We start from the raw sequence: 121,437 nt of genomic DNA on the forward strand, positions 1-121,437 counted from the left end.
TCTAGTTTCTATGTCTATGTTTTACACATCATATATATGTGATAGTAATTTGATGTTTTGGGGCTAAAATGATAAGCTTCATAGCATCTGTACAGCATCAGTAGGTGAAAATGTATCTGTGACAAATTCTAGTCCTCTTTCTCCCTTTTTTCTGTTTTGAAGTAAGATTAGAAATGACATAACCCATTAATGTTTTCCAAGCTCATCTAGAGAAAGTCATTTATACTTGGCATGCATTCATAATTTAACACATGCATATAGTTGTGTGTATATCTCTATTCATGTATGTGTGCATAGGTGTAAATTAAAATATAGCACATAATTATATACAAACATATACATGTGGATTTAAAAGTCATTCTTTAAAATATTGGGTTCATATTACACATACTATTAAAGAACTTGCTGGTGTTTACTGAACAATATGCCAGGTTGCCAGGTAAACTTCTAAGGTACTAGAAACATGGGAAAATAATTTGATAGGACTTGTTACATATTAGTAAATGGAAATAGCTATTAAACTGAAAATAGCTAAAAAATAGAAAGTACAAATTTAATCTACATTATCCTCCCATTAACCTTCTTGGTTGGCAAATGAAAAAAATTCAATTTGTTAGCAATATGTGAGAAACAGGCAGTCTTTTTATTTTTTCATGTCTTATTTCCAATTTCATTGATTTCTGCTCTAACTTTTATGATTTCTTCTCTTCTGCTTGCTTAGGAATGAATTAGTTCTTCATTTTCCAGTTTCCTAATGTACATGCTTAGATTACTGATATTATATCATTTTCCTTTTTATGAAAGGAAGTTTCTTCATATATGTTCAGTGCTATAAATTTCCTTCGAAGTGCTGTGTTTAATCCATAGCCTCTCTCCCACTCAAGATCCAACACTAATGTATTCTTTAAATTAACTGACACTTACCAAGTTCCAAAATTAATTTTCTGGTTTCTCTTTTTTGGTGGTCTAGAAAACCTTAGAAGAGGGAAGAGGATTTTCATATTTCAAATAATTCTGGTGGCTGAATGGCACATAGAAAATGTTGCATTTAGTAATATCGGACTTACCTTCTGAATTATAATTTACTACTTACAAAACATCTTCACAACATTTAATTTGGCAATGATTTCATTAATATGACACCCAAAGCATATGCAATTAAAGCAATGATATATACATTGGTCTTCATCAAAGGTAACTTTCTACATCCAAGGACACTATCAAAATTGCAAAGACAATCCACAGAATAACAGAAAATATTTGGAATCATATATCTTTTAAGAGTTAATGTCCGTCTAGGGAATGGTCATGCTTGAAGGTGCTGACTCGGGGAGGTGGGGGGGAGGGGATGGAGGTATGACTACATGGTGAATGCCAGGTGCACTGTCTGAGATTGGACACGCCTGAGGCTCTGACTCAGGGGGATGGGCGGGACATGGACAATGTATATAACCTGAGCTTTTGTACCCCCATGAAGAGCTGAAACAAAAAAAAAGAAAAGAAAAGAAAAATAGTTCTTGTGGCAACCAAGGTGAACAGACATTTGAGTTACATATGCTTCATGAGGCCCCACACCCAAAACTATATGACTAAGATCCCAAAAGCAAATAGAGCAACAATAAAAATGAACAAGTGGGACTTAATTAAATTAAAAAGCTTCTGTATAACAAAGGAAATAATCAACAGGGTAAATAGACAACCTATAGTGGGTAGAAAATATTCACAAACTATATATCTGATAAAGGGCTAATAACCAGAATCTACAAGGAACTCAAGCAAATCAGCAAGAAAAAAACAAACCACCACATTAAAAAGTGGGAAAAATACATGAACAGAAGTTTTTCAAAAGAAGATAGACAAATGGCCAACAAACAAATGAAGAAATGCTCAACATCACTAATCATCAGGGAAATACAAATTAAAACCACAATGAGATATCACCTTTTCCCTGTCAGGATGGCCATTAGTGAAAAGTCAAAAAACAATAGATGTTGGCATGGATACAGAGAGAAAGGAATGCTTATACACTGTTGTTGGGACTGCAAATAAATCAAACCTCTGTGTAAAACAATATGGACATTCCTCAAAGAAATAAATGTAGATTTACCATTCGATCCAGCAATCCCTCTACTGGGTATCTATCCAAAGGAAAAGAAGTCACTTTATCAAAAAGAACCAGCACTTGATTGTTTATTGCAGTACAATTCACAATCACAAAGACTATGCCCAAACTAAGTGCCCATCAATTCATGAGTACATTCACAAAGAAGCAAAGACAATTCAATGGGGAAATGATAGTCTTCTCAACAAATGTTGCTGGGACTATTGGACATTCATGCAAAACAATTAATCTAGATGCATACCTTATACTAGTCACAGAAGTTAACTCAAAAGAGTTAAAAGACCTAAATGTAAAATGCAAAAGTGTAAATGGATAAACTTTGATACATTGTACATCCATACAATGGAACATTATTTTATGTTAAAAAGAAATGAGCTTTCAAGACATGAAGGAAACTTATGCATATTAGTTGATGAATGGAACCAATCTGAAAAGACTCCGTACTGTTTGATTTCAACAATGAATATATGACATTCTAGAAAATGTGATATATTGCACTATTGCAACACCAAATGATCATTCATTCACCAGGGGCTTTGGGGGAAGGGAGGGATGTATAGGTAGAGCAGAGAGGATTTTTAGGGCAATGAAACTACCCTGTATGATACTATAATGAAGGGTCCATGTCATTATACATTAGTCAAAACTCATAGAATGTACAACACAAAGAGTGAAGCCTATGTAAACTATAAACATTGGTTGATGATCATGTGTACTCTTGGATCATTGATTGTAACTAATAACCCACATTGATTAGCACAGTTTATTGTGGGAGAGGATATGGGTGGGTGCTGGGAGAGGGTATATGGTCACCTGTGTACTTCTTATGTAGTTTTGCTGGAAACCTGAAACTCCCCTAAAAAATACATTCTATAATTTAAAAAAATCCTCTCTAATCCACAATTCTAGTGAAGCTAAAGCTTGCTTTACCCTTCGACTGTGGTGGGCTTACTGCTGATAATCTCCTGATGAACTGGGCCAAGATGGGAATTCGTGAGATGGGATGTGAGATGTCACTGAACTGGGAGTTGGACAAGCAATGAACAATACCATGTTGGAGTTGTCTTGTGCTGATGTCTTGGTGACACTTTATCTCACTGAGTCGCCAATTGCTCATTCCTAAAAAGCAAAACAAAGCTTAGAACAGTTGATCTAAGAGATCCCTTTCAATTGTCTATGAGTCTTTCATTCTGTAAAAAGAAAGGTCAGTGCAGGAGCCTCAGCTTAGCAGAAGGGAAGAAGAGCAGAGCAGGAACACCTATGTCTCAAGGAATGGAATGATTGCTCTGCAGAGAGCAACAGAGCGTATGTTATCCAAATAAGGTGGTGTGGTTCTTTTAGACCAATGTGAGTTAGGTGGAAAATTCCTCCCCTTTGCCCTGGATAAAGTGTTTAACATGAGTGTGCTGACTCAAGTTTCAAAGGTTGTAAAAACAAACTCTTTTGATGCCCAGTTTAGTCACTGTGTGCTATAATATTTAACTAATGTTCAAGTTGTAATCACTGATTAGATTGAATAATGTAATACTGAATTTTAGTACACAATATGTAAATTTTGGGGAACCCCATTGAACTGAATGTTTTGCTTGTGGGTGGGGTGCACATGCCAGGTTATTGATTCCAAACTCAGCATTTCTGCCTGCAGTCTGTGCGTCCTTGGCCAAAGTACTGAATCTCCAAGGCCCAGTACTCCCTTCCTCAAGATGAGAATAATTTTACCTGAGGCAAAGGTAATTGAGAGAATCAAAAGGTATATGGTGTGTGTGAAAATTTTCTGTAAATTTTCAGAATCACTGTAAAGATTACTGATAAAACATTGTGTAACTGAGTTTTGACATAACTTAATTCAAACAAGTGCAAATAACCACACTAGTGAATTTAAAAAGAATATGATAGTATCTTTACAAAACATGCCTTTGCACAAGCACTATCATTAGTGATCTGTAACGTATATCATTCTGACTGTATTGAGATCCTTATGGCCATTGAATGTCAGTCAGCTTCCATTCAGGTCTGCACATTGTGTTGCTTCTCTGCTGTGAGTCTGTTTGGTGATTTCTCTACATCCCATACTCTATTGCATCTACAGCTGTTATTTGGTATATATTATTTCATTCTATTATTTCTGATAGTGGCAGACCAAGAATATCAGAGGCAGCTCTGTCTGGAGGAAACTGTGAAGTGGAGAAGCCATGGTTTCTCAAATGCTCCCCACTAAATCTCTGAGTTTGGCTCCTCCATCAGTTGTTCTGACCAATGTTCACCTCTGCAGTGATGGAAAGGGGAGACCCCTGTCTTTTATTTTATATACTTGGGCTGCAATCCAGTACAATTAAAGCAGAATGTCTGGGGGCGGAGGGAGGGGCGGGGGCAGCAGAAAGAAGAAGACTAAAGAACATGTTATTTTTATCTGTCTCCGTGGGTCAAAATCCACTTGGAAGACAACATCAGCAGATCTAGGTGATTCACCACTTTATATGTCAAAGAGCACACACAGAATTAGCAGGGAGCATTATAAAAGCCTTGGAGTGCAAGCTCATAGTTGTCTTAGTAAGAAGAGAAGGCTACGATGGACCCAGCTCTGCTTCTGGTGCTCTGTCTCTCCTGTTTGCTTCTCTTCTTCCTCCAGAGTCAGAGCTCTCGGAGAGGGAAGCTCCCTCCTGGCCCCACTCCTCTCCCAATTATTGGAAATATCCTGCAGATGGATGTTAAGAACATGAAGAAATCTTTCAGCAATGTAAGTATGCTTTAGGTTCCTCCAGTGGCTTACAAAATTGTAAGTTATTGGACTACCATTTTTAAATAAAGTATATTCTGCCTATTTAGGTCTCTCACCACCTTCATTAAATTGATTCCTAACTATTTAATTTTCTTTGATGCTATTGTGAAACGCATTGCATCTTTCATTTAATTCTTGGCTTGACTATTACTTGCATATATAAAACCTTATGACTGGTGTGCATTGATTTTGTATTCTGAGACTTGGCTGACTTTGTTTATCAATTCCAGGAGTCTCTTGTTTGAATCATTGGAATTTTCTATATATAATGTCCTATTGTCAGCAAAGAGCAATAGTTTGAGCTCTTCTATTCCCATATGGATGCTCTTGATTTCCTTCTTTTGTCTGATTGCTCTGACTAGGACTTCCAGTAATATGTTGGATAGGGATGGTGACAGAGGGCAAACTTGTCTTGTTCTAGTTCTAAGAGGGAATGCTTTCAATGTTTTCCTGTTCAGTATGATGCTGGCTGTGGGTTTGTTGTACATGGTTTTAATAATTTTGAGGACTGTCCCATCTATGCCTATTTTGTTAAGAGTTCTTATCATAAAAGGGTGATGAATTTTGTCAAATGCCTTTTCTGTCTATTGAGAGGATCATATAGTCTTTATTTTTGCTTTTATTTATATGGTGAATTACATTTATAGATTTGCATATGTTGAACCATCCTTGCATCTCTGGGATGAGGCCCATCTGGTTATCATGAATTATTTTTTTGATGTGCAGTTGACTTCAGTGTGCTAAGATTTTATTAAAAATTTTTGCATCTATATTCATAAGGGATAGTGGTCTGTAGTTTTCTTTTTTTGTTGTGTCCTTTCCTGGCTTTGGTATCAAGGTGACATTGGCTTCATAGAATGAGTTGGGGAGGATTCCATCCTCCTTAATGTTGTGCAATAATTTCTACAGTATAGGTACAAGTTCTTCTTTGTAGTTTTAGAACCAAAGTACTTGTACCCCCATATTATTTTTGAATAAAATATCACTGGTATAGAAAATGTCTCAAGCACTTTCAAAGAACAAAATGATTCATGAAACTAGTTCTAGAAAATATTTAAAATCCTTCTGGTGAGAGACAAAAAATGGCAGGTTAGTGGGGACCTCCTGGCTTTCTGCTCGCAGAGAAGTAGGTGAAGATTCCAACAGCTACACATGAGTGGATCACTCCCCTCAAAGACTAGTGTTGTGAAACTGCTGAGAAACAGCATGGGACACACAATGCAGTGGGGGGAATAAGGTGAATAGGAGATACAATGGCAAAGATAGCAGAGTGCCAAATATACAATAGGGAATAGAGTTTGGGATGGTCAGGTCCACCTGGCCAGCCAGTGCAGTGTGATCTGACCCACATGAGGATGCCCACCTCCTCCACTGACCTGTGCACCCACTCAAACAGTGACGTTCCTGAAGTTGGCGCAAAGTCCTTGCATAGGAGAACAGGATTGGTGGAGAGGAAACAATAGTGGGAAATATTTTGAACTCCCTGGTGCTCTGTGCTGGGACCACACTGGGCAGGGGAGGGACCAGTGTGAGTGGTTACTTCCCACTACCACATGGAGGAGTTTGGAGACAGGCACCTCACCCTGGTGGTCAGTGGGAGCAGAACAAAGGAGATGAATGCTGAAAAGGGGCCTCTGCCCCTGAAAACCACTGATGATTAGGTTGGCTCAGGGTGGGAAAGAAAGAGCAGGACCCTCTTCTAGGCAGATGTGAGACTGCAGGACTGTGATGTAGATGGGACAGCTGACAGCCTATTGATTCAGCCTGCTGGACTGGCATCTGCCAACTCCTGAGTGGTCACCCCCAGTGCTAGCTGTCCAGGGGTGGGCGACTACCATTTTGGGGGTGCACAACTCGGAGATGCTGTGACATGCTGCAGTTTCAGGCAGCACCCCTCCCCCTTCCAGGGGACTTTCATGCCAGCGCAGTGGGCTCCACACTTGGAGGTGGGGAGAAGTGAGAAAAGCTGCCTTCTCTGTGCAGCTGGCATGAATCCCCGGGACTTTAGTGCTGAAAAATAATAGTATGCAACCTGGTGATTTGGATAGCTGGGCTGGTGTCAGTGGGCAAATCTTGAGTGCTTCCCCACAAGCTAGCTCTCCAGGGGTGGGGGACCACCATCTGTGGGATCCCCAGCCTGCAGATGCTGGAGATCATGGTGGTGTCAGGCAACACTCCCCCACCAGCCCAGTGACTTTCCTTTGGAGATGGTGACAAGTGAGAAAAGCTGCTTTCTCTGTGTAAGTGGTGTGAATCTGTGGTGCTTTGGAGCTGAACAATAGTTGATGACCTGTTGATTTGGCCTGCTGGACTGGCTTCGGTCATCTAACAAGATCATAACTCCAAGGCTTCCTCTCTGCATCCAGGATGCTGCCAGCTTTGTGGTTTGTGGACAGGGAAGGAAAAACCTGGCCAGAGACCTCAGCAATTGCACCAATTGACCCTTCCCATCAGGAGCAGCCTTCCAAGTGTGGTGAAAGAGCCCTGAATAACACATTAGTGGCTCACTCTACTGGCAGATCAAGCAAGCAATTAAAAACAAACACCCAGGCTTGCAGTCACCAGCTGCAATCTATCTTGCCCTTACCCACACCTAAAGGGGGAACAGGGTCCAACCAACCCTTAAGAGTGGCAAGACACTTCTGAAAGATTGAGGCATTCATATACCCTATCCAGGAGACCAGAGTCTAACACAGAGTCATCAATAACTGGCTCCTCCATGCTAACTGCAATCAATGACAGAGTGATAATTCCATAGCTTAATGCAATGTCGTCCATCTCAAGCTATTAGAGGGCAGGGGAGTCATAAACCAAGTGTGATCCACCAGCTGGGAGCTTAATCTGTGGGACCAAATTCACTAGTCTCCATTGGCAAGAGGTGAAGACAACAGGTCAGAGGTAACACAACTTCCTAAAATACCTCTAAGGCAATACAGGACCAGTGCACCTCTCCCCAGCACTGTCAGGGAATGATCGTTGGGGACTTAGTGGTAGTGTCATAAAGCAGTCCTAGCATGCCCAGCTTTCGATCAAGTAGCCTGATGGGAAAGATTCAGTGAAAGAATGCAGGAAACATTAAAGATCAGAGAGAAATGTAACCCCAAAAAGAAATCATTAGATCCTCAACACTGGATACCAACTTAAACAAAATGATTAAGTGACAGAGGAAGAATCCTGGATATGGATTATAAGAAAACTCAATGGAATTAAAGAGAACATAGAAACCCAACACAAAGAAGCTGCAACAACATTACAGGAAATGAATAAAAACTTCTCTAAAGAAATTGAAATATTATGAAAGAAGAAACAGAAATACTGGAAATAAATGAGGCATTCAACAAACTACAAAACACAGTGGAAAGCCTTAAGGATAGGATGGATCACACAGAGGAACAAATCTCAGAGCTTCAAGACAATGCCTATGTGCTAAACAAATCAGATGAAGAAAAATAACACAGAAGCAAGAGACAAGAACAAAAAATACAATAAATGTGGGATTATGTATACAAACCAAGTATAAGAATTATAGGCATCCTGGAGAGAGAAGAAGAAAATGTACAAGGGCTAGATAAACTATTTCTTGGAATACTGGAGGAAAATCTACCTGGCCTGGCCAGAAATCTAGATATCCAGGTACAAGAAGCACACAGAACTCCTGGGAGAATCAATGTGATAAGGCAATCACCCCATCACACAGTTATTAGGCTGGAAAAAGTAAACCCCAAAGCGGCAATCCTTTGAGCAGTAAGATGAAAACAGCAGATAATCTACAAAGGAAAACCTATCAGACTAATTGCAGACTTCTCAACCGAAACCTTACAAGCCAGAAGGAACTAGACACCCATTCTCAATCTTCTAAAACAGAGTAATGGTCCACCTAGGATTATTTTCCAGGCAAAAATAAGTTTCCTTTACAAGGAAGAAATGAAGACTTTCCCAGACAACCAATCACTGATGGAATTTGTGAAGACCAGACCAGCCTTGCAGGAAGTACTCAGACCTGTACTATACACCGAACTGTGCAATAGACACCCACAAAGGTAAAATCACTCAAGAGTTAAAGTCCAGAACCTGCATTCCACAATGACTCAAGAGGTAAAACAAAACAGTAAGAATTTATCCAACAGTATGAACAGGAATCTACTCCAAATATCAATATTCTCAATAAATCTAAACGGCTTGAATTTTCCATTGAAGAGACATAGACTAGCTGAGTGGATAAAAAAACAGAAGCCAAGTATCTGCTATCTCCAGAAAGTCCATCCTACCCACAAAGACCCTTTCAGATTCAAGGTCAATGGTTGGGGAAAAAAACATCCAGAAAAAAGAAAACCAAAAGAAATCTGGAGTAGCTATTCTTGTATCAGATAACACAAACTTTAAAGCAGCAAAAGTAAAGAAAGACAAAGATGGTCACTATATAATGGTGAAGGGAAAAATCCAACAGGAAGATTTAACAATTCTTAATATTTATGCAGCCAACACTGGAGCACCCAGATACATAAAGCAAACCCTGCTTGATCTAAATAACATGATAAACAGTAATGCCATCATAGCTGAGGATTTTAACTCCCACTGACTGAACTGGACAGATCTTCCAGGCAGAGAGTAAGGAAGAAACAATGGACTTAAACAGAGCTCTAGAACACATCAGTTTAACAGACATCTACAGAACATTCTGCCCAAATAAAATATAATATACATTTTTCTCATCAGCTCATGGAAATTTCTCTAAAATTGATCACATCCTAGGCCACAAATCAGATCTCAACAAATTTTAAAAAATACAAATTTTACAATGTATTTTCTCAGATGAAGTGGAATAAAATCGAGATAAATTCCAATAGAAACACTCATTACTTCACATAGTCATGGAAATTAAACAATCTATAGCTGAATGACTATTGGGTCAAGGAGGAGATCCAGATGGAAGTCAAAAGATTCTTAGAACTAAGTGATAATGGGGCACAAGTTATCAAAAGCTGTGGGATACAACAAAAGCATTCCTGAGAGGAAAACTAATAGCATTAAATGTTCACATACAAAAGACAGAAAGCTCACAAATCAACAAACTAATAAACTGTCTCAAGGAATTGGAAAAGGAAGAGCAAATTAATCCTAAACCTAGCAGAAGAAAAGAAATAACTAAGATCAGAACAGAACAAAATTGCATTTAGAAGAAAAGAACTATATAGATGGTTAATAAAATCAAAAGTTGGTATTTGGAAACGTAAACAAAATTGACAGCCTTCTTGATAGAATGACAAGAACTAGAAAGGGAAGAACTATAATAAACTCAGGTAGAAATGAAAAAGGAGAGGTCACTACAGACATCATGGAAATTCAAAACATTATCTTTGACTACTGTGAAAATCTACATGCCCAAAACTACAAACATGGAGGAAATGAACAAATACTTAGAGACACACAATCTTCCTAGGCTTAATCAGGAATAAATAGAATTCCTGAATAGACCAATATCAAGCAAATTAACTGAAGCAGCAATTAAAAGTCTTTCAACAAGAAAGTCCTGGACCACCTGCATTTAACAAACTTACAAAGAATTACTCATACCTATATTGCTGAAATTATTCCACAACATTGGGAAGGATAGTATCCTCTGAAATTCATTCTATGAAGCCAGTATCACCTGGACACCAAAGCCAGGAAAGGGTACAACAAAAAAAGAAAACTACTGACCAATATCTCCCATGAATATAGATGCAAAAATACTCAGCAAAATCTTCACAAACTGAATCCAACAGCACATCAAAAAAATAATTCATCATGACCAGGTGGGCTTTATCCCAGAAATGAAAATTTGGCTCAACATTCACAAATCTGTAAATGTGATTCACCACATAAATAAAAGCAAGAACAAAGATCATCTGATTCTCTCAATTGATGCAGAAAAACATTTCACAGAATCCAGCACACTTTTATGATAAAAACTCCTAACAAAATAGGCATAGATGGGACATAACTTTAAATTATTGAACCCATGTACGCTAAACCCACAGTCAGTATCATACCAAATGGGGAAAAATTGAAAGCATTCCCACTTAGACCTGGAACCACACAAGGTTGCCCACTATCTCCACTTCTATTCACCGTAGTGCTGGAAGACCTTGCCATAGCAATCAGACAAGAGAAGGGAATTAAGGATGTCCAGATGCATGAAGAAGAGGTCAAATTCTTACTCTATGCTGACCATATGATATTATATCTAGAAAATCCCAACCATTAAATGAAGAGACTGCTAGAATTGGTAAATGAATTCAGTAAATTCTCAGGATACAAAATCAACACATAGAAATCAGTGTCATCTATATACACCAATAGCAGTCAAGCCAACAGTCAAATCAAAGATGCAACACCTTTCACAATAGCATCAAGGAAAATTAAATGTTTAGTAATACATTTAACAAAGGAGGTGAGAGACACATAGAGGGAGAACTATGAAACACTCAGACAAGAAATTGTAGAAGATATAAACAGATGGAAAATCATGTTCATGGATTGCCAGAATCACTATTGTTAAAATGTCCATACTACCTAAAGTGATCTACAGGATTAATGCAATTCCTATGAAAATACCATCATCATTTTACAAATCTAGAAAATAATTCTACCCTTTGTACGGAACCAGAGAAGACCTTGTATAGCCAAAGCAATCTTAAACAAAAAGAACAAATTGAGAGACATCAGTCTACCAGACTTCAAGCTTTAATACAAGGCTATAGTAATCAAAACAGCATAAGACTGGCACAAGAACAGAGATATAGACCTATGGAACTGGACTGAGAACCCAGATATAATACCATCCTCATATTGTCATCTACTCTTTGACAAAGCAGACAAAACTATACATTGGGGTAAAGAATCTCTATTCAATAAATGGTGCTGGGACAACTGGATAACCACATGCAGAAGATTGAAACTGGATCCCCACCTCTCACCTCTCACCTCTCACAAAAATCAAGTCACAATGGATAACAGACTTAAACCTGAGGCATGAAACCTTAAGAATTCTAGAAGAAAATGTGGGGAAAACTCTTAAAGAAATCAGCCTAGGCATAGAATTTATGAAGAAGACCCCAAAGCAATCAGCAGCAACAAAAATAAATAAATGGGACCTAATCAAATTAAAAAGATTCTGCACAGCCAAGGAAACTATCATTAGAGTGAATAGACAACCTAGAGAATGGGAGAAAATATTTCCATGCTACACATCTGATAAAGGGCTGATAACAATAACGTATATAGAAGTTAAGAAAATTAACAAGAAAAAAATCAAACAACCCCATCAAAAAGTGGGCAAAGGATATGAACCAAAACTTTTCAAAAGAAGACAGATTAATGGCCAGGAAACATATAAAAAATTGCTCAAAATCTCTAATCATTAGGGAAATGCAAATCAAAACCGCAGTGAGGTATCTCCTAAGTCCAGTGATAATGTCCTTTATTTAAAAGTCCCAAAATAAGAAATGCTGGCATGGATGTGGAGAGATTGGAGCACTCTTACACAGCTGGTAGGACTGCAAATTAGTACAACCCCTGTGTAAAGTAATTTGGAGATATCTCAAAGAGCTAAAAATAGATATACCATTTCATCCAGCAATCCCACTACTAGGCATCTACCCAAGGAAAAATAAGATGTTCTATAATAAAGACATCTTTAGCCGAATATTCAAGGCAGCACAATTCACAATTGCAAAGATGTGGAAACAAACCAAGTTCTCATCAATACATGAGTGGAGTAATAAAATGTAGTATATGTATATCATGGACTACTACTCAATTACAAAAAACAATGGTGATCTAGCACCTCTTATATTACCTTGGATAGAGATTCAGCCCATCCTGAAGCGAGGTACCACAAGAATGGAAAAAGAAGCAGCACATGTACTTGCCATCAAATTGGTACTAATTGATCAACACTAAGGTGCTCACTTGGTAGTAATATTCACTGGGTGCCAGTCAGGTGGGAGGGGGTTGTATGGGTGGGAAAACTCACACCTAATGGATGCGGAGTGCATTGTAGGGGTGAAGGATACGTTTGTAGCCCTAGCTTGGATGAGGCAAAGGCATTATATGTAAACAAAATGTTTGTACCTCCATAATATTCTGAAACAAACAAACAAAAAAAAGTAAAATATCTACTGCTAAAAAAAATACTTCTGTTTCCTCATTATTTTAAGCCCACAAGTATATGTTTTAGAGAAAGTTTTTAAGTTTTTATGCTTTAGAGAAAGTATAAGTTTTTATACTGTAGAGAAAGTATAAAAATGTAACAAAACACAAATTCATCAAATTGTATTTTTAAAGGTGGTTTACCCTTTTTAGATAAATTAACTTTGGATTGTGTAAAATAAAGGATTGAAATGGAAAAAAATAAAATATATTCCTGGAGGCATACTGTTAAAATAGATCATTGTAAAGCAACATAATTCCTACAAACTTTGATGCTTCTGTTGCCTTTTCTAGTCTGTTACTGTCAGAAATAGTGAAATCGGTATGAATTTTGTGAGTAGAGGAACATTTAGGTTGTTGTATGGTAAAAAACAAAATAAAATAGTGGCAATGGTTTGGAGTGCTGTGTCCTGTCTTTGTATTGTAGCCATTTGGTATGATTTTTGGCTCAAGGTAAATGGTAGGAAAACTGTGTGATTAGAGATTTTATTCAATAAGTCAGAATAGCCATAGATTTTATTTAGAATAACCATGAAAACCGAATTTCTCTGAATAATCAATCTATGTCTGACATCAAAGAAATAGCTACAGGTTCAGGATGAGCATAAGTGAATGAAAGAAACAAGTGATAAGTCAGGGCACAATTGGTGGTATGAGAATTCTTTTGGATTCTGCAGAAAGCTTCTCTCTGTGGCCCAGAACGCTGGTAGATGGAAAATGTTTTGCCAGGAGATATTACATGTCCTGGTTCTGCCTCTGTGATGCTCACTCTTTCAGCATTGGTAATAACAGCAGATCCCAAATAGGTCTGGACATTAGAATCATCTGTTGTGACTTAAAAATATAGGGATTGTCGTGTTTATCCAGGGGTACTGAGTAGGATCCTCATAGCAAGATCTACTCATGTGATCCTGAGGCAGTCAGCTGGGTATTGGTCTCAAGGCAGACATGAGGGACTGATAAATTGCTGAAAGGTCAGAGTTTGAATAAGCAGAGATTGAAATTTGGATGTTCTGTATATCACCTCTGGGACACTGAAAATGCATTTGGAATTCTCTGACCTGAGTTCCTTTATTTGTAAAGTAGGGCAAAAAACCTGCTAAATGTATTGAGGTGGGGGATCTTTTTATTTTATTTATTTATTTATTTATTTATTTATTTATTTATTTATTTATTTATTTATTTTTGAGACAGAGTCTCGCTCTGTTGCTCGGGCTAGAGTGAGTGCCGTGGCATCAGCCTAGCTCACAGCAACCTCAAACTCCTGGGCTTAAGCGATCCTACTGCCTCAGGCTCCCCAGTAGCTGAGACTACAGGCATGCGCCACCATGCCCGGCTAATTTTTTCTATATATATATTTTAGTTGGCCAGATAATTTCTTTCTATTTTTAGTAGAGACAGGGTCTCGCTCTTGCTGAGGCTGGTCTCGAACTCCTGACCTCGAGCAATCCACCCGCCTCGGCCTCCCAGAGTGCTAGGATTACAGGCGTGAGCCACTGCACCCGGCCAAGGTGGGATCTTTTTAAATTGCAAAATATTAAAGAGGTACAAGTGTTTTTGTTAAAGGGATAAATTGTGTCATGCTGAAGTCAGCGCTTTAGTGTACCTGTCACCATAGCAGTGTTCATTGTACCAGATATATACGTTTTTATCCCTCACTGCCCACCCATCCTACCCCCTTCTTGATTTCCAATTTCCTTTACATCTCTTTGTGGCAGTGTTTACCGATTATTTACCTCCACTTATTAGTAAGAACATATGATGTTTGCTTTTCCATTTCTGAGATATTTCATTTAGGATAATGGTCTCCAGTTCCATCCAGGTTGCTCTAAAGGGCATTATGTCATTCCATTTTTTGGCTGAGTCCCACTCCATAGGGTGTGTGTGTGTGTGTGTGTTTGTGTCTTTTTCAAATTATGACTTCTTTCCCTTTGAGTAGATAACCAGTCGTGGGATTGTTGGATTGACTGGTAGATCAACTTTTAGTTCTTTGACGAATCTTGATAATGTTTTTCATAGAGATTTTACTAGCATACAGTCTCACCAACAGTATATAGTCATTCCTTTTTCAGTGCATCCATGCCATCATCTATTGTTTTTAGACTTTTCTATAATGGCCATTCTGACAGGGGTGACATGAAATCTCACTGGGGTTTTAATTTGCGTTTCTGTGATGGTTAGTGATGTTGAGCATTTTTTCATATGTTTCTTGGTCATTGGTCTGTCTTCTTTTGAGAAAAGTCTGTTCATGTCTTTTGGCCACTCTTTAATGGGTTATTAGTTTTAACTTACTGATTTGTTTGAATTCGTTGTACATTCTGGATGCTAGATCTTTGTTGGGTAAATAGTTTGCAAATATTTTCTCTCAATCTGTAGATTGTTTAGTCTCTTGATTATTTTTCTTGCTGTGCAGAAACTTTTTAATTTAATTGCCCCATTTATTAATTTGTTTTCATTGCTGTGTTTGCCATCTGGGTCTTACTCATAAATTTTTTCCCTAAGCCAATGTCTAAAAGAGTTTTTCCTACTTTTTCCTTCTAGAAATTTTATGGTTTTAGGTATTACATTTAAGTCTTTAATTCATATTGAATTAAGTTTTTTTATGTTGCAAGAGAGGGAGGAATCCTGCTCGATTCTTTTGCATGTGGCTATCTAATTTCCCCAGCACTATTTATTGAATAGGGCATCCTTTTTCCAGCGTATGTTTTTGACTGCTTTGTGACAGTTAAGTTAGTCATAGCTATGTGGCTTTATATCTCAGGTCTCTGCTGTGCTCACCTGGATTATGTCTATGTTTATACCAGTGCCATGATATTCAGGTTATTATGGACTTGTAGTATAATTTGAAGTCAGGTAATGTGATGTTGCTAGATTTGTTGTTATTGCATAACTTTGCTTTGGCTATTTGCACTCTTTTTTGGTTTCATTTTGGATTAATTTATCTAGATCTGTGAAAAGTGACTTTGGTATTTTGATGGGATTCACAACGTGAGAACTGATTGTAGTCTGTGTACCAATAGCCTGGACCATTGCAGGGCACATTGGAGTTCATTGAGGAGTGGCAGCTATGACTATCACCATCACATTTATGCATAACATTCAGATATATTTGAATCTCTGTATGGTAGTATAAAAACATTAAAAAATACAGTAATAATATCAGTCTGAAACAGGCACAAAATATTGACCAAATTGTGACTTCTTTTGCTGTTATTTGCATCTTGCTTCCATTTCCCAGTTCTCAAAAGCATATGGCCCTGTGTTCACTGTGTACTTTGGCATGAAGCCTATCGTGGTGTTACATGGATATGAAGCAGTGAAGGAAGCCCTGATTGATCAGGGAGAGGAGTTTTCTGGAAGAGGGTATTTCCCAGTTTCTGAAAGAACTAGCAAAGGACTTGGTAAGTGTACATGTGCCTGAGTCAGCAGTGGCAAAGGGGGTAGGGAGGATGGAAACATAGCTTGCGTGGTCAGAGCTTGGCACACCCACATGCCTGTGCAGTGTCAGCTCCCTCCTCCTCGCCTGGGATTTCCCTCCTAGTTTCTGTTTCCCATTCTGGTAGGAATCATTTTCAGCAATGGAAATAGATGGAAGGAGATCCGGCGCTTCGCCCTCATGACCCTGCGGAATTTCGGGATGGGGAAGAGGAGCATCGAGGAACGTATCCAAGAGGAGGCCCGCTGCCTTGTGGAGGAGTTGAGAAAAACCAAGGGTGGGTGACTCTATACTCCGTATCACTGATCTCTACAGACTGCTGTCTTCCCTAATGACATCCTTGTACCCATTCAGGGGTGGCCAGATCTTTCATTATGAGTCTTGGTTGTCAGTCCTGAGGTGGAAGAGGGAGGTTTGAAGCGGAGAGCCCAGGGAGCTTGTGTGCATCTGGGCTGTGTGTACAGGCATGATTGTGTATGCAGTGTGGACATAAAAGGTCATTTAATCTGATTTTCTCCTTAACTTGTGTCTTTTTTTTTTTTTCAAATCAGAAATCATGAGTATAGGTTTTGAATTCATTTTCAGAATGTGTTAAAGAGCAATGCTTTTTCCATAGCATAAATGTAAGTTGCCTATTTCAGAACATTTCACCAGAAAATACATGGCAAATGGTCATGGTGGGAGTGACCCCATCACGCACTTACAGAGCACCTACCACGTGACCTGTGCTTTCATTTAATAGGACTATGTTTGCATGGTCAGGCTCACTGACATGTCTGGGTGTTTCTGCCAGGGCCTGCTACAGTTCTGGCCAGTGAGGATTCTATGTATGGTTTTACTTGCTTAGGTATATCTCAGTGCAATTCTTATTAGTTATTATTTCTGTAGAGATTCAGCACTATTCAAAAAATACAAGCATTACTTATTTCTTGTTTACCATTACTAACTGTATGGATTTCTCTTTTTTGAGCAAATATATTTTGTAGTATAATTCTGAAAAACACACAAATAACAATTTATAAATTATTTGTTTAACTAGATTTTAACTATTATCAATAACTCTTTACCTTTTCTTTCCTAAGAGTACTTTGGCTCTGTTTTCAGTTTTTATTATCTCTGTTCCCTCTGTTTATTGGATTTAGTTTAGATTTTTATGGTAATTATTTTCCTCCCATTTCCAATTCTACTAACCTATCAAGGGCAGGTTACAATGAATCTGATTTTCAGTTCGGATTATAAATTACCTTTTTAAGAATTCTCTCTTTTAAATGAAGTGAAAGGAAAGATTGAAAATCAGATTTTATCTGTGCCAATACACACACATATAGACAGAGGCACACACACACAGACACAATCCCAAGGCTTTGCAAACTACTTTCTTTCTCCTTGGCTAAACAAAACTTTTTCAGAAAGCTTAGAGACCTGTAATGTTGAAAGGAGCCTGGCTTAGAAGCAGCTAACTCAACAGGTTTCCTGTTGTTCGATGTCCCACCATTTATTCAAAACACTTTTGATTGAGGTCATTCTTATTTAGGGTCTATATATGTGTGTTTGGGATATCTTTACATAAAAAATTTACTGATCACTTAATTACAACATGTTGATGTTAGAGACACCATACCAAAAGAAAAGAACAACCTTTCTTATAATTTAATTTCTTTACCTGTAGTACAACAGACTTGAGTTAAGTTATGGTCAAATTTTAAAATTTATTAAAACATACTGCTGTTGACGTCTCTGGAGAGCATTATCCCAGTGTCCACAAAGAGTGGCTTTGCCCAAATGAATTAAATGTGAAGGATGATTGGAAATCATGGAGGGTTACTTATTAGAGAAGGAAGTTTTTAAAAAATCATTGAAATGAGAAATGAAAAGACTTCATTTATCAATACTTTGTTGGCTTGCCTAACTTGCATTTATATTTGAAATAAAAATTACTCATTTTCTTTTATTAGATACACAAATCCATCTTACATTTAGTGTTCATTTGTATTAGTTTTTCATCTCCTGTAACATGGCTATATTATACTTTTCACATTTGTTTTTCGCAGCGCATGATTCCCCCCCAGTCTCTCTCTCTTTAGTTCCTTTCTACTGTTTCAACACAGGATTCTTTCAGCTATCCGTTATATATAAGTACTTTCCACATCCAAATTATTCACTCCTTTTCTATCTCTGTGCTTTAGTGTTCACAGCCTTTGAAGACAGATGTGACTCTTCTCTAGAAACTTGGATCATTAGCTTTTAAAAATGTTTTCTCTTTCCTTCCAAAATAATATACACTTTGGCTTAAAAGAGTATAAGTAAAGGCAATGGATGTGAATTGCCACATGTGAAATTCCATTAATTAACCAGTGAGGTTGTAATGTTCAACTCAGGTTTAAGGTAGACGTGAAGTGCTTTGATTTCTCGTGTGCTGAATTTAATTTTTGATGTCAGGGGAATTTGTTAGTCAGATATTGCTTAAAATGTCAAAATTACCTGTTTACAAAGGCAAATTATTTTATATTTTAATGGTATTTAAAAATTGTTTTGAATTTATTAGCCTCATCCTGTGATCCCACATTTATCCTGGGTTGTGCTCCCTGCAATGTGATCTGCTCCATCATTTTCCAGAATCGTTTTGATTACAAAGATCAGAATTTTCTTACCTTGATGGAGAGGTTCAATAAAAACGTCAAAATTCTAAGCTCCGCATGGATCCAGGTGAGTCTAGGATTTCTTCTTCCTGAAAAACCACTTATGCTCTTTTCTCTGACAAATCCAAAATTCTACATGGACCAAGCTGTCAGATGCATGTCTAAGTACTGCTGTCCTTCCCAGAGATTTATCAAGTGACCATCTGGGATAGATGGCTGAGCCCTTTATTTTACACACAGATAGTGAACATCCAAATGTAGGGTTGGATTTCGAGACCATTAGCTCCCTGACCAGTGGCTTTTCCACTCACTCCCAAAGCCCTACTTCTATAAGGTACTTGGGTGACAGCCCAAAATATGCCTATATTATATGATGCACTTCCAGGCCCTTTTGAAGACTTCCATTACCCACATGTCTTGTCCTCAACACTTAGAGAGCTCTTTGTCCTATTGCTTCACAAAGGTATCCTAATTTAAGATAAGAATATGTCCTGCAAGGACTGCAACTATTTGGGACCATAGAAACTGTCAGGAAACACTGCCTAATGCAGGGGTGTTTGATGCCTCAGATGGGAGCCTAGCTGACAAGGTAACTGTGTTAAGAATGACAAAATGAATGGTTTTATGGTGTATGAACCAGAAACAAGCATCACAATGTTATCCTGTGCTGAATTGGCATGATGTACACTCTGCCTAAAGAATAATTGTTTGGTCTTAGAGAAGTTATTGAACTAGTCTGATATACTGTTGGCTTTCAAGATACTTTTGAGAACCACCCGCCTTCTAAAATGCTGATTCCATTTCTGAGGCTGCTTTAAAGAAAGAAAAACAGCAAGGACCGGTTTTCTGGTCTAAATCAGGTTGCCCAAACTCCCTTAACCTCTGTTGTCATCTACAAAATGTGAATGCTAATAATCCATGCCATGTTATCTTACAAGATTATAGGAAAGAATTGGTGTGAAAATTGAGAGAATTGATGAAAAAGTGTTTTATGCAATAAAAATGATGTATGAGTCTAGGAAATAATTAACATTTTTGATTCTCAGGTCAGAATTTTCTCCTTTGAATCTTTTTATAAGCATAGAGAATTACTATATATGCACAACAAAAGTTTCTTTGTCAATATGGACAGCATGTTTTACTCACAGTTATACCTATAATTTCTTAGCATGGCTTGGTATATGGTATATGTGTTTTTATTGCATGCTTTTTATTAAATAAATTATTGTGCTCTATTTTAGCTCTGCAATAATTTCCCTGTTCTCCTTGATTATTTCCCTGGAAGTCATAACAAATTATTTGAAAACAGTGCTCTTATAAAAAGTTATATTTTGGAGAAAACAAAAGAACACCAAGAATCACTGGATATTAATAATCCTCGGGACTTTATTGATTGTTTTCTGATCAAAATGGAGCAGGTAAAATGTTAGCAACAGTTCAGTTATTTGAGTGTTGGCACATTGTGTGGTTCATTGAATAGTTCTTTAATGTACTTGGGTTTAAATGGTCAGGCCTCAATTCTTGGCAAGCATATAAAATACATATTGTATTTATGAATCTGCAGTAAGCATCATAGAAAATGGACAATTAAATTGTCTCATAGGTAGAATGCATTGACTTCTTTAAATAAAAATAATCTACCTGAAGACAAGAGAATGTACTTCTCATATGAAATGGAAATAATTGCAACATAGTTAGAAAATATAACATATGATGCCATTAGATGAAGATGGGCAGCATCACTGCATACAGTGTATGGAAGAATGGAAAAGAATGGCTCAACCTACGTGGGCTTCCTCCATGTCCTGCAGATTGAAATAGACCTGAAAATATTTGCAGTGAGTTATAGGAGCTGGGTTTTTAGATGGGTTGAGTGGTTTATGTAGATGTGTAGAAGGGTGTGGTGCAAAAAGTAGGTAGGTGGAAGAGGGAAGGTTTAATTGAGTGTAACCTAAAATGAATTTGCACAGATAAGGACTTGGAGGCTGATGTCTATCAGGTAACATTTTAACATGAATCCTGTCATCACTGTATTATTGAGAGGCTATTTTTTTCTCTATTGAATTGTCTTGGCATCCTTGTCAAAAACTAATAGACTACAAATGTGAGGGTTTATTCTTGGGCTCTCAATTCTACTCCATTGATCTATATGTCTGTCCTTATGCCAGTTGTGCAGTATCTTGAAGAGGTAATTGCTGTAGCTTTTCATTGAGTTTTCATATTACAAAGTATGAGTTCTCCAATTTTGTTGTTCTTTTTCCAGACTATTCTGGCTATTCCAAGTCCCTTGCATCTCTATGTGAGGTTAAGGATGAGCATGTCAATCTTCAAGGAAGCCAGTGTGTATTTTGACAGGGGTCACATTAAATCTGTAGAGTAATTCAGGAAGTGCTGACATTTTAAAATTGAGGCAAAATTCCTGTAACATGCAATGACCCTATATAAAGTATACACTGTAGTGGCATTTATTGTATTCACAATGTTGTGCAACCAACAGCTGTCTCTAGTTTCAAAATCTTTTCATCATCCCAGAAAGCATACCAAATGCATTCATGATCATTCCCCATTCCCCACCCCAAATGTAGTAACCTTTAGTCTGCTTTCTGCCTCTATGGATTTGACTATCATGGATATAGCATATAAAAGAACTCAGAGTGTATGTGACCACTTGTTTCTGGCTTCTTTCACTTACCATAGTGATTTGGAGGCTGGCCTACTTGTAGAATGTATCATTATGTTATTCTTTTTTGTGGGTGAATAATTTTCCATTTTCCATGCACTCATACAGCAATTTAAGCTTCATCTGCTTATGGGCATTTGTGTTATTTACATTATAAATAATACTGCTATGAACATTTGAGTACATGTTTCTTCATGGATATTTTTCATTTTTCTTAAGTATAGTCCTGGATTGGGATTTCTGAGTCATATGGCAATTTTAGGGTTGTCTTTTTAAAAAACAAGTAAGCCTTTATGCAGGAATGCAACATTTTACATTCTTACCAGTAATCAGCAAGGATTCCTATCTGTACATAATTGTTACTACTTGTAATTTTGTAATTTTTGTGTCACTTAAAGTGATTTTGTCTTGCTTGTCCTTCATGACTAAAGATATTGAGCATCTTTTCCCATGCTGTTTCTCATTTGCATATCTTCTTTGCACAAATGATATTCAATCCTGTGCTCATTTTTTACATTGAGTTTCATGTCTTCTTCTTATTGAACTATAAGAATTGTTTCCGTAATCTTGTCATTTAACCCATTAAAGTGTTTAACCCATATTACATAAATGATATGAAAACACTTCCTCCCATTCAGTAGGTTGTCAGTTTACATTTCAGTTATGTCCCTTGATGTGCAAATATTTTAATGTTGATGAAGTTAAGTGTATCTATTTTTTCTTTTGGTCATTTAGTATCAAATCTATGAATACACTGGCAAATCTGAAGGCATTAAGGTTTACCCCAATATTTTTTTTCCCAAGTACCCAATTGCACATAGACCCTATATATGACTTTACAGTTGGTGTTGGGATCCTGTTGATGACTCCAGATGTTGGAGGCAGAGCTCATATTCAGTTGGCTGCATTACATGGGTTTTTTTTATTTTTTAATTTTTATTTATTATATTTTATTCTAGCACTTTCATAGTTTTAATTCCTATCCTTGAGTTTTCATCTACTCTCAGAGTTATTTTGAGTATGGCGTGAGGGATGGGGCCAATTTCTGTCATTTGCATGTGATTATCCAGATGTCCCCCCACTGTTTGCTGAAGAAACTCTTCTTTTACATTGAATGGTCTTGCCATGTTTGTTAGAAATGAATTGGTGATACATATTAAGGTTTATATCTAGATGTCCTTTCAACTTGTATGATTGTTTTTGATGTCTCTCCTCATGCCAGTACCATAGTGTTTTGATTATTATAGCTTTGATTTGAAGTTTTGAAGTTGGGAAATTGAGTCCTCCCCTGTAGTTACATATGAATTGGGGATTGGCTATGCCATTTTTGCCAAAAAAGCCGTTGAGATTTTGATAGGGATTACATTGAATATTCACATCATTTTGGAAAGCCATTGCCATCTTAATAATATGATGTCTTCCAATTCTTGAAGGTGGGGTGGTTTTCCATTTATTTAGGTATTCTCTATTATCGTTATTATTGTGAGCAACAGTTGTCAGTTTTCATTGTATGAGTCTTTCCTAAGGTTCCCCTAAGCTCCTTAGGCCTTTTATCCTTTTGGATGCTATTATAAATTTAACTATTTCCTTGATTAAATTTCAGATAGTTTATTGTTGGTGTATAGAGACACATCTTAGTTTTGCATTGATCTTGTACCCTGAAATATTGCTGAAATCATTTATTGGCTCTAATTATTTTCTTTGTGGATTTTATGGACTTTTCTCCATATAGTATCATGTTATCTTCAAATAGAATTAGTCTTACTTCCTCCTTTTCTACCTAAATGCCTTTTATTTTTCTTGCTTAATTGCTCTAAGATCTGAGTACTATATTGAATAGAAGTAGTGAAAGTTGACATACTTGTGGTTATTTTTTATGGGTAATGGGTAGAGGCTTGAAAAATTTGAGGGAAAAGCCTAAGCCTAGATTGCCATGCCTGGAGTGTTAAAGGCAATTCTAGTGTAGGCTCAGAAGGAGAAAAGAGTTTGTACGGAGAGCCTAAATCATCTTAGAGATTATTTAAGTTGTATTGTTCAGTATATTGGTAGAGAAAGGAATATTAAAGCCATTCTGATGAGGTGACAGATGGAAATGAGTTATGGAAAACTGGAATAAAGGTTTTCCTTGTTACAAATTAGCAAAGATGTTTGCAGAATTGGGTTCATGCCTTAGGGCTTTATGGAATGTGGATTTATGAGCAATTAGTCAGGATATCTGGCAGAAGGGATACCTAAGCAGCAAGCATTCAGGGTGCTGCCTGGCTTCTTTTGGCCACTAACAGTAGAATGAGAGAAGAGAGATGTTTTCAAGCTGGAATTTATTGATAAGAAAGGAAACAGTGGTAAAATTTGGGAAATCTCCAGCCTGGCCAAGTAAAGAGTGAAAAGGCACTTTTAGGAGAGCAAACCTAGGGAGTGACCAAGCAATCATTTGCTAAAAAGGATTAGTATGTATAGAAAGGGGGCAAGTGCTATTCATCAAGACAGTAGGAGGATGGCCCCAAAGGCATTTCAGAGATTTTCAAGCTAAGCTGGGACCTGTAGGACAACATTTCCAGAGAAGTGCCAGAGGGACCTTAGCATTTGTTGCTCTTCACAATGTGGGGAGTCTGCACCCTGCATATAGGACTAGCGTTCATGTCAGTTCTGAAGAGTAGATTTGTTATCAAAGCAAATTTGGCCCCCTCTTGCTCACTTTCTCTAGCCCTCTCTAGCCCTTCTGCCTTGTTTCCCAGGATGACACAGCATGAAGGGCAAAACCAAAGGTCAGTGCCATGTTCTTGGACTTTCCAGCCTCTGGAACCATGAGAAATAAACAACTGCTTTAAATAGAGCACTCAGTCTGTTGTATTCTTTCATACAACACAAAATGGATGAAGAAAGGGCACCAATGCACTTTTGATTATAATTTTTGGGGAAAGAATTATGCTGCATGGCTCACCTAGAGGCAAATAGTCTCCATAATGAAATTTATAGGCATGCCATGGATAAGGCATAGGAAAGGAAATTTCAGTCAACTGATCTACAGTTTCTAGCCTGCCATATAGTAGTTTTGTCTAGTAATAAATGCTTCGGGTTCTGTGTTGTATAACCTTACAAAAATGTGAGGTATTTTAAATTCACTGTAATTAAATATTCTGGTAAATAATTGATCAGATAATTTTATCACATTTCCTAGGAAAAGCACAACTCACAGTCTGAGTTCACTACGGAAAACTTGGTGAGCACAGTCTTTGATTTATTTGTTGCTGGGACAGAGACAACAAGCACCACTCTGAGATATGGACTTCTGCTCCTGCTGAAGCACCCAGAGGTCACAGGTATGAGCACAGATGATGAGCTAGTGAATTGCAGAAAAGATGATGGGTAGATGTTGCTAGGGTCCTCCGTCTTTTGTATACTCCAGAAAGAGTAAAACTCTAGAAAAAGATACTTGTATTTGCCATCTTTGTAGACTATTTTCTTCAAGTGTTCAGCAGAGTGAATGAAATCAAAACTTGTACACCAAGATAGAGGATGATGGAATTTTTGGAACACCAGGATAGAAGAGAAAAGCATAAAATCTTCTAGAGAATTCTATTAGGTCATGTATAAAGGAATAGGCTGAGAAATATTCAGAATTCTCAATATTATTTTGCATATTAAAAGAAAAGCCTATGTTCAAACATGTGTGGGATTGCCACAAACTTTATACTCTATTTTCTCTTTCTCCAATACTGGAGGCTGAGCTCCATCTAAATATTAATATTTGAAACTAAGTCAGAGGACGTCATGAGCTCCAGCTGTCAGGGCACCTCCTGTAGAAGGAGCGTGTCAGAGAGTCTGCTGTGCACCAGCACTTCAGAATGGGCTTGGTGGATAAGGCGTGTTGAGGGGAGACTCCAGGAACAAGGGAGAAGTGATTGATAGTCCATGGTTTCCCAATAATAGGGAAATTATTAGTTGGAGTTTGAAAAATCCACGTGAGCATTTGAAAATAATTCTAACTTGAGCAATGGAAATTATGAATTCAAGTAATAAGACATTTTTATGTCCAACAAAGTACTAAAAATATAATGTAATCATAGTTGTCTTAGCAGGGAAGATTATGTAGTCAGAATGATGTAAACAATGAATAGTGATATAAGCAAAAATTGTGGTCTAAATATATTCTGTTAAATAGAGGGAGAGGAATTGTGTGTGTGCGTGTGTGTGTGTGTCTATATATGGTGTGGACTCGGAGATTAAAATTCTCATCTCCTATACCAGGAAATCTTTAAATATTATTTAAGAATGGTTATGGAACAAATAGAAACATTATTTAGAAATATTAACATCAGTTTAGAGGAACCTGCTAGAATGCTCAAAGTGGCCACATTTGAGAAGTGGGAAGATAAAGAGAGTACCATTCTAAATTCCATATGCATGCACACACACAGACACACAGAAAGAACACATACACATATATAGATCAATTCCAATGTATTTTTAAACCCCATACATTATTTTGTCAATAATGTAATTTTTTATGTTTTTCATTTTGCAAGATTGCAATTCTTGACTTAATTATGTTGTATTTATTTTTTGAAATATTTTATGTTTATTACATTATATATAAAATAAATGTGGAGCAACATACGTTCTATGTTTATTATGTGTATAATTTGCCCCATATGCTAATTTATAGGTATGTACTAATGCATTGTAATGCCTAGTTTGCAGGAGAGTCATATGTGTGTGTGTGTGTACATATATATATATATTATGACAAATCTCAGCATAAGTCTAGGTGTACATATGTGCATATAACTCATGTGCATAATGCTGTTGAAACACCTTCCTCATGCTTCATGTAATCTTAAATTGCTATAACAAATGTGCAATTTTTCTCTTTTTCCATCATTTCTTACTTGTGTCTTATCAGCTAAAGTCCAGGAAGAGATTGACCGTGTTATTGGCAGACATAGGAGCCCCTGCATACAGGACAGGAGCCACATGCCCTACACAGATGCCGTGGTGCATGAGATCCAGAGATACATTGACCTGCTCCCCAATAATGTGCCGCATGCAGTGACCCATGACATTAAATTCAGAAACTACCTGATCCCCAAGGTAAACTTGTTTGTCCTACACTGTACCTCAGTACTCTTGAAATCCCCAAATTCACAGTCTGGTTCCCATCCTCTAACAACACAAGATGAGAAGTGTAAAATTCATATATTCGACAGCTTGATGGACTTTGTGCTCTTTTGTTTGGGGTTATAAAGCTTTATAACAGGTCTTGCTTCCTGGTAGTGTGTGTCTTCCAAGTTGGTCCTGCCTCTTTAATATTGTTTTGGCTACTCTTAAGTGTTTATACTCTCAAATAGATGTTAAAAGTATACTTTGTCAATTTCCCAAAACACTGTTTGGGAATTTTAATAGGATTATATTAAATCTATAGTTCAATTTGGAAAGAATTAACATCTTGATGCCTTACATCATTCAATTTATGCATATGATAATGCTCCCGATCTATTTGGACTTTCTTCTATTTTTCTCAGTAATGTGTTTTCAGTGTTGTGGTTTGCAAATCTTTGGCCAGATATTTGCTAAAGAATTAGTAGTGTGTGGCTGCTATAAACTTCTAAGATGTGCTCTTCATTTCTTTATACCTGCTATCTGGAAATACCATTGGTTTTATCATTCTGATTCCCTCATATGTGATAACCTTGATAAGTTGATTAATCATTGCTAATAATTTGTTGGTAGATTAATCTGGAATTTCTATGTACATTATCCTTCTGTTATTATTTGTTTTATTTTGATTTTGCAATTCTTGTGTCCTTAATTTCTCTTTATTGTATTATTGAACTGGTCAGGATTACAGTATAGTGTTGAATTGAATGATAATACTGGGCATCCCTGCTTCATTTCTGATCTGTAGGAATGATGGAGGTTTAGTATTTCATCATTGAGAAGGCTGCTTTAAGTAGATTTGGGTATATATTCTTTATGACATTAGGTAATTTTGGTCCCTTCTCTTATTTTTATATAATTTTTATCATGAATGTGTGGATAATATTTATCAAATCAGTTCTCGGCATCTCTTGGTATGTTATATATTGGCCTCACTTTCTTCACTAAATATGCATAAGTCTATACACATACCTGGATTTGATCTCCTTAATGTTATACAGAGACTTTTGTATTTTTATTCATAAGGTCTTTTGGTCTGTAATCTTTTTCTCACAATTTTTTTTTGTCAGAGTTTTGGTATCAAGATTATGGTGGTGTATAAAAGTAGGTGTGAAATGTGCCGTAATATGAGTCTGTTTTTATGACCTTCTCCTCCCCCTACTTTTCTTCTCCTGCCTACTTAGATGTATCATTGAATCATCTAATACATGCTGGCTAAATACTAGATGTTACATGTGAAAAAATGCAGAATTTGGGGTGATGTTTATCTTCTTCCCAAAGGGAGCACTCTCCTCCCATGGCAGTCATAATGCTGTGACACCTCCAGCCCTGACTCCGAGGTGAATATGATGTGAACACAGTTGATAGTTAACTATAGCTGTGAGCGTACTTCTCTGATGTTTTCCCATCTCTGGATCTTGAGACCCAATTTTTTTCTTAGGAGCTATACAATGCCTTTTTCACATGGTTTCCATATTCATCCAGATGTTCTAGTTGCTATGCTGCAGGCTATTCTATTCTACCTGACCTAGACACATTATTGTTTAAATTAAAAATTATATAAAAAATTATATACATATGTATATATACACATATTGTATTTTCATGAGGCAAAAATAAATGAGATTCGTAAGGTTGCAAATACTAATGTTATTTCCTGGAGGAGACAGAACTGATAACTTCACCAAGAGGTTATGGGGCTCTCCCTGAGGTCACTGATTGGGTACAAGGATTAGCATTTCAGCTCATTCTGTTTTCACCAAGGACATAACTAAGAAGGAATTTGCTTCTCACTATTCAGGTCTGAGGGTAGTAGTAATGAAACTTGGTCTCCTGTAGCTATCTATGTGGGAAATAGACTGAGGAATCAGACAGGGATATCCACCTCCCCACCCCCATCCACTGCATCAGACTGAGGACCTGCCTCTGGGGAGCACTGCATCTGCTGAGATCTCCCGTTCACCAGGCCATTGGGCGGCTCTTGCTGTGCCTGGTGAGTTTTGAATGGAGAGAGCCCAGAGCCCAAGGAATGATTCATTCATTTCCTTCTGTGCAGGACAGTCTAGTATAGAAATATGCAGCTCTGTTTGGCTAATTCCATCCCCTACAAGTGAGATAAATGGGTGCTTTTGCCACAGACTGGAGCCACTAATCTAGGTGGAGATAATGGTCTAAGACAGGAGTTGGCCAAAATTTTCTATAATGGCCACATAGTAAATATTTTAGACATTTCAGGCCATAGGTTTTCTGCTGCACTACTGAGCTCTGCCAGTGTGGCATGGAAGCAGTCAGAGACAATGTGTGAAATAATGAGGAAGAATATGTGCCAATTTTTATAGAGAATGATATTTAAATTTCATACATTTTTCATATCTCAAAAATGTTATTCTTTGGCATTTGTAAAAACATTTTTACTGATGGGCTATGCCAGAATAGGAGGTAGGTTGAATTCGTGCGTGGTCTTGCAAGTACTATGTTTGTGCCCAGTAGAAGACAATTCTGTTCAATAGAAATTTATGCAATGATGTGAGGATGATTGTGCTTTTGTGCCCCATATCTGAAGAATATTTTCCACCGAATGACTCAGAGCTTTACCTTTATCTTTTTATAGATGTTTTATTGTTTTAGCACTCTGTTTATATAAAGACACATTTCAAGTTAATTTTCATTTATGATGTGGAGTAGTAATGGTCATACTTCAATTTTTTCCTTATGAATTTCCAGGTGTTTGAGTATCATTTGTTGACAGCATATCTGCTTTTATATCTTTAAGAAACATTTTCATATATTAATTGTTTAAACATTCAGAGAAATAATTTTAAAAATTAAATTATAGGCATTTGATATTACAAATTTAGAGATGGATTTTCCCCATTTTTGCACTTAAAAAATTTAATCTAAATAAAATTAAAACACATATAGACATATATGTGTATATATATATGAACATGTGTATGTATCTACTTTTATATCTTTCTATCCATTTCTGTATATATCAGCACTTTCCCATGTGGGCCCCAAGAGTAAAGATTTTCTCCTAACTTAATAAAAATAGCATTCACATTCAGGAGTTACTGTTACAATAATATGATCTAATATACAGCCTATATGCAAATTTTTCCAATTTTACTAGAAATGTTTTAGCTTTTATTCTCTTGCCATTTACCATCCAGTCAAGGAACAAACATGTAATTTGCTTATTGTTCTCTTTAGTCTCCTGTGGCCAGGACACAGTTACTTTCCTTTGTTTGTTTCCTTCAGTATGTTGAGTCCAGGCTAGTAGCCATTTAAAATGTTCCTTAGGCTGTTTTTGTATGATTGTTTTCAGAAGATTAGGTTCCAGTTATGATTTTGTCAAGAATAAGGCATAGGTGCTTTGAATATCCCACAGATTCTCATTGGTGAGGTGGGGGCACATATGTCACTTGTGCCATTATTGGTTATGCTCATTTCCTCAGTAATAAGGTGGTATCTGCCAGATCTCTGCATCACAGAGGTTTTGTTCTTCATATATGATTAATAAGTATCCATGGCATGGTACATTAAGACTTTATGTAAATCCGGCTTCCCAAATCACACACCCAACAGTTTCAGCTTTAACTGATGATCCTGACCTGAGTAGTCACAAAGTGAGCATTTTTCTAATTTCATCATTCCTTCTGTGGTTGTAAGTTAGGATCAATCTCTAATGAATATCTCCCCCATGATTTTATATCAAGAGAAAAATCCTGCTTGGTAATAATAAACACTCAGTCTTTTATTCTTGTTACTGTACTTCTTGTTTTCAAGTTAGATGATGTCATTTTAAACTTTACTAGATCATATGATCTAGTTTAAAAGAGTCCTATGAACAGGTACTCCGAATATTTTAAGTGCCAACAGAGATTTCAGTTTTACACCATAGTCTGTATATAGGATGTGTGAAAACTGAAGTGATGAAATAGTGCAGCCTGTGGGGATAGACCCTGGCTTCCAACCTTGATGATAAGGAGAACAGAGTCAGAAGGTTTATCACCCCAGTGACCAAGCGCTCAGGATTTCAACTGTGATTGGAGAGCCCTTCAGCAAGATCATCAGCACTGGTCTTAAACTCATCCTTGTTGATTCCTGGGTCTGTGTGTCTGGAACTCTTCCTGCTCTTCTTTGGACCTGTGTTTCTTCATGTGTAGATTAAAAGATTTATCTAGGTAATTACTATTGTTTCTTAAAGCTTTGTGACTCCTTCATAACTTGGTTTACCTATGTCTGTTTCATCCAGGGCACAGCCATATTAACATCCCTGACATCTGTGCTGCACGATGGCAAAGAATTCCCCAACCCAGAGAAGTTCAACCCTGGTCATTTTCTGGATGAAAGTGGCAACTTTAAAAAAAGCAACTTCTTCATGCCTTTCTCAACAGGTAATAGAAATTTATTTCCTTTGTTATTTTAGAGGACAAGAAAACTTTTTGGGATTAGTTGGAACTTACATGGTTTCTCCTCTGGGGCTGGTGGAAATCCTCCTTGTGCATGATCAGAGCACCACTGCCAACACCTATGCACTTCCGTCATCATTAGACATCCTCATCATTGGGCCACAGTCATCATGGTGCTTTGGGGAGTTGAACTGGTTCTTCATAATCAGGAGAGCTAAAGTATAGGTAAATTGAATTCTACCATGGATACATCACTGAGGTACTCAAGAACTCCTCCTAGAATGCAAAGCGTATTTAGACTTTCCTCACGTACCACTGCAAAGGTTCTCACTCGGCAGTTTCACTGAGTGTCTTCCACTTGGTGTCCTCATCACCCATCTGAACTTTGGGGATTCACATGTCAACAAGCACAGAGTGGGGGCTAGGATGTAGAGAGATAGGAACACTCTTACACTGCTGGTGGGACTGCATATAAGTACAACCTCTGTGGAAAATAATATGGAGATACCTCAGAGAGCTAAAAATAAAAATACCATTTGATCCAGCAATAGCACTACTAGGCATCTACCCAAAGGAACAAAAGATATACTATAATAAAGACATCTGTACTCAAATGTTTATGGCAGCAAAATTCACTATTGCAAGGATGTGAAAACAACCCAAGTAGCCTTCAATCCATGAATGGGTTAATAAAATATGGTATATGTATACAATGAAATACTACTCAATTACAAATAACAATGGTGATCTAGCACCTCTTATATTATCCTGGATAGAGCTTCAGCCCATCCTCTGAAGTGAGGTATCATAAGAATGGGAGAATAAGCATAACATGTACTTGCCATCAAATTGGCACTAACTGATCAACACTAAGGTGCTAATGGTAGTAATAGGTAGTAATAGTAAGGTGCCCATGGTAGTAATATTCACTTGAGGTTGGGGGTGTGGGGGTGGGTAAACTCACAACTAATGCATGTGGTGAGCCCTGTATGGGACAAGGGCACGCCTCTAATCCTAGCTTCGGTGAGACAAAGTTGTAACATGTAACCAAAATATTTGTACCATATAATATCCTGAATTAAAAAAAGAACACTCAAAAAAAAGCACAGAATGGGCACCAAAGATCCACACCTCAAGTTAGGAAAGCAGATGAATAAACAGCCCATTGTAAGTCAGTAGGACTTGGCTGTGAGAGAGGAAAGCAAAGCACAGGCTGCTGGGTGTAGGGGACAGTGGGAGAAGCTGCCTGCTTCTTGCTCTCTCATACCCTGCACTGAGGCATAATAAGCTGGAGTAAGCAACATTCTAACAGCAGCTACCTCAAAGCAGGCAGAGAAAATGGAAAAGAGAGAAGGCAGGGCATTTTCAAGGAGGTAATGATTCACAGGGGCAGGACATTTGCTCTAAATCAAGGATGTTAGAACTTTTGCAAACTATCCATGGAGCCAGGGAAACATTGTGAATGAGGCTGGATCCTCTGCAATGATTCCACAGCACCCTGCTGTTCCTCCAATCATAGCCATGCATCTTGGGTATTGGATCTCCACTCTTTCCATTGTGTGTGCTGAGATTCTGGCCATGGAAACTCCTCTATTCTGTGACTGTTTAAGCCCACTTTATATCTGGCAGTATAGATACCAAGATGACAAAGATGGAAACCTCTGTTCAGGAGTTCACATTTTAGTACAATAGAAAAATCAATAAATGAAATAAATAAATAGGCAATTATGATTCCAGGTGATCCATGCTGCATTGACAGTGATAATATAATGTTGAGTAAATGCAGAGAGGGCAGGATTTTATTACTTGAGTGCATGGCAAAGTGAGCAGAGAAGAAATGGAATTTGACCTGTGTCCTGAATTTAGTCTCTGAAAAGTACATCTTGGCCAAAAGGAACAGCATAATATAAAACTTCAAAATTCTTTTTGTATTGGAGGCTGATGAAGAGCGTGTATGGCTTGAGCTGAGTATAGAGGATATGAAGAGTGGAAGGAAAGATCACGAAATTTCAGACTAGGAACAGGAAACATGAGAATATGGATGTGGTTTTGTAGATATATAGATTTTAACTCAAAACTCAAGGAAGCTGTTATAATGTGGAAATACTTAATGAATTGGTTGGTATGGAGCTGTTATTCAGTGACCATTTGTTGAATGAAGGGTCTTTGTTAAGATCAGATGTCAGGTGGATGGCAAGTGTGCCTATTCTTTGTTCATTTGTCTATCCAGTTAGCTTTCCATCCATCCATCAATTCATTCTTCCATCCAAACATTCATCAAAGAGTGACAGTCACAAACACAGTACCTGTTACAGTCACAGTCCCACATCAGTAGTGACTCCCCCTGGTATTTCTTACTTTCAGGAAAACGGATGTGTGTGGGAGAGGGACTGGCCCGCATGGAGCTGTTTTTATTCCTGACCAGCATTTTACAGAACTTTAACCTGAAATCTTCGATTGATCCAAAGAAGCTCAATACCACTTCAATTTCTTCTGCGTTTATTTCTTTGCCACCCTTATACAAGATCTGCTTCATTCCTGTGTGACAAAGGTCATATCCTCTGCCTGCTGTGGCTGTCTTCTGCCTCTCTGTCTTATCAATGACGTCCTCCACCTCCTTCCTACTATTAGGGATGTCTTCTCTGACCTGTTGTCTCACATCTTCCCGTTCCCTTAAGATGCAGTGAACATCCAATGTCCATTACGGTGAGTTTCTGGAATTTTACACATAACCGCATTTATATCTGCTCTTCCTCATACTCTGTAACACAGCATTTACTGCCACATATGACAATACTTACCTAGTGTTGAGTTGTTAATATGTTATCACTAAAAAACACAGTAAAATGATTAATGTATGATAATTCAGAGCCATTTCTCCTGTGCATGTTTTAAATAAAAAGTATTATTAATTGCTGAATCAGATTGCAGACTTTCCTTCTTTTGTGCATAATGCAGGTAGTAAATAAAAGAAAACAGAGTCCCCAGAGGCCATGCTGATCCTCATAATGATAAGCACCGAGAGGGACAAAGGGGAAGAGGGCAGGGAAGCTCTTGTTTACAAGAATAGATGGTTACAAAATTTTTCTAAGATAAGCATGTTAAGCCCTAAATTAGAAACAGACCTAGCTGAGCATACAAATTAAAAATAAAATGTATAAAATGAGAACACTGAGTCTGTGTATTACTCTAATCTACTTCTTCTAAACACAAACATGTAGTCAGTAGTGAAGAAGGAATAGCCTTTAAGTCTAGGATAGTTCCAGCTGCATGTTATCTGCTGGGCAGGCATTTTAATCAGCTTCTCCACCAAGGACCCAAACCAAGCTTCTGCCTTACAAAAAAGCTCAAGGTGATGGCCAGCAGCAAAGAAGAAATGTTGCTGTGCAGACATCTTCTGGCAATGCCTGTCTTTGTTGGAAGCAGCTTCTATTCTGTGAACTAACATGTCCACAGATTCCTTCAAAGCAAAGCCCTGCAAAACTCCTGAAAACATCACATCTCCTAGCCTATTTTCCCAACACAAGTGGACCTCGTTCTGCAGGACTCATGCTGTGCCATTAGGCTTCTAGGAGGTTGTACAGGCTAAAAGTAATGCCCACTGTCCTGAGTCAATATTTTTGCACCTAAGTTTCTTTTCCATTAAACAGAATATGCATTTACTATAGATTAACATTTTTAAAGAAGAAAAAAATTCACTGATAATACTAAGAGATAATAATAGTTAACATTTTTAATGTAGCTTCTTCCTTTTAATTACCTTTATGAATATGTGTATGAACAAAAAAATGAATTTTAAATACATTTAGCTTTGTAAAAATTCCCTCTTTCACTTAATATTGTATAAGCATGCTTCACTCTTTTCTTGCCCTATCATTTAGATTTTCAATCTCTGTCTTTTTTACATATTCCTTTTCTATGAGTAGTATGTTCACCTTTTCGTCTGTCTTCCTAAACATGTGGAATCTAGTTATTCTATCTTATTAATATTTTTCTTATCATGAATTCAATCCTCTGTGTAATTTGTAGGTCTGCTTTTATTGATTACTTTTTTCCCTTCATTACTGGTCAGATTTCCCACTTGCTTGCATGCCTGGTAATTTTTGTTTGGATGCAAACTATTGCAATTTTAGGTCAAGGCTGCAGAATATTTGTATGTTCTTATAAACATTTGTGTGTTCTTCGAGACGTAGTTAAGTTACTTGAAAACAGTTTCATCCTTCCACAAATTGTGTTTAAGTTTTATTAGGGGGTACTAGAGTAACTGTTAGCCTAGGCTTATTTTGCCCCACTACTGAGGCAATATGCTTCCGAGTGAGTACTCTACCTGATGTCTTGTGAATTATGAAGTTTTTCATGCTGGATGACAGGGAGTATCACTGACATTGTGTGAGCCCCTGGCATTGTCCCTTATGCTCCTTTCAGGTGGTTATTTCTTTGACCTCAGATAATTTCCTCACACACATAAGCTCATCAATACTAGGCTGAAGATGTGAGGGCAGCCTCTGAAAAACCCCAGAATTCTCTCTTTGTGCAATTCCTCTGCTCTTCTATAATCTTCCCTGTGAACTCCAGCTGCCTGGACCTCTCCAATCTTCCCAGCCCCTTGATTTCCTCAATTCAGTAAAACCACCAGGTTCATCAGGGAATCCCCTCCCTGCACGAGGTTGAGAAACTCTCTGTAGGCTGCAAGCTAGGGCAATTATGGGTCTCAGCTAGTTTGTTTCTTCTCCCTGTCATCACTGTCCCGTGCTGGCTGATGTCCAGGGTGTGAAAATTGTTTCATGTATTTTGTAGTTTTTAATTGTTTCAAGCAAGACAGTAATTGTGTTTTCATATTATAGGTGTTTCCTATTGACTGGAAACTAAAGTAGAGATGTAAACTCAGACTGTAGTATTTTCTCTCTCAGAAAGTTTCACCTAGCCTGGCATTTAAGATTTGAGGTCTTGAAAAATCTGGATCCGTAACTTCTCAAGACTTCTAAAAAATCAGTAAAACTGTTTACAAAGAAATATCTTCTATTACTATTTTGCAATTGTCCTTTTCATAAAAAGTCACTTCCAAGTGAAACTTGGATTTAAGATTACAAATTTCAAATATTCATTTGGGGAAAAAGATATTTTTTTCTCTGTAATCACAACTTAAAAATAAACATTCATTTTTCTATCTCTTACGCTCTTATCCCTTAGTGCAACAACTTGATAACTAAAATATGTGTCACTTATGTTGAGTTTTGTTGATTTAACCATTCCTAACCCTACTTTTCCTATTGCATGCATGAATAAATGTGAATTTCAGGTACTATATTCATTGTTTAAAATTTATTCACACCAGTATCACAGCATTTCATATATCAAAAGTTGTATCCTTTACTTCATTATTCCTCAAAATATAAACTTTTCTGCTCTTTTGAATTTGAGATTTTAATGGCTCTTATGAACTCCAAGGTTACCTAAAAAGATAAATTTAAGTGCTCATTTTCTCATTAATAGTTACTGATATACATACTTTCCTGTAGAAGCCTTAAGCCAATTTTCAGACTTGCCCCAAAAAGTATATTGGTTTCTTTTCTCCATAACTTCTTATTTGTGTCCTGCTACCTAATGTTCATAAAGAAAATAACCACGTGATTGGCTGACACCACAGCATATCCTACTTGGACTCTGTGGTACACAAGATCCAAAGATAAGTTGACATTCTCCACAAAGCCTGCCCACTCCATGAGTCATAGCACTCAATTATGAAACTACTCTTTCCACAGAATGACATTTGTTTTTCCTATTCTTTGCCCCATGCCATTGAAGGTAACTTGCACAGTAGAATCAAAGGTTTTTCAAACCCTGCATAACACAGAAGAAGATCAGTAGCAGAAACACTGACAGCAGAGATCAGAATGTGGAAGAAATCTAATGTTCTGACACTGCTCTAGATCTCAGCTATTCTAATAGGCCTTGATTCTTCCAGTGGAGTTTTCCATTGAATGGAGAAAAAAGCTTTCTCTTTGGGCTTATCCCTAAATATATTAACAATAGAATGGCCAGTTTTTTGCTGATGTTATGATCCTTCATAATTTCTAAGGTTTTTTTATATTGCCTCTAAATTCCTGCAAACTGTGGTAGACTAAATACTTTCCAGCCTCCTTTTCTTGCCACAGATTTCTAGGCATAATGCAAATATATGCATAAACAAATACATATTCACACAGACATACTGTACTTGTTTAAATATCTATAACTGCATTGCAAAAGAAAATTCCAAACTCACAGAAAATTTGGGAAAATAAAAACAAAAAAGAACACACAACAATGACAACCACAAGACAGCCAAGGAGATAACTGCCTCAAATGATGAAAGAACTCCAAGATTACACAAATCCTAAAAGAAGTAGAGGACTCCACAGAGGTGGTGGGGAAAAAACCTAACATAGAGCTCTAATCTCTCTTCTCTCCAGGACTTCTGGAGAAAAGTGTGATTACCTTGACATAGAACATCCATGTCGCAGAAAGTTAGTATAGAGGGACTGAGAGGCTAAGGCCTTTCTGCCCAAATTCTGGAGTCGCAGAGAAGAGACATGAAAATGCAGATATGGACATGAAGATAGTTTTAGGTGGAAGAAGAGAGACTACACCTCTGAGAGCCACTACCCAGGAGGACTCTACAGATAAGACTCCTCAGAAATGAACCCAGCACACTGTAGAGTTTGAGAACACAGACTCTGGAGTCAGACCACTCCAGCTCTGTCACTTACTGGCCTTGTGACTTTGGACATGTTAATAAACATATCTATGCCTCGGTATAGTTATCTGTTACATGGAGATGAATTATAATTATACCAATCTCATTGCATTGTTATAAGAAGTGAATGAATTGATGTTTTCATATTATTAGAAGTGCCTGTCATATACTTCATCATTATATATTTATGAAGATCATTTTCATCTACTACGTACATGCCCATTTGTAAAGGTCCATCATAATTTATTTACCACTTCAAATAGGTCTTTTATTTGTTTCAAATCTATTATAACCAATCATGACATGAGTAGTGACATACAGGTTAATTAATGTACCCATTCAAGGATAGTCATGAAATAAATACCCAAGAAGTTGAATTGCTTAAAGATTTGGTATGTTCATTTATATTTTCATGCATATAGTTACAATGTCCTTCAACAAGAATGTAGGGTTCACATGCCTAGGAACCATTTATTCATTCATTCATTTAAGTAGCCATTTATTTATTGAATATTCATTGAGCCAATATGTTCCAGACACTGTTTCAAGTAGTTGGTATTCATTCATTAAGTGAGCAAAACAAAGATCCTGCTCCTATGGAACATGTATTTTAGTGAATGAAAACAAACAATAAAAAATAAACACATGCGTTGCACACCCTCTGGGGAATGGTCATGCTTGAAGGTGCAGACACGGGGAGGTGGGGGGGCGAGGGGATGGAGGTATGACTACATGATGAGTGCCAGGCGCACTGTCTGGAGAATGAGAACGGACGCGCTTGGGACTCTGACTCAGGGGGATGGGCAGGACATGGACAATGTATATGACCTAAACTTATGTACCCCCATGATGAGCTGATATAAAAAAATAAAATAAAATAAACACATAAGAGGGATTAACAAATTTGTTAGAAATCTCTACTTTTTAGCCAGATTGCCCAAGTTCAACTCCTAGCTCTAACACATAAAAAGCTGTGTGACCTAGAATCACAAGGTTCAACCATACTTCACTGAGCATCTGCTTAGTCATTTGGGTATTAAAATGGGTAGAATAATAATATAGTAGGCTGAATAATGCCTTGACGTGGGGAGATTGTTCTAGATTATCCAGGTGGGCTCAATGTAATCACAAGGGTCCTCATAAGAGGGAGATAAGAGGGTAAGAGTCAGTGGTAGGAGGTGTGACACCAGGGGCAAGGGGCTGGAGTAAAGCAAGGAAGAGTTCACCAGCCCAGGAATGCAGGCAGCTTTTAGAAGATGAAATAGGCAGGAAATCAGATTCTCCCCTGGAGCCTCCAAAAGGAACCAGCACAGCCAACTCCTTCATTTTATCTCACCTGTGGGTGTTTGCTCACACCTTTACTAACACTACATTAAAAATTTTTCATTTCCCAATCAAGAAGCTTTATAATGTATAATGTGTAATTTTAATTTGGATCTTTTCATCCATGTAATAGCCATTTCCACTTTCTCTTCTGTAATCTATTTGGATCATTTGCCTATGTTTCTTTTACATAGTATATAGTTTGGTAGAAAAGCAGCAAGTTGTAATACAATATGTATAGTATGAGTTTGATCTTGTAAATAACTATTTAACCCTATATCTATGCATGCATAAATTATATTTTATCTATTGTGTGAATATACATTTATGTCCACATATATGTATAGATGTACATGTATGTCTGTACCCATATGTTGTCTTTAAAATGTATCCGAAAGTTTAGGTAGCCTCTTCTGAAAGATGAGCTTGGAGAAGGGTAATGAGTGATATCAATTCTCGTATCACACACTTCAAGCAGAAGATAGGGAAAAAAAGATGAGTATAATTCAATGTGATAAAATATTCAGTTTAGTAGGCTTTGGAGATGACATGAGGGTAATGATTTCAGAACCACACCACCAAATTATCATCACACTTATGTTAAGTGTAAAAGAACATAATGGAAACTAAAAAATAATAAAATCTGGTAATTCCTCTCAGGGATTTTGTTTGTGTTTGAGGAGAGAAGAGTAACTCTCAGAACACATGAATATCAATATGAAAGCATATATTTCCAAACTAAGTTGGAAACTAGAAGTAATAAAAATAATCCAAGTCTTTATTTAGGATAAAGTAATGCCACAGCAGCATCAAAGCAGGTACATAAATTCTGATACATATTGTTCATTCCTCCATATCACTGATCTTCCCAGTATTTCCCTAAAGCTTGGAGCTGCTTCTGGAGGCAGATGCTCCTTCAAATCCAAACCTTGAGTAATTCTAGGTGACATTCAGGCAAGAAAGCTTCCCTACTCTCTTCCCCTTTGTTCCCTTTTGTGCTTATCATTTTGAGGATCAGCATCGCCTCCTGGGACTCTATTTTCATTTATTTTTTACTTGCTTTATGCATAAAAGAAGGAAAGTCTGAGAACTGACTCAATAAATAATGATTTTTATTTAGAAGGCGCAGGGAAAATAAGTCTGAATTATCATACACTAATCATTTTCTCTGTTTTATCATGATAACATTAATAACTGAATATTAGGTAAGGATTGGCATATGTGGTGACTAATACAAGGGTTACAGAATATGAGGAATAGTAGATATATTTGTGCAGTGAAACTCAGGAAACTCTCCTAAAAGGAGGAATGATGTCCACTGGATCTTGAGGGAATGGGGAGATGTGAGAGCAGAGGTCAGAGAAGGCATCTCTAATGGTGGGAAGGAGGTGGATGATGTCCCAGAGAAGACGGAGCTGCAGAGGATAGCCCTTCAGCACCCAGACTGTCTGACCTTCTTCAGACAGGAATGAAGCAGAGCTGGTAAAACGGTGGCACAGAAGTAAATCCTTTTGCAGCTAGACTGATATCAAGGTCCTTTGGGTCAACCAGAGATTTCAGGTTAAAGTTCTGTAAAATGGAGGTCAGGAATAAAAATAGCTCCATGCGGTCCAGTCCCTCTCCCAGACAACTCGGTTTTCCTAAAAATAACAAGCATAGAGAGTTGTTACTCCCTGTGTGTAGCAGTGACTGTGACAAACACTGTTTGTGACTAGAACAAAGAGAATACATAGTAATTCTTTGATGAATGGTTGGATGGATGGATGGAAAGATAATTGGATAGACAAATGAAAAAAATGTGGACACACTTGCCCATGTAACATCTGATCTTAAGGGGCATCCTTCAGTTAACAAATATTAATATTTATTAAGTATTAGCTCCATGCCAAGCACTCTATTAAGTGTTCTCATATTAAAACTGATGTTTTGATGTTTTGAGTTTCCATTTACATTTTACAAGAGAGCACACCCACATTCTTGTGTTTCCTGTTCCTAGTCTGACATTTCCACAATCTTTCCTTCCATTCTTCATAATCTCTATTCTCAGCTCAAGCCATGCTTCAACTAAAGCATGTGTCATGTTCTGAATGTTTCTTCCCCAAATTCATATGTTGAATTTTAATCCCAATGCAACAGTATTAATAGATATGGCCTTTATAAGATCAATAAACTGTGCAGGCTCTGCATTCATTGGACTAATGACCATGTAAAAAAGATGCAAGGGAACTTTTTCTCCCCTTCTTGTTCTTTCCGTCCTTCCCTCATGTGAAGACACAAAGAGGGCATGATATAGAGGAATAGGCCCTAACCACACACCAATCCTTCTGGTGCCTGGATCTTGGACTTCCCTGCCTCCAGAACTGTGAGTAATAAATTTCTGCTCTTTATAAATTACTCAGTCTTGGGAATTTTGTTAGGGCATCACAAAGGGATGAAAATAGCACGAATCACCTGGAATCACACATCTCTATTTATTTTTGACTGTGCTAAAATATGAATTTTGAAGGGAGAGCTCTGGGCACTTTCCTTGTTGTGTCAGTATCTACAATGCCAGATATAAAGCAGACATCAAAAGTCACAGAATATAGAATGGGGGTTCCATGTCCAGAGACCCAGCATACACACTGCAGGTGTGGAGATTCAATATCCAAGATATCATGACTGGATGAAGAGGGGGATGCTCTAGAACCACTGCAGAGTATCCAGCCACATTCCTAATGTTTTCCTGACTCTGCGATTATTAGGCAGAGACATCCTTGATTTAGAGCAAATGTCCCACTGCTATAGTTCGTTACCTCCTTAAAAACGCATTGCCTTCTTTTCTTTCTATTTTCTGTCTCCTTTGAGGCAGCTCAAATGTCATTTCTTGCTATTAAAACATTGCTTAATCCATTTTATGTCTCAGTGTGGGGTATGAGAGAGCAACGGCAGGCATCTTCTCTCTCTGTCCCCTACATCCAGCAGCCTGTGCATTTCTCTCTCCCAGCCCCAATCATACTGAATTATAATGATCACATTTACTCATCTGCTTCCTTATCTTGGGAGTGAGCTCTTAAGATTCCTTTCTGTGTCTAAGGATACTTGTATCCCCAGAGCTCAGCTTGGGGGATGAGAAACACCACATAGAAGACATTCAGTGAAGTTTTAGAGTTAGATGCCTTTCTCATGGTGGGAGATGAAAGAAGAAATGAGTTTTAAGTTCTAATATGAGCTCTAGGGTACCTCAGTTATGTATCTAGTGGCAAAATTCAACCAACCTATACTTTAGCTTTCTCAATTTGGACAAAATGGGCCAATTCTCCAAACCCCCTCTAATCTGGCCCAATAGCAAGGAAGTATCATGACAGGGGAACCACATGGGCATTGGGAGTGGTGCTCTGATCATGTACAAGAAACAATTAATTCTACAGGCTTCCAGAAGAGGCACCATGTAAGTTCCAACTGATCCCCCAAAGTAATCCTGTTCTCTGAAGTATTATGTAAAGGAATTTCTATTACCTGCTGAGAAAGGCATGAAGTAGTCACTTTTCTTAAAGTTGCCACTCTCATCCAGAAAGTGGCCAGGGTCAAACTGCTCTGGGTTGGAGAATTCCTTGCTGTCATGCAGCACAGATGTCAGGAATGGTAAGATGGTTGTGCCCTGGAAACCACAAACATAGATAAACCAAAGTATAAAGAAGTCACGGAACTGGAAGAAACAATGGTAATCACCTAGTTAATTCTTTGGTCCATATATGAGGAAATGCTAAGTCCAAGAAGAGCAGCAACATTTCCAGCCAGACAGACTCAGCAATGAAGGACATAAGTTTAAGGCCAGTGCCAGTGATCTTGCTAAACTGGCCTTCAATCACATATGAAGTACTGAGTACTTGGGTACTTTGATACAAAACCTTCTGAATTAGTTCACCTTATAATCAATCTTAGATGTTAGTGTCTGTCCCCACTTGCTGCACTATTTCATCATTTCAGTTTTCACACATCTCATATGTAGAGTATGGCTTAAAATGTAGGTCTCTGTTGGCAGTTGAAATGTCTGCAGTATCTGTTCAGGGGGCATTTGTAATCAAACATATGATCTAGTTTAAAAAACATCTTCTGGGATGGTAACAAGTACAGTAACAACTATAAAACTATTGTGTTCATTATTGCCATGCAGTTTCTTTGTCTTAATTAAAAATATAGGGAAGATATTCATTACAGATTAATTCTAGCTTAAAAACACAGAAAGGATCATGAAATTAGAAAAATCATCACTTTGTAAGAATTCAGGTCAGGATCATCAATTAAAGCTAAAATTTTTAGATGCATGATTTGGGAAGCAGGACTTTTACACAGTCTTAAAGTACAATGCCATAGATTTTTATTAATTACACATAAAAAGCAGAATCTCTGCAATAGAGAGATCTGTTAGGTACCACCTTATTACTGAGGAACTTAGCATAACCAATAATGGCTTAAGTATTTGAAATTTTACAAATCTCATTGATTTTTCCCTTTGAAAATATTAATACAACTTTTGGTTATACTATTTTTAATTTTAATAATAATATGACCTGGCTTCAGTGGAATTAGAGTAGCTTGTAGCATAGCAACTACAATGTCTGGATGCATATGGGAACCATGTGTTAGAAGGCATTGCAAAGCCACTAAGACAAAAATTGTTCTCAAGATTCCAGAGATGGTAAAACATCAGAGAGGTAAGCTAACAGCTACAGTTAATTTTTAACTGTGCTCACTTCATGTTCAACCCTGAATCAGGGCAAGAGGTTTTACATCATTATGACTGCTTATGGAAGAGGAATGAACCCTTTCTAGAAGGAGATAAACATCTCTGATACTATATATTTTTTCATTTATACTATCTGGTGTTCAACCAAAAGTTGTTAGGTATTTCAAAGACACAACTAAGTGATCACAAGAAGAAAAGTGGGGGAAGGAAGGCAACAAAAAAAGACCCAAATTTAGGAACATTTTTTGACTAATTTCATGAGGCCAGCATTATCTTGGCATCAGAAATCTGACAAGAAAATTTTGAGGAAGTAAAAACACAGATCAAAATATCTTATAAATATAAACACCAAAGTCCTGAATAATATGGAGCTGATCCAATCCAGCTACGTGTAGACTTGTGTATATTTAGAAGGAGGGTGAGGCCAATATATGCAATCATGCCAATAGAGGCAGAGAATCAATTTGATAAAATTAGACACAAAATTCTGACAAAAATTCATTAAAAAATTTGAGCAAAGAGCAAACTTTCTTAATGTGATAAAGAATATGTACCTAAATCTACTTAAATCATCATTCTCAATAGTGAGATGTTAAATCTCCACCCTTTCTTGCAGATGAGACATAAAACAAGGATCCCCACTATCACCAATTCTGTTCAGCACCACTCTGGAAATCCTAGCCAGTGCAATAATGCAATAAAGAGAAATTAGGGCACAAGAATTGGAAAATAAGAAATAAAACAAATATTATCCCAGACAGAAAAATAATTGGACATGGAAATTCCCCATGAATCTATAGTCAAATTATTAGCAATGATTACTCAGTTTAGAAAAGTTGTTAGATTCATAAGAATGACAAAATTAAGTATATTCCTATATAGTAGGTATAAAGAAATGGAAAAGGCATTTTATAAATTCATAACAACAAAAATATTCATTAGCTAGCAAAAACCTAAGATTTACAAACCACTTCACTGAAAATAAAATATTACTGATAAAATAAAAGAAAGCCCAAATAAATTTGGAGTATAACCATATTAATGAATTGAAAGATTCCATGTGACAAGATATCAATTTTTGCCAAATTGATCTATAGATTGAATATCATCCTGATAGAAATCCCAGCACAGTGTTCAGGTAATTGACAAACTGATACTTATAAAATGTATTTGGAAATGTGTACACCTAAGAGTAGCCAAAATAATCTTGGAGAAGCAGAACAGATTTGGAAGACACAAGCTGCTAGGGACCAAGACCTGTTCTAAAGCATAACCCCAACTAGAAATAACACAAGGTCCATCAAGCTGCCACACATGAGTTTTGCATTTCTCTCATCTTGTGTTGGCAGAGGATGGGAACCATACCGTGGATTTGGGAATTTCAAGAATACTGAGGTACAGTGTAGGAAAAACAAGCTTACTTTGGGGATCAGGTAGTTTCTGAATTTAATATCACGGGTCACTGCATGGGGGAGGTCAGTGGGGACGAGGTCAAGGTATCTCTGGACCTCATGTATCACAGCATCCGTGTAGGGCATGTGGCTCCTGTCCTGCATGCAGGGGCTCCTGTGTCTACCAATCACACGGTCAATCTCTTCCTGAACTTTAGCTGATAAGACACAAGTAAGAAGTGATGGAAAAGGAGGAAAAATGGCACATTTACTGTAGGAATCATGGACTACATGAAGCATTATGAAAGTGCCCCAATGTCATTTTAAACTTAAATTATAGAGCTAGAAGTACCTATAGACTTAAAGAATTGTTATAATACAAATGCATATAATTGCACCATAAGCTAGGCATTAAGATAAATCTTTTACGTATATGTATTGACATATATGATAAGTACTACAAACAGAAATGATGAAATGTTTGGTATATAAAGTAAGCATATAATGAAGTCATGAAATTACTATCTTGCGAGAGTAAAAACAGGAATCAAATATTAATTTCATATGAAAACAACATGAGGTTTTAAAAAAATTAAATTCTACTAAAAGATTTATACATATGTATTTGTGTCTGTATTCATATGTCGCTGTGTATGTGTGTGTCTGTATCACATACAATGGTACTCTCTTCATCTTCCCACTTCCCAAATGTGGCTACTTTGGACATTCTAGCAGCTTCTTCTGAAAAATGTATTCCATTTTTCTAAATAAAGACTGTTTCTATTTCTTATCCATTTGTAGATAATATTTAATGATTTCTCATTATAGGATATGAAAATTTTAATCTCCATCTCCACCTCATATTTGGACACACTTTCAAACATGTGCACAAATGCACACTTCCCTCACTCCATTATCCAGAATATATTTGGACTATAATTTCTGGTTATATTAGTATTCATTAACTACATCATTCTAACTACATAAATATTCATCCCTGGTAAGATAGCTATGATTTTACATTTCATTTTTGGTATTTTCTTGTACTTAATGGTGTCTCTTTACTTGAATTCATAATTTTTTATTTCCCTAGTTAGAATTATTTCCAAATTCTTGAGTACATGTTTCAAACTCCCAGTAATAATTTCCCAATTATTGGGAAACCTCAGACTATCAATCACTTCTCTTTTGGCTGTTTCCTGTACTCCGTTCTTCCTAATTTAAAAGGACTGATTTTCATTTATAATTAAGCTATTGTCATTTCAGTGGGATCTTGACACATAAAAAAGTATCTGTTGCATAAAAGATAAATTTCTGAAGTAAAGTTATTCATAAAAGATAAAATTATTGACCCACTCCTCAAAACATTTTTTATATTGTCAAATACCAGTTTTATGGATCAGACTTTTGGAGTAATAAACTTCCTTTGGGTATATCTTTTGCCTAAATGGAAACACCTGTCTTACGAATCTAACTTTTTAGAATACTTTCCAGACTGGAAATTATCTCAGGCAGCCTCATTAAATTTCTGGGATTTCTAAGTGTGATTCAGTAAAGAGAGTTTCCCTTTTCCCTAATTCAGTACTAGAACATGGAATTTTCATAATGAGGAAAGGTATCTTCAAAAATGTACCTACTGGTCAAAAAGTTTCTTTTTCATAATAAAACCAAAGTACAATCCTAAGCCAATTTGTGTTGGCTCTGTCTGGCATAAATCATTACCTGGGAAATCCAGATACTGCACCAGAGCTCTATCACTCTTTCTACTGCCATGGTGCCTTTACTTTTCTCAGTTATCTTTTCCTATTGTGCAAAGATGTCTCATTTTAATCACATCATTAAATTTGGACACACTACAGCTGTTGGCACAGAATTTTAAATAATGTACCTTTTTAAGGGAAATAGGATGGAGGACACCAGCAGTGTCCTCCCAACATCATTTCTGAAATTCACATTGCTCATCATCTGTGGTCATACCTGTGACTTCTGGATGCTTCAATAGGAGCAGCAGAGCATACTTCAAGGTTGTGCTTGTTGTCTCTGTCCCAGCTCCAAATAAATCAAATGCAGTGACTACTAAGGCTTCAAAAGTAAACTCTTACAGTTGATTGTTCTTTTCCTAGGAATGATTTGATGCAATAATCTGACAAATTCATATGCCAGCATATTTGACTACAGTGAATCCATAGTAACTCACATTGTTATAAAGTTATCCAACACAGAAAGTACAAAGTACAACATTAGAGAAAACTACTGTATGGTATAGCAGAAGCTATAGATCAGTTGATCCAAACTTTGTTTCCTGCCCCCTTATTCCATACTTGCCCCAAAATTCCATTCATCAAACTCTTTGCAGTTAGCTGAGTTAGGCAACACATTTTTTTTCCAAAAAGATATACACAGAAACCTGCTGCTGCCACTTCCTCTATTTCCTCCTTCCTACTCAAACACAAATGTGGAGGAGGAGGTAGAGTAGACCTCATCTTGGGACATGAGGATTTAATCATGAAAATAAAGGCCTATAAATGAAATATAGCAGAGGGGGAAAAGAAGGCATTCAACTCTGTAATGCTCTGGGACTACTGTATAATCCCTATTTTGCCCCACCATGAGACGTTGTGTATTTGAGTTAAATATTCCCACTGTTTGTTTAATTATTAACTAGATTTTCCTTTATGTGCAGACAAATACAATCTAAAGTGACAGAAATAGGTAAACAGAACCACATCATGAAAAATGTTATAAGCCTGAATCAATAGTCTACAATTCTCTTCTTCTGTCAAAAATTGACATGGACTCATTATTGTCTGCAGACCTATTATGAAGTTGACATTGTGTAAAAGCTAATATAATATGACAGCAAAGCATAGAATGAATTATAGGGGAAAAGAATAGGTTAACAATGACAAGATAAGGTGAGCACTATTGTAATCCAGATGGGAAGCAAGACACGACCTGATCTAAGGAACAGGTACTGGAATAAATAGGAATATTCAAATTGAAAAGACAGTGCAATCAAGGAGACAGACGGTTGAGGCATTAACTGCCCCTACAGCATAAAAAACAGAGTAGGGGTAATGTACACGCCAAGGCTAAGGGACTAGTTGAATAGAGTTCTTATGAATTGGAAGTTAGAAGAGAAAGCAATTGATAAGGAACAGTAAGTAAGTTTGGTTCAGGGCTGAGGAGATGATGTGATACAGAATTGACAACAAGGAGATAGTTTCAAGTATCGAGTACAGGGGATCTTTAATGTACAAAATATGTTATTTTCTCTTTTAAAAATTTTAACTAACATCATGACAGATTACAAAATATGTTATTTTCTAACCAGTTCCTAGGGTAGCGTTAAATTATTAACAATTTTATAGTCTCCAGGTGACCTGTAGCATGTCTAATATTATGGAACCGACACACGAAAATAGACTAGACCCTCTCAAGAAGTGTACTTGCCTTATAATTTATTATCCACTCAGTCAGTCTATGTCTCTTCAGAGGACAATTCAAGCCATTTACATTTATTGACAGGATTGATATTTGGGGTGGATTTCTGTTCATATTGTTGGGTAAATTCTTATTGTTTTGTTTTACCCCTCAAGCCATTGTGGAATCCAAGTTCTGGACTTTAACTCCTAAGTGATTTTACTTTAGTGAGTGTCTATTATTCTGTTCAGTGTATAATGCAGGTCTGAGTACTTGCTGCAGGGCAGCTCTGGTCTTTGCAAATTCCATCAGTGATTGCTTGTCTGGAACAGTCTTTATTTCTCCCTCATAGATGAAGCGTAGTTTTGCCAGGGAAAGAATTCTAGGCTGGCCATTATTCTGTTTTAGAAGATTGAAGATGGGTCCCCAGTCCTTTCTGGCTTGTAGGGTTTCAGTTGAGAAGTCTGCAGTTAGTCTGATAAGTTTTTCTTTTGTAGGTTATCCGCTGTTTTCATCTTACTGCTTGAAGGATTGCCTTTTTTGTGTTTACTTTGGCCAGTCTAATAATTATGTCACGTGGTGACTGCCTTTTCGCGTTGAGTCTCCCAGGAGTTCTGTGTGCTTCTTGTATCTAGATATCTAGATTTCTGGCCTGGCCAGGCATATTTTCCTCCAGTATTCCAAAAAATAGATTTTCCAGCCCTTGTGTATTTTCTTCTTCTCTCTCCGGGATGCCTATAATTCTTATATTTGGTTTCTTTACATAACCCCACAATTATTGTATGTTTTGTTCTTGTCTCTTGCTTGTGTGTTCTTTTTCTTCATCTGATTTGTGTAGCACATAGGCATTATCTTCAAGCTCTGAGATTCTTTCCTCTGTGTGATCCATTCTATTATTAAGGCTTTCCACTGTCTTTTGCAGTTCCTAGAATGCATCCTTCATTTCCAGAATTTCTGTTTGGCTCTTTTGTAATATTTTGATTTCTTTAGAGAATTTTTTATTCATTTTCTGTATTGTTCTCATAGCTTCTTTGTGTTGGGTTTCTATTTTCTCTTAGACTCCATTGAGTTTTCTTACAGTCCATATTCAGAATTCTTCCTCCATCATTTCAATAATTTCATTTAAATTAGTATCTGGTTTTGAAGGTCTAATGATTTCTTTTGGGGGTGACTTTTTTCTCTGATCTTTCATGTTTCCTGCATTCTTTCACTGGTTCTTTCACATCAGGATACTTGGTCAGAAACTGGGAGTGCTAGGACTGGTTTGTGCCCCTAATTTCAAGCCCCCAAAGATGTTCCTTGACAGAAGTGGGAAGAGGTGTCCTGTTCTTGTATTGCTTTTGAGGTATTTTAGCAAGTTGGGTTACCTGTGACCTGTTTTCTTCACCTCTTGCCAATGGAGATTAGTGAGTTTGGTCTCCCAGCTTAAGCTCCTAGGTGGTGGATTGCACTTGTGTGTATGACTCCACTTCCCTTTAATAGCTAGAGATGGTAGGCACTGTGTTAAGCTTTGGGGTTACCCTCTCTGTCATTGGTTGCACATTACATGGAGGAACCAGTTATTGAGGTAATATGATGCCTTTGTGTTAGTCTCTGGTCTGCTGGATGAGGAATAGAATGTCCTCATCTTTAGGAAGGGTCTTGACACTCCCCAGGGTTACTTGGACCCTATTCCCCCTTAAAGTGGATGTAAGGGCAAGACAGTTCTCAGCTGATGCCTGCAAGCCTATCTGTGTGCCTCTATGGTTGCTTGACCTGCTGCTAGGGGGAGCCACTAATATGTTATTCAGGGCTCTTTCACCACGCTTGGGAGGTGCTCCTGATGGGAGGGGTCAATTAGTGGAATTGCTAAGGTCTCTGATCAGGATTTTCCTTCCTTGTCTACAGCTCCCACTGTTGGCAGCAGCCTGGATGTGGAGAGCAAGCCCTAGAGTTATGTTCTCATTAGCTGACCTACCCCAGTCCAGCAGGCCAAATCAATGGTCTATCAATTATTGTACAGTGCCAAGGCCCTGCAGATTCACAGGAAGAAGTTGCAGAGCAGAACAAAAAGGAGCAAGATATTGGCCCCAAGGAATCTGTAGTCTCACAGAAAGTGTAGGTGGGGTTCAATATCTTTCCTCCTCTCATATTTGTAGCAGACTGCTGGCTCCCAAACTGTTGGCAAACCCCTCTACCCTCATGAGCCCAAGAAATGCTGCCATTGGCAAACTGAGAACTCCTTAAGTATGGAGTACCCGGCTGCCAGCCCACATGGGGCTGCTTCCCCCACCATAGTCCCGAGCCCAGATGGCAGGCACCATACTGCTGGTGCATCCATTGTGTGCCTCTATCCCGTCCAGGGAGGTCTCCTTGTCACTGGATCCCACACAAGTATTTCCCAGCAATCACTTGGACTGCGATAACCACAAAGGTCATGGAAAGGACAGGAGAGCTGCAGAATTCCCAGAATTCTGACTCCTAGAGTGGGCTGCCCCTAGAGAATGGGAAAGTGCCTTGAGCCACATAGCTTTTGGGGACAAAGGAAAGTGGAGCACATGCTCTCCTCTACCTGAGAGACCATGGCTTGTGATGCAAATTTCTCTTCACCCACCCAAGTGGAGACGTGGGTGCAGATTGGGGTCCATATGTCCTTAACATCTTACCTGCTCCATTTTGATCAGGAAACAATCAATAAAGTCCCGAGGGTTGTTAACATCCAATGATTCTTGGTGTTCTTTTGCTTTCTCCAAAATATAACTTTTTATAAAAGCAGCATTGTTAAATAATGTGTTAAAAGTCGCTGGGAAATAATCAATGAAAGCAGGGAAATTATTGTAGATCTAAAAGACAAACAACAATTTATTGAATAAAAAATACTAATTGAAGATATATGCCATAATCCAAGCCCTGGTTAGAAATCATAGTTATTTTTTTTTTATTTTTTTATTTCAGCTTATTATGGGGGTACGAAAGTTCAGGTTATATATATTGCCCATGTCCCGCCCATCCCCCAAGTCAGAACTTCAAGCATGTCCATTCCCCAGACAGTGCACATTGCACTCATCATGTAGTTATAAATTATAAATTATAGTAAATTATTATAAATTATAAATTATAATTATTAAAATGAACATATGGTGTCCATCTTGAGGGAGAAATTTTTATTGTGCATATATAGCAATTCTTGATGCTTATGAAAAGATTTGAGGGAGAAAATTCTGACCAGAAAATCAAATATGATAATTATATCCTAGACTTATACATAATTTTTATAATGTAACAGCACCTTTGTGTTCTCTTATTTTTATACCAATTATTCCCCACAACCTCAAAATATAAGATGGAACGAATTACTATAATTCACATTTTGTAGATGACACCACATTTTAAGTGAGTTTGGGCAATTGGTTGAGAGCACAATACTAGTCCCTGATTTATTTATTTCTATCTAATAGCCTCAGAAAGGGAATCATTATTTTTAGTAGCAGGAGAGGCTCAAATATACCTGGAAACCAACTGTGCATCAGAACAGTTAAGTGACTTCTCTAAGATCACACAATTATTATTTAAGCAGAGTGTGGGATATGCCAATTCAGCACAGGGTAAGATTGTGATGGTTATTTCTGGTTCATACACCATAAAATTAACCATTTTGTCATTTCTCACCCAGATGCCTTGTTGGCTAGGATGCCACCTGAGGCATCAAACACCCCTACGCTATGCAATGTTGTTTCCTGGCAGTTTACTGGCAGTATTTCTATGGTCCTACATATTCTCTTTCCTTGAGAAGATATTATCTCCCTAATTAGGCTATGACAGGTAATATGACAAATAAGTCTCAAAGTGTTGATCGGTAGGCAAGCCTTCTGGGTATCAGAAGCATTCAGAAAGGGCTTGGATGTCCTTTGACTGAAATAGACATACTTTGAACAGTTAACAAAGTACTTTCTAAAAACAGGACCTTGGGTTTAATGGAAAAATCACTATATAGGAAGCTAATGGGCTTGAAAGCCTGCCCTATATTTAGGCATTCATTTCCTGTGTGTAATATAAAGAGCTCAGCCATCTTTCCCAGAGGTTTAGTCCATGACTTTCTTGGCTGAATAGTGATATTCAAACGTGCACTTCACAGCTTGGTCCACATAGCTGTGGACTGAGAATTTTGGACTTCTCAGAGAAAAGAGCATAACTGATTTCTCAGGAGGAAAGGATCATGGTCTCACCTGCATCCATGGGGAGCTGAGGATGTTGACATTAACATGTAATTTTTCCATCAACTTAAGAAAATGCTTATCATTATAATCAAAACGATTCTGGAAAATAATGGAGCAAATCACGTTGCAAGGAGCACAGCTCAGGATAAAAGTGGGATCACAGGGTGAGGCTAAAGAATTGGAAACAATTTTAAAATACATTAAAATATAAGTAAAAAGAATTGGTCTTTATTAATAGGTAAAGGCAATTTTAAATTTTTAAGGAATATCTTACATACAAATTTCCTTAACAGCGAAAAAGAATTCAGCATGCATAAAATCAACACATCACTTTGATCTTAAACCTGAGTTGGCCATTACAACCTAGCTGGTTAAATAATGGTTTTACAAATACTCAATTCTCATCTACTGCCTTTGTTTATACCCTTTTAACCCAAGGTGTTTTGTCATTTTCAAAAGAAGGAAAAGACATTATTTGAAAACCTTATAATTCAAGTGTTCAGAGCAGAATCACATATGTCTGCAAAACTTGTTGACAATAAAGCACTGAGATAGAAAGGGAGAGAAGAGGTGGGGAACTGGAAACTTTTCATATATAATACCAGCTGAAAGAATCATGTATTGAACACATAGAGAGGTACAGAAGAGAGAGAAATTGTGGATGAATTCATGTATTTTGAGAAACAAGTGTAAAAAGCAGAAGGCATCTATGGTACATGAGAAGAAAAACTAATAAAAACAAACAGTAAGTATAAGATGGATTTGTTTGTCACAAAAAAATAAGATGAGAACTTTTTATTTTAAATATAAATCCTGGATAAGGAAAACAAAAAAAATGAATTTATAAATGCAAATATTTTTATTATTTCAATTTTTAAAAAGAAACAAATTTTCTTCTTTAAGAAATAAATGTCTATCATCTCCAATCATCCTCAAAACTTAAGTTATGTGAGAAAAGCTGCTATTTTGTAGATTCTGAGATATTGTTCCATATAGCCATCAACAGTATATAGTATGTTTTAAGAATTTTTTTATATTATATATCAGATGTCTTATTTTACAAATAACGTATGTTTAAGAAATTTTAAAATTTGATAATCAGCTAGGCCAAGTCTCATTTTACAGGTAAAGAAATTAAATTATAGGAAAGGTTTTCTTTTTTCCTGAGGGATTTCTAAAATGAAATTCTTATAATCAAGTGACCAATAAACTTTATTTGTAAGGAGCTCTTAAATGCACATCTATAGATGCTAAATAAGGGTGACTTGAATCAAAACTGTTCCGAATAAATTGTAGGACACTGAACAACAGGAAACGTCTTGAGTTAGCTGCTTCTATGCCAGGCTCCTTTAAATATTACAGGGCTCTAAGCTTTAGAAAAAGTTTTATTTTAGCCTAGCAGGTGGAGCGTAATTTGAGAAGCCTTGGGGATTTTGTGTGTATGTAATAATTTTCAGTTTTTCCTTTCACTATATTTGGAAGAGAGTATTTTTTAAAAGGTAATTTATAATCCAAGCTAATAATCAGATTCATTGTGACGAGAACTTCATAAGTTAGTAGAGTTGGCAGTAGGAGGAAAACAAGTACCACAAATTTCTAATCCAAAAACCAATTAAATATGGGGAAAAAAATAAGCATAACTCTAAACAGAGCCAAATGACACTTAAGTCGGGGTAAAGAGTTAACTGGTAATAGTCAAAGTCTAGTTAAATAAATCATTTTACAAAAGGGTATTTTTGGACTTTGCAGAATTATCCTATAGCATGTTTACTCAAAATATATAACTTCATATGGTAATGTTTAACAAGAAATAATTAATGCTGATATTTCTAAATAGTATAGTGGTTATAGAGAAATAATAACTGATGAAAATTGTACTAAGTTACAACTAAGCAATTAAAACTATACATATGCCCATCACTAGCCAGAACTGTAGCAGGGCCTAGAAAGAAACCCACAGACATGTCAGTGAGGCTGACTGTACATAGTCCGGTCCAGGGAAAGCACAGGTCACGGGGCTCGCAACCCATAAGGGTGTGATGAGGTCATTCCCATAATCACCATTTGCCAAGTATTCTCTGGTGAAATGTTCTGGAAGAGGTAACTCACATTTATGCTATGGGGAAAACATTGCTCTTTAATTCATTCTGAAAATGAGCTCAAAACCTTTATTCATGATTTCTGATTTGAAAACAAAGAAACAATGTTTGGGAGAGAATGGGATTTGTTAGGTAGGGATGAGGGCATGCAGGTGGCAGGGCAAGTGGTTAGACATGCAGGTGGCAGGGCAGGCAATAGGGGGATGTGGTCAAGGGCTGAGGAGCAGGACCAATAAAAACAAAGAAAAGAAACCAGAAGAACAAGAACTTGAGCTTGGAGACTCTTCCTGACTGAGGGCATGTGCAGAAGTGAGGAGCTTATGACCAAATGTGACCTTTCGCTCACAGACATAGTAAAACTCACGCCCCCTAGTGACATGACAGTTCCGAAGCCAGACATACAAGGACAGACAGAGGGAGCGTACATGATTCTGGGAATCTCCACCCACTTCCCAAAGAGACATGAATATTTCACCCCCAGCTTAACATATTATTAGGGATTAGCATAAAGGACAGACCCTAACCCTGGGATGACACTGTTCCTTATTGGAGCAGTCCTCTCTCTACTGACCTTAAGAGTGTACTATACTTTCTAGACTCTGTCTTTAAACTTGGGGTCATCTCCACTCATAGGGACAGACCAGGACAACTCTCAAAAATCACACCTGACAGGATTAAATGACCTTCTATGCCCATGCTGTATGCGCAATCATGCCTGTACACACAGCACAGATGCACACAAGCTCCCTGGGCTCTCTGTGTCAAACATCCTTCACTTGAGGGCTGACTACAAGGACCTGTAATGAAAGATCTGGCCACCCCTAAATGTGTCCAAGGACATCATTAGAGAAGATAGTAGTCTGCTAAGGTCAGTGATACAGAGTAGAGAGTCACCCACCCTCAGTTTTTCTCAACTCCTCCACAAGGCAGCGGGCCTCCTCTTGGACACGTTCCTCGACGCTCCTCTTCCCCATCCCAAAATTCCGCAGGGTCATGAGGGTGAAGCGCCGGATCTGCTTCCATCCATCTCCATTGCTGAAAATGATTCCTACCAGAATGGGAAACAGAAACTAGCAGGGAAATCCCAGGTGAAGAGAAGGGAGCTGACACCCCACAGCCATGTGGGAGGCCCAGCTCTGCCCCAGGAGCTCTTCAGGCTCCTGTTGTCCATCCTCCCCACCCCCCTTACCACTGCTGACTCAGGCACAGGCCCACCTACCAAGTCCGTTATTAATTCTATCAATCACTGGGAAATGGCCTCTTCCAGAAAACTCCTCTCCATGATCAATCATAGCTTCCTTCACCGCCTCATATCCATGTAACACCACAGCGGGCTTCATGCCAAGATACACAGTGAACACCGGGCCATATGCTTTTGAGAACTAAGAAAGAAAATACAGATAATATCAAAAGAAGTCACTATTTGCTCCATATATATTGTGCCTAATTGGGACTGATGTTATCATTATTTGTTAATGTTTTTATTATGCCACACACAGCTTCAAATATTTCTGAATTTTATAAATAAATATGATGGTGATTGTTGTAGCTTCCACTTACAAATGGACTATGTTATGTGAGGCTTTGGCCCAGCCAGTTTGTACACAGAGTACCATTAATCCTCACATCAAGACATTCAGCAAATGGCTACAAAACAAAGGAGGGACACAGAACTCCAAACATTTGCCACTTTGTCATTTTGATTCTATCACACAAAGTCCTAAATGTTTCTCTACTCACAAAATGCATTATTTCATTTCACTATTTCTGGCAATGACAGACTGGAAAGGGCAACAGAAATGTCAAAGTATTTTATTAATACTTTGACTTTATTACTACTGCACAAAGCTACTGTTTGTGGCCAAGAATGCTGGCGGATGGAAGAAATTGTTCTTCCAGGCCGGGCGCGGTGGCTCACGCCTGTAATCCTAGCACTCTGGGAGGCCCAGGCGGGTCCATTCGAGGTCAGGAGTTCGAGACCAGCCTGAGCAAGAGTGAGACCCTGTCTCTACTAAAAATAGAAAGAAATTATATGGCCAACTAAAAATCTATATAGAAAAAATTAGCCGGGCATAGTGGCGCATGCCTGTAGTCCCAGCTACTCGGGAGGCTGAGGCAGTAGGATCGCTTAAGCCGAGGAGTCTGAGGTTGCTGTGAGCTAGGCTGACGCCACAGCACTCATTCTAGCCTGGGCAACAAAGTGAGACTCTGTCTCAAAAAAAAAAAAAAAAAGAAATTGTTCTTCCAGGAGATGTCACATGTCCTGGTGCTGCCACTGCGGTGTACACTGTCTCTGTGCACAATGATCCACTGTGATAGTGTGCCTCTAGGAGTATAGTTTATCTAAAAATAGGGGTCAGTTTACTTACCCATTGCAAGCCACTGGAGAAGTGTAAAACATACGTACATTGGTAAAGGATTTGCCAATGTCCTTAACATTCAACTGAAAAATATTTCCTATGATTGGGAGAGGAGTGGGGCCAGGAGGGAGCTTGCCTCTCCCAGAGCTCTGTCTCCAGAGGAAGAGGAGAAGCAAACAGGAGAGACAGAGCGCCAGGACCACAGCTGGGTCCATCGCAGCCTTCTCTTCTTACCAAGACAAATGTGAACTTGGACTCCAAGTCTTTTATAACACTCCCTGCTAATTCAGTGTGTGGCCAGTCAGCTAGATGCACTTTATGCTCTCTTCTGAGTGGAATTTGGCCTACTGATAGAGATAAAAATAAAGTGTTCTTTAGGCTTGTTGTCCTTCACTGTAGTACTGGCTTAGAATCACCCCATAGATTCTGGCTTAATTCTACTATGTTGGGGTCCAGGTATTGTTAATTAAAACAAATAAAACAAGTGGTTCCAAGGTGCAGCCATGATTGAGAAATACTAAAGTAAATTATTTGCTCTAAAAAATTACTCAAAATTCTGGAGTGTTAGACTAATGAAAAATTATGACTCTGAGAGAAATCAATGTATTCTATGCTTTGTATATAAAAAAATGTTGTAATGCTATATCAAAGATGAGCAGACTTTATCCTTGATAATGAAATCATTTCAAATAGTTAATATGCTCTACTAGCCATAGAACAGCCTAAACCCAAAATAGCTAACATAACTCATACACCTTGAATGAGGAAACATATATCAAGTAACTGGCTCAGCAAATATATGTCTTTTAACCTTAAACCCTCTAAAAAAAAAAACACTTGAAAGCAGGGGTTATTAATATAATTTTTTTATTTTCATATGAAGAAAGAGAGACTTTGGGAGAATAGGAGACCTGTCAGTTCTCATAGCTCATACGTTGCAGAAATGGGATTTGAGCTGAGACCTACTGATTTCCATTGTGGTGTATCATCATTTACACCAGACCTGCCTTGAAAACAATTTTAGGAAAATGAAACACACCCACAAACATTTGTTACTCTGAGTGTACAACACATAGACTCTGCTAGGAATGCAACAGGCTTCACATTAAATTGAAGCCTCTTATTTGACTCCAAGGATAACAGGACCAGAGATGCTTAAGGGAAGAAATAAAAGATAGGGTTCTCCCCCTCTCCATCACAGCAAAGATAAAAGTTACTCAGTGCAACTGACAGAAGAACCAATCTCAGAGATTTAGTGGGGAGGGCTTGAGAAACTATGGCCTCTCCACTTCCCAGTCGCCTCCAGACACAGCTACTTCTGGCATTTTTCATCTGTCATTGTCAGAAATAGTAGAATGAAATAATGCACAGCAAGGAAGAGAAATTATAGACAGAATACTGCTGTGGATGCAATAAAGGATGGAAGGTAGGGAAATCATTAAATGGACCCACAGCATAGACCCACCACAAAGTTCAGACCTGAACAAGAGCTGACATTCAGTGCTTAAGAGAATCTAAATACAACCAAAATGATATATATTACTAGATCATAAATGACAACATTTTTGCAGAAGTGTGTTCTGTAAAGACAGCATCATGTTTGCTCTAAATTGACTAGTGCAGTTATTTCCAGCTCTTTTATTACGAAAAATATGTCAAGACCCAGTTGCAAAAGCAATCACAGCAGCAACAAAAATAAATAAATCGGATCTGATCAAATTAAAAAGCTTTTGCACAGCCAAGGAAACTATCACTAAAGCGAATAGACAGCTTACAGAATGGGAGAAAATATTTGCTCTCTATACATGGGCTGATAGCAAGAATCTATCTAGAAATTTAAAAAATCAACAAGAAAAAATCAAACAGCTCCATGAATAAATGGGCAAAGGAAATGAAAAGAAACTTTTCGAAAGAAGACAGAATAACCGCCAGCAAACATAAGAAAATGCTCAACATCTCTAATCATCAGGGAAATGCGAATCAAAACCACAATGAAATATCATTTATCTCCAGTGAGAATGACCTTTATCAAAAAGTCCCGGCTGGGCGCAGTGGCTCATGCCTGTAATCCTAGCACTCTGGGAGGCTGAGGCGGGTGGATTGCTCGAGGTCAGGAGTTCAAGACCAGCCTGAGCAAGAGCGAGACCCCGTCTCTACTAAAAATAGAAAGAAATTATCTGGCCAACTAAAAATATATGTAGAAAAAAATTAGCCGGGCACGGTGGTGCATGCCTGTAGTCCCAGCTACTCGGGAGGCTGAGGCAGTAGGATCACTTAAGCCCAGGAGTTTGAGGTTGCTGTGAGCTAGGCTGATGCCACGGCACTCACTCTAGCCCGGGCAACAGAGCGAGACTCTGTCTCAAAAAAAAAGAAAGTCCCAAAACAACAAATGCTGGCATGGATGTGGAGAGATAGGAGCACTCAGACACTGCTAGTGGAACTGCAAACTAGTATAACCTCTGTGGAAAGCAATATGGAGATACCTCAAAGAGATACAAGTAGATCTACCATTTGATCCAGCAATCCCATTACTGGGCATCTACCCGAAAGACCAAAGACATTCTTAAAAAAAAAAGACATCTGCACTAGAATGCTTAAAGCAGCGCAATTCACGACTGCAAAGATGTGAAAACAACCTAAGTGCCCATCAATACATGAGTGGATTAATAAACTGTGGTATATGTATACCATGGAGCACTGTTCAGCTATAAGAAACAATGGTGATATAGCACCTCTTCTACTTTCTTGGATACAGCTGGGACCCATTCTACTAAGTGAAGTATCCCAAGAATGGAAAAAATAAGCACCACATGTACTCAGCATCAAATTGGTTTTAACTGATCAACACTTAAGGGCACATATAAGAATGACAGTCATTGGGCATGAGGCAAATGGGAGCGGGGAGGAGGGGATGAGTATGTACATACATAATGAATGCAATCAACACCATCTGGGGGATGGAAACACTTGAAGCTCTGACTCAGAGTGGGTGGAAGGACAATATATGTAACTTAAACATTTGTACCCCCATAATATGCTGAAATAAAGAAAAACAATCCCTGGACCAGATGAATTCACAGCTGAATTCTACCAGACCTACAAAGAAGAGCTGGCACCTATTGTAAAGAAATTATTCCATAACATTGAGAAAGAGAGAATCTTCTTTAACTCATTCTACAAAGTCAGTATCACCTTGATACTAAAGCTAGGAAAGGACACAACAAAAAAAGAAAACTACAGAAAGATACCCTATATGAATATTGATGCAGAGTTCCTCAACAGAATACTAGCAAACTGAATCCAATAGCACATCAAAAATATAATTCACCATGACCAAGTAGGCTTCATCCAGGGATGCAAGGAAAGTTGAGTATATGCAAATCAATAAATATGATTCACCACATAAACAAAAGCAAAACAAACACCATGTGATCATCTCAATAGGCACAAAAAGAGCATTTGGTAAAATCTAGCACCATTCATATTAAAGAGAAAAAACCCTCAACAAACTAGAAACAGAAGAGGAATGTGCCTCAAAATTATAAAAGGCATACATGACAAACCCACAGCCAACATCATACAAAACGGGGAAAAATCGAAAGCATTCCCCGGTAAGAACCAGAACAAGACAAGACACTGTCACTACTTCTATGCAACGTAGTACTGGAAGTCCTAGCCAGAGCAATTAAGCAATTGAAAGAAATAAAGAGCATCCAAATCAGAAAGAGGAGGTCAGATTATCCATAGTCACCAATGATATGATCCTCTATCTATAAAACTCTAAAGACTCACCAAAAGACTGCTAGAATTGATACATAAATTCAATAAAGTCTCAGGTTATAAAATCAATATACACAAATCAGTAGCATTTCTGTATACTAATAACATTCAAGCTGAGGGGCAAATTGAGGACTGAATACCATTTACTATAGCTATGAAAGAAATAAAATACTTAGGCATATATTTAACCAAGGAGGCAAAAGATCTCTACAAGGAGAACTACAAAACACTGATGAAAGAAATCACAGATGATACAAACAAATAGAAAAAAATCCCATGCTCATGGATTGGTAGAATCGATATCATTAAAATGTCCATTCTGCCCAAAGCCATTTATAGATTCAATACAACTCCCATCAAAAATACAAACATCTTATTTCACAGGTCTAGATAAAATAATCCTAAGATTCATTAGGAACCAAAAAAGAGCCCAAATAGCCAATGCAATTATAAACAAAAAGCAATTATAAGCAAAAAGTACAAATCTGGAGGCAACACATTACCTGACTTCAAATTACACTACAACACTATAGTAACCAAAAAAGCATAATACTGTGATAAAAGTAGACACATAGAATAATGGAAGATAAAGAGAAACCCAGATATAAAATCATATATCTATGACCAACTGATCTTTCACAAAGCAGACAGAAACATGCACTGGAGAAAGGGCACCCTGTTCAATAAATGGTGCCGGGAAATTGATAGCTATATGCAGAAGAATGAAACAGGACTCATATTTTTCACCATATACAAAAATTAATTCAAGATAAATTACAGAGTTAAATGTAGGTCATGAAACAATAAAAAATCTAGAATAAACAGGAAAAACTCTCCTAGACATAGGAAAAATTAAGTTTTATCAAGACCCCAGATACACAGTTTTATTGGTCATGTTTATGGGGACTCTGACATTTACAGAGTATTTTCATACCTATGGTATCCTTTTTGGTTCTCTCAATTACCCTTTCTTTAAGGTAAAGTTATTGCCATTTGAGGGATGAGGAAGCTTGGCCTTAGAGATTCAATTGCTTGGCCAAAGACATATAGATTGCACATGGTAGAATTGAGGCTGGAAGCCATATCCCCTGATTTTTGCATGCTTCCTCCAAGCAAGAAATTCAATTCAACCAGATTCACCAACATTTACTTACTGTGAACTATTACTCAATATTTTGTGATTCAGCTCAACCAGTGACCTTCAAATAAACATTGAGTCAATAATTACAGCACAGATGGATTAAAATTGGGGTCAGAGATTGGTTTTGTAACATTTAGCACTGGAGTGTGTTTTGGTCTTGGTGAACCCTTTATCTGGGACAAAGATAAGCAGTTATTTTACTGCTAGACCCATGTAGCTCTGGGCTCTAAAACAATCACACAAGTTTATTTAGGATAAAATGAACTCATTGGCTCCCTTTAAAGCAATTGTTTTATTTCTTGAGAAATGGGTCCCTGTTCTGTTTCTCCTTTCTGCTGAGACTCTTCCAGGCTTTTTCTCTTTATAGAGTGAAAGAATCGTAGATGTTGGGGACAGAAGGGACCTCAGAGATCCACTAGGCTAATCCCTACTTTATTTTTCAGAATAAGCAATTGGTGATCCAGTGAAGTGAAGTGTCATCAATGCAGGTATGAGATTTTGTTCTATAATAAAATCTAAGTTTCAGTTCCCAGTTCAGTGATTCCCACAGCAAAGGGATTTCCCATCACTGCCCAAATGGATGGTGAGGGGGGCATCTGATTGAAGCCCTCCACAGTGACAGAGTAATGCAGACCTCAACTTGCGTAGAAGTGTGAATTAAAACTATTTCTTTTTAAGTAAAAATTTTCACTGGAGCATAATATACATGAAGAACATTGTACACATCCGAAATGTATAGCTCAAGTCATCACAAAATGAACATGTCTGTGTAATCAACACACAGATAAAGAAAACAATTTTGCCAGGCCCCAGAAGCCCCCTTGTGTCCTCTCTTGATCACTACCTTTCCCCTCTCTAAATATATCCAGTCTCAGACCATGGGTTAGTTTTGCCTGTTTATGAACTTAATATAAATGGAAGCATACAGTATTTGGTTTTTAGTATCTAGTTTTTCCACTTAATATTGCATTTCTGAGATTCATGCATGTTGTTTCACATAGCAGAGGGTAAGCAATGCTTTTTTTATAGTGGTTTTTTTTTTTTTTTTTTTTGAGACAGAGTCTCACTTTGTTACCCAGGCTAGTGTGAGTGCCATGGCGTCAGCCTAGCTCACAGCAACCTCAAACTCCTGGGCTTAAGCGATCCTACTGCCTCAGCCTCCCCAGTAGCTGGGACTACAGGCATGCGCCACCATGCCTGGCTAATTTTTTCTATATATATTTTTAGTTGTCCAGATAATTTTTATTTCTACTTTTAGTAGAGACAGGGTCTCATTCAGGCTGGTCTCGAACTCCTGACCTCGAGCGATCCACCCGCCTCAGCCTCCCAGAGGGCTAGGATTACAGGTGTCAGCCAGCGTGCCCGGCCTTTTTATAGTGTTTTATAACTATTTCTGAACTCATTTTCTTCAATGTATTGTTATCAACATATGTGTTGATTCTAATTTGTGGCTATTGTGAATAGTGCTGTTATTATCCTAATACATTGTTATCCCAACATAAGGATTTCTGTTCAGTACACCTATGAGCATAATTGCTAGTCATGCAGGTGTACTGTTTCATTAACTACTGGCAAAGAATTCTCCAAATGGCTTAATCAATTTGCAATTTTACTATGAGAGTGTCAGCTTCTTCATATTCTTGACAACACTTAGTGTATTCAGTCTTTTTTCATTTTAACCATTTTGATGAGTATGCAATATCTCCTTGTATTTTAATTTGCATTTCCATTAAGCTTCATGATGCTGAACATTCTTTCAAATGTCCTTTGGGAATATCAAATCTTTTGTGAAAGGTTTATATAGTTTAAATATGAACCTATTGCTTGTTTTACATATATAATTTATGTTTTACATATATATATATATACAAATACATATATTTTTATTTTATTTCATTTATTTATTTATATATAAATTTGTTACACTTATAAATGTGCGGAAAAGTTAGAGGTTATCATGTCAGTGGGTTCTGATGGTCCAAGTTAACTACCTTCTCCAGGGGCCACTTCTCCCGTTTCATCCAATTTGTCTCAGATATGAGTCTCAGACACCTTCTGATGTTCAAGCAACGTATTCTGGCAGCACTCTCACGAGGCAGCGGGCTGGCAGCATGAGCCCAACATACCCAGGGCTCAGATGACCACCTACCAGGAGACTGCTCTTGGAGTTGAATAATCCTTCCCTCTTCCTTATGTCTGTGTTCAATCTGGGTCAGTTACCAAGTGTTTTTTTAAAAAAGGGAGTTTAAGCTATGCTAGTTGGTACAAAGTTCGTTCTAAGGTTGTTGAGAGTTGCATCTGTGTGGAGGTGCTCTTGTCTCTTGGAAATCTCTGGGTCAAGGTTAGAAATCTCCAGATGGGTGGCCAGGCGTGGTGGCTCACGCCTATAATCCTAGCACTCTGGGAGGCCGAGGCGGATGGATCGCCCAAGGTCAGGAGTTTGAGACCAGCCTGAGCATGAGAGAGACCCCATCTCTACTAAAAATAGAAAGAGGCCGGGCGCGGTGGCTCACGCCTGTAATCCTAGCTCTCTGGGAGGCCGAGGCGGGCGGATCGCTCGAGGTCAGGAGTTCAAGACCAGCCTGAACGAGACCCCGTCTCTACTAAAAATAGAAATAAATTATCTGGACAACTAAAAATATATATAGAAAAAATTAGCTGGGCATGGTGGCGCATGCTACCCAGGAGGCTGAGGCAGTAGGATCGCTTAAGCCCAGGAGTTTGAGGTTGCTGTGAGCTAGGCTGACGCCACGGCACTCACTCTAGCCTGGGCAACACAGTGAGACTGTCTTAAAAAAAAAAAAAAAAAAGAGCCAGTTACACAATGTTTTATCAGTCATATTTACAGGGATTCTGACAATTTACAGAGAATTTCCACACCTATCATATATCTTTTGATTCTCTTAATTAGCTTTGTCTAAGGTGAAATAATTCCAATTTTAAGGATGAGGAAGCTGGGCCTCAGAGATTCAGAACCTTGACAAAGGATATGATATCTGCTGATGGTAGAGCTGAAGCCAGAACCCATATCCCCTGCATCTTGCACCCTACCCTGCAAGCAAAACATTCAGCCTAACCAGGTCCACTAACATTGACTCGTTGTGTAATATAATGCAACATTTCACGACTAAGATTAGTCAGTGACTTTCAAAATAAAAATTAATTTGGTTAATGATTATAGCACCAGTTGACAAAAATGAGAATCAGAACAGTTTGTTTCATAACCTTTAGTAATTGAGTGGGTCCAGGTCTTGGACTCACTTGAACCATTTGTCCTGGGCAAAGAGAAGCAATAATTTACTGCCTGACTTATATAATTCTAAACTCTAAAATTACCAGACCAGCTTATGTTGAATAAAACAAGCTCAGTAACTCTTGTTATTTTATTTATTTATTTATTTTAACCAAGTCAAAGGTTTGGAGAACCTTTAATCACACACTTCATCTTAATTTTTAAAATTTGTTTTTATTATAATAGATTTAGAAGTTACAAGTTGAATTATGCTACATGTATTTATTGTGTAGTGATAGAGTCTGGGCTTTTGGTGTACCCATCACTTGAATAGTATACCTTGTATCCCATAGGTAATTTTTCATTCCTCACTACCTCCCACTCTACCCTATTTTGGCTCCAGTGTCCATTATACCTCTCTTTTTGCCCTTGTGTACCTACAGGTTAGCTCCCACATATAAGTGAGAACATGTGGCATTTATTTTTCTGTTCCTGAGTCACGTCACTTAAGACAATGGCCTCCAGTTCCATCCAAGTTGCTGCAGGAAACATTATTTCATTCTCTCTTATCACTAAGTAGTACTCCATGGTATATAGCTACTACATTTTGTTAATCCACTCATCAATGATGGACACTTAAATTGACTCCATATCAGGCCGGGTGCGGTGGCTCACGCCTGTAATCCTAGCACTCTGGGAGGCCCAGGCGGGTGCATCACTCGAGGTCAAGAGTTCGAGACCAGCCTGAGCAAGAGTGAGACCCTGTCTCTACTAAAAATAGAAAGAAATTATCTGGCCAACTAAAAATATATATAGAAAAAATTAGCCGGGCATGGTGGCACATGCTTGTAGTCCCAGCTACTCGGGAGGCTGCGCCAGGAGAGTCGCTTAAGCCCAGGAGTTTGAGGTTGCTGTGAGCTGGGCTGACGCCACGGCACTCTAGCCCGGACAACAGAGCGAGACTCTGTCTCAAAAAAAAAAAAAAAAAAATTGATTCCATATCATCGTGATTGTGGATTGTGCTGCAATTAATATGAGTACAGGTATCTTTTTGATATAGATTTCTTTTCCTTTGGAGAGATACACAGCAGTGATATTGCAAGATCAAATGGTAGATCTACTTTGAGTACATTGAGAAATCTCCACAGAAATTCTACTAATTTACATTCCCACCAACAGTGTATGAAGTGTTCCCTTTTCTCAGTATCCATGCCAATATCTATTTTTTTTTGTCTTTTAAATGATAGCCATTTTAATTGGAGTAAGATGGTATCTCATTGTGGTTTTAATTTGCATTTCCTTGATAATTAGTGATATTGAGTATTTTTTTCATATTTTTTTTAGCATTTGTATATCTTCTTTTGAAAAGTGCCTGTTCATGTCATTTGCCCAGTGTTTAAGGGGGTTGTTTGTTTCTTCTTCCTGATTTGTTTGAGTTCCTTGTAGATTCTGGATATATATTGGATATACACTTTATGAATATTTTCTCCCTACATTGTCTATTTACTCTTCAGGTCATTTCTTTTGCTATTTTTAGTTTAAGCCCTCTTTGTCTATTTTTGTTTTATTGCATTTGCTTTTGGGGTCTTAGTTATAAATTCTTTGCCTAGGCCAATGTCCAGTGGAGTTTCTCCTAGGTTTTCTTCTAGAATTTTTATTGTTTCAGGTCTTACATATAAGTCTTTAATCCATCCTGAAGTTAGTTTTTGTATATGGTGAAAGATAGGGATCCAATATCATTCATCTGTATGTGGCTATCCAATTTTCCCAGAAGAATTTATTGAAAAGGGTGTCCTTACCTTATAATACGTTTCTGTAGACTTTATCAACGACCAGTTGACTGTAAGTATATGGCTTTATTTCAGTTTTCTATTCTGTTTTATTGATCTATGTGTCTATTTTTGTATCAGTGCCATGCTGTTTTGGTTATTATACCTTTTAGTATAATTTGAAGTCAGGCAATGTGATGCCTCCAGTTTTGTTCTTTCTGCTATGGTTGCCTTGGCTATGTTGAGCCATCCCTCCGTTCCTGGGATAAAACTCAATTGATTGTGGTGAATTATCTTTTTATGTGATGTTGAATCCAGTTTGCTAGTATTTTGTTGAGAATCTTTGCATCTCTGTTCATCAAAGATACAGGTCTGCAGTTTTCTTTTTTTATTACATCCTTTCCTGACTTTGATATCAGGGTGATACTGGCTTCATAGAATGAGTTAGGGAGAAATTCCTCCTTCTCAATCTTTTGGAATAGTTTCAGTGGGATTGACACCAGTTTTTCTTTATATGTCAGGTAGAATTTGGCCATGAATCCATCTAGTCCTGAGCTTATTTTTGTTGAGAGCTTTTTTATTACTGATTTATCTTGATACTTGTTATTGGTCTATTCAGTAGTTCCGTTTCTTCCTGATTTAATCGTGGGAGGTTGTAAGCTTTCAGGAATTCATCCATTTTTCTCTAGGTCTTCTAGTTTGTGAGTATATAGTTGTAGATAATAGTCTCTGATGATCTTTTGTATTTCTGTGGTTTAAGTTGTAATGTCTCCTTTTTCATTTGATTGTGTTTATTTTTATCTTATTTCTTTCTTTCTTGGTTAGTCTAGCTAGTGCTTTATCAATTTTCTTTATTTTTTTGGAGAACCAACTTTTCATGTCATTGATCCTTGGTCTTGTTTTTTGGGGGTTGGGTCTTTATTTCATTCAGTTCTGTTCTGATCTTCATTATTTCTTTTCTTTTGCTAACTCTGGGTTTGGTGTCTTCTTGTTTTTCTAGTTCATTGAGGTGCAATGTTAGGTTGTTAATTTGTGACTTCTCTATTTTCTTGATGTAGGCCTTTAATTTTATAAACTTTCCTCTTGGCAGTACTTTTACTGTGTCTTACAGGTTTTTGTATGTTGTGTTTTCATTTTTATTCATTTCAAAATTTTTTAAATTTCTGTCTTTATTTCTTCATTGACCCAGTGATCAACAAAAGTAATGAAAGAGAAAAACAGTCATTATATAATGGTAAAGGGAACAATTCAACAAGAAGACATAACAATCTTAAATATTTATGCACCTAACTCAGGAGAGTCCAGATTCATAAAGCAAATCCTACTGTCCCTTGGTGCTGGGGTGGACCTAGCCCAATTTTTTTCTGGCCTGGTCCCACATTGGTGGGAAGTAATTGGCAACTAGGAGTAAGTGTCAAAATTCCTTTAGCCACATTTGAGCAAAAAGGGAGGTTTAGAAGGAGTTATTCTCAGGCTAAATCTACCTGGAGTCTGCTGTTAGTTCAATTTTGTCTGTTCCATAGGTATTAGCTATCATCTCAAAATTATGGACAAGCATTATTCTGTTAGGAGTTATAGTTTGGCAAAAATTTAACAAGTAACAGATACAAAGCTTAAAAAGGAAAATACAAAGTAAAATTAACAGTAATATAATAATCTCAGTTTGCATAATAGTTTTAAGCCATGAAAGTAGGCTTTGAGGCACCGAATTGAACAAATCAGGTGACCATTAGGAGTTAGGTAAGGGGAAGCCTTGTGATGAAATGGTAGCACATCTGACTGCAGGAGATAGGTAAGCCTTCTTGTGACCATGTGACCTCTTTTCTAATTTTCTATATGAGGGTTTCAATTTTCCCAGACGAATTTATTCAGCTATGGCATATAGTATTACCAATAGCATAATCATGTCTCTAATGAAGCAACCAATTAATTTGTAAAACTACTAATCAAAATCAAGCAGAACAACAATTAATCCCACAAGATTAAGTAACTGATAATTTTTTATGACTTTTATTTGAAATATTGTTGGTTCTTTACTTAAATGTTTTGTTTTCCCGACTTAAGGAAACTTTTCAGCTATTTATAGCTTACAGAAATTTGGTAAAGTATACTTTTGTGAATAAAGGTCAAAAATTTTACTTTCTTTTCCTATTTGGTTTTTCCAAAACTTAGAAAGTATTTTATGGGTATTCTGATGGCACTATGGTGATTGCATAAGTGCAATGAAAATATGCTGCCTCTTATAACAGGATGCAATTGGGAACATGAGTTATATTCCCAATGCATTAATTGGAATATCATATTTGAGGATGTGCATAGGCTTCCTGGCTTCAAGGGTTCCCAGCCTGACAGTGATAGTATAAAAAAAATTTTTTTTTTTTTTGAGACAGAGTCTCACTGTGTTGCCCAGGCTAGAGTGAGTGCCGTGGCATCAGCCTAGCTCACAGCAACCTCAAACTCCTGGGCTTAAGCGATCCTACTGCCTCAGCCTCCCAAGTAGCTGGGACTACAGGCATGCACCACCATGCCTGGCTAATTTTTTCTATATATATTTTTAGTTGTCCAGATAATTTTTATTTCTATTTTTTAGTAGAGACGGGGTCTCGCTCAGGCTAGTCTTGAACTCCTGACCTCGAGCAATCCGTCCGCCTCGGCCTCCCAGAGTGCTAGGATTACAGGCGTGAGCCACCGCGCCCGGCCTGATACCATAAAAATTGTCAGGCCCAAGAACCTTAAGACTGTAGGTAAAATCTAAATTTTGCATTGATTTGGCCTCTTGCCTCACAAGGTTCTTAAATCTGAGATTGCTATGTGATCAATGTAGAGAGAAAGAGTTATATTTCTAAAGAAGTTATAAAACACCTGTTATTAGACTGTAACCCCATGCATTGTTTTCTAGTTCTTGTTATCTACCTATAAACTAGACTAGTATCTGAATTCTTCTAGGTTTCTTCAATCTAATTTTCTTCCATAGAATTACTAAAAAATAAGAACTTCTCTGTTCTTAAAGCCCTATAAGCTGAAACTAGATGAATTTTAAGGGACAAATTTCATGCCTGACATGAGTCACACAGGCAATTTACCAAACCATCCACTACCATAACCAGAGATATTCCAACCAGGATGAGAAGTCAATGGCTGTAGACAGCTTCTCACAAGATTCTGGAAGAATACTCCATATCATAAGAATCTTAGTTCCATTAATGGCTACATTTTTCACTTAGCAGGATAATGGTGTAATTGAAATTTCATAATCAGTAGCTTCTCCAAGTATCTTGACCAAAATCTGACCTAAGAGAATCTTCAGTCCAGCTGGTGGGTGACTTTGGCAACATCCCTAATACAACTGTTGCTCACTCTCTCCTTTAAACTCAACACAGTCATGGGATACTAGATGAGAAATTGGTCTATATTATCTGTTGGTTAATTAGGAAGTGTCTGTTTTATCACTAATACTACATGTAATGTAGTTTTAATTAATATTTTTTATGTTTAAGCTATTTTCATACATTTAATAGCCATTCCAATATCCTCTTCTGTAAACTGTCTAATAAAATCATTTGCCTGTGTTTCTACTACCTTGGAAGTTTCTCTGGCATATTGTTTAGTACACAACAGCAATTTATATAATAATATGTACCTATCATGTTAAACAACTTTTTTTTTTTTTTTTGAGACAGGGTCTCTGTCACCCAAGCTGAAGTGGCACAATCATAGCTCACTGCAGCCTCCAATTCCTGGGCACAAGTGATCTTCCTGCCTCAGCCTCCCACCTGCAGCTGAGACTGCAGGCATGCACAACCACATTTGGCTAATTTCTGAATTTTTTTTGTAGAGACAGAGTCTTGCTATATTGCCCAGGCTGCTCTTGAACTCCTGGCGTCAAGCAATTCTCTCACCTTGGCCTCCCAAAGTGCTAGGATTATAGGCATGATGCACAGCACCTGGCCTAAAGAACCACTTTTAATCTCACATGTTTATGTGTGTATATAGTATGTTTTGTGTGACTATATATCTCTGTACACATATGTATGTCTACACATACACCTAAACACATGTGTTACCTTACAAATGCATGCCAGGTACAAATGGCTTTCTCTTAAAGATGAGCTGGAAAAAAGTTAATGGATAATGTCACTTCTCATTTAATACACTCAAGAAAGAAGGACAAAAGATGACTAGAATTTGATGTGTACGAGATGTTCACTTGCCTAGGCTTTAGAGATGACATAATGCTAGTGATTTCAGGACCATAGTATTAATTTACCAATGCATTTTTGTTAAGTGAAAAAGTATGTGGCGGAAAGTAGAGAAATAATAAAACTTGGTGAGATTAATAGGGATTTCATTGTTGTTCAACGAAGAGAAATAACAATCATGAACATGATTAGCAGTATGAAAGCATATATTCAACTTGATCTACCTTGGTAACACAAAGTAAAAAGAATATTCCAAATATTTATCTTATGTTCACAGTAACACAAAATCAGGGCATGAATTCTAACACTTAATGTTCATTCCTCCCTATGGCTGATCATCTCACTATAACCCTACAGGTTGTAGCTGCTCCTGGACATGGTTTTTCTGTTTTCAGTCCAAACCTCCAGTAACTCTTGATGACTCTCAGCCAAAAGAGCTTCCCTACCCACTTCTCTTTTGTCCCTCTCTATGCTTATCATTACAAAGAACAGCAAGTCCTCTTGGAACTCTATTTTTTTATTTCTTACTTGCATTATGCACAAAAGAAAGAAATCTGACAACTGACCCAGAAAATAATAATGATTTTTATTTAGAACATACTGAGGAGAAATGTCTCTGAACTGTCACACACTAATCATGTTTCTCTGTTTTATAGTGATATCATATTAACAACTCAGTACTCCATAAGTATTAGCATATATGATGATCAATAAAAGTGTTACAGAGTTTGGGGAACAGCAGATATATTGGTGCAGTGACTCAGGAAACTCCCCTTAGGCTGTTCACTGGATCTTAAGGGAATGGGGAGGTGTCAGAGAAGGCATGCCTAAAGTGGGAACAAGGAGAGCAATGCCCACAGGGGAGTTGCAAACAACACATCATCTGCCAGACGATCTGCCCTTTTTCAGACAGGAATGAAGCAGAGCTGGTATGAGGGTGGCAAATGGGACATCCCACTGATAGCTGGGGTGATGTCAATGTCTTTTGGGTCAACCAGAGATTTCAGGGTAAAGTTCTGTAAAATGGTGGTGAGGAATAAAAATAGTTCCATGCGTGCCAGGCCCTCTCCCACACATATTCGTTTTCCTGAAAATAAAAAACATAGAGGATTTGATCCTTGAACACTACAATGTGAACTGTCACAGAAAGTATGCAGTAACTGAGGAATGACTGAACAGATGGGTAGATCAAAGACAGGATGGCTGGAAGGACGGTTAGACACACAGAAGGACAGAAGATGGACACACTTCAATTCCTCACATCCTCAACTCTCAGCTCCAGGCATATCTACTCTTCATCAATCTCCAAAACACCCTGAAGCTTCAGGCTTTCTCTCATGCTGTCTCATTTGTCTAAAAAGCACTTCCCTTATACTTCCTTCAAGACCTATGTCCCAAGTCATTTTCTCTTTATGATCTCTGTGATCTCCTCAGGCAGTAGAATCTTGCTCTCTTTAGGGTTCCGCATCATATATTGCCTCCACGGGAACATGGATCAATTTCAATTCTATTCTGTTTATTTCTTTTTCTACCCTGCTAAAATGTAAACTCTCAGCTCTCAACATCTTGGTAGGTACAGTGACAGAACTAAAGCAGGCACCAAAAGCCATACCAAAAAATTAAGTTAACTCCACATCCAGAGACTCAGCACACAGACTTTAGCTGTGGGGACCAAATATCCAAAATGTATGATCATGAATGGAGAAACATCAACATGCTCTGGAATCACTGAAGAGTATCCTGTCACATTCCCAAGGTTTTCCTGACCCTACAGTTGGTTGGAAGGTATGAGATCCTAGATCTACAGAAAATTTCCTGCTCCTCTGGTCCATTACCTCTGGAAAAGTGCCCTGCCTTCTATTCTTGCCTTGCTCCCTGCCTCCAGTGAGGCAGCTCAAATTTACTGGTTCCTGTGGAATGTTATGGCCCATAAATGAGCAGGAAGAGGGCAGTGCCCCTCTGTCCTCCCGGCCAGCCTGTGCTTTCCTGTCTCACAGCACTTGTCACATACTGGTTCACAACGATCTCTTGACTCATCTCCTTCCCTGTATCCAGAGTGAATCTCTTAAGAGTCCACTCTGTGCTTGTGGACACTTGTATCACCAGACCTCAATCTGCGGAGTGAGGAACACTACAGAGGAAATACTCAAAGTTGTGGAGTTAGAAACCTTTCTCATAGTGGGTGAGGAAAGTCTAAATGAGTTTCACCCTCTAAGAGGAGCTCTTGGGTAGCTCAGCGATATACCTAGAGGCAGAATTCAATCAACCTATAATCTAGTTTTCTCAGTTTGGAAAACTGGAGCAACTCCTCAAAGCCCCACTAACCTGGCCCCAATAATGAGGATGTGTCATATGCAGGGAAATCAAATGGCCACCGGGAGTGGTGCTATTGATCATGTGCAAAGGAATTCCACCAGCCCCAGAGGAAATACCCTGTAAGATCCAATCAATCCCAAACAGTTACCTTGTCCCCTGAAGTACAAATGTAAATGAATTTTTATTACCTATTGAGAAAGGAATGAAGTAGTCACTTTTCTTAAAGTTGCCACTCTCATCCAGAAAGTGGCCTGGGTCAAACCTCTCTGGGTTGGGGAATTCTTTGTCATTGTGCAGTGCAGAAGTGAGTGAAGTTAATATGGTTGTGCCCTGGAAATAACAGAGCAAAGAAACTGAGTTGTAAAGAAATCAAAAAATAGAAAGAAATGATGGAAATCACCTAGTGCAATCTCTTTGATCTTGAGGAAACCCAGATCCAAAGAGGAGTGACCTATCCAGCCAGACAGATCTCGTAACAAGCAGGGATGAGTTAAAGGCCAGGAGCAGTGATTTTGCTAGTGTGCCCTCCAATAGCATTTGAAGTCCTGAGTGCTTAGGTACTTGGGGCAAAGCTTTCTGAATCCCCCCTGTTTATCAACAAGCTTGCACACTGTTGCCAATACTAGTTGCTGCTCTGTTTCATCACTTCAGGTCTCACGTATCTCACATGTGAATTATGGTTTAAAGTGGAAGCCTCTGCTGGCTCTTCAAGCATCAAGAGCATTTGGAATCTGTCCATAGGCCTTTTTTAAATGGAGGTCTGATCTAATTACAAGTGACTTCTGGAATGATACACTAACGTGTATTGTGTGCTTATCATTGAGATGCAATGTGTTTCTTCTAATTTAAAAATATGAGGAAACTCTTCATTATACATGCATCCTCCCTAGAAAACACAGAAGGGATGATAAAATTAGAAAACTCATCATTTTGCAACAATTCAGGAAGGATCATCGATTCAGGCAAGGATCATTAATTAATGTTAAAACTGTTGGTGAATTATTTGGGAAATTGATATTCACAAGGTCTTAAAGTACCATGTCATAGATATTTTTATTAGTTTCATATGAAAAACAGAATCTCAGCACTAGAAACATCTGGCCAATACGCCCTTACTAAATGTGGACCACACATGCAATCCAGTGGGACATACATAACATCACCTACATAATTTTTATGCCAAAAACATATACCTGGAATCTAAGCTCCAAGAAAACATTCACATAAAACCAAACTGAGCAACATTTTACTCCAGTCCACAGACAAGTAGACGGGACTCTTCAAAACTATCAATGTATTGAAGTGAAACAACCGAAGGAAAAGAAAATGATCTTAATTAAGGGTGACTAAAGGGACAAAATGACCAAATTAAAGGCTTATTTCTTGATTATACTATAGGAAGTCCACCTAAAAAACTATAAAAGGTATTTTAGCATAACTGTGAAATTTAGTTATAGGCTATTAGATAATATTGTATCAATGATAATTCCTTAAGTATAAATACTATTATTGTTATGTATGAGAAAATCTTTGTTCTTGGGAGTTACATACTGATGTATTTAGGTGTTAAGTGTGATAGATTACATATATGCAGATAAACATATAGATTAACATCTAGATACATACACATTTCCATTTACTATATGTATACAATATATGTACACATATATATTTATTTTAGAAAGATATTACAATGTAGTTGTTGTAGATTTTATAATATTGCCAATAACATGAGGGATACCGCATAATCAAATACATTGATAATTCTTTAGCAAAATATTTATATTTACACAGTGTGATAAATGAGGAAGATAAATAGATTCATTCAGTTCAAATAATGTTTTGGCCACAAAAGAAAATGATACCCAACTTAAATTGTTTTTAATTTTCCAAGTTTTCACTATTGCAGAATTGAGAATGAGGGATTGCTAAACCAGTATTACGGGAGGAAAAAAACAAACAAACAAACAAACAAAAAAACCCTTGGATCCACATTGTCCAACACACTAGCAATGAGAAATTCATAGTAATTTATGTTTAAATTTAAGGTAATTAAAAGTAAGCAAAATTTAAAATTCATTTACTCGGTTGCACTGATCACATTTCAGGTGCTCAATAGGCAACCATACCGGACAGCATACGTATTCAGAATTCTCTGTCTCCCAGAAGATGGCAATAATAATTTCAACCTTAAAAAATGCACAATCCTTTTTTCCTCTCAAAGTAGAACTGCAAGTAATCTTATTTTTTTTTAATAGGAATATGTGCTGGCTTCAAGTGAAACGGAGTAGCTGGTAGTGCAGCAACTAAAAAGTCTGAAGTAACACAGAAACCATGTGTTAGAAAGCATTACAAGCTGCTGACACAAAACCTAATCTCACGATTCCAGAGATCGGGAACCTCAGAGAGGTCAGCTGACGGCTGACGGCTACAGTCAAGTTTTCACTATGTTTGTATCCAATTCTCACTCAAGGCAGGAGACATTTAATTGTTTGCCTAGTGAGGGAGGAATAAACCTTTTCCAGAAGAAGATAAACCTCATCTGACACTCTGCATTTTTTCATATGTAATAACTAGCATTTAACCATGCTTATTAAGTACCACAAAGACACAAACAAAATGACAAAAGAACAATAGAGAAGCAGGAAAAGGCAATAAAAATATACCCACAGTAGGAAACATTACCTACCTTACTTTACAAAGCCAATATTACCTCAGTTTCAGAAATAGAATAAGAAAATATGGAGGAATAAAAAATGCAGACCAATGTCTCATAAATATAAATGCACATAACCTAAACAAAACATAGCAAATTAAATCCATCTGTATATGTGTGTGTTGCATGTGTGTGTATTGCAATTAATACATATATGTTACAAATGTGGAGATCAAAATATATGACCATACCAATAGATGCAGAGAATCCATTTGATCAAATTGTACACAGATTCATGACCCCAAAAAAAAAATCATAAAAAGAAGGGGGCAACCTTCCCAAATATGATTTTTTAAATTTATATAAATATATTCAAAATATCATTCTCAATGGTGAGATCTTAAACCTCCACCCCCTCCCAGAGATCAGTTATGAAACAAGGGTTCCCACCATCTTGATCTATTCAATACTGCCTGGAAATCCTAACCAGTAAAATAATGTAATGAAAAGTAACATAAGAATTAAAAATAAGATAAAAAACAAACATTAAACCTGATCACAGAATTGCACATAGAAATTATAAATAAATCTACAAGCAAATAATTAGCAATAATAAGTAAATTTAGCAAAGTGCTAGATATAAGGTCAGCAAAATAATACAGTCAATTATATTTCCATGAATCAGAAACAAAGAAATGGAAATAGCATTTTTAAAAGTATACTATTCACAATAACATCAAGAGTATCATTTATTTAGGAAAAAAAACAGAAAAGATTTGCAAGCCACTGCACTGAACACAAAACATTACTGAGAAAATAGAAGAAAGCCCAAATAAATTAGGAGCATAACCATATATTGAATTGAAATGTGAAATGTATCAAAATGTTAAATCTGTCCAAATTGAACTATAGATTTAATGTCACTCTGATAAAAATTACAAAAGAGTATTTTAGGAAAGTAACAAAGTGATACTTTTTTTTTTTTTAGAGAGAGGATCTTGCTCTGTCACGGAGGCTGGAATGCAGTGGTGTCATCCTAGCTCACTGCAACCTCAAACTCCTGGGCTCAAGTGATCCTCCTGCCTCAGCCTTTTAAGTAGCTGGAATTACAGGTGTATGCTGCCATTCTCAGCTAATTTTTCTATTTTTTTGTAGAGACAGGGTCTTGCTATGTTGTTCAAGCTGGTCCTGAACTCCTGGCTCAAGTGATCCTCTCACCTTGGCCTCCCAAAGTGATAGGATTATAGTTGTGAGCCACTGGGCCCAGCCCAAAATGATGGTTTCAACATACATTTGAAACTATAAATCCCTAAGAGCACGTAAAACAATATTAAAAGGGCAGAACCCACTTGAAAGACACACACTGCCAGATACCAAGACCTGTTATAAAGCTTTATAGCTCCAAACTGGAAACAGCGCAAATGCCATCAAGCTGTCACACCTATGAGTACTGCACTTCTCTTACCTTCTATTGGCAGAGGATTGGAACTATACTGTAAATTTGGGAATTTCAAGAGTACTGAGGTGCAGTGGAGGAGAAACAAGCTTACCTTGGGGATCAGGTAGTTTCTGAATTTGACATCACAGGTCACCGCATGGGGCAAGTTGGTGGGGAGCAGGTCAATATATCTCTGGATCTCATGCACCACGGCATCCGTGTAGGGCATGTGGCTCCTGTCCTGCATGCAGGGGCTCCGGTGTCTGCCAACCACACGGTCAATCTCTGCCTGAACTTTAGCTGATAAAACACAAGTAATAAACCAACTGATCTTGAACAAAGTAGACAATATACACTGGGGAAAGGAAACTTTATTCAATAAATGGTGCTGGGATTATTAGCCACATGCAGAAGAATGAGACAGCACACCTAGCTCTCACCATACACGAAAATTAATTCAAGATGGATAAAAGACTTAAATGTAAGACATGAAATCATAAAAATTCCAGAAGAAAACATAAGAAAAACTCTTCTAGACATTGGTCTAGGCAAAGAATTTATGACTAAGACCCCAAAGAGAAATAGAGCGAAGAGACAACCTACAGAATGAAAGAAAATATCTCAAACTATATATCCGACACAGGTCTAATACCCAAAATCTACAAAGAACTCAAACAAAGCAGCAAAAAAAAAAAATCAAAAAGTGGGCTAAAGACATGAACAGAAGTTTTTGAAAGAAGATAGACAAATGGCCAAAAAAACATATGAAAAAATGCTCAACATCACTAATCATCAGGGAAATACAAATTAAAACTACAATGAAATATCCTCACCATACCCCTATCAGAATGGCCATTATTAAAAAGTCAAAAAACAATAGATGCTACTGTGGATGCAGAGAGAAAGGAATGCTTATATACTGTTGGTGGGATTGCAAATTAGTACAACCTCTATGAAAAACAATATGGAGATGTCTCAAAGAAATAAATGTAGACCTACTGTTTGATTCAGCAATCCCACTGCTAGGTATCTAACCAGAGGAAATGAAGTCATTTTATCAAAAAGACACCTGCACTTGTTAATTGTAGCAGTTCACAGTTGCAAGGATATGGAATAAACCTAAGTGTCCATCAATTAATGAGGGGGATAAAGAAAATTTGGTATGTGTGTGTGTGTGTGTGTGTGTGTGTGCATACACACACACCCCATGGAGTAACCACTCAGCCATAAAAAGGAATGAAATAATGTCATTTGCAGCAACTCAGATGGAACTGGAGACCATTTTCCTAAGTGAAGTATCTCAGGAATGGATTATCAAACACCATATTTTCTCACTAATAAGTGGGAGCTAAACAATGGGTACACATAGGCACAAACCAATGTAAAGGATAGGAGAAATCAAAAAAGGGGGAGGGTGGGTTAAAAACTTACCTGTTGGGTACAATGAACACTATTCTGGTGACGGGAACACCAAAAGCTCTGTCTGACTTAAGCATTTTTCAAGATATCCATGTAACAAAAACAATTGTACCCCCTTAATTAACATTTTGAAATAAAAAAGAAACGTAATAAATCATGGAAATGGACAAAAATGGCACATTTGTTGTAGCAGTTGAGGGTTACACGGAGCATTATGAAGGTGTCCAAACATCATTTTAAATATAAATTATAGAGCCAGAAGTACACTTAGAGAGAATTACTCTATTATACACATATATAACTCTCCTATAAGCTAAGCATTAAGATAAACCTGTACTCACCTGCATACTAGCATACAGGATACTCAGTACAAATAGAAATGAAATTATTCAAAATGTAAATATTTAGTACATTATAAACTCAAAAATATTACTGTCCATACAGAAAGAAAAAAACAAAAATTAATTTTGTATTTAAATAATATATAATGTTTTAAAAATTGAATTCTAACAGATCTATCTATATGTATGTGTTTGTGTTTTGTGTATGTGTGTGTTTCTTTGCAACTTGCAATGATATCCTCTGTTATCATCACACTCTCCAAAGGCAGCCACTTTGAAACATTCTAGAAGTTTCTTCTGAAACTTATGTTCTCATTTCAAATAATGACTCTGTTTCTATTTCTTGATTTTATCTGTTTTTAGAAAATTTCTATAACTTTGTGGTAGGACAGATGAGGACTTACATCTCCATAAACACCTCCTACAAAATATACACACACACCCACACCCACACCCATGCACACAAACACAAACACACCAGTTTTCCCGGTGTATTTATATCACAATTTCATTATACCAATATTCACTGTTCACACCATTATGACTTCATAAACATTGATCAAATGTAGGACAACTACCATCATGTTTCATCTTTTGTACATTCTTCAACTTAAAAGTGCCTATTTCAGCTGGGCGCGGTGGCTCACGCTTGTAATCCTAGCCTTCTGGGAGGCCGAGGCGGGTGGATCGCTCGAGGTCAGGAGTTCGCGACCAGCCTGAGCGAGACCCCGTCTCTACTAAAAATAGAAAGAAATTATCTGGACAACTAAAAGTATATATAGAAAAAATTAGCCGGGCATGGTGGCGCATGCCTGTAGTCCCAGCTACTCGGGAGGCTGAGGCAGGAGGATCGCTTAAGCCCAGGAGTTTGAGGTTGCTGTGAGCTAAGCTGACGCCACGGCACTCACTCTAGCCGGGCAACAAAGTGAGACTCTGTCTTAAAAAAAAAAAAAAAAAAAGAATTATCGCTAATGCTCAGGAATGTTTCAAATGTTTAATTATAATTTTCTAAATACTAAAAAGTCAAATAATCAATCACCTCTCTCTTGTTCTTGGTGTGTCCCCTCACACCTGCATTATCCACCTGGTTCATTCTGAGATGTTTTCTAGGCCTGGTGCCCAGCAGCCTCCCTGACACTTCCAACTTCGTACATGGACACTCCTGATTTGTGGAGCCACGACTTCCCCTAACTTGGTTTCAAACATTTGGGTGGTTTTAAGAAAGTAAAAACATGGTATACATATACCACATTTTATTAATCCACTCATGTATTGATGGGCACTAAACTTTTGTACCCCCATAATATGCTGAAATAAAAAAAAAAAGAAAGTAAAAAACAGAAGGTAACATTTTTTTGCCAACGTGCATGTATGAAAATATTCTCTGTCTATGGATACACAAGATGATAGCTGCTCTTGAGAATTCTAATGCCACACTGATTCCTAACCCTTTATATATGACCAGATTTATCTCAGGAAGTTTTTAGGATTTTCCCTTTAATCCTGGCATTCTAAAATAATTCTATAGCCCTATGTCTTAGATGGAGGCTTTCATTTCATGCACTTTGCTGTACATTTGGTGAGAATCTTCTATCCAAATAGTAAAACAAAACAAAACAAAAAATGTAGGTCTTTCTACTGGTGCTGTTTATTCTCTGGAGTTTACATCTGGCTGCTGAATTTAGGAACAAAATGGAGAAAGGAGCTAAGGGTCTCAGAATCTCTCCTTCCCTGTCTCTCTGGTGTCCCTGGGTGCAGGACCTTTTAGTTTCAGTTTCTCAACAGAGTAAGCTTCCCTTTCCTGCAGGGGTCGGAAAAACAGTTATCTGATAAGTAGAGTTGTAGAAACTGAACCTGTGTAGAGGAGCTTCCTGTTTTCTGCCTCATTCTCCCTCTACCTTCTTTGGGTCTTGGTTCTTTTAAATGCTGAGCCTGTGGGGATTGTAGGAGCACAAATTGGCCTGTTGTTCCATGATAATTCTTCCGCTTATGACAGTAGGTTATAACCCAGTCTCTGCTGAATTGGTTATCATCCATCTATCTCCTTCCTCTCTGTGTTTCAGAAGTTTGTTAAAGACTGGACGGCTCTTTCCAATACTTCTCTACTCCAACTTAAACAGGGGTGATTTTCATTTATAATTAATTTATCATCATTTCAATAGGCTCCTGGCCCAGGAAAATATAATGTATGTCACGAATATGCTATGCAGAACCAGAATCTCCTTAAGGGTAAATATAAATTATTGGGGAAAAAACTGTTTATAAAAGATAAAATGATCAACCCTAAGAAAAATTCTTATATTGGCTAATATCATTTTTCTGGACACAGAATTCTATAATAATTATATTCCCTAAGCACATCTTCTTACCTAAATAACATGCACCTTTATTATACATCTATAGAGAAGATCTGTAAGAATACCTACCATTCAAAGTGCTCTGTTCTGCTTGAAAACAGAATTTTGTACACCTGGCTATAGGTGAAATAAAATTTCTGCTCATCTCAAAAAAAAAAAAAAAGTGGTCTGTTCTTAAGAAAAAAGACATATAATCTTAGACCAGTTTGTGATGCCTGTGCCTGCTCCAAATGTGCTCCCATGAAATCCAGACACTTTATCCAGAGTATTTTGTCACTAAAATTCAAAGCTTTATCACTTTTGCTACTGCTCATACTGTCTTCACTTCTGTCCATCACTCTTCCCTGTTGTGCAAATTTGTCTCATTTGTCTCCCTTCATCATATCTGGAAAACTTAGAGCCAGTGTCACAGAAATTTTAATAATGAAGCTTCTCTTAAAAAAAAAAAAAAAAAAACTTTCTCAGAGATGGACACTAGCAGAGTCTTCCCAACATCTTTTGTGAAATTCACCTGCTCACTATATATGGTCATACCTGTGACCTCTGGGTACTTCAGCAGGATCAGGAGTCCATATCTCAAGGTGGTACTCGTTGTCTCTACTCCAGCTCCGAACATATCAATTATAGTGGCTTGCAAGTTTTCAATAGTAAATTTCGACTGTGGATTTTGCTTTTCCTAAAAATTATTTGATTATTTAATTACTTCAAAAAAGTTTAGCAACGTATTTAAGAACAATGAATTCAAAATAAATCAAGTCATGCCAAAGATAAGCAAACTTAGAAACTGGAGAGTATAGTATTAAGACACCAACAACTATTATGGCAAAATCATTATGGTAGAGAATGTAGTTTAGTTGACCCGGTCTTCATTTTCCCACTCCTACTTATCCCTTGTTTGCCTAAAAATTCTATTTCCCAGTCTCTTTTGCAGCTATATTGGCCATGAAACATATTTCTTGTCAATGACACATCATCAGGAACCTGCTGATAGCATTCCTGCCTTTCCTTCTTCTTACTCAAAACACATATGAAAATGTAGAGGTGGTGTAGACATCACCTTGGAACATGGGTATTTGAACATCAAAATGCTCATGTATTAAGTGTGAAAATGAAAAATGGCAGGCACTTGGTTCCGTGGTGGTTAAGGTCTACATTACTGGGTCTTGACTGACCAATGTGTAACTCCTTGAATGTGAAATAAATAAAGACTATTTCTTTAAGCCACTGTTAATTGATTTTTCTCTTGTTTATATACACATACAATATTAATTGACAGACATGAGTAAATTAAAGACATATCTTGAAAGATGTTATAAGCCAAAATCAACAGTTCCCATTCTAGGAGTGTGATAACAGTAACATTGTGGAACAGAAAGCTCCAGTCTTTCCCTCCACCCATGGATGTACCAAATAAACAACAATTCATGGATCATTCAATTCTGAGAGAAAGTCAAAAATGAGGTGAGAGACTCCTATGCACTGAGAAACTGGTAAAATATCCACATTGACTGGGAATGAAAAGGTGCAGCACACTTGTGCAGTAACCCTGCCCTGGGCACTGCAACATACAATCATGAAGGGATTTCCAACACACAGCTTCTCCATGGGGACAAGATGATTTAGAATACACATATAATGCCCTAACTGTAAGGTTCACCGCAATCAGGCACTTAATTAACCAACTCTGGGAGCAGAAGGAACTAGGCATACAGTAGTCTCTTAAATCTCAGAAAAATTTCTGATATTATACAGGTGCCCAAGCACTTCATGGGCTTTATCCCCTGAAATCAAGGCAAATAAAGGGCTAACACTCAAAGATCCCAGCTTCTCCCAAGGCAAGACACGTTAGCATACTCTGCAAACTGCTGCTTTGACAATTGAGCTTCTAACTAGCCTGCATCAGGGAGTTAACTGGGCCAACAAACAGTAGACCTCTGGAAGTCTGAGCAAAAAGTTGTCACTTCCTGAGACTTCTCCTCCGGCTCCCCCCCAGTGATAAATCCAAGTTCTCCCATTCATCTTGGAAGGAGTTTGCCCGTAAACTGAGTGCCACAATTTCTATACCTCTCACCCAAAGGACTGCATCCTTAACCACCTAGCTCTGGGAGTTGGTAGGGCCCTGCATTCCTGAGTCTCCTTAGATCACACAGGTAAAAAAAAAAAAGTTAGATATACAGCAGGCCCACTTCCAGCAGCTGTCCCCAAGCACCAAAAGATATAGTCTAAACATGAGTACAGGCATGTGCCACAGATCCTCTCCCCAGTCCAGTGCAGAGACAGTGGGAAATAAACACCCATTCTCAGTGTCAGTATGATGAGAGAATGATCTGGAACATACACCTCAATTTTCCAACTACATCTAGAGGGTCTGGCTTCTACCTTAACTGTCTTGTGGTACTGACAGGACATGGCACATCCTACTCGCCTACTCACCAAAAACAGAGACAGCAATTTGGACAAACACAAAGATTTGAGATGTACCTTAGCATTTCTGGGTGGACATATTGGTGAGGACTTTCTCCTCTATCAGGCCAGTGGAAACAAGACAGGGAGAGATGGTTGTCTAGCTAATGCACAGAAACCATCACAGAGAGTCAAGGAAAATGAATAAATAGCAAAATACGTACCAAATAAAAGGATAAGATACATTTCTGAAGGCAGTCAGGGAAGATTGACTTGTTACATATGCGGGAACCACAAAAAAAACTCTAAGCAGATATTTTTCAGCAAAACTTTTACAGGCCAGAAGGGCGCAGGATAATATATTCAGAATCCTGAAGGGGAAAAAATTGCTAACCAAAAATAGTTTACCTAGAAAACCTATCTTTCAAAAATAAAGGGAAGATAAAGACTTTCTCAGACAAAGCAAAGTTGAGAAAGTTTATCACCACTAGACTTGACTTACCATAAATGCTAAAGTGATTTCCTCAAGCTGGAGGAAAGGATGCTAATTAGTAACATTTTAAAAATATGACAGCATAAAACTCACTGGTAAGAGAGAGTACATTGTCAAATTCAAAACACTTTAATACTGTAACAGTGGTGGGTAAATCAACTGTATGTCTAGTATGAAGATTAAAAGACAAAACTGTTAAAAAAACAATAGCTACAATAATTTGTTAAAAGACACGAATTATTTAAAAATGTAAATAGTGACACCAAAAACATAAAACACAGGAGAGGGATAGTAAAAGTGCAGAATTTGTGTACATAACCAAAATTAATTTCTCAGCTTAAAATAGTCTGTTTTAAGTATACAATGTCTTATATAAGGCTCAGGGTAAACACAAAGCAAAATCCTGTAATAGATATACAGAGATGGGTGAGACTAAGCTGACTTTAGGTGTGACCTGGTGCTAGTGGCCACAAGAGAGTGCCCATGTCACTCCTCCCCAAACTCCAGCAGCCCAGCATGTAGGGAAGAAACCGAGAGACTTTGCCTGGCAATCCAAGGAATTCTCCTGTATCTTATGCAAGACCACCAAGGTGGTACCACTAGGAGTCGCCAAGAGTAATAGCATTACTGGGCTTGGGGCACCCTCAGTGCTAATACGGTTGCAGTGAACAAAGACTTAAATCACAACACTCAATTTCCGTTGAATATCTGGAAAGCCTTCTCAAAAGGGACAGTTTCAAACAGGCCCAGACTGTGAAGATTAAAATAAATACCTATCTCTTCAGTGCCCAGACATAGACACACATCCATAAGCATCAAGAACCTGACCAAACGAACTAAATAAGGTACCAGTGACCAATCCTGGAGTGATGGAGACATGTGTCTGTTCAGACAAAGAATTCAAAATAGCTATCTTGAAGAAGCCCAATGATCTTCAAGACAACATAGACAAGGAATTCAGAAGCCTCTCAGAGAAATTGAAAAAAGAGATTGAAATGATTTTTTAAAAATCAAGCAGAAATTCTGGATCTTACGAATTCATTTGACAAACTGAGAAATGAATCAGAGTCTCTCAATAGCAGAACTGACCAAGTAGAAGAAAGAATTAGTGGGCTTGAAGACAGGCTATTCGGAAATATACAATTCGAAGAGAAAAAACAAGGAATAATAGAAAAGAATGAAGCATGTATACAAGATCTAGAAAACACCCTCAAAAGGGCAAATCCAAAAGTTATTGGCCTTAAGAAGGAGGTAGACAGAGAGAGACTGGAGTAGAAAGTTTATTGAAACAAATAACAGAGAAATTTTCAAACCTAGAGAAAAATATCAATATTCATGTACAAGAAGATCACAGAACACCAAGAAGATTTAACCCAAACAACGCTACCTGAAGAAATTTAATAAACAAGCTCCCAAAGGTCACAGATAAAGAAAAGTTCCCAAGGAAAGCAAGAAAAAAGAAAGAAAGAACATGTATAGGAGCTCCAGTACACCTGACAGCAGATTTCTCAGTGGAAACCTTACAGGCTAGGAGAGAGCAGCCTGATATATGCAAACTGATGATGGAAAAAAACCTTAACCCGAGAATATTACACCCTGCAAAAATATAGTTGAAACATGAAGAAAAATAAAGACTTTCTCAGACAAACAAAAGCTGAGGGATTTCATTGACACCAGATGTGTCCTACAAGAAATGTTAAAAGGAGTTCTTCAGTCTGAAAGAAAAAGACATTAATGAACAGTAAGACATCATCTAAAGATATAAAACTCACTGGTAACAGCAAGTACAGAAATACAGAATACTCTGTTGTAATTTCGGTATATAAACCACTCATGGAGATACCTTAAACAGATTCAAGTAGACCTACCATTCGATCCAGCAATTCCATTATTGGGTATCTACCCAGAAGAACAAAAGTCATTCTATAAAAAAGACACCTGCACCTGAATGTTTATAGCAGCACAATTTACAATTGCAAAGATGTGGAAACAACCCAATTGCCCATCAATTCATGAATGGATTAGCAAAATGTGGTATATGTATACCATGGAATATTACTCAGCTATAAGAAGTAACGGTGATATGGCATCTCTGGTTCTCCTGGAGAGAGTTGGAACCCATTCTATTAAGTGAAGTATCCCAAAAATGGAAATATAAGCACCACATGTACTCACTAGCAAACTGGTTTCCCTGATCATCACCTAAGTGCACATTTGGGAATAACACCAATTGGGTATTGGACAGAGGTGGGGGCTGGGGGGAGGGGATGGGTGCATACCTACGTGATGAGTGCGATGCGCACTGTCTGGGGAATGGACACACTTGAAGCTCAGAATCGGGGGGATGGAGGGGCATGGGCAATATATATAACCTGAACTTTTTTTTTTTTTTTTTTTTTGAGACAGAGTCTTGCTTTGTTGCCCGGGCTAGAGTGAGTGCCGTGGCATCAGCCTAGCTCACAGCAACCTCAAACTCCTGGGCTTAAGCAATCCTACTGCCTCAGCCTCCCGAGTAGCTGGGACTACAGGCATGCGCCACCATGCCTGGCTAATTTTTTCTATGTATATATTTTAGTTGTCCAGATAATTTCTTTCTATTTTTAGTAGAGACGGGGTCTCGCTCTTGCTCAGGCTGTTCTTGAACTCCTGACCTCGAGCAATCCACCCACCTCGGCCTCCCAGAGTGCTAGGATTACAGGCGTGAGCCACCGCACCCGGCCTAACCTGAACTTTTGTACCCCCATAATGAGCTGAAATAAAAAACTAAAAAAATAAATAAACCACTCATACCTTGAGTAGGAAGACTAAAAGACAAATCTATCAAAAATAACTACAACAACTTTGGGGGGATAGATAGTATAAAAATATATGGATGGAAAGAAGAAAAAGTTAAAAGGAGAGGTAGAGTAAAGGGTAGAATTTCTGTTAGATTTCTCATTGCTTATTTGTTTGTAAGTAGAGTTGTCATGTGTTTAAAATAATTGGTTATAAAATGTTTTTCGCAAGCCTCATGGTAAACTCAAATCAAAATACCTACAATAGTTACACAAAAATAAACAGTAAGAAATTAAAACACATTATCAGAGAAAATCACTTTTAACAAAGGAAAATAGGAAGGAAGGAAGAAAGAGGGACCACAAAACAACTAGAAATCAAATAACAACAAAACAGGAGTAAGTGCTTACCTATCAATAATAACATTGAATGTGAATCAACTAAATTTTCCCATAGAAAGACATAGAGTAGCTGATGGATTAAAAAAAAAAAGCCAACTATATGTTGTCTGCAAGAAACACACTTCACCTATAAAGATACACAATAGACTGAAAATAAGGGATCGAAAGATATTCCATGTAAATGGAAGCCAAAAAAAAAAAAAAAAGGCAGGAGTCACTATACTTGTATCAGATAAAATAGATTTCAAGACAAATACTCTAGAAAGAGACATACAAGGCCATTATACACTGATAAAGCAGTCAATTCATCAAGGGGATATAACAATTCTAAATGTATTTGCACCCAACATTGGAGCACCCAGATGTATAAGCAAATATTATCAGAGTTAAAGAGAGAGATAGACCCCAATATAGTAATTGTCAGAGACCTCAACACTTCACTTTCAGCAATGGACAGATCATCCAGACAGAAAATCAACAATGAAATATTGGACTTAATCTGCACTGTAGACTAAATGGACCTAATAGATATTTAGAGAACATCTCAACCAACATCTGCAGAATACAAGTTCTTCTTCTCAGTTTGTGGATTATCCTCAAGGACAGACCATAGGTTAGGTCACAAAACAAGTGTTAAAATATTCAAAAAAACTGAAATCATACCAAGTATTTTCTCTGATCACAATGTAATAAAACCAGAAATCAGTAACAAGAGGAACATTGGAAACTATACAAACACATGGAAATTAAACAATATGCTCCTGAATGACAAATGAGTCAATGAAAAGATTAACAAGGAAATTTAAAAATTTCTCAAAACAAATGAAAATGAAATCACAATATATCAAAACCTATGGAAAAAGCAGTAATAAGAGGAACATTTATAGCAATAAGTGCCTGCATGAAAAAAGTAGAAAAGTTTCAAATAAACCACCTAACAATACATCTCAAAGAACTAGAAAAATGAGAGCAAACCACACTCAAAATTAGTAGAAAAGAAATAAGATCAGAGCAGATAAATGAAATTAAAACCAAAAAAATACAAAAGATCAATGAAAGGAAAAGTTGCTTTTTTGAAAAGATAAAGAAAATAACACACCCTTAGCCAGACTAAGAAAAAAAGAGAGAAGACCCAGATAAATAAAAGTACAGATGAACAGAAGACATTGCAACTGATACTGCATGAATTCAAAGGATCATTAGAGACTACCATGAGCAACTATATGGAAAACCTAGAAGAAATGAATAAATTCTTGGACATATACAACCTACTAAAATTGAACCAGGAAGAAATCTAAAACCTGAATAAACCAGTAACAAGTAATGAGATAGAAGCAGTAATAAAAAGTTTCCAATCAAAGAAAACTCCAGGACCCGATAGTTTCACTGCTGAATTCTACCAAGCATTCAAAAAACTAATACCAATCCTATTCCAAAAATTGAGGATGAGGGAATACTCCCAAACTCATTCTATGAGGACTGTGTCACTCTGACACCAAAACCAGACAAAGACACAACAAAAAAAGAAAACTATAGGCCAATATCTCTGATGAACATAGATGCAAAAATCCTCAAAATCCTACCAAACAGAATTCAACAGCACATTAAAAAGCTTATTTATCATGATCAAGTGGGATTCATCCCAGGGATGCAAGGATGGGTCAACATACACAAATCAATAGATGTGATACATCATATCAACAGAGAGAAGAACAAAAACCATATGATCATTTCAATTGATGCTGAAAAAACATACATTAAAATTCAACATCCCTTCGTGATAAAACCTCTGAAAAACATGGGTATAGAAGGAATTGACCTCAACATGATAAAAGATACTTGACAGACCCACAGAATAGGGAAAAACTGAAAGCTTTTCCTTTAAGATCTAGAACAAAACAAGGATGGCCACTTTGACCATTGTCATTCAACATAGTACTAGAAGTTCTAGCTAGAGCAATCAGATGAGAGAAAGAAATAAAGGGCATCCAAATTGGGAAGGAAGAAGTCAAATTATTCTTGTCTGCAGATGATATGACCTTATATCTAGACTTGAGAAACCTGAAGACGCCTCAAAAAAACTATCAGAATTGAAAAAAAAATTCAGTAAAGTTGCAGGATACAAAATCAGGATACAAAAATCAACAGTATTTTTATATGTCAACAGCAAATAATCTGAAAAAGAAACCAAGAAAGTAATAACATTTCCAAAAGCTACAAATAAAATAAAATACCTAAGAATAAACTTAACCAAGTAAGTGAAATAGCTCTATAATGCAACAACTTACAACTCCATATCTACCCAATTTCATTTTTGGTTCCACTCAGTGGGGCTTCTCTCCTCCATCTCTTTGCCACCACACACCTCTGAACCTCTCATCACACCATCCTACCCAGCTGAAATCTGCTGCCCTGTTGTTCACTGCAATTATTTGAAGATGTACATCAAACCTCAGGACATGCAGGAGGCCCACCTATTGCCTTCTTTAAATCCTTCCTTCTCACTCTCCCACACGCTGTAGGATGTGAACATTTTAGGGCTACATATTTTGTATTTTCTAATTTATTTGTATTTCCATTTCACCTGAGGTGAGTATTACGAATTTCTTAGGATAATTAGTACTGAAAACAATGCCTATCTATTCTAATTGCTCAGTAATTTAATTTTAAATCTTCCATGATGCTTAGCACAGACCCATACACACAATAGGTACTCAAAGTGCTTGTTAAGCCTTTCTTGCCTGATGAATTAAGCATGCCCAATCAGGACAGACTGCTCAATGAACCACAAAATTCAGGCAAACAAATAACATTTCACCTGTTCCATTTTGATCAGGAAATAATCAATGAAGTCTTGAGGATTGTTCATGTCCAGGGATTCTTGATGTTCCCTTGTTTTCTCCAAAACATAACTTTTAATATGAGCAAAATTTTTTAAAAATTTTCTATGACTTCCTGGGAGATAATCAATGACAGCAGGAAAACTATTGCAGACCTTAAAGATAAAAAGAAATTATTAAATTAAGCATATATTGAAAACATATATATCATATGTTAACTGCTGATTTAAAACTGACATGAATAAAAAATGGTTTTCCTCTTTAGGAGAAGCATTTGATTGTACATAAAAGTAATCCTCTATGCTGATAGAGAGATTTAAGGGAGAAAATTATGACCAGAGAATCAAAGATGATAATAATTTTCTATACTCATACGCTATTTTTAGAGTATTAAAGCATCTTTATGTCAGTTCTCTTATTTTTTACATTATTTCTTCCCTACAGCTTGAAATACAGAATGGCATGAATTGCTATGATTCATATTTTATAGATGAGGACAGAGGTTAAAGAAGTTTCAGTAACCTGAAATAGAACACATAGTCACTCCCTGCTATTTCTACTAGCAAGCAGCCTCAGGAAGAGAATCACTATTTTAAAACTGGGAGGGGTGCAAAGATACCATGAAATACCAATTTGGCATTTTATGGATAAGTAACTGGGTACCAGAATAGTTAGGTTACTTCTGTAAAATCACATGATTATCTGTTAGGCAGAGTGAAAGACAAGACATGCCAGCTCAGCACACGGAAAATTGTAGTGTTTTTTTGATGCTTCATACACCCCAAAAGGCAATCATTTGATCATCCTAACCCGGGTTACCTTATCAACTAGGATCCCAGCTGAACCATCAAATACCCACTAGACTACACAGAGTTTCGTGGCTGCATCTGTGCTACCAAACATTATCCCCACTTTAATGTGCTAAATCAGGATACTTCTTTCCAGCATTACGATGAAGAGGTCTCTAGATGTTGACTGGGGGATAAGCCCATGGGTAATGGAAGCTTTTTAACAAGGGCCTTGGATCTCCATTGAGAACCATGGATCTGCTTTTGGGAGTCACCAAAGTACTGCCTGGAAACTGGGTTTTGAGGTTTGGTGGAAAAACCACTAGCCAATTCCAACTCTATATTCGGGCTTTTGTTTCTTGTCTGTAAAATAAAGACATCTGCTGCCTTTCACAGACGTTCACTCTGTGATGCTAAGATCCAGACAGGACTGTGGCATTCGACCATTCACTTCACAAAGTGATGTCAGCAAAACAGACACAGCAGACACCTCCAAGATCCACAAAAACATCCAACAAAATCAAGGAAAAACAGAAACAACTTTGAAAGAACTCTGGAAATCAGTCAAAGGTTTACAGCAACCAAGAGAAAGCTGAATCATAAAAAAGGGAACTTAAAGATGGTAAGGTAGCTTTGTGGTAATTGTATTTGCCCTGTCCCACCTCCCTCACTGGCTTGGCAGTGGGCTTGACAAGGGCAGCTCCTGTCCCAGAGTAGGATCCAGGGTGCTGGTTCCAGAGGGACCAGAGAAGACCTTACTTGTAAAGAATTCTGTTTGCGTCTAACATGTCTGAGGACTACCTGAAGGACTAACACAAGGCCCTTGCCTTTGTTTCACCTGATTCAGAATTCACTCAAGAGGGAAAAACAATAGACATTTCTCAAAAACCTTGTAAGGCAAATGAACAACCCACAGTCACCTGGAACAAAAGATTACAATTGAAGCACACAATAGAGCACTAAAACCCTGGAGACAAAAGCCGGGAAGACAGTATCTTTCGAAAATTGAGACATTCAAAATGCACACTTGAAGCTCTGACTCAGGGGGATGGGCGGTACATGGGCAATATATATAACCTGAACTTTTGTACCCCCATAATAAGCTGAAATAAAAATGCACACGTATACTGAGAAAGTTAGAAAGCCACAGACATGACCAGGGCAGGATATAGGCTAACAAAAGACCTGAGAAGACTGTAAGCTTTCACCTCTGGCTGAAATCCAGATTCAGCTTCAGCAGCAAGTGGAGGCTGTAACAAGGAGTGCGCCAGAACAGCCAATCTGGAAGCGTTTTCCTCCCTCCTTCCTTCCTTCCTCACTTCCTTCTTTCTCTTCCTCCTTCTTTGTTTCTTTCTTTCCTTCCTACCTTACATATTTGCTTCTCTATTTCTCTCTCTCTCTCTGTCTTTATTTATCTATCCTTTTATGTTGGATGCTCATATTCAAGGAAATTTCTATCAAAACTAGCTGACCATGATAAGCTAAGGAAAAAGAGACTTCAGAGACCACACATGACAAAGAATACAGACTTTACAACAATACTTTAGAAAGAAAACTAAAGCACAGCTAGAGCCTTCAAAAAGTAAAGAAAAGAAAACCCCTAAGGAGTGAGAAGAATCTGATTTCCAGAGTCACCACACTATATTATTGAAACTGTACAATTTTCACACAGTCACTTCACAGCTTAGTCCATGTAGAATTTTGGACTTGTCAGAGAAAAATGTAAATAATGTGTTCGAAACACAGGCTGTTGACCTCACCTGCATCCATGGGGAGCTCATAATCCTGTGGTTTTCATCAAATTTTTCCATCAAGTTAAGAAGAGTCTGATCTCTATAATCAAAACGATTCCGGAATATAATGGAGCAAATCACATTGCAGGGAGCAATGTTCAGGATAAATAGAGGATCACAAGGTGAGGCTAAAGAATTGAAAACATTTTTTAAATACCATTAAGATACACATACAAAACACTTTGATAGGCTGGGCGCAGTGGCTCACACCTGTAATCCTAGCACTCTGGGAGGCCAAGGCGGACGGATTGTTTGAGCTCAGGAGTTCGAGACCAGCCTCAGCAAGAGCGAGACCCCTTCTCTATTAAAAAATAGAAAGAAATTATATGGACAGTTAAAATATATATATAGAAAAGATTAGCCGGGCATGGTGGCACATGCCTGTAGTCCCAGCTACTCAGGAGGCTGAGGCAGGAGGATTGCTCAAGCCCAGGAGTTTGAGGTTGCTGTGAGCTAGGCTGATGCCACAGCACTCTAGCCTGGGCAACAGAGTGAGACTCTGTCTCAAAAAAAATTGGTACTAACTGATCACTTATGTGCACATATGGAAGTAACATTCATCCAGTGTCGGGCAAGTGGGAGTGGGGAGGACAGGATGGGTAAATTCACACCTAACAGGTGCAGTGCACACCATCTGGGGCATGGGCACGCTTGTAGCTCTGACTCTGGTGGTGCAAAGGCAATATATGTAACCAAAGTGTTTGTACTCCTGTAATATATTCTGAAATTTAAAAAATTTTTAAAAATAAAAATAAATAAAATTCACCCAGGATTTTGTGTTTACTCAGATATGGTGAGGTCAACAGAGCAGGCTGCCCTTGAACAGACTGCCCTTGAAAGGTAGCTTGTTTCTCACAGTTCCAAGAGGAGAGGCACCCACACCACTGTGGGACATGGGAACAGGGAAGCCCCAGGGTTGGTCAGGAGGCAGAAGGAGCAAAAGGAACTGTGGGTCAGAGCCCTTATTGAGGTTTTCATGGGAAGGAGTGAGGGAGGCAGGGTAGGTACTCGAGTAAGCTTAGGAATGGATACTTTTAATAATTTCAGTGGCTGTGGGCTTATAGGGATGGTCCCTCCCTACCTGTCTAGCACTGGCCCTGGGGTGATTTACGGCAAGGACAATACAATCAGCCCTCCTGTCTATGAGTTCCACGTCTCAAGATTCAACCAAGCATAGAAGGAAAGTATTCGGGAATAAAAAGGCATCTGTACTCAACATGGACAGACTATACAGACATTTTTTTCCCTGTCAATATTCTCTAAACAATACAAGGTAACAATTAGTTACATACCTTTAAAATTGGATTAGCTATTATAAGTAATCTAGAGATGATTTGAAGCATACAAGAGTGTTAGATTTACTTAGAGTGGGAACCTGAAAAGTATGTGTAGGACGTAACACTCAGATAGTGATCATAGCCTGTGAAACAAAAGCCGCAGGATTCTGGGAGTCCAAGGCTGTAAATCTAACTTCCACCAGAGACAGCTGCATCATGGACAGCTGCAGCAACGTGGATTTCCTATCCCCACGGATAAGGATGAAGCCACTCCCTCCCCGATCTCTGCAGGGGCTGCTCACTCCCCCCAGAGAATCCCCCTATAAAACCCAAGGCTTTCCCCTCCCTCAGGGTGGACACCCTTTTGGCCTCCACCCATCTGCAGCCAGATGCTCAAAATAAACAGCATTTTGCTACCCCTCAGGCTTCATGTGTCTCCCTCTTCGCTCTGGACCTAACAAAGAGAATACACAGAAGTTATATGCAAACACTACATCATTTTATATAAGGGACTTCAGCATTCATGGATTTTAGTACCTGCAGGAAGACCTGGAACCAATCCCCTGTGGATAACACGGGACAATTATATTATCTGGCTGTGTGAGAGTTTGCTAAAGGAATTGGACGGGGTGTGGCCTCTGAATACATTGTTTTACAAATCAAAGGTATGCTGCAGACAAGATATTTGCTATGTCTAGGAATTAGCTAACTCTGGGAGGGGCAGTCCATTCCTGGGTCCCCAAGGTCCCCAAGATGTCAAAGCATCATGAACTATATGAAATAAAAAACATGATTAATACACATAAATAAAGATGGAGAAAAACATAATGAAAGCTGAATACTGAGCCAGTTTACAATTAGGGAAAGCAGGGTAAAGAGTTATAATAATACTTGAGTCCAGGAGCAGTGGCACACGCCTATAATTCTACCACTTGAGAAGGCCAGGACAGGAGGACTACTTGAGGCCAGAAGTTCAAGACCAGCCTGGGCAACATAACTAGACCCAGTCCCTGCTTGAGCCCAGGAGTTCAAGGCTTCGGTGAGCTACGGTCATGCCACCACGGCCAACCCTGGGTGACAGAGCAAGATCTTGTCTCAAAGAAAGAAAAAATAGTTGATATTTAGTTAAATAAATCATTTTATAACTTGGCATTTGTGTAATTTGCAGGATTATGGTAGAGCATATATTTTCTGAAAATATATAAAACAATATAGTAAATAGTGACATTAAATAATGCCAGCTGATAGTTTTCAAATAATTATTTAACACGGAAATTACAATTGATGGCTGCACTAAAGATGCCTGGGCACTTAAAACCACAGATAAGCGTCATTACTGGTGGAAATTGTAGGCACAAGGCTTGGAAGAAGGCCCCAGACATGTCAGTGAAGCTGATCGTGCAAATACAGACTAATTAAGGTAAAGTATGTGTCATTTGTTTCATGCTTGATAAGGGGGTAAGGGGTCATTCCCACCCTGTCCACGTGACAAGTGTTCCCCAGTGAAAAGTTCTGAAATAGGTAACCCACAACGACACTATAGGAAAAATCTTGCTCTTTAAAATTTTTTCAAAATTAGACTCAAACTTCGACCTTCATGATGTAATGATCTGAAAACAAACAAGGTTTGGGACAAACTAGGATTACATGACCTCTTATATCCACAGTGTATGCACAGTCATTGTGTACAAACACAACAAGCACAGATACACACAAGCTCCCTTGGCTCTTCAAACCTCCCCCAGCCGTCTGAGGGCTGACCACCAGGACCCATAATGAAAGATCTGGCTGCCCTGAAATGTTTCCAGGGACATCATTAGAGAAGGCAGCAGTCAGTTAAGTTCAGTGTATTGTATATTTCAAAATAGGTAGAAGAAAGGTCTTGAAACGTTCTCAACATATAAAATGATAAATGCTCCTAGTGATGGATATCCTAAATACCCTGACTAGATCATTAAACAGTCTATGCATGTAACAAAATATCACATGTACCCTCACAAACTGTAAAAATATTATGTATCAATAAAGTTAAATTAATTTTAAAAACTTTTCTAGGCAAAAAAATAGTCACCCACCCTTGGTTTTTCTCAACTCCTCCACAAGGCAGCGGGCCTCCTCTTGAACACATTCCTCAATCCTCCTCTTCCCCATCCCAAAATTCCGCAGGGTCATGAGGGTGAAGCGCCGGATCTGCTTCCATCCATCTCCATTGCTGAAAATGATTCCTACCAGAATGGGAAACAGAAACTAGCAGGGAAATCCCAGGTGAAGAAGAGGGAGCTTACACCCCACAGCCATGTGGGAGGCCCAGCTCTGCCCCAGGAGCTCTTCAGGCCTCTGTTGTCCATCCTCCCCACTCCCCTTACCACTGCTGACTCAGGCACAGGCCCACCTACCAAGCCCTTTATTAACTCTTTCAGGCAATGGGAAATGGCCTCTTCCAGAAAACTCCTCTCCATGATCAATCATAGCTTCCTTCACCGCCTCATATCCATGTAACACCACAACAGGCTTCAGGCCAAAGTGCACAGTGAACACTGGGCCGTAGACTTTTGAGAACTGAAAATAGGAAAGGAGATTCAAAGAGCAGCAAAAGAAGTCAGTATTTGGTCTATGTATTGTATATGATTCAGACTGATATTATCAGCATATTGTTGATATTTTTATTCTCTCCAATACAGTTTTAAATATTTCTGGCTTTAATACATATATTGATAAATATGATGGGGATAGTTATAGCTGCACATACAGAGCACCTCGGATGTGCCAGGCAATGGCCCAGGCAATTAGTACGTAGATTATTACACTTAATTATCACATCAACACCTCAAACTAGGTTTAGTCACTCTGTTTTACACATAAGAAAGATTGAGTTTTAAAGAATTTTAAGTTCATTTCCAATGTCCCAAAACTAATAAATAGAAGATCCAAATTTGAACCCTGCTTAGTCAACCTCTGATGCCTGATCAATTCATCATCCCCAATATTCACATTTGGATCAATATTCAGCTGCTAGAACACACTTCAGGACTAACTGCAAAGCTCTTCCCACAGGATTTTGAGTCAGGAGTCCTGTGTAAATACTAGAAATCTACATTTTTTAAAATCACCTCAAGTGATTCTACTGCCCAGCCCACTTTGAGACCCTCTGGTATGATCACCACAGAAAGAGAGTGGGCACAACAGAGGTAGTCTCAGGACATGTAACATCTCATGGAAGAACAATTTCTTCCATGTTATACATGCTTATGTCACAGACAGCAGCTTTGTGACCAGGCCAAAAGTATACCAGTACTACCCAGCCAGCCCTAATTAATTCTTTCTTTCATTCACATGTGTTTATTATGAATTCATAGATATTTCCTTGACATAAGGCATGATTTGCTACCTTGGAGAAGTTTAATGATCGTGGATAATGTAAATGAAATATACAGCATATACAGTAGCTGACTTCTTGAATAAAATCTCTAATCACAAAACACTTCCATTACCATTTACCTTCAGGCAAAAAAAAAAAAAAATCATAGCAAATGACTGTGAAACGAAGAAGGGCAGTATGGCAAAATGCATTATTTCATTCCATTATTTATGACAATGACATATCAAAAAAAATACTCCACAGTGGGTATTTGCTTTACAATAACATATTTTAATAATTTGCCTCCAGGAATATAGAAGGAATGTTCCCTTACACTATAAAAGCCATATCTAACATCACACTTAATGGTGAAAAGCTAAAAGCTTTTCCTGTAAGATCAGGAAGACAAGGATATCCCCTCTCAATACTTTTGTTCAACAGAGTACTGGTAGTCCTAGCCAGAGCAATTAAACAAGAGAAAGAAAATAAAATATATCCATATTGGAAAGAATGAAGTGAAATTGTCTGTTTGCTAACCACATGATCTTGTATAGAGAAAATCCTAAAGACTCCACCAAAAAGCTACTGCAACTGATAAACAAATTCAGTAAGTCACAGGATCAACATAAACATGCAAAAATCAGTAGCATTTCTATATACTAACAACAAACTGTCTGAAAAAGAAATTAAGAAAACAATACATTATGGTAACATCAAAAAAAAATACTTAGAAATAAATTTAACCAAGGAAGTGAAAGATATGTATACTGAAGACTATAAAACATTGACTAAAGAATTTGAAGATGACACAAATAAATGCAAAGATAACCCATTTTCATGGATTGGAAGAACTAATATTCTTAAAATGTCCACACTATCCAAGGCAACATCCAGATTCAATGCAATCCCTATCAAAATCCCAATCTTATTCTTCGCAGAAAACAATTCTAAAATTTGTACAGAACCACAAAAGACCCCAAATATCCAAAGCAATCTTGGCCAAAAAGAATAAAGCTGGAGAGAAGTATCACACTACAGGATTTCAAAATATATTACAAAGCTATAGTAATTCAAACAACATGGTCTTTGTGTAAAAACAGACACATCGACTAAAAGAATAGAATAGAGAGCCCAGAAATAAACTCACCCATCTTCAGTCAATTGGTTTTTGACAAAATGTACCAAGAACATATGAGGAAAGAACAGTCTCTTTAGTATACAGTGTTGAAAAGTTGGATATCCTCAGCCAGGCGAGGTGGCTCACGCCTGTTAATCCTAGCACACTGGGAGCCTGAGGCGGGAGGATCGCTCGAGGTTAGGAGTTCGAGACCAGCCTGAGCAAGAGCGAGACCCTGTCTCTACTAAAAATAGAAAGAAATTAGCCCGACAACTAAAAATATATAGAAAATATTAGTCAAGAATGGTGGCACATGCCTGCAGTCCTGGGTACTTGGGAGGCTGAGGCAAGAGGATCATTTGAGCCCAGGAGTTTGAGGTTGCTGTGAGCTAGGCTGAAACCATGGCACTCACTCTAGCCTGGGCAACAAAGTAAGACTCTGTCTCAAAAAATAAAAATAAAAAATAAAATATTGCTTCTGAAGGGTGAACAAAGAAAAGAAAAAATGAAAAGAGAGAATAAAAAAAAGAACACAAATAAAATAAAATAAAATAAAAAGAAAAGTTGGATATCCACATGCAAAAGTATGAAAATGGTATTCACCCCTTATACAAGAATCAACACAAAATAGATTAAAGACTTAAACATAAGACCTGAAACTAAAAAATTGCTAGAATAAAATAGAGAGAAAACTCCGACATTGGTCTGCGCAGATATCTTTTGGAGATTACCCCAAAAGCACAGGCAATGAAAGCAAAAATATACAAATGGGGTTCCACCAAGATAAAAAGCTTCTACACAGCAAAGGAAACAATAGAGTAAATCAATGCATTGCAAGAAAATATTTGTAAATCATACTTCAGATAAGGCTCTAATATTCAAAATATATAGAAACTAAAACTATTCTACAAAAGAAAACAAATAGCCCTATTTAGACTAGGCAAATGACTTGAATGGACATTTCTCAAAGGAAGACATACAAATGGCCAACAGATATATTTTTTAAATGCCAAAAAACTTTATTCATCAGAGAAATGCAAATTAAAACCACAGTGAGATATTGCCTCACATCGCTTAGATTGGCTATTATAGATAAAAATGATAAAAGATAACAGGTGTTGGCAAACGTGTGAAGAAAAGGGAACCACTATACACTATTGATGGTAATGTAAATTAGTACATGCAGTTGGGAAAACAGTATGAAGTCTCCTCAAAAAACTAAAATTAGAACTACCAGATGAACTAGCAATCCCACTATTGGGCATATACCCAAAGGAATTGAAATCAGTATGTCAAAGAGGTATCTGCACACCCATGTTTATTGCAGCATTATTCACAATAGCCAAGATATGGAAACAACCTAAGTGTCCATCAGCAAACAATTTTTTTTAATGTGGTATATATAAACAAATACTATTCAGCCTTAAAAAAAAAAAAGGAAATTCTATCATTTGCGATAACATGGATGAATCCAAAGGGTATTATGTTTAGTAAATAAGCCAGGTGCAGCCAGACAAATACTGTATGATGTCACTTATATGTGGCATCTAAAAAAGTTACAATGACAGAAGTAAAGATCAGAGGCTAGATGGAGGTGGAAGGGAAAGGGGAAGATGTTTTGGACAACAGGTACAAAGTTACAGTTACAGAGGAGCAATAAATTCTGGTGTTCTACTGCACAGCAAGGTGACTATAATTTTAATAATAATGTATCATATATTTGAAAACACATAAAAGATTTTAACTGCTCTCACTACAAAGAAATAATAAATGTTTGAGGTGATGAATGTGCTAATTACCCTGATTTGATCATTCCACAATGTTTCATAACATAACATTTTACCCCATAAATGTATACGATTATTATTTATTAGTTAAAAATAAAATAAAATTTTTCTTAAAAACTATGGGTTAATTATTTACCTTTTGCAAGTCATGAAAGGAGCATAAAGTATACTCACATTGGTAAAGGATTTGCCAATGTCCTTAATATCCACCTGCAGGATATTTCCAATAATTGGGAGAGGAGTGGGGCCAGGAGGGAGATTCCCTCTCCCAGAGCTCTGTCTCCAGAGGAAGAGGAGAAGCAAACAGGAGAGACAGAGCACCAGAACCACAGCTGGGTCCATGGCAGCCTTCTCTTCTTACCAAGACAACTGTAAGCTTGCACTCCAAGGCTTTTTATAACACTCCCTGATAATTCCTTATGACTCTTTCACACATAAATAACCAATCAGCTGGATAGACTTTACTCTCTCTTCTGAAAGGACTTTGGCTCACTGAAAAACATAAAATCGATGGGTTTTTTTTTCTGGCTCTCATTTTCAATACCCCGCCGTAGACATTCTGGTTTAACTAGTCTGGGCTAGGACCCTGATACTGCTTTGGTTTTTTTAAACACCCTAAGTGTTTTCAATGTTTAGCCAAATTTGAGAACCAACAAAGTAAATTATTTAGTCAAAAATTATTCAACAGGCCGGGTGAGGTGGCTCACGCCTGTAATCCTAGCACTCTGGGAGGCAGAGCCAGGAGGATCACTCGAAGTCAGGAGTTCCAGACCAGCCTGAGCAAGAGTGAGACCCCGTCTCTACTAAAAATAGAAAGAAATGATCTGGACAGCTTAAATTATATATATAGAAAAAAATTAGCTGGGCATGGTGGCGCATGCCTATGGTCCCAGCTACTTGGGAGGCTGAGGCAGAAGGATTGCTTAAGCCCAGGAGTTTGAGGTTGCTGTGAGCTTGACGCACTGCACTTTAGCCCGAGCAACAGAGTGAGACTCTGTCTCAAAAAAAAAAAAGAATTATTCAACATTCTGAATTCTTAGATTGATGATCATTAGAATTTATGACTTTGATGATACTCCAAGTATTAATGCTTTGTATATAAAATAATGTTAATCCTATAAATGCTTTCTCAAACACTGAGATACTTTCCTGGGTAATGAAATCCTTTTGAAATATTTTAGAGTGCTGCCTAAACATGAAATAGCTAACATAACTCACATCTTGAATGACCAAACATATATGTGTAATTAGCTAAGTAAATGCACGCACTTTTTCCCATTTAACCCTCTAAAAGCACTGGAAGGCAGAGATTGTTATTTTTTATTTTTCCAATGGGGAAAGGGACACTCTGGGAGAACAGGAGACCTCTCCAGTGTCCCGCAGCACATAGGTGGCAGAACTGGAATTTGAGCTGAGATCTTTTCATGTCCATGGGATACACTATGGCTTCTCTTCAAGAACAATTTTAGAAAAACAAAATAAAATCCCCAAAACACTGGTTACTTGGAAGGTACATCACACTGACTATTCACAAAATAATAAGGCTGTACATTCTCAAGAAAAGAAATTTTAAAATGGGTTTCTCCCATCTCCATCACTGCCGAGGTGAAACTTGCTCAGTATATAGGAGGGAAGAGCCAATCTCAGGATATTTAGTGGGGACAGCTTGGGAAACTAGGACTTCTCCCACCTCCCAGTCACCTCCAGACATAGCTGCTTCTGTTGCTTCTCTGGTCTGTGTGTATCAGAATTAATAGAATGAAATATTGCACAGCGAGGAAGGGAAATTATATAGATGGAACAACAGCCATGAGCTTCAGTGGTGGATGGGAGGTAGGGAAATCATTAAACAGACCCACAGCACAGCACAAACACAACAGGCAAGCCTGAACAAGAGAGGACACTTAGTGGTCAGGAGAATCTAAATATCACTGGAATGATATACATTTCTAGATCACTAATGGCAATGCTTGTATGAAGGCACATACCGTAAAGATATCATTGTATGGTTCTAAATGATTAGTACAGTTATTTCTTTTTATTTTATATATTTAAGGTGTATAGCATGATGATTTGATATATAGTGAAAGGATTACTACCGTGAAACAAATTTAAATATCCATCACATTCCATAGTTACTTTTGTGGTAAGAGCACCTAAAATCTACTCCGTTAGCAAATTTTCAGTATACATACAATATTATTAACTATACTCCTCTTGCTGTACATTAGATCCCTAGATCTATTCATCCTACCTAAATGCAAATTTGCACCTTAGACCTAGTTTTCCCCATATCTTCTCCCTCCCTACCCCAGTAACAAACATTTTACTCTCCATTTCTATGTATTCTATTTTTTTATACTCCACGTATAAGTGAAATCATACAATATTTTTTTCCTGTGTCTGGTTTGGATCACTTAGCATAATATCCTCCAGGTTCATCTGTGTTGTTGCAAATGACAGTATCGCCTTCTTTTTAAGGATAAATGATATTCCAACTATAATTTTTTTATCCATTTATTTGTGAATAAACACTTAGGTCGTTTCCATATCTTGGCTATTGTGAATAACACTAGATTAGTACAGTTATTTCTAACTGCACTAAGGAAAAATTAAGTTTTATCAAGACCCCAGATATACAATGTCTTATTGGTTTACAGAAATTCTGACAGTTTACAGAGAATTTTCATACACATCATACTCTCTCAATTATCCTTGCCATAAGGTAACATCATTGCCATCGGAGACAGGAGGATTGGCCTTGGACATTCAGTACCTTGGCCAAGGACACACAGATTGCAGGTGATAGAACGGAGGCTGGAACCCATATCCCCTGGCTCTTGCATGCTTCCTTCAAGCAAGAAATTCAGTTCAACCAGATTCATCAACATTTACTTACTGTGTACTATTACTCAATATTTCGTGATTCAGCCTAACCAGTTACCTTCAAATAAACATGGAGTCAATAGTTGCAACACAGGTAGATTAAAATGAGGGTCAGAGATTGGTTTTGTGACCTTTAGCACTGGAGTAAGTTCGGGTTTTGGTGAACCCTTTATATGGGACAAAGAGAACCAGTTATTTTACTGCTAGACTCACATAGTTCTGGCCTCTGAAAGAACCACACTAGCTTATTTTGGATAAAATGAACTCATTGGTTCTGTTTAAAGCAATTTTTTTTTATTTTTTGAGAGATGGGTCCCTGGTTCTGTTCCTCCTTCCCTCCACTGAGGCCCCTGACTGGCCCTTTCTCTTTATAGAGTGAAAGAATCACAGATACTGGGGACAGAAGGGACCTCAGAGGTCCACTAGGCTAATCCCTACTTCATTTTTAGAAATAAGCAATTGGTGACCCAGTAAAGTAAAGTGTCATCAATGCATCAGTACAAGACCTTGTTTTAGAATCCAGGTTTCAATTCCCAGTTCAGTGATTCACACATCAAAGGGATTTCCCATCACTGCCCAGATGGATGGTCAGGGGGGCATCTGAGTGAAGCCCTCCACAGTGACAGAGTAATGCAACCTCAGCTTGGGTAGAAGTGTGAATTAAAACTGCCTCCTTTTAAGGGAATATTTTCACTAGACCATAATATACATGGAGAACATTGTACACATCCTAAATGTATAGCTCAATAAGTTACCACAATGAGAACACAATAAAGTCTTTTGCCCATGTTGTGCCTTGACCCCCCCCCCACCTCCCAACCAACCAGGCTGCTTCCCCATGTGGCCCCGCTCCCCGTGCCGTGCCTCCTGTTTGTAGGGAACTGCGAGGAAAAACTTTTTCCCTCATGACAGTCATGTCTGTGTCTGTGTGTCCTACCACACCTGATTCAAACAAATCCCAGGCACATTTTATTACAAATAGTTTTTAAAAACAGATTTGTTAGGTTTTCTACATATAAGTTCACGCCTTTGTGAAGATGCAAAATTCCATTTCTTCCTTTCCAATATTCTTTTTTTTTTTTTTTTTGAGACAGAGTCTCACTTTGTTGCCCGGGCTAGAGTGAGTGCCGTGGGGTCAGCCTAGCTCACAGCAACCTCAGACTCCTGGGCTTAAGCGATCCTACTGCCTCAGCCTCCCAAGTAGCTGGGACTACAGGCATGTGCCACCATGCCTGGCTAATTTTTTCTATATATATTTTTTAGTTGGCCAGATAATTTCTTTCTATTTTTAGTACAGACAGGGTCTCACTCTTGCTCAGGCTGGTCTAGAACTCCTGACCTCGAGTGATCCACCCGCCTCGGCTTCCCAGAGTGCTCCTTTCCAATATTCTTGTCTGTTTTCTCTTTTCTTTACCCTATTGCACTTACTAAGTCACTCGTGTTCCTCCCATAAGTGTGCATGGAACACTGAGCCCCTAATCCTGGCTAGGCCCTTCCCTGGGCACTGAGGACCCAGGTGAATGGACACTGTGGATACAGGACAGGACAGGGACCCCACATAGGTGATGGGAACAAGATCTTTCTGGACTGAGAAAACAATGTGCATAGAGGATGGGCTGGGCCTCTGGGGGAAAGACAGCACCAAGGATAGGCTGGAGGGTTTGTGAACTCTATGCTCACCCTCAGGTGAGGTCTGTGCTGTGGTGCTGCCCACCTGGCCCTCTGCAGGCATGGTCTACTCTAGGTACCTGGCATAGTTGGATTCTGGACAGAACCCAGTTCAGTTTTCTTTACAGTGTGGTATAGTCTAACTGGCCACAGTATCCTCAGCAGCCTCTGCAAGAGACTGGGCCACTATGGAGGAACCTCACCCTGCCAGAGATCTGTACTTGTGGCAAACCCAGGAGACACTGAAGAGTTTCACAGCAGAATCCACTGATGATGGGGGTCTCTACCAGGTCTTGCTGTCCTGGATATAGTGGGAGATGGAAGAGCATGCTGTGGTGATTCAGGTGTTCATAGCTCTCTTGCTCTTATGCAGAATATTTCATGCAGCCAAAGAAAGTCTTTCTGTACAGCAAGACAAGGAACTAGCCTACAGCAGTGCGGTTCTAGCACTAGCAAAGTGTAATTCTTTTGACAAGTTTCATCCTGTGAGAAAAGAAGATGAAAATGCAAAAGTGTCTGGCCACCTGTACATGTCCACTCCTATGCTGAGGAACATGCATTATAGTAAAATACTGGGGAAAAGAAAATCCCCAACATTCAAAACAAGAATAGTTGATGTCTGCTCCTACAAGCCTTGGAAGATGAAACCAAATTAATCAAAACAAAGTGGAAGAAGCTAAAAAACACTTTAAAATATTACGGGAAACTGAAAAGGACTCGGGTCTCCATAGTGAGTCTATGTGGAGAGTCAGACCACATCTCTGCAGGATGTTGGCTCCAGATCATTGATCTGGGTCTTCCCTGGGGGAGGAGGATGAGGGTGACAACATGGAATCAAGGGATGGAAAGAATGTTGACAACCCGGCAAAAAAATTCTAGAGGACACAGGGAGGCTGCAAAGTCAAGTGTGCATTTCAACATTCAAAACACCAAGAAAACCCCATCTAACATGAACATGCTAAAGAGGAGGAGAAAAAAGCCCACCTCACAGGTCATCATAAGGATACCCAGGCTGACAAGGTTGCCACCAAATGGGAAGATTTTGGCATCTTGAGGAGGAAGGAAATGAAATGATTGAGCTTCACCAACAGAAAAGGAGAGCCTCACAGGTATTACTGTACAAGGCAGGCCGTGACTTGCAGCAAGAGGTGGGAAGTTCTGAAGCAAATGACCTGTAAGCTATGAAAATGAAGAGCTGGAGACCTACAGAAAACGATTTGAAGATCTCTAAGGACAGCTGGAAAGAACCATTTCTTCCACATACAGGCAGATTCCATCCCTGGAACTAAAACCTGAGAGTTTAGGAGGGAACAAACTGAATGAAACCTCATCATCTACAGAGGAAGCTGCAGACCTGAAACTAATTAATTTCATGCAACAATGAATTGTGACAACACAAGCAAAGTGTTGCCTACCAGGAAGGTTTATTAAAGACTCAGCCCAGGGTTTTCATTGAGAACTAGGTATGCTCTGCCTAGCACATACCAACATTATGGATTCTCAGAAGAAAAACAGGTCTTCATCATAAACCATACGGGTTGTACAAATAGTTTAGGCCTAACGAGCTACTCTTTTTTCTTAAGAAACAGGGCCCTGGCCAGGCGCGGTGGCTCACGCCTGTAATCCTAGCTCTGGGAGGCCGAGGCGAGTGAATCGCTCGAGGTCAGGAGTTCGAGACCAGCCTGAGCAAGAGTGAGACCCCCGTCTCTACTAAAAATAGAAAGAAATTATCTGGCCAACTAAAAAATATATATACAAAAAAATTAGCCGGGCATGGTGGCTCATGCCTGTAGTCCCAGCTACTGGGGAGGCTGAGGCAGTAGGATCGCTTAAGCCCAGGAGTCTGAGGTTGCTGTGAGCTAGTCTGACGCCACGGCACTCACTCTAGCCCGGGCAACAAAGTGACACTCTGTCTCAAAAAATAAATAAATAAAAAAAAAAAAAAAGAAACAGGGCCCTGCTCTGTTGCACAGGCTGGAGTGCAGTGGCACGATCACAGCTCGCTGCAGCCTCGAACTCCTGGCCACAAGTGATCCTCCTTCCTCAGCCTTCTGAAAAGCTAGGACTACAGGCATGTGCCATCATGCCAGGCTAATTTTTTTATTTTTTGTAGAGATGGGGTCTCGCTATGTTGCCCAGGCTGGACGTGAACTCCTGGCCTCAAGCAATCCTCCGTCCTTGGCTTCCCAAAGTTTTGGGATTACAGGTATGAGCCCAGCCTTAACACATAGGAAAAATTTTATATTAGTGTAGAGAACTGTTTACCAATCAAGTTCCCCAGATGCCCACCAAGGACCAACCTTGAAAGCAGGCCTCTTTAAAGACTGGCAGTCTCAGACCTGCTATGATAACTCTGCTCTGTACAAGAAATCTACTTAGGGAAATTAAAAGAAAAACTGGTGGGATTTCCATTTTCAAGTAAAAGGTAGTAGGTTGCAGCAGCCCAATGCTCCTGCTACAGACAACCAGAGAAAGACAGAAATTATGGCACTTTTAAAAGACATCATAAAACTGAGGGAAAATAAGAACTAGATGAATTTGAATTCCACAGGAGAAGCCCTTTGGAGGTAAACTGAACAGCACTAGCCATTTCCCCTCTGGAAGTATTTGCTAATTTTAGATGTAGACTGAACTTAAGGCTTGGCCTACACAGAGGGTCTCTACTAGAGGAAAGAAAAACCAGCAAGGCTTTTGGCAGTTGCTGAGTCTGGAACGACTCACAGTTTTCCCTGCAGGACATTTGCTGAATTCTGGGCTGCAGATAGAATGGTGAGGAGTTAGACTGGGGGCCTTTAAAGTGATTGAAATTTCCCAGAATCTCAAAGAACTCAGAAAACAAGGTCCTGCTAAAAGACAAGGCCTCCACCAAACACACACAAGGCCTCCACCTCAAGACACTTGCCAGATTTTGAAGCTGCAGGGGAACCTGAGGCTCAAGAGCTAATTAGATCAAAACCTCTAACGGGCAAACTAATTCACAATCCCTCAGAGCTAAGTAGATAGAGACTCACAAGGCTTTAAATCAAAAGCCAAGGAGAGCCATGCCCATAGAAAAAGAGATAAACTAGAGGTGAACTGAGTGTTACCAAGAAGGCAACCCAGCCCCAACCCAATACACCTTAACCTCTGATGATTGAAGAGATCAGCCACTCATGATTATATGATGTTAAAAAATAGAGGGCAATGGATTAAAAAGATGAAGAATTTCAACTGGTAATATTACAATGAATTAAATGAGAATTCTAGAACTGAACAATGCAATATATGAAATTAGAGAACTCACTGAATGGATTTTACCAGCAGACGGGACACAAAAGAAGATAAGATTAGCAAACTCACAGATCAAAAATATCAAACTGAGCACACGGAGGAAAATAATGTGAAGACTAAAATAAAGAATAAGACATGTGGGATACATTCAAAAGATCTAACATTCAAACCCCTGAAGGAAAAGAGACAGAGAATGGAGCATTTGGAAACAGACTTGAGGGTGGCTCCTGTGATCCCCACCTTCTAGAGTTCACATCCTTCTGTGATCTCAAACCATTGTGTTGTACCAGATAGTTCCTTGCTGTGAGGGGTTGTCCTGGGCTTTGTGAGATGGTTAGCATCCCTAGCCTCTACCCACTAGATTACAATAGCACCTGTTAGAGTGGTGATGCTGGGTGCACATGGGTTTTGAGAAAGATTTCTTCAGAGATTAGGATAGAAAGAAAAGGTTTTTTTACTTTTCCCAGGAGGAAGGGAAAAGGACCAGCATGGAGGTGGAAAGAGGAAGAATGTGCTGGCCTCAAAAATCAGCTGTCAGGGCTTTTTAAAGGGGGGTGTAAAATGGCAGGGTGTAGTTGAGAAATTGCTGCATCTGCTCCTTTCTTTCTTCTTGGCAGCAGGTAGATAACAAAAACTGCAAGGATGTCAAATCCAAGAGTTGGTTTCCTGCCTTTCCTTAAAGAAGGGATTATCACAGGAGATGTGACTCTGTCCTTGAGATATGGTTGAGACCCAATGAATATTACTACCATGTGAGCACCTTAGTCTTGATCAGTTAGTACCAATTTAATGATGACTACATGTAGTGCTTCTTTTTCCACTTGGGATACTTTACTTAGTAGAATGGGTTCCAGTTCTATCCAGGATAATACAAGAGGTGCTATATCACCATTATTTTTTTGTAGTTGAAGTATTCCATAGTACACATATACCACATTTTATTAATCCACTCATGTATTGATAGGCACTTGGGTTGTTTCCACATCTTGCAATTGTGAATTGTGCTGCCATAAACATTTGAGTGCAGATGTCTTTACAGAATATCGTTTTTTCCTTTGGGTAGATGCATAGTGGAATTGCTGGATCAAATGGTATTTCTATTTTTAGCTTTTTGAGGTATCTCCAAATTATTTTCCACAGGGGTTGTACTAATTTGCAGTCCCACCAGTAGTGTAAGAGTGTTCCTATCTCTCCACATCCACGCCAGCATTTGTCGTTTGGGGACTTTTTGATAAAGGCCATTCTGACTGGAGTTAAGTGATATCTTATCATGGTTTTGATTTGCATTTACCTAATGATTAGAGATGCTGAGCATTTTTTAATGTTTGCTGGCCATTATTCTGTCTTCTTTTGAAAAGTTTCTGTTCATGTCCTTTGCCCATTTATTGATGGGGTTGTTTGATTTTTTCTTGTAGATTTCAGTACTAGATAGATCCTTGTTATCAGCCCTTTATCGGATGTGTAGAGAGCAAATATTTACTCCCATTCTGTAGGCTGTCTATTTGCTCTAATGATAGTTTCCTTGGCTGTGCAAAAGCTTTTTAATTTGATCAGGTCCCATTTATTTTTGTTGCTGCTCTGATTGCTTTGGGGGTCTTCTTCATAAATTCTTTGCCTAGGCCGAGGTCTGAAAGAGTCTTTCCTACATTTTCTTCTAGGATTATTAAGGTTTCATGCCTTAGGTTTAAGTCTGGTATCCACTGTGAATTTACTTTTGTAAGAGGTGAGAGGTGGAGATCCACTTTCAATCTTCTGCATGTAGTTATCCAGTTGTCCCAGCACCATTTGTTGAAAAGAGATTCTTTTCCCCAGTGTATATTTTGTCTGCTTTGTCAAAGATTAGATGACAATATGCGGATGGTTTCATCTCTGGATTCTCAGTCCTGTTTCAAAGCTCTATATCTCTATTCTTGTGCCAGTACCATGCTGTTTTAGTTACTATACCCTTGTGGCAAAATTTGAAGTCTGGTAGACTGATGCCTCCCAATTCGTCAGACAAAAGAGGGGAATTTAGGGCATCCAAATGGGTGCAGAAAAGATCAAACTCTCACTCTTTGTTGACGATATGCTATTATATCTACAAAACCCCAAGGATTCAACCAAGAGACTCCTGGAATTGATAAATGAACTCAGTAAAGTCTCAGCATACAAAATTAATGCACACAAATCAGTGGCATTCATATACGCCAATTAACAGTCCAGCCGAAAATCAAATCAAAGACACAACACCTTTCACAATAGCTTCAAAGAAAATTAAATATCCAGGAATATATTTAATGAAGGAGGTGAGAGACATATAGAGGGAGAACTATGAAACACGGAGAAAAGAAATTATAGATGTAAACAGATGGAAAAATCTGCCATGGAGGTGGATTGGCAGAATCAATATTGTTAAAATGTCCATACTACATAAATTGATCTACAGAATTAATGTAATCCCTATCAAAGTACCATCAGCAATCTTTACAGATCTAGAAAAAATAATTCTATGCTTTGTATGGAACCAGAGAAGACCTCATATAGCAAAAGCAATCTTAAGCAAAAAGACCCCTTTCAGTTTTGACAACCAAATATGTCACTAGATCTTGCCAAATGTCCTCTGGGAGACAAAATCATCCCTGGTTAAGAATCACTGATCTGTAGTGGAGGGGAAAAAAAAAAGCAAGGCAGTGGTGGTGGGATGGGGATTGACTGGCATGTGACACAATAAAACATCTGAGGGTAATGGAAGTGACCTATATCTGGATTGTACTGGTAGTTATACAAATACACACACATGCAAACCCCAGGTTTGTAGATATATAAAACTACAGGTAGTTTATAGACATATAAATGTCAAAACTCTTTTAGTGTACACTTAAATTGCACAATTATTAAGGGCTGAAAGGAGGGGTGGTCTTAGCCCCACAGGAAAAACATCATTCCAATGATCAGGAACAGAAGGCTAACAACTCTCTGCCTTCAGACTCACAGCAGGACTTCAGGACAGAGCCTACAAAGTATCTCGGGGTCTTTTGGGACCTGAATCTGTCCTTGACCTTGGTGCCCAAAGAAAGGAAGTCTTCAACGATGTTTCCACCTCCTGAACACATGAGCAACTGTGTAACAATGGAAGGTTTGACCCAAACAAATGTTGGGTATTTTCTCTGTACTTTGCCCTTTACTAAGATCTTTAAAAGACCAAATCCCAGGCATCAGTCATGTACAGGAATATGGAGATTTTAACACACACTTCTCAGGAAATAATAAATCAGAAAGCCAAAAAATAAGCAAATACATTGATTTGCATAATATTTATTAAACAGGAAATCATTAATTTATAGAGAAATTTACTCTCAGTAATCAGAAAATATACATTTAGGTACAAATGGAAATGTTTGTAACATTGGCAAGGTCCTAGGCTACAAAGAAGTATCAATATATTCTAAAGAGTTAACATTATGTGAATCTTGTTCTCTGGCCACAATGCGATGCAGGTAGAAAGCAATAACAAGAGATAACTTTAAAAAAATTCATATATCTGCAAATTAAATATCTGAGAAGCCCTTGGGTTAAAGAGGAAATAATGAAAGTTAGAAAACATAAATAACAATAAAAATATAATACTACCAGCCAAAACTTACAGGATATGCCTAAAGGAGTATTTAGAGAAAAAAATCTATCTTTTAAATATTTTGTTAGAAAATGATAAACACTGAAAACAAATTAGGCATTTAAGATGTTGCTTATTTTAGACCAAACATAAAGAAACAACAAAGAAAAAAATTTTTTAAGATGAAACCAGAAATCAATGAAATACAGTAAAGAGAAAGATTTAACAGAACTAAAAGCTGATTACTGGAGATTAATGATAGCCAGAAGTCTGGCAAAACTGACCAAAAGAAAAATAGAGAAGATGCAGAAAAATAAAATGGAAGAAATGCAAAATTTAAACAAGATGCCTCTTTACAACAATCAGAACAAAATTAGGAAGGTAAATGAAGTACTGGCAAGGATGTGAGGAAATGGTGCTGGTGGGGGTGTAAAATCAGACAGCTATTCTAAAAAACCACCTGGCAGTATTTAGTGAAACTATACCAGACAATTCTTGTACAGATCTGTAATATAAGGAAGTAAGTAAAATGTGGTGGATACACATTGAAAAACTAATGTATGAACAGCAATATGGACAAATTTTTAAAATATAGTGAATAAAAAAAGAGTAAACAGAATGTAACCTTATAGTAGTATGCCCTGTTCACCATCAGATTTCAAACATTTGATCTCTGTACCCCTTTACAGTTTTAAAAATTACTGAAGACCCACAAAAAAACTTTTATTTATGAGGATTGTATTGATCAATATTTGCCATTTTAGAAATTATAGCTGCAAACTTTTGAAATATACAAGCACCCATTCCATTACTCATCAGAGCAATGATGTCATCACATATCATGTAGCCTCTGGAAAACACTGTACACTTGAGGGAATGAAAAAAAGGCAAATGTCACAGTGCTATCATGAACACTTTTGATATCACATATTCCCTTGACAGGATCTTGAGGGCTCCAGATCACATTTTGAAGAGATGTGTCCGATACTGATCCTGAGATACATTAACGTTTTTTCTTCCAGCCTGTGACACTGGTTGGAGCAAGTTTCAAATCCATTGTAATATATATTTTCAGCAATAGTCTTATAGGCACTGTGTAAAGCATTTTTCTGCACATACCATTTATTCCTCACAACAATCTGAGAATTAATGTTGTTTCCCTGTTTTCCAGATAAGGAAAGTAAGGATCAAGGAGGTTAACCAATTTCCCAAGTCACCACAGCTAGCCAGAAACAGAATGAAGATTTGATCCCAGAGCTGATCATATAGCTCATGCTCTTAATCACAAAACTGCATTGCTTCTTGTGATTCATATTTCTATTTTTTGTAGAGCAGAAGACACTGAGATGTGAGGTTTATGGAGAGCAGTGATTTGGGCTATTGTCCAAAATTAGGATTTCATTTTCCCATCATAACTATGCCCCCAAAACACTGGTTTAACTTTCTGGCTGGTACTTTTATAGGTATAGAGTGGTCTTCTTCCCTTAGACCAGATTCTGACTATAGTAAAGGATGGTCTAATCATCCCCTAAAGCAATGCATCAGATAATATGGAGTGCATCTTCACATATTCTATCTTATTTGATATGCAAAAGAAACCCATGAACACAGTTGGGCACGGATTATCAGCTTTATCTTACAAAGAAACAGATTTACTTAGGTTGTCTTACCCAAGTTGGTACATCAGACACAGCAGTAAATGAAATCCAAGTCTTCTTCCTATTGCATGCCTTAAAAGAAGGTTGGATATTTTCCCCCCTCTATATTTTCAAGTCATATGTCAAAAGCTTTTAGGAAGGTCACTCATTCTGGACTGCAATTGCTCTCCTCACTTAACATGCTCAAGCCTAACTTCTTTTTGGATCCTGCAAGCCAGGAAAATGCCTCAAAATTACAGGCACGTTTACAGCAGAAGAAATGAGAGAAATGAAACTTAGGCAAAAAGAATTCTTTTCTCCTTCACAGGAATAAATCAGATAATGCCACTGTCCAAGGAATAAATACTTCTAATTGGTGTCAGAGACACATAATAGTACAGTAAAATGATTCTATGGTTTGAATATTGGCCCTCTTGCCTGAGCACTTTCTTCAGTAGTTTACTAATTACCATCACTGAAATTACTATTAATAAAAGGTAGTGGTGCTGGTACTTTTCATTTATTGAACATTTAAGTTGCAGACATTGCATAAAGTACTTTATGTACATGATATCATTCATTCAGCCATATCCTTGAGGTATCATTGAATTTAATATATGTCCTTTTGTGCATTAACCCATTTAAACCCCACATCACTGAGGTAAAAGTTACTATTATTTCCCTCATTTTTGCAGAATGCAGTTTATAATTGCCAGACCTAGGCTTTACCTACCATGCTGGATTATGGAACTAAATTTACAAAACTATGAAGAAATCACAAAGTACCTTTCTCTGACAGCCAGAAAAACACTTCTAATTCAGAGAAATACATGTATTAAAAGTGCAGTGGTGATAAGTATACTCACCTAACAGAAGTAGTTCAAAAGCTACACTCAGTTCTGGATAATAGCAGAACTAATTCCAAAGGTGTAGGCTGCTTTTTCAGTGACATCAGCTGCTGGCTTCCAATTCATTCACGTCTCTGATTGTTGGCTATTACAAGTCTGCCTTGCCAGTAGAATGGCATATGTTTGTAAGAATTAATTATGGAGGCTGGGCACGGTGGCTCATGGCTATAATCCTAGCACTTTGGGAGGCCTATGTAGGAGGATCACTTGAGCAGCCCAGGAGTACTAGACTAGCCTGGGTAATATAGTGAGACTGTCTCTAACAACAACAACAAAAATTAGCTGGGCATGGGGGAAGGTGCCTGTAGTCCCAGGTACTCAGGAGGCCTGAGGCAGGATTGCCTGAGCCCAGCAGGGGGTGCAGTGAGCTAAAATCACACCACTGCACTCAAGCCTGGGCAAGAGACCATCTCTTTAAAAATTACAGAGCTCTTCAGTGCAGGAATGAGGGAAGAGCTATGTCAAGACACCTGTATTGTACCTTAAGCTGTTTCCAACACACTTCACAGGGTTGAGTCAGCCACTTTACCTTATTTTGTGCAGTAAATCTCAGGACTTGCATGTCTGAAACTATTCCCTCATGTTTAAATACTACACATGAATACAAGACTCTAGGCTGCAATTTTCTTCCTTCAACACATCGGTAATTTTACTTTCTATTTTACTGTTAAAACATCTGATCATTGTTCATTTTGGGGTGATCTCCTTTCTTAAGGAGCTTTAGATGATTCTTTGTCTTTAATGCTCTTATTTTTACTATAATGCATCCAGGTGTAGTTTTCCTTAACTTTTCTGTATAGCACTTGATAAACTAATCCAATGAGGTCTTTGACTTTTCTTTAATTCTAAAACTGAAGGTTTTTTTTATTTAGTGTGCTCGCTTGCTTTTCCTAAATTCATTTCTGGTTTGTTTCCAACATGCTCTCTTATATAGTGGTTACAAAACAGGGAGGATGCCCAATCTTGTGGAGATTATGAGAGGCAGACAGATTGGCAAGAGTGGAATATTTTGTGAAGGAGATCAGGGACACTCATTACAAGGTGAAATGTGAGCCGAAACCCAAATGGCAAGAAGCCAACTATGGTCTGAGAAACACGACTAAATATCAAGTTTAAACGATAATGAATTGATCAGTTTTTTTAGAGATCACCTTGGGGTTGCTGGTGCTCAGATCTGAACTTTCCCATCTTCTCCCCCAAGAAAAGATTAAAGCTGTCTTGTACCAATTCTCTCTTGCACACTCGTACCAGTATCAAGGGGAATCAATGGAAAATGGAGAAACAAGTAGGAGTACGGGCACAGGGTGAATACTCCATGCTCCCAAACGAGCCTGTCTGGTTCTCAGCCCAAGATAGTCACATCAGAGATCTCAATTTGATAAAACATTAAAATGAGTTTCATCTCTTATCAAATATCCAAACAGAATAAACTTAGTGTTAGCAGCAGCCGCCCCAATCCTTACTCAAAAATCCAGTAATAAATGGTACAGAGAATAAGAGAGGCAAATACATGTACAACTGATTTGTTCTTCCCAGGGGTTGTATTACCATTTATTTCATCTATATTAAGAGAACTTGTCTTTTATTAATTTAGTGTTTCCCAAACATCACTAATTAACATACCTGTCGTAATTTTTGCTATGCAGTAGTCCACGATGATACAAATTAGAAGAGTGGTTTACCTTGGGATGGGGTTATTAATTATAAGGGGAAAGTGCACCCTCTGAAATGCTAAAAACACTCTTACTCTGGACTCTGGATTGTAGTTACCAGGTGGATACAGATGAAAAAGTTGAGCACTGTCCTGAGTGTATCACGCCTCAATAAAAAGTACAAAAGAAAATTGCCATGTGTGTGTAGTGAATATGTTTAAAATACTTCTTTAAATGACTTAAGGCCAAAAAAGAAACGAAAGAAATCATTATTTTACTACCTTAAGTGGGCAGGTTGCAGTGGAGTACTGAGCATAAAGAGAGCCAGGCATACTTTATTTTGTAAATGTTCTAAAATACTTTAGAGAAGAGGAATAGCTCATATAATGGAACTGCTGTCAAAGAAGATCTCTTCTGGTGGTGTAAGTACAACAGTGAAAGATATAGAGAAATTTAAAGTGCTGAGCCTCAGGAGGAAATAAACAAAAGACCCAGAGATGTTACTTAGGGGCCATCTATAGATTTATCTGGCTAGAGGAAAAAGATTTATAAAAGAAACAACAGGAAAAATTATGGACAAGTTAATTCACCCATTAGGCCTGGTGTTCTCAAACAGGAAGTTGTGGACATAGCTCAGGAATAAGTTTCAAGTGTATATCTATTTTGAACAAATTTAGATAAATTTATAAGCACATTCTAGATCATATGGCTGACCAACAACACTATAATCAAGTATAGCTACCTGGCATTAAGTGCTTGATATTCAGTTTATGTTGGTATCAAGTAATACCTAAAGAGATAGTATTTTTATTATGTCTGATTGCCATTAGCTTGGCAGTGTTGTTGAACTCCTGCCCTGCTCAAGAGAACTACGATACAACATGTAGTACTGTAAGCTTAGTTTGCCAACTATAAGCAAAAAATATACAAAATCCTAAAAAATAGTTTTTGTAATTCACTTTACAAATCATTTTAATTTTTAATTAAGCCCATTTAATGTAGATTTTACATTATTAACTAAATTAGGGATGTAAAATGTGTATCAGAAGCTTCACTAGATTTCATCAAGGGGTTACACCTTCTCTGAATGCAGCAGTAATAGCAAATCAAATTATAACAGTAAGTGATTCCAAAGTAATGAAGACCAAAAGAGATCTTTTCATTTTACTTGTAAGTATAATTCCTTGGGCTTGATTTTTGTAACCATACCTAACGGTGAAGTATTAAAAACTATAGTTATTTGTGAAATGTACTGGCTAAGCTAATACAGCAATGGAATCTTAAATCGTCACATTAACCTGAAGTTCAAAACTAATTCTCTGAAAAAAGGAATATGGAATTTAAACCATCAGAGGCACTTATTTAATGTTCTTAATACAGACATTAGTGCTTTGTAGGCTTCTTGGAAATTATTACCTTTATTGTTATTCCTTCTTACATACCTTCTTATACTCTACCTTCTTGGCTCACGCCTGTAATCCTAGTACATTGGGAGGTCAACAAGGGAGGAATGCTTGAGGCCAGGGGTTTGAGATCAGCCTGGGCAACATAATTAGACCCCATCTCTATAAAAAATAAAAAAAAAAAATGAGCCAGTATGGTGGTGCACACCTGTAGTCCCAGCTACTTGGGAAGCTGAGCTGGGAGGATCACTTGAGCCCAGGGTTTTGAGGGTGCAGAGAACCATGATTGGGCCACTGCGCTCCAGCATGGGTGACAGAGACCCTGTCTCAACAACACAAACAAAAAAACAAAGTATTACTTCAAGTTGCTACGACTAAAAAGTCATATATAATTGCTAAGACATTAGTAAAAGATTCCATCAAAAACATTTGTTTGGGCTGGGCGTGGTGGCTGACACCTGTAGTCCCATCTGCTTGGGAGGCTGAGGCAGGAGGATCACTTGAACCCAACAGTATGAGGTTGCAGTGAGTTAGGACAATATACTGCACTCTAACCAGGATGACAGAGTGAGACTCTGTCTAACCGGGGAAAAAAAAAAAAGAAAAGAAAAAGAAAAAGAAAAAACATTTGCTTAGAAATGTTCAAGTGCCACTTTCACTACAACTCTTCACACATTCAAGAACTGTCAAATGATATGGAATAATGTCTCACTAAACAAATAAGCTAATAAAGCATTTTTCATTATTGGATCAGGTTGTAGAAGACAAGGCCGAGTTTGAGAATAATCTTCCATATAACATAAAGCAGGGAGTACTTTTGTTTCAGTATCATGAAATTAGTCCATGACACCTGTTCCCCTCTGTCCCTTGCTAAAATCTGGAAACTAAAATGACAGTAAAAGGATGAAAGACAAATTAAACCCCCAGGACAACAGATGACAACACAAGAATTTGGAAACTCAAAAATAAATGCATGAATGCTAACTGTCTCAAAACACTAGAGAACTGGAAGTCTCAGATCTGGATACAGGCCGTCACTTAAAAAACCCCGGAAACTGGTTGAAAGAAGCAGTTAAACCTAAAGGCCTCACACCTCCCTGGAACGTGATTAATTCTCCCTTGCACTGTAAGAAAACTGAAGTGTTCACTCCGTGGAGAGGTGATCAGAGGTTATCTGGAATTGGGAAACCCAGGTATACATAGGGTGCAGTACCTTACTGAATGCTAGGGAAATAATATTTTGAATAGTAAGATCTCCAATTCCCTTTCCCTCCTTCTCAAAAAGAAAACTAGCAAAGTATATACCCACAAAGCACAAGAGATTGGAGGACTTTTCTCTCAGAAAAGATCTTACAGACACAGATAATTGGGGGACTTCAAATGGCCATGTCAAATCACACTGCAGTAAAATTCACCTGTTGACAAGCCCCATACATGGAGCTTAGAGAGATTTCTTATAGCTTTTTGATCCCTTGCTCTTAAATTTGAGGAACAGTCAATTAATACAAGGCATTTGAAGAAGCATCCAAAATAAAAGACAGAATAAACCAAACAGGCCGTGCATGGTGGCTAAAACCTGTAATCCTACCACTGTGGGAGGCTGAGGCAGGAGGATTGCTTGAGGTCAGGAATTTGAGACCAGCCTCAGCAAAAGCGAGACCCCTACTAAAAATAGAAAGAAATTAGCCAGGTAACTAAAAATAGAAAAAAATTAGCTGGGCGTGGTGGCACATGCCTGTAGTTCTAGCTACTTGGGAGGCTGAGGCAGGAGGATCGCTTGAACCCAGGAGTTTGAGGTTGCTGAGCTAGGCTGACCTCACGGCACTCTAGCCTGGGCAACAGAGTGAGACTGTCTCAAAAAAAAAAAAAAGAATAAACCAAAGGGAATAATCATTTAAATGAAATAAGACTTTGCCGGGGGGAGTGTGGGGGTACCTTAAAAAGTTCTAGCCAGAAAGAGGACCAAACCATTAGAAGATGAAATCCTCAAAGAAATCATTCAAGAAAAGTTCCAAGAATTAAAAGATATAGATTTTCAGACTGAGCTTTACAACAGAGTAAAACAAACAAAAAAAGATCCACACCAAGGGTACATCACTGTGATATTTCAGAAACCAGAAGACAAAGACGTATTAGAAGATCACATAAAAAAAGCAGGTCCCTGGCCAGGTGTGGTGGCTCACACCTATAATCTTAGCACTCTGGGAGGCCGAGGCAGGTGGATTGTTTGAGCTCAGGAGTTCGAGACCAGCCTGAGCAAGAGCGAGACCCCATCTCTACTAAAAATAGAAAGAAATTATATGGACAGCTAAAAATATATATAGAAAAAATTAGCCGAGCATGGTGGCACGTGCCTGTAGTCCCAGCTACTCGGGAGGCTGAGGCAGGAGGATTGCTTGAGTCCAGGAGTTTAAGGTTGCTGTGAGCTAGGATGATGCCACGGCACTCACTCTAGCCTGGGCAACAGAGTAAGACTCTGTCTCAAAAAAAAAAAAAAAAAAAAAAAAGCAGGTCCCTGAATCAAACGACTAGAAATCGAAGTGTCATTAGATTTCTTCACAGAAACACTGGAAACTGAGACAATACAGTAACTTTCAAAAATCTGAAGAGAAAATTATTCTTAATCTAAAACCTCAAACTGGAACTATCCATCAAATGTAGGTATATAACAGAAACACTGTCAGATTCACAAGTTCTCAAAAAATTCATCTCCCTTGAATCCTTTTCCCAGGAAAACAATGGACAACATAATCGACCAAAATCAGGGAGTAAACCAAGGAAGAGGAAGACATGAGATCCAGTAAACAGTGATTCCAAAACAAGAAATAGTCAATAAGAATATCTAGGAAGATGGGAAAGGAAGGTTTCAGATTTAATGTGTTCTACAGTCCAGATTAAAGAATGCTACCGGTAGGAGTTGGGGGTGGGGAGGATAAGATGTATTTGCGGGGGTAGGTTTACTACTGAATCACCTGATCTGTTTGAACATATTGAGAGATTTATACTTTTGGAGAGTCTGGATAAAAATTACTGATAGGTAAAAAAGAGAGCTATTAACTTCAG

General features: G+C 37.9%; 2 protein-coding genes, 1 long non-coding RNA gene and 1 pseudogene across 4 annotated transcripts; 2 read left to right on the plus strand and 2 right to left on the minus strand.

Moving 5' to 3' along the window:
* Nucleotides 1-4,604: 4,604 nt before the first annotated feature.
* LOC123650048 (cytochrome P450 2C18-like) lies at nt 4,605-34,341 on the plus strand. Its single transcript, XM_045568443.1, has 9 exons — nt 4,605-4,859; nt 16,333-16,495; nt 16,658-16,807; nt 19,076-19,236; nt 20,411-20,587; nt 25,028-25,169; nt 26,753-26,940; nt 31,265-31,406; nt 33,786-34,341. The coding sequence occupies exons 1-9, from the start codon at nt 4,692-4,694 to the stop codon at nt 33,965-33,967; spliced, it is 1,473 nt and encodes a 490-aa protein (XP_045424399.1). The 5' UTR covers nt 4,605-4,691; the 3' UTR covers nt 33,968-34,341.
* A 6,371-nt stretch (nt 34,342-40,712) lies between these two features.
* Nucleotides 40,713-57,893, minus strand: LOC123649684 (annotated as a pseudogene).
* Nucleotides 42,296-76,638, plus strand: LOC123649685. The gene is made up of 3 exons (XR_006739107.1): nt 42,296-43,183; nt 63,043-63,087; nt 76,374-76,638. It is a non-coding gene; the product is annotated as an uncharacterized LOC123649685 (long non-coding RNA).
* LOC123649683 (cytochrome P450 2C18-like) lies at nt 72,366-101,785 on the minus strand. Of its 2 annotated transcripts, XM_045567855.1 has the most exons (9): nt 101,533-101,773; nt 97,493-97,655; nt 97,172-97,321; nt 93,787-93,947; nt 91,217-91,393; nt 82,861-83,002; nt 78,322-78,509; nt 74,304-74,445; nt 72,366-72,886 (listed from the first exon to the last, which is right to left on the minus strand). In XM_045567855.1, the coding sequence occupies exons 1-9, from the start codon at nt 101,698-101,700 to the stop codon at nt 72,705-72,707; spliced, it is 1,473 nt and encodes a 490-aa protein (XP_045423811.1). In that variant the 5' UTR covers nt 101,701-101,773; the 3' UTR covers nt 72,366-72,704. The 2 variants fall into 2 exon arrangements, with proteins under 2 accessions (XP_045423811.1, XP_045423812.1); XM_045567856.1 differs by lacking the exon at nt 74,304-74,445 and having other exon boundaries at nt 72,801-72,886; nt 101,533-101,785.
* Between the last annotated feature and the right edge of the window lie 19,652 nt (nt 101,786-121,437).

Source organism: Lemur catta, chromosome 14 (genome assembly GCF_020740605.2).
Source record: "Lemur catta isolate mLemCat1 chromosome 14, mLemCat1.pri, whole genome shotgun sequence".
Taxonomy (NCBI): Eukaryota; Metazoa; Chordata; class Mammalia; order Primates; family Lemuridae; genus Lemur; species Lemur catta.

Coding starts and splice junctions, on each gene's coding strand:
- LOC123650048 (XM_045568443.1), top strand. CDS start 4,692: ATGGACCCAGCTCTGCTTCTGGTGCTCTGTCTCTCCTGTTTGCTTCTC. Junction 16,808..19,075: donor GGAGTTGAGAAAAACCAAGG/GTGGGTGACTCT, acceptor TGAATTTATTAG/CCTCATCCTGTGATCCCACA. Junction 26,941..31,264: donor GAAACTACCTGATCCCCAAG/GTAAACTTGTTT, acceptor TGTTTCATCCAG/GGCACAGCCATATTAACATC.
- LOC123649683 (XM_045567855.1), bottom strand. CDS start 101,700: ATGGACCCAGCTGTGGTTCTGGTGCTCTGTCTCTCCTGTTTGCTTCTC. Junction 93,948..97,171: donor GGAGTTGAGAAAAACCAAGG/GTGGGTGACTAT, acceptor TCAATTCTTTAG/CCTCACCTTGTGATCCTCTA. Junction 83,003..91,216: donor TCCTGATCAAAATGGAACAG/GTGAAATGTTAT, acceptor AATAATTTTTAG/GAAAAGCAAAATCCACAGTC.